Below are 137,652 nucleotides of genomic sequence, written 5' to 3' on the forward strand. Positions count from 1 at the left end.
TTTAGCTTATAAGCAATTCAGATTTCAGCACTTAATGTAGTTAACTTAAGTTTCATTTTATTTATTCACATTATCAATCAACTGTTACGTGATTTACTGTATAAATAGAAGCCAACCTATTCTACCAATTGTGCCAAATCCAGTAAAAATACCATTTTGTGTACCATCAGTTCAAACTCCCAGGTTTGGTCATCAAGTCAACTTTATACAAGATTCAAAGTGAATGGTCTTTTTGCTCAAAGGAATCATTCTTTTACAATCATTTATAAACATAGTAAGAGTTAATAATTTGGTGCTTAGATGTTTATTCCATTCTATCATTCTATAATAGTATTAGCTAAAGAATGCATAATGTTGAAAAAACACATACCTTCCACCAGTTACACTATCTACTAGGATCCAGTCTATCAGAGAACAATCATCTAGAGAGATATTATTTAGGAGGACCCCATCTTTATTGGAGTGAAGAACGTATATAATTCGATTCTCCTTCACCAACAGTGGGAGAGCACTCCGAGAACCATTCCCATGAAGCTGCACAACATTAAAAAGTTAGCGGGTTGAAGAAAGCTATTGGCAATGTAATCAATGCTTTAAAATAACATACCTGGACGTATTCTATGGTAGATGCTGCAGCAGCTTTTAAAATAGTTTCAGCATCATCATCTACAAATACCCCCACTGGCTCAGCCCCATACTTCCTAGCAACCTCTGAAATCTCCTTTGCAGTTGAAAGAGAAACAGAACGTTTTGATTTTGGCCACATAATCATCCCAATAAAATCAGCACCAGCTTCAGCTGCAAGCGCAGCATCTTTAGCAGAAGTAATTCCACACATCTTCACTAAAGGCCGGTCTTTTTCATAATTCTTAGGTACAGGAGACATTTCCAATGAGTCAGAAGATGCCAACGCTTTTGTATTCCTTGACTTGAATTGTAGTCTTGATAAATGTTGATCTTTCTTGCGCATTCCTGCAAGTGATGAATCAGAAATGGCGTGGGTTAACCAACCAACTTTCACGTAAACTATCACCTCAAGTTTTTTCCATCTGACAAAACATGCATTCAAATATCGCAATGGTATCGTAGACTAGGCACAATGACTTGAGGATAAAATTAGAGATTTAAATTTGCCAAGTAGCTTGACAAAAGATGAGCCTCCATCCATTTTAACTCAAGGCGATAAAGCCTGTTCCGTAAGCATTCAATAATCTACATTTCCATATTCTATTTTTTGTGATGGAACCTCTATCTTACTCATGTTCTTCAGCCAGTTGACACCAAGTTTAAGTAATTAAAAATTTTACTTCTATGACTACCAGACATAACATAACACCACCCCCAACAACATTCCATTTCCCCAACGCTATAAAATTGCTCCCACGTATGCAGAGGGTTTTGGGGGTCGGATGTATACAACCTTACCCTTGTTAGTTATAACAAAGATGTTGTTTTCGATTGACTTTTGGAAACAAACATCATTTGCAACTTCATATAAATAAGGAGTGCACATAATTTAATGAGTCATTTTGAAATAATTTTGTAAAGAAATTGCACAATTATGAAGAATCTATACAAAAAATGAATAAAGAATTTCAAAACAAATGTAAAAGAGATTCACACACCAAGTTGAAAGGTGGGAAAATTCTAATACCAATGTGGTATTAGACTATAAAACCCCACTGAAAACAATTGCGAGACAATATTGTTGATTGTAGATATTCTTGATTTCAAAGATAATCCGAACCCTAACTATGCGGTGCACCCTAGCTTGATTCAAAAGAGAAATGAAAACCCCTAATATCCTCTCTCTAGAAACCCAAAGTTTATTTGTGGTCTTTCTAGATCCCCAATTGAATGATCCAATCCAATACAAGATGCAATGCTTTGAAATGAGTATTTATATGTTTGTAATACAAGAGGAATGACCTAAGCAAGTCCTGTGCAAAACAGAAAATTTAGGCAGAAACTAGGCAGTAATAAGCAAGAATGACCAGGTCGAGCAAGCATCAGCTTAAGATTCTGATATTTGTGCACACTTGTTATAGTCATTTGCCATCAACTATATTACATATTCCACATCAAAAAGCACCATCAACATCATATAGGTTGAGCTTATGAGCTTATGCGTCACCACATCAAACAAGTTATATCAAATAAGGGACAAACATGACATTACATAACATTGAATGGAAATACAGAACAAACTGTAAATATAATTAAATGATACTATAATTACAGCAGAGTTATATCAAATGAGACAGATAACTGAACTACCAGGACAACCCAAAATAGCTACAAGCCTACAACCATAGTAAGAAGAAAAGGAAAATATTCTTCAAAAGAAGTAAAAAATTACCATCAAACAGCATGTTGGGTATATTTTTCGTGATTCCAAGATGACATTGCATTTCCATAATAACTCTGAAATGGGAGATGATGTTAGCAACAATGTAGAAATTAGAATCAAATGCAATTAAGGCAGCTAAACAACCCCTCAGAAAAATCACTCCAATAGCATGATAACCATTTAAGCACCTTGCAGATTTCAATCAACAAAAAAGTCGGTTTCCCTAAAACAGATTTATCTATACTCACTCCCTTTTTTTCTTCAAAATCCCTAGTTTACTGTATAAGGTCAATACTCAATACAAGTCAAGCATTAAACAAACTCAAAATTCTTCCCTGAAACGTTTCCAAAAAGTCCAATTCACATAAGAAACGATAATTTTTGCAATTCAAAAATTATAATTATGCAATTTTCTACTTGTCATGCTATTAATCAGTAAATATCGATTAATAATCAATTCATCCCAAATCAAATTGAACAAATTGGTTATATTTTCAAGATTTTATTTTTAGAATAGAAAAGTAGGAAATCAAGCAAATAACACAAATATAATTTGCAAAATAATCCATTGAGGTAGTTTCTTATGTCCACCCCATTAAAGCACTAAAATCTCCACACAAAAAACTCAAATAACAACCAAAACAAAGGAATTAGGCATATAATTGAGGAATGATTTACCAGAGAAGAGAAATGGTTGATGAAAACAGAATTCAATGCAGTGATTTAGTTCCTAGGGTTCTTGCCTGCTTGCGTCAAGACTCAAGCGTCAAAAAAAACTGGCCTTAGTTCTTTTAAAAATGAGCAGTAGCATCCCCCATTTGACTTGTCTCTTACCGAAATTTGTCGCACTTTTATAATTAGCCGCCAACCATATTTACTTCATCTATAGGAGTAGTTTTGTCTCAATTTATATATTTTTTAATTACATCTTTATTTAAAATTTAAATTTTTAGCAATTTTCGTACTGTCTTCACAATATTTTCTTATTTTCTTTTTCTTGACTTCCCATCAAATACTTACCAAATAAATTGTATTGGACGGAGGAAAAATATAAAGTGCTTAGAAACTTTGGAACATAATACGTGAATGATTATTATATTTTAAATTTTTAATAATGTGAGTCAAAAAGGATAGATGGAAAACCTGTTGGATGCACTTACAAGAATGTGAAGAGAAGTTCTCATTTATCATTTAGGGGTGTTCTATTTGTTATTCCCATAAAGAATTTTTTTATTTATGTCATAAATTTTGGACAAAAATAACCTTATTTATGGTCACTTTAATATTTTTATAATGCTTATGGACCTCACATATCTTTCATTAACTTCATTTTAATAATTTTATATTCTTTATGATCTCCACATGTTTCCCACTAACTTTATAAAAATATTTTTTTATTAGTTGTGATCCCCATATTTTTTCCACTAACTTTCTTTTAATTATTTTTTTAATGCTTATGGTCCCTACTTTTCTTCCATCAAATTTATTATTCAATTAAATAATTTATCCAGTATCTAAAATATTCTATTTTTCTTAATTCTCGTGAACATTCCTTGTGGGAACTTCATTAAGAAACGGAGGGAGGGGGTAATTACTCTAAATTTATATTTTTTATTTTTAATTCTAACATTTAAACATAGTTAAATAAGATCTTATTTTATTCATCTCAATATAAGATTTATTAATATCTATTTTTATAGTTGTTGAAAAATTGATGAACAAGTTTATCTTTGTATTCCTTTGCTAGCACCACTTTTGAGCCACAAGTGCAAGGGCAAACACACAAGGAGGGTCCAATTATGGAGTTCATCCCATTATTTACAAAGACGCTCATAATAACTAATCATCGTCACTTGTTTAGGCACACAAAAAAATATTCTATAGGACTTCATTGATTTGGAGACCATGTTCAACTAAGATATGTTTTTTAAGGATAGTAGATCAAAAGGGTGCATTCAGACATTGAGTATGTTTTGTATCCAAGTCATGAGCCCATACAGCAAAGTCATAAGATGTTGCATCGTACGAGATTAGAATTACCATTGAGAAAACCAAATTTATTGTTTGTTTCAAAAGTGTTTCTGACATATTAGTCAATCAAACCTATTCACCATAGTTGTCGCCACATATCAAAGATAGATTGTTTGACAAATCTTAGAGCAATCTCATATTCCCATTCATGTTTTTTTTGTTCACCAAAATGAAAATGTGATAAAAGTGATCCTCACCTATTTACAAAATTTATAAGCTCAAAAAACCATGAGGTGGTAGAAAAAAAGGCATAGAACACAAATTGTATGTTTTTTTTTTTGACAACAATAGAACTATTCTTAATAGAATTAAATTATAAAATAAAATTAAACTATCATGTATTTTTGATGAAATAACCTGATTATCGTGTAGATTTTTCCTGCGAACATAATAACAATAGCATATCTTATGTTTCTAAGGTTTATATCATCTTCCTCATTAACTAAGTGAATTTAGTGTTGAGTATTTAGAGCATGTAGGACATATCCAAAGGCTTAAAGCATAGACTAAGTAAGAACGTAACAACGGAACCAAAACACACGTGTGTTAGCTGCATTTTATTCATATTTTATCCCCATTATTTGGCTTTATTGTATTGGAATTTTGCATAACTATACTTGCTTTATTTGAAATTTTACGCTTCGTTGGGTATTTTGGTGTTTTTGTGCATTTTAGGTAATATTCGTCAAAATCGATCACTAAACTCTAAAAGTTCAAGTAATCAAAGTCTTGATGACCCAAGTCAAGGAAACAAGAGCAAAAGGAGCTAAAGTAGACCATTCTAAGTCCACTTGGCCAAAATTGGGTCGAGCCAAGCTTGCTCGAGCATACAAAAAACTTGTATTAGAGATAGAAACTGAGCAGGACCATCCTGAAGGCCGCTCGACCCGGTCTAGCGATGTTGGCTCGGGTCGAGCGAAAGTACTATTCACTTCCAGTAGCTTCAGAATGTCGACAGAAGCATTTTCAATGGGTTGAGGGAGCTCGCTCGGTCGAGCGAAGCCTTTTTTGGTGACTGCTTTGTTTTTAAAGATTTTGACCTGTGCACCTAATGCTCGCTCGACCAGGTCGAGCGAGATGGGCGGCGGCAACTTTTGCGATCTTTTTAAATATCATTCGAGGTTCAATTATATTTGTTGCTTCTAACTGTTGCTGCCAAGACTGCTAGCCACCCTACCCTATCCATTAGGGGTGGCACCCCCTTCCTACAACCTAGGGGTGGTGGAGCAATCATGAAACCACCACCACCCCACTTGTTTTTGAAGTCTATAAATAGAGAAGAGGAAGATGGAGCTAGACATCTCAGATTTCACCCTTCATTTTCAGTAATTTCTATGTATTCTTCATAACTTTGCTTTCATTTCAATTAAGAATTAGTGTTCAACATAATTTCCCTTTCAATTCAATTTAGTACTTCCAATATCCAATTACAATCTTGACTTTATCCTTTATTGTAATATTTTTGCAACTTGGATCCTTCAACCATTGATGTATTATTATTGAAGTTTTTGGAGGGTATTACATGTATTATTATTGAAGCTTTTGGAGGGTATTACTTTGAATCATCAACTCATCTTGTTCATCCTTAGATTGAACCTAAAAGAATAAATTCTATCTTTGCTTATATTGTTTTCAATTCATGTCACTAAGTTATCTTTGATTGTTTGCCTTTAGTTTCATATATTCATGCTTGTAGTTCTTCAACTTATATTGCACTCATCTCTTTAGGATACTCTAGTTTAATTTATTCATCTATGGTTCTTGGCTTGTTTGCAATCTACAATTTCAATATGAGTATGAGTGAGTAGTTTGTTTTGGCTTTGGCTAGGCATTATCACCATATATGTAGTTTGAATTGCTTTCTTTACCTTTGGCTTGGTTGTGTTGTTTATGGTTTAAGATGGATTTTGCTATCATGTTGTAGTGTCGTTGAATTGAGGGCGAGAGTCGATTTTTAACGATAATCTACGCTTAAAAGTTAAGACATCTCCATGAGAATAGGTAGATGCTTTGATTGGAAATGTTGAATGTGTACTTCATGTCTTAAATTATGCTTAGTTCCATGAGAATAGGTAGTTGAGTATGTTTTAGGAAGTTTTTGTTGCTCGAGAGAGAACATTAGTACTTATGATAGGTTCTTCCCCATAACAAAACATCCATGATTTTAGGTTAAAGTTTTGTAAACACTACTTTGGTGAGAAAGCTTAACCTATGCCTCTTAGCTTATTGATAATTTTATCCTTGCTTTATTTCATTGTATCGTTATTTACTTTTATGCTTTATTTTCATTAAGTACTTTTAATGCTTGCTTTAATTATTTCTATCTTCAAACATCTTATTATACGTTTTCGAACACACTAATAGATCGAGAAACTATTAACTTAACCCCCACTCCCTGTGGATTCGACCCGTACTTGCAGTCGTACTAAACTACGTTGTGCACTTGCAGTATTACTATTGAAGGACGTAAAGTCTCGATCAACGTGCTCGACCAAGATGCTTGTTCGAGCACTATGTTGCTCGTTTGAGCACATCAGTGATGTTCTAGCAGTTTGTTTCCAAAGCTACAGTCTGATGGTTTGGGCATGTGCTCGTTCGAACACTTAAAAAATTTCACGTTAGAAAGTTTCTGGTAGTGATTTTGGTTCATGCTCGTTCGAGCACTTTGGAACAGAACATTTGTTCGTGAATCAAAACTTCATTTTATGGAGTGTTGTATTGTTATGAACTAATGTTTTACATGATATAATTAGTAAATGAATTTGGATGAATCATTGCTACGTTACTCTATAAGTAAGAATTGGTGCATGAAATCATTTACACTTTGATTACATCTTGAACAACAATTTCTGAGTTCATCTTTCTATGTCTCTTGAAACATAAAAGAGAGTTATAAACTCTTTTATTGTTTTTCTGGTTTTAATCTCTACATAAACACATAATCATTTAATTCAATCGGTTAGTGCTAATTGGTTGATGTGATTGATTGTATCTCGTTGTGAATTCCCGGTCTCACAACCCAAGTACCTTTGTGGTAAAAATATCACAAAAAGAAAGTATCGTAGTCGCCTTCAATCTATATCAAGGTTTTTGGTGACGTTCATCGTCGCAAACCAATCTTCTTTACGGTGTTGTTCATTTCACGGTTCAATCAAAGCAAGGAGTCCATTGCCATATACAAAGGTTCCGCATTATTATTTCTAATAGTTAGAAACATAAAAACTTTACTTAGTGTATCCTAGAGTCGGTGTTCTTCTCTGTAGTCGAGGGCGCACTGTAATCATCTCGTGTGGAACTATTATTAGGTTGGTGCACACTTAAATAGTGTGGATTAAGTCCATACAAGACTCTCATAGCAAGAACACTAACTATTCTTTGAATCATGATTCAGGATGAGCAGTTGAGCACTGATACAACGAGAAAACATTGCTACCATGAAAATCAAATGTAAAGCTCAAATTTGGATGCGGTTATTCTGTATTCTTAGGCGCAAAATAGGCTAGCGGCTGAATGTGTGGCTGACACAGATTGAACCACATAGAATGTTACACAGTCTCTCCGATAGACACTTCCATAGGCTCCTGAGTGGCGCTGGATTCAACAACTTCACCAATCTTGGGAAAGGGTATGGAAGCACAGCAATGGTAGTAACCGTTATTATCGAACACAAATCTTTGTGAAAGATGAGCTTCTCGGATGTGATAGTCACCCCATAGTTCAGACCCAAATTGCTCAAAAATGCCTCTGGCATCAAACGTGTCCCTTTTGTTTCTATTAAACCTGCTACAACAAGAGTTAGTCATCACTTGTATGGAAGTATACACGTTAGAAGAAAATTAATATGCTGATAAATTTACAACTTTGAAGAATCCAAATATAAAAACATCTTCATTGAACAACAAACTTGAATAACATTGAGTCGGAGCCCGGACCTCTTCCCTCCTTTTCTACTGATTGTATTCATCACAGTAGCATGCAACTGCAAATTAACGGAGCAAGACTTATATCAGAGTCAAGATGAACCAAATTACATTCTGTCATACAAAGCAAATTAAGATTGCAAAAGAAAGACCTGTGTATCTAAGGAAAGAGAATTTACGATTAAGAGTGTTCATTTTTCAGTTGCATTTTTCAGTTGCATAAACTTCCAAAGTCCTTGTACACACACTGATATGCATGATGTCACAGTCAATGACCTAAGCAAATACTAGATGGTTTCGGACATTGCAAAACTGAATACGAGTGTAGTCATAAGCACTCATGCACTGCTTTCTATGAGCATGAACATATACCATTATTCAAATACAGGTAATAAGTAGAAAAGGAATTTTGGAATCATGGTTAAATGTATGAGTAACCTTCAATATCAACATGGAATTCCAATGGATATAGCCAAGGAAAATATCAATTATAAATCCACATCCCTCCCTCTATTTCAAAGCTTTTAACATTAAGCATACGTTTAAAGGAATTAGAGAAATCATTCTTGGTAAAGAGCAAAATATAAGGGTAATCATACATTGGTTGGCTTTTGAACAACCATTACAATCATAAAATCTTAAACTTTGAATTATTCTTTAGGAGATCTGAAACACTTGTTTTTCTTACTAATTACTAATTAAGAAATACGCCCTCTGTCCCGCTCATTTTGCATCAGTTGCAAAATGGGTGAAATTCAGAGGAAATGAAAATTTGGTTGGAGGATGAGACAAAAAATCAAGTGGAGAATAAAAATGAGTAATTATGATAAAGAGAGTATAATTTAGTGGATGAGATTAAGAGAAAGAGAGTGAGACCATTGTCAAAAAAGAAAAGAAGCCAAAGTTAGTGGGACATTTTAAAATGGAACAGCTGGTCTCCCGAGAGACCGTCTCTTTGAGAGACGCCTCTCAGACCCAATCCAACAAAGCTCAACGCATATTCTTACTCTACATTTTCCTTTATGGGCCTACCCAATTCCAATTAGAGATGGTCTCTCAAAGAGACCGTCTCACAAGAATTTGTGAAAATGAAAAGTAGTTGCAAAATGAGAGGATAGAATACTGACTTCAAAATTATAATTGTTGAGAATCGGTCCTTGTCTTAGTTGGAGAGCAAGTACCACTTTTCCTGAAAGGTCCTAGGTTCGATCCTCATTTAGATCTCTCCATCCCCAGCCGACCCAATAATAAAAAAAGAAAAAAAACACAAACTAATAATTAATTGCAAGTAATCCAATAATCATATTTCATTTAATTTTTAGTGCTTACATGGTTAATTTCTAATGTTCATGTGTTTGTCAATCTTTTTTTCATGAATATGCTAATGAGTTATGACTTATGAGGCATAAAATTCTAGTTCTTTTAGCTGAACAGGTAATGAATAAGCTCAAAGACAAAAAGTAAATACTCAAACTTAAAAAGTTAACTTCACTGTGGACATCAGAATATGGAAGATAACTTCAAAATATAAGCCCAACAAAATCAAAAGATAAAAAAGGAGGAAAAAAGACAACACAGAAAGGCACATGTTATAATGATGTATGAAAACAGAAAGGTGCTTATTTTACAGAAATTAAACAGAAAACAAGGCATAAGATAATTTACCTTCAATTTTTGCTGCTTATCTTTCTCTAGAACTAGCCCAGCTTTGACATAAGCATCAATAATGATTTCTATTGCAGTTGAGGAAATAACGAAGTTCTTTAGTAAGTGACTAAGCAATGAATATTAAAGTAATTATTCTCAAACTTTATGTGTAAAGGAAATAATGTTAGCGGTTTATGTTGGGATTAAGGCTTTGGCCGTATTTTGGATACGACATGCACGTAAAAGTCGCCCTTCATCGCCTATTTCTTCAACAGGAATATAAAGAACTTGAGCTTTGGCAGGTGATCCTTTCATGCAGTTCTGGAATCACAATCAGTTAACTGAACAGATGGCTCAAGATAATCAGTGTAAGAAATATGATGTCCGGCAGGAGACAAGAATAGAGAAATTAGAAACCCAACTCCATTGAAAGCTCTCTTTCAAGGCCACCAATGCTCTGGCAGCCTAGGGTTTGCCTTTAAACACACTAACAAATTCTCAGATTTTAAACTGTATAACTCCGAAAAATCTTACCAAACCCTTTAGTCTAACAAACAAAGGTCGATTGCCCAAGACCTCTGCTAATTCAGAGGAGACATTCTGCATCAAAGCACCAAATAATATTAAAATGGGAATGTTTAAGAAAAAGCAATCACCGTAGATTCAGCAAATAGTACCTGCAAAACCTGCATTGCTGCATGGATGCGTTCTTTATTCCATAACTTCAGCATAAGTACAGTCAAGTGAAAGGTCTTTACTTTATTGAATATAGATCTATCAATTCCCAAATCTGCCAACAAAAGACTGCCACATATCAGAGTCTAGAAAAGTACAAATACAAGGTACAAGCTGATAAATGCTTACGTTGTCAAGAAAGTTTAACAAAATTTCCATTATCAACATTATCCAATTTTTCAGGTAGGGCTCCTACATAAACAAGGCATGGAATAACAACTAAGAGCCAAGAAGCAATATTTAGTCCCTTGATTTGATAAATACAACAACAATGCCAGATCCCTATTTTGATAAAGAACAATAATTACAATTAAAGACACTTAAACAATTTATTAGAAATCGGCTCATCTGCATCCAAACTTTTCTTTTTATACAAGTTATTGACCCTTGGTCAGATAAATTTGAAAACACATTTCTCTATGTTGCATCAACCTTCTATGAACCTTTGACTCCTTAACCTTCTGATGCAGGATAAGAGTAAATTCAAGATAGGAAACGCATCATTACTGAGGAGGACAAAGTCACAAAGTACATAAAAACGAAAAGAGACGATTGTTATTGGATCTATACATAAGCCGATCAATTAAGCACACTGTGCAGAAACCAGGGGGCAAAGAAACATCTCTTACCAGATGACTTCGATATTTTAGGTGCATAGCTTACAAGAGGTACGTCCGTCATATCCACCTTAATATTACTTGAATCAGCAACCTTAAGTTTGATAGCTTCTTCTGGTGCTTTTTTGGCTTTATCATTCATTTCTTCATCTTTTGAATTCTCTTCGGTTAAATCAACATCCATAGTCTGATCTGCACCTTTGGAATCAGAATCTCCCAGTATGGTGGACTGAAATCTGGTGAGCTTTTCAACCAGTTCAGTGTGTGTTGCTAACGGAAGTGAGATGAAGTGAGAATAATTCAAAGTTGGACTCTTAACAGCCTGCCAAGACAAAGAAAATGATGCAACTCAATGTTTATAGCATATATCTAACATGGGGCTTCACGTGCTGGAAGAAATATTTGGCTTATAAGCCAATACTTCCGATTGTTCGGACGAACCAACAACTCTAGCTAACAGCTTTGACGAATAAGCATTTGTGAAACACACTCTGAACTAATGTGTGTCAGTAGGTATGCAATAATGAGAAGGGAAATAACTGGCACAAATCTACTAAGAGCTCCTGGAATATAGATATTTTTGGATCTAGTATGTTGTTAGTAGGTATGCAAACTGACCATCGAAGGCATGGGCCAGGGAGACAGAACACAGTGAGACTAGCCTCAAATCAATCAGAAAAAGTGCCCTCAAAGCCTAACCAAAAATTACACTAGGAGTTAGGACATTCATCTTCTTGCATGTACTGTTGACTAAGCGAAAAATTATAGGCAGAAAGAACTTAGTTGTCTGATCTGAGATATCTAGTAAGAAAAACTGTAAAAGCGTAAAACTCAGCAACAAAATTTCTTAAATGATAAACAAAAATCCAATTCTCACTACAACAATGTGAAACCATGCCATTTCCATTAACTAACCTCGTCAATAACAGCTTGAATTTTTTCAGAAGCTTTGGTAATTGCATCCATGCAGTCACCTCCAATAACTGAAACATGGATTATAGTTAGCTCATGAGAAGGAAAATAGACAAAAGATTTGTAGAAATTACATGCTTTCTAAGAAACGAAGATTAGGTACTAAAATCATGTACAATCCAAGAGGTGATGAAAGCTGCTGGAAATTCATTTACAAAATCCATCACTCCGTAATAAAAGCTTACGAGTTTTTATACTTCTGTTAAGAAAAGGAACGTAAATATTTCAGCAATCTTTCGTGAACGGAAAAAATTCAGCACCTTAATTTAAAAAAAAAGTACATGAGGACAACTCATCATGCAAGGCTGCATCCTCAATTTAATTTTCGCGTGTTCGGGTGATGAGTTATATCAGAAGTGTTGGGTCATGGGCAGCTTTATTTTTATTAATGCCAAATTAGACAGATTAGAAAGTGTTGTGACCTGTGACCATAGTACAAAATATCGACCACATCACCAAATTGTGACCGTATTTTAAAGCTTTTTGAACTTATTACCGAAATATTGGCCACGACAACCGTGTTATAATCCGCATTGACCACAAAGCAGTTTCACGATCAAGAACATCACATGTCCGTGACAGAAACCGCATTTTGCACTATGGCAGCTATAAACTTATGTTTTCAAAGGTCAAATTTGTAGCTTAGCAAGTACTGTAGCCCCCTCCCAAGAAACAGAGTTGGGCACGTTGATGCGGTAAGGACACGCAACAAGAACACCGAAGCCGTTATCCCATTTCCACTACTATGATGTTGAAAGGACGGGTGCACAAAAATAATAACAATGCAAATTACCAAAGCCTTAAACCCAAAAGGTTGGGATCGGATAGATGAACCATAAATGAGTTGCAATAGTCGTCCAGATAAACAGATCTTCTCCATTCTTCCGATTATCTACCCTCTCAACCTGTAAATCGAGGTTTTATGTATCGGTAATATTCGATCTTTCTCTCCTCTTTCAAAATCCCCTAAGCTCCAACCAGGCCTGGTGAAGACCCTGTGCAAGCTGGTCTTCAGCACAGAACCCAAAATTCAATGGGGCCTCATTTTATAAGGTGTGCAATTCATATCAATGCTTAAGGAGTAGCACAGTTGGTAGTCTTGCAATAATGTAGCCTAATGATGAAATGGATTGAATGGTTTTGTGCTCAAATCCCCCTTACAACTCATTAGATTAGCTTTAGTTTTTTTTTTTCCTTTCATTTTCTTTTCTTTTTTAATATTTTAGTTCTAAAACTAGTTAATACTTCTTCATTATTAATTATAGATATAATTATTTTCTTATTGTACCAACTTAGTATAGAATGTTGATGAATAAGAATTTAAAACATGAAATCAATTTGTATACTATTAGTAATTTTATGGACCCCTAATTTAAAAAAATTTGTGATATACTCCCTTCATTTTTTTAAGTTGTTGGTAATTTAAATTTAAAAAAATTTAACAACCAAACTTAATGTTTGAATATATGTATAATAAAACTAACTTTTTAAGAAAATGTATTTTTATGCAAATTGTTCAATAATACTTTTATCGCTTGGTTCCTAATGAATTTTCGATATTAATGATCAAAGTTGTTAAAGCTTGACCTTAAAAGTCAAAATATTAACAACAAAAAATTCCGAACGAGTATTAAATTGTTGTTATGTGCCTTTAATTTTTAGGGGCCCTTTTTTAAGTTTTGCCCCAGGGCCCAAAAATAAACAAGACGGCCCTGGCTCCAACCTTTTATTTTCTTTAGTGGTTCACCATGCCAAACCACCTTTAAAATTCTCTTAGCTTATCCTCCTCAATATCTACAATGCATAAATCTCTTCTTATGTCTTTTTCCCTAAGCATTAACATTTCGGCTACGTCAATCTTCCTACAATGATTTTTCCTACAGTCCCAACATTTGATTCCTATATAGTAGTGTTGGTCTTATGATTTTCTAATAAATTTAACCTTAAGCTTTGAAAGGACACCTCGATCACATAATATCTCAACGATCGCCTTTCGTTTTTCCACCCACATTTAATCCGGCAAAATATTGCCACTACTTTAAAAATTCGACCCAAGGTATTTGAAACATTCAGATGGCGTGATATCTTCATATTCCAACTTTATAGTGTCTTCACTTATGTCGTTTATGCTAAAATGGAACTCCATGTACTCCGATTTATTTTTTTCTTAATTTAGATCATGATGACTCTATCTCCAATCTCATCTACTAACATAATGTAATCAAAAACAACAGTCAACATGCACCAAAAACAGGTAGCCAAAAAAAGCGAGTGATATGGTTGCAAGTCTGTTACACAATGAGCAGATTTGATGCCAAGATGAGCAATAACTATAGCTGTGCCGCATGAGACAGGTCATAAAAAGGAGCTTCTGTGAGGTTTTGGGATTGTGCTCAAGCGGGAAAAACTTGTTCTCATCTGAGCATGGAAAGTCTACAAAAATAGAATGCAATTTTATAGTAAACCTAGGATAGATTGTGGGCCTTCAAAAGAGAATTTAATAAAGTTTGAGAGCAACCTCCAAGAGAGTCTAGAGAGAGAGAGAGAAAAAGATTGCCAATATGTGAACCAACATTAGAGAGATAAATATTGAGGGTAGCTCATATGTGAGCTTTGTGAAGGCTGAGAGCCCCAATAGAGAGGAGAGAAAAAGATAGCTAATATGTAAGCTAGAGATTCAACAAGCTTCCCAAAGTAGAGAGTGCTTGATCAGTTGAGGGAATAACTTTGTAATTCAATTATCTTATGAGTAGCAAAAAAAATATGGGTCAATCAGTACCCTTGACCCTTGTGTTTTGTGCTTATTTATTCAATTTGTGCAATCACTTCCACCCCATTTTCCTTAACACTCTATTCTAGTCTATACTATGGTAATAGTCATTCAGTTTCGGCTTATCCTCATTTTATTGTCCCATAAATGGCATTACAGTTTAAAAATGGTCTCTCTTACGTGCAAATTATTAGAAATATAACATGTCAAATGCCAAGCTTGTAATCTAGAGGATTCTGTCATACCTGCACAGTGATCTAAGGGCCTGAAATCATAGGAGCAAGAAAAGGGGGATAAATGATGTTGTGGCATTGGGATAACCAAATTCTGTTATGAGAGCATAAAAGGGAAACCTTCTATAAGGAGATTCTTGTAACCAATCTATTTGGGCAGCAGATTGTTAGGCTTGTATAGCTCTATAAATATGATGATGTAATGATTGGTTTGGTATCAATGAAATATAATCAAAATCTCCTCCCTCAATCCGTCTCTCTCTCTTTTATATTCTGTCTTCTTCCTTCCTTTGATATCTCTCTGCTGCATTCTCTTCTTTGCTCTATTCTATCTTAATATTCTATCTTTTCTTTCTCTTAAAACTGACACCAGGCTACTGATTCACCACAAATTCTTGTCAAATGTATTCTTGTAAACCATTAACTCTGCAAGATTCAAATCGATTGTGCACACAGCTGTCCAAATTGACTCAATTAACCGAATTCGAACATGAAAAGATTTGACCAGAAATAACCCGCCTATAATAATCAAATCAGATTTTCAATATATGATTTTCAATATATGATTTTCAATATATTACATATACACAAGAACTAAAATTGACTAGACTCAAAAATTTTAAACTCGAAACATGTCCGAACACCAGAATGTATAGCTCTAAGTCTTACTATGCTAATGCTTATTATGCTACTATTAACAATTTTACACTTCTAAGAAAGTGCGTTATCCTCACATATGTAAAGTGGCATTTAATAATAGAACATATTAGAGGTAAGATTAATCTTTCTTATTAAATCAAACACTAGGGGGAGAGGCCCGGCCCCCCTTGCTGATAATGTGATCCTTTGTATTTTTAGCTTTGGCCCCCCTTACTAATTTATGATATCTAGTTTAAAGAGTGCATAAATATAACAAAAATACTATAGCTCAATGGATTGAGTAACACATTAATAACATAAAGTCTAGAGATCAAATCCTAACTTAAACTATTCTTTTTTTAATAAACTAATAAATTTATATTATAATGTCATTACTCTTTATCTTTCATTATGTTACATTTATCCATTTTAGTAAGTGTGTGTATGTTTTCGCTATCTTAATTTTAATAGTATTTTTTGTGGAGACTTACTAGGGGAATAATAGAGTCAAAAAAAAACATTTGGGTTTTTTCAAAAGTGATAATTATAGGGAAGCTTCAACTCCATTTGTTTAATATAATTTTTGCTACAATTCAAGTTCATTTAAATCTATACGATATTAATATTTTCATAATTTTAACTAGTTTTTATATAGTAAATAATTTGCTCATAAATCGACTATTTGGTCCCCCTAATTCCAAATCTGGGCTTCGCCCCTGCCTGTGACCATAATCAAAAACACTAGTCCCACTGAACGCAAAGAGTATTATTACCAATACTAAACATCTTCATTTTGAAAAGTGTATATAGATTCTAAAAGTTGGATACACCAACTACCTAGTTTTAGTCCTACTAAGGTAAGGAAAGGAGAGGTCCACATGTACAAATCCATGCCACTAACCGGCATGAGAGGCTACAATGACTGAATTACAACATGAAACAAAAAGATGGACTGATAGGAATATCAAAAAGAGAGGCAAATATAAGTAGTGGTTTTCATACATGAGCATGACGAAGAAAAGGTAAAAAGTTATTCACATGCAATGTAGGTATGTACCTATGGAATCCTCCTTTTTTGATGTTGGAAATTTTATTCGGACGTCCATTTCCTCCTCAATTGTTTTTTGCATAGAACCACTGCAACGGGATGCCCAAAATGCAGCAAAATAAGAAGATAGCATATCCAAATTTCAACATGTTACGAGAAATTCTACAAACTCCTTCCATTTCAAAGAATGAAATTTTGATGACTTGATGTCCTTACTCTTTTCCTCTGATGAACCGCATGACAGAAGCACCTACCTGTCGGAACACATCAAGAACAATCACCAATACCTTAGCTAGATTAATAATTTTTGTCTATTATCTTGCACAATTACAGATAAAGTGTGTCAAAACCTTGAATTAAATGATGAATGAAAGATCCATAAAGCAATCCATAGAGAAAAATTTTGTAAAGGCCACTCATGATTGAGTTGTAATGAATAAAGATCCATAGAGAAAAATACAAGGTCGTGCATGGGTCGAGTTGTAAGGTATTTAAATTTTCTGAACTTGAATTTGCTTGTACAAGTGTTGTTGCTACCTTGTTTGAGACCATTTTTTGTTAGCTTTGCTTGTTTGTTAAGTGACTCTAAACATGGCACCAAAAAGAGCCTCCATGACTACTCCTCTAGCACCGCATATTTCCTCCTCAAATGCCCCATAGAGGAGGTTTGAAATCTTTTTTAATGATGAAGAAAATAAAAAAAGAATAGTTCAAAAAGTGATGGATAAAAAGATGATCTCTACAAAGTTCGTTTGTAGAAATTCCACCAACGAGATAGTTTGGAATCACCCGTGATATGAATATACTAGCTTCAAGACTGATATGGGGGAAAATGGCGGATTCGCAATTTTGCCACATAGGGCAATGTTTTAACAATCCTTTTTGTTACTTACCTCAATCTCTGTCAACTTCAAACTTTATTAATGATAAGTCTCACCAAGGAAAACAGAATTAATAAGTTTTTGCTTGTCCTTTTTGTTACTTTCCTAACATTGCAAACACACTTAAACACATCATTCCCTAGGCAACTGAAATATCCTTTCCTCATCCAAAGGACCATGGTCTGAAGGATGATGAGTTTGAGCAACTGTAGCCCTATACTAGCACATGATGACGGAGCTAGCTCCTTTATAAATGAATTCAACTTCACCTTACTCCAAACCCCATTTTCATATATGCAAACGGAGGTAGATGCAAACTTCCACACTATAGCCCTCTATGCACTTGAAGGGCAAAGGAGATGTGTTAAGCCTCCAATCAGTTGGTCATACTACCTAACACAAGTCGCACGTGTTCTAGAATGGCACAAAATGATTATAGAGTCTCGGAAGGGTCGAAGTTAAACATTGCGAGTGTTCACAATCGGGTACTCGTTTGGGTACCCCAAAAACCTAGGTGCTCGGATATACGGGTATCTAATTTGTCAGTTTGGGAAAACGGGTACCCAATCAACCCGGATTGATTTCCGTTTATGTTAACAGATAACTACTATAAAATTAATTGTTTTGTTTACTTAGTGGTTGATACTTGTAACATTAGTAATTAGAATTTATAGGTTACAAAATTAACATATTGCCTTCCATATCAAACAAAACACATTGCCTTTCAATCACACTAATGCCTAAAGTAATAAATAATGTAGAAAAATAAGAAAAATAAAAAACTTTTATACTACCAAGTACCAAGCAATAGCCACTAATGACTAATGACCATGAAAGAAGTGAAAAAGAAACAAAAAAGAGAAATGATTTCCTACACAATCCTTATTTAATGAACTAATCACCAATGGCAAAAAAATTCAAAGAGCTTCCATAAAAAACGGGGTTTTGTCATTTTAAAAGCTTGAAAATCTCAGTTTCCTATTATTTTTACTGTAGCACAATCTGGCTCATGACGCGACTCAGTGAAGGCCGGTAGTTTATACTTTTTTCTTAAAATGTTCGTCCATTAAGGGAGACACTGGTCATCGAGTCGAGCACAGACCCAAATATCCCTCCATTTGGTCCATATGTGAATGTATATCATGATGGACGACACGATTCTTTTCATGGAGCAAGTCACCCATAAAGGGCTAGTTCCTCCTCTTCTCAACATTTACAATCGCAAAACTAAAATTAGACACCTTAAATCAATGTTGAGCCTCCCTCACAATTGGTCGGTCATAAAACCACCCCATATATGCCCCCTTTACATAGGGGATAATGTGGCTCAACCTTGGCATAGGGTTTCTAGATGACTTTGTTCTCATCTTTCCCCTTCATCATTGTTACCCGGAACGCAATCATTTCGATATCGTGGGACGAGAACGTGAATTCTGAACGCAATCAAGAGTAACTCGGGAACGACTAGGCATGGGAAACATTATGTATATAATGTAAAGTTAGAGTTAAAAGAAAATGATATTTGATTTTGCGACTCATAAAGTTCTTATAGTATAGATCATGTCCTTTAGCGAGCATGTTCGAGCTAGTTAAATGTGGAAGTTGAGATGTTCATTTTGGTTGAGATTTGAGCATCCACATGCAACTATGCTTAATTATGAGTGGTATGTGCATTCATTATCTAAAATGAGGTTACATTAATGGTCAAGCTAAGCTTGAAAGTTGGAGGAGTGTGGTAGCATGATTGATTTCATTTAGCTCTTGATTTCTCTTGTCAACTTGATCTTGCTTCATTCTCACTCTTTTTGGTCTCATAAATGATTAATACCCATGCTTTGAAAAGATTTGGCAAATTTCTTGTTATTATCCATGTGGGACATATCACTACTTCCCATGATCTCTTGCTTGGGGACAAGCAATTGGCAAGCTTACGAGAAATTGACAAGCGCGATTCATCTCGCCTCATTACGTAGATTTTAAGGTCATATTGAATCATTTTCATATAATTTCTACCCCTTTGATGTCAATTTCTGCATATGCCATAGTTTGGCTAGTTTAGGCAGCTTTCATGTGCATTTTCATCCATTTTAGGTAGTTTTGGCTGCATTTCTCTTTTTATATTTTGCTTCCTATCCCTTCCCTGGTCACTCAGCTTTTTTAAGTCACTTGGATGTGCATTGGCATATGTGCCTAAGTTTTGCATACGACGTTGTTGGCATGGGCATGTATTGGTGTCGTGGAAGTTCACAACCAAGTGCTCGAGCCAAACACATTCATGCTTGTTCAAGTACTTTTGAGTGTCTAAAGTAAAAGCTAACAAAAGTTTACTGACCATTATTTTTCAAAGCCACACGAAGAGCGGAGGCAGGAGCAATAATAATGTGCATTCGAGTGGCGTGAATTCTTCTAAGGCATTAAACGGCTACAACAAGTCAAAGGTTCCTCATATTGTGTGCTCTTCCGAGCAAAATGAGCAACAACATAGCAAAAGGATCTACATTTGTGGGCTTGTTCAAGTTTCTTTCATGCTCGTCTGAGCAACCACCAAATAGAGAGTTTGTTAATGACGATTTTGCCTACATTTGTAACCCTTGTATAAATAGAATTATTTCTCTCTCTTCAAAGGGGGACGGATTCTCATAAAATTTCTCTTGCATTTATTGCTTTAAGTAGTTCTCAAGAAAAATCATTTGGGCGATTGACAAAATTTACTTGAAAATTATTGTTTTTAGTTTTACATACCAAGTACAATTTAGCAATCAATTTGAAAAAGAAAGTCAGGAATTCCTCTTTCTCTCTCCAATCTCAGTTTTGATCCAAAGTTCAAGTTTGTTTTTGCGTGTTAGTGTTATTGCTCAATCTTTAATTCTAATTAGTGGTAGAGCTAATCTGTCAAGTAGATCCTCATTGGTGTAGCTCATAATATTGGTTTTAGCTCTTTCTAGTTAATATCAAATTAATATTGAAGTTTCAAGTGCTTCAGTCTATGTTTTCACAAACTTTCCTGTGCGGCAGATCATATATTAAATCAAGGCCAAGAAAAACAAATAAAAACAAATACGTGCAGCCTATTAGTTAAATACGGCTGCAAGACAACCTCTTCGTGATTTAGAAAATAAAAACAAAAGATACGTTGAATTATCCACCGTTTAGACTCCTATCTTGCTCTCGTATCAAAATACTAGGAAGTTGACAATATGACAGCACAACCATGATCTCTTAAGACTACTTTTACCAGCATTGGTTATGTTTTTTTGCACATCTTCTGGAGAGGTCCAATCAAACAATCACCATGTAGTAAGCACAAAAGAGGTATAGACGCAGATAAACAAAGTCCTACCTCAACAGAAACAGAAAGTTTCTCCTTGTATGCTGTTGATACTTGTGCTGCATCTGCAATTCCGAGATCAGCCTGTGCAGCAATTTAGTCAAGCAAATTTTTATTATACATTCTGCAACTTTAATAAAACATCAGATTAACTAGGACTACCTTGGCTTCAGCTTCATGAACTTCATTTTCAGCTTGCACAGATGAAGAGATTGCTAAATCATCAGCTGAACTCACTAAAGATACAACATGCTTCTCATGTCCACTTTGTTCAATGCTACCAATATTTTCAGGCTCATTCAAGATATTTTCCATATAGCACTCTGAAAGTTCACAAGGATTTGACACTGTCACAATCTGTTAAACTACCAAAAGGAGGCAACTTTAGTAGACCTGCCAATCCTTGTTTTCCCAAGACTAAAGTTTACAGACTGTAAGCTCCATGATTTTGATACAGCTACTCGTAAAGGTTGACATGAAAGCCAGAAAAATGGTTTCTAAACATCTTAGATTCAGAAAGCGTGCTTAAGGCAAGCACCTTGGGAGAGTGATGGGCTAGACACCGCCTAAGGGAATGCCTTGGACGAGCAATGATCTAGGGCCTTAGGCGAGCAATGGTCTGGGCACTTTGATAGGGATAAATGAGGGGATTCCTAAAAGCGAGTTCCAATCGTCTTACGGTTAAGGCCTCAAAAGAATTCCTTTTGATGTGAGCATCCATCATGTATGTTTTCTCTTATCCTCTTCTTTATTTATTTTTTTTTTAGGGGGGTTGTTTTGAGTATGTTAACTTATTTCAGGGTTTCGGTACACCTCATATCCAAAGGCTAGTGCCTAGAGCTTAGCCTTCCGCCTTTTAATATTGAGCTAAACAAATATCTAGATTCTTGAACAATGTCTCTAATTAGAGAAGCAGGTACTTTAAAATGCAAACACCAACAAATTTACTAGTGTGCTCAAGCAACTGTGCTAGAGATACATTGGAAAATATTCTACGATGAGTACATATAGCTGCTGACATCAACATTTAGACTTCCAGAACATGTATATCATCTATCTTATGAGGGATTGCAATAAAGAGCAAAGAAAAATAGGTGGCGTCATTAAAAGAACATTAAGGGACAAATCGAGTATCTTTGATTTCATACTTTGACATTAGCTGATGTCAAACTGAGCATGCCTAGAAGAGACACAAAAGCTCACAAGTCACGAAGAGGCTAGACAAGTTTCCAACTCTAATTTTGTTGGAGGATAAGTCTCCTAAATTTTCCATAGTGAAAAATGTTACTTGTGTATATAAATCTAATGAGCCTTGAATATAAAGGTGCTCCACATCTTGTTCAAAGTCACTTAAAAATGTGGCACTAATTTAACATGTAAAAGTTAAATTAGACCACGAAGGCTACTTGGCAGAATTTTAACTTGACCAAAGGCCAGTCTCTGAAAATGTAGCATTATGACCATTATTCAGTCCTGGAAAATTATGGTTTCATAACTGCCAAAGACAATAGCAATAAATGCATTGCTAGATGCGATATTGACAAATGTATAAGGCGAGAATTTTGTGTATAACCAATGCTAAAAACCCTACCCTGATTCTTGCTAAATGAGGACTGACTGCTGACCGGCCTCCAAATAGCATTAAGTGTTTTCCTCTTTTTACTCCAATCCATTGGACAATAAAGCCCCTTTGAAAAACTACGTTTGTTGATATCGTTTAAGCCAGGATGGCAGTGATATCCCTGAAAACCATTGCCCAAATTTAAAGAAGAACGTCAAGCAGAAGAAGCTTTCTAGTAATAATGAAGCAAAAGACAGATAGTAACACTGAGTAGCCATTAAATAGACTCAGGTATTGTCTCAATGACTAAACCAAGCAAGCCCAACACTCTGGATTGAGTGAAAATCTAAAAGCCATTGAATCTAATCATTTTTGTGGCAACCAAAACACCTAAATATGACATTAGAACAGTCTAGCTATACCGATCCCCACTTACATACTTCACATATTCTTTCAGTCATTTTTTATCCCTTCTTAAGTATTATATTTAATAGAGGATGACCTCAATTCACTCATACACTCAATAACCTTAGAAAACATAATCCTATGAAAACATTGAATTACGTTTACCCCCCGACAATCAACATAGATCCAACATTTATAATATTCATCCAAAGTTACTCACAAATTAGAATGCACAATAACCCTAAATCTTTTCGCTTTGCTAATTAATAGTATATTTCTTAACTTTTCCATCAAAGGGTGTTAGAAACATAGGGTTTGACGAAATCAATTTCCTAGAAATATATTTTTCGCTTTTCCATTGTTTGGTTTGACAAGGCAATTAAAATGGAAAACTTGAATTAAAAAGAGATTTTTATAACTTGGCAAATATTCTCCTCCAAATGGAGGACAACCAAATTTTCTTAGCTCTTCCATCTCCAGCACTTCTATTTTCCTTGAGCTTTCCGTTAAACCAAAGAAAAGAAAATTAATTCTTATTTGCATTTTCCATAGAAAATATTTTTTTCATGGAAAACCGTTTTTAGTGGAAAATGTTTTCCTACAACCAACATCTCTCTGAATGATTCATTTTAAATGGAAATAAAATACGCTAAAGGAAATGGAATTTGTTATCGATACTTGATAGTGGTACCAAAACAAACTCATGACAATAAGGAATCAAAGCAGTACAAAACTCAATAGATATTAGATTAAATCATCACATATTTTCACAAATACCGTAAACAGATGAAATAACAACTTAATAGTCTTGTATGACATCAAACTAGGAGTACAATACAATCAACCGTGGTTTCATATAACTGCACAGCTCAACAAATAACAATGATTCATTCAACATGCATCAACTGGAATGTCCCTTGTGGATAAAAAATTTGCCAAAATTGAAAATACTCAAAATTCAAGCATAATACAGTTCCCATCTTTAAAATTATGTACAATTACATGAATCGAATAGAACAATAAACGACGAATTGAACTGAAGCTAATCAGTGCAATATAAATGCGAGAGAATTACTACCTGAAATTGCTCAGTAAAATTGAAAAAATCACACGAATTCGTAATTTGCCAAGGTCGAAGAACTCTGCAAAATTAGAGAGATTAAAGCATAAATTAAAAACAATTGAGAAGACAATCAACTAGGCAAGAGCTTTTTTGTCTTTCTATTTTCATTTGAGAACCTGAAGAAAGCTCTGCCACTGGGAATTATCATTTGGCTATGCCTTCGATATAGTCAGCTGATCGAAACTACTATGCTCTTTGACGGCGCTAGGAGGTAAGACGTTTAATAATACGGGTATATTAATAATAAAAATAACTTTCACTATTATTGATAAAAGTGTCAAAACTCATGATATATTGATAATTTCATAAAAAAATCATCACGGTTTCCTTTCCACAATTTTTATTGAATAATTTGCGAATTACAACTTCAAACTTTATTTTTTTGAATTACAGCCTTAATGTTTATTTTTTGCAAATTACAGTTGATGTCAAAACACAAAAACTCCGAACGTTTAACTTAAAATTCCGACCATCAAAATGATCAGAATTCTGTGTTTTGGCCTGAACCTGTAAACTTTGATACTTTGATGACTATAATTCACAAAAAATAATCATTAAGACTGCAATTCGTAAAAGTGCTAAAATTTAACGCTATAGTTCATAAATTATTCATTTTTATTACCTCAAGATTAAAAAAATATTAATATTTAATTTTCCTTCGACTAAAATGTTAACTGATAACCAAAGTAGTTAATTAAATTGATTTTGTCTTTTTTTATTGTGATCTTCAACATATATTGAAATATATAAGTTGTAAAGCGAATAATTATTCAATGAATTTACTTTTATCATCTTTCAAATAACCTATTTCTTTTCTAGTTGTTAACTCTTCTTAAAATTTTTCTTTACAACAATGTCTGTATTAGCTTCGCTAAAGAAATTCTATATAGTTTAGAGAGTTTACATCTTTAGTATTAGAGCCAACTTGGAATGTGTCCCCAATGTGGTGGGTCAACTGGCCTTTAGAGTTTTCGATATAATATTTTTGTTCTGTTATAATTACAACATAACAATTTTACACAAGATTTAAGAAATAGCTTTTTTCCATCAAAATGACAATTTTACTCATTTTACATAAGCTTCAACAGATTAGATTTGGATCACACATTAATACAAAAGGTTAGGTTTATTAATGGGAAAGATAAAATCATTACATTTAGGGCAAAAATGATCCAAATTACATAATTTCCCACCAAAATATACAAAACTTTTAGGATGCAAAATTTAGTTTCCCACCAAAATCAAAATACACTTTTTAGCCTATATAAACACTTTATCTTCCCCATATCTTCTTCTCCTCTTCATCTTTTTACCTCAACTTCAATCATAAGTTTTAGGATCTATCTAATTTTAATGAAGATTTTTCAAGGAATATGAAGATTACTCTAAAAAGATGAAGAGGGGCGTTTAGTTGTTGGGAGATGAAAACTGATATGCATAGGAGGTAAAATAAGGGTTTGATTGTGGGATTACTCAAGGAAGAGGGACGTTCAGATCTAGGGTTTAATATGCATAAGGTTTGATATGCATAGAAGTAAATAAGGCGTTTATAAGCGGGAGAGAGAATTGGGATTAAAGACATGGCTTTGATTGCAGGGAAGTTCTAGAACCAGTAAATCGGGTTAGGGGTTTAGTTGTTCATTTATGGAGGGTAGTTGAAGTAGAATTCAACTATTTTGCCATTTATAAAAAAAATCTGTTAGAATAATTAAAAGTAAGTAATGTGTAGGTGAATTAAAATAATGAAAGTAAAAAGATAAGGTTTATAATAATATATGGAGAAAAGAATAAAGTGGGGGTAAAATAGAGAGTTATATAGTTGTTTTTTACCCAAAAAGGTAATATTACAACTTGTAATATGAAAAATCTAAAAATAAAAAAATATTGCAAGTAATATGAAACGGAAGAAGTATAAACGTTATGATTTCCAAAGCAAAGAAAGAGGATGAGGAGAGAACTAAGCAATCCACACATCATATCAACTTAGCCTTCCCATAGGCCATATGCATAGAAAATATATTTTTTTTATTATTTAATAATTTATCAGATTTTTTTAGTTGCGTCCAAATACAAGTGATTATAAGTACACACAAATTAAGATAGCAGAAATGTAATTAAACAATTATGATACTACCCTTATAACTGCAATAAAGGCTAAAATTAAAATATTAAAGAAATAAATTCAAATTTACAAGTGAAAAATATCATTAGTTATGTTTGATTGCAAAGAACATATTAATATTACCCTTGTTTAATAGTTTAATTATGAATTACAAAAATAAAGTAGCTATTTTACAATAACAAAAAATGGCATAAATATTAGGAAACTCTCAAATCAAAAATTAATGCAAGTATGAAAAAGTGAAAGAAGTACTTTTTAAAATGTAAAATACCAAAATTAACTTAGAAAACAGTTGCCCTGCCAAGAAAGCATCACCATACGAAATCGAGCATGGATCCTAAGCATAAAAATTAATTTCAAATGGAGAGTATTAGTGCTAGAAAAAATATTGATCTACTATTGATAGTCTAGAAGTAAGCATCAACAAATGTATGTATTTCATTACATCATTTTGTATAAATAATGTCCTCCCCTATGTTCTAACAATGGCACATACATACATAATATGGATGTAATACGAATCTTGTTCAGAGTAAGATTGTAGCTTTTGAAGTTCAAAGATCATGAAGCGCAGACGTACTCGCCTAGTGCGACATCTTTCGCTCTTAAAGACATACGACCTACCAACCACCAAACTGTTTCTGAATTTTGGAGTTTTGTGATGACTTACGACCTTTGTCTTTATAAGAATTTCGAGAGGTAACGTTTTGCCTTCTATGGGCTGAAGCTATAGCTCTGCGCCTTTGCTTGCTAAGTCGTTTCGTTAGTTCAGCATTACCTTCTTCATTATTTTCTTCCTGCAAGGATATTAACTTTGTATTAGGATAATGCATAGATCTCGGCAATGTCATCGTCATCATCTTCTTACCCGGTGTATCCCGCTCATAGGAAACTATGATCAAGGTTTAGAGAGGGAAGGAAGGCGGCAACTCATACCCATAAAGGAGACTGCGGCCAAAGAGTTCCTTGGCCCGAGAAGATCTCGGGCAATGTATCAACTTATATTCTCCATACAAGTAACTCTTAAAAATTCAATCCTCTATAAGCACTGAACAAACGAAACACCCAAACAAACCAATCCCCCCAAAGTCTTGCTCCTTTTCCTCGTTTCTCGTAAAGACAGACAGGTAGCACATCGGAAACTTTGCATAATCTATTACAAACTAGTACTGTTGTGTTTTATATTTTTGTTTCGGAGGCAGGTCTCCGTCTCACAAGCAAAGGATTTTTCAAAATGCGCTGGATATATAAATAGCCTCAAATGGCGAAAGTGTGAAACAAATCAACTGTTACTTGGCAAAATTTGCGGATTAAAGGGCAAAATGTCTTGGAAAAAATTACTTTCATCTTGTTCAGCAGTTTATCCACCAGTGTTACACAATTCGCTAGTTAATTCGCTTTTTGAATTCAGGATTCGCTTAAAATGGCCCAAAAATAGCCCAAAACAGACCATAATTAGTTTTTTGTGATTCGTGATTCAAGAGAAAATAAACGAATCATGTGACACTGTTATCCACTTTTGTTGAAATAAAGAAATACAATCTGACGCGTTACCCTAAAACAACCCTCCAACCCCGGAAAAAGAGTAGTCCACAAAGCCAGATCTATCGTAATAGAAATGGTTTATGCTAAGTTTCACATCTTCCGAACTTGGCAAGCCTTATTGTGCAGTTGGTATAAGATAACTATCAGTGATCAGGAAGTAAAGTAGAAACGTTAGAATTTTATATTTACGAACCTCGATTACAGATCAACATCAAGAACCGCAGAAAACCAAAAAAGGGATAAACATGACTGGCCTTAATCTACCAATAATACGGTTGTGGAAACAAAAGGATGGAGAAACTACAAACCTCATCACTGGCACTGTGCAACTCTGAAATGCTTGGAGCTGTAGAAGAAATTTGCTCACTGTCGATTGTATCACCTTCCCGCGGTATTGAATCCTATGAAAGAAAAGAAGTAAAATACAAATCTTGGATGAGAGTGATAATATTCGGAAAACATAACTGCAAAACTATGAGGGAGAACTAAAGTACAGTTGAAAATCGGTTTCCCAGCACAAAAGTAATCCAGCTAGATTTGTGGATTGTACAAAAACTAAAAGAATCAACGAACTTATTATCCTAATTCTTCATCGAAAGAAACGCAAGAAAATCAATAACTTGCCTAATAGATTTGCGGGTAAAGAAACACATTTCAATAACTTGCGAATACAAAATCACATCAAAGTAACGGATAAACGTCCATTAGAAGCAGCAGTAATGATTCCAGAATCAAACGCGGAAATAGATTTACTAGTAAGCAATAAACAGTACCTGCTCTATTAAACATAATGAATCAAAGTTCCTGATGTCTGTGTCATTACACTCGTTAATTTTCTGGTTATCAGCAATTGCTTCATCAGCCCCTGAATCGTCGTCTGTTTCTTCTTCATCACCAGAATCTTGGTCCTTAGAAGTCCCTTCGATAAACTGGCAGTCAAAAAATAAAAAAGAAATCCCATAAAGAACATGTATTTTTGACATTTGCCATATATGATACAACACTTCAATAAGTGTACCATCCCATTGAAATGGGATCGTTCTTTCATCATTTCTGTGAGGCAAGTATTTTCTGTTTATCGCAGACAGACACTATTGGCATAGCACTTCATTTCTGTTCTAGCACACGAAGCTACGCAACAAGTTCTAGTCATAGAGGATGGTGATGATGGTAAGCTTGTGGTACAAACCACAGCAACAGGGTCACTTAATATATTTCTAAAAGGTTGTGGATAATGCGTATCACAACAAAAAGGTGTTTTAAAATACTTTACATCTCAAAAGGCTTCTCCACAAATAGGATTGATGGATATAATGGGTTGATTATAGTGAAAAAGATACTTAAGAGAAAAATGATGGCGGAGGTTACAAAGAAACGAAAGGATAAAGGGCTTTACGAGATAAATAAAAGGACAACATCCACTTTGGCAACCAAGGGTATGGCATAATTCCACTTTGCTGTTGAGCACAACAACAACAAAGTGTCATAGCCTTAATCCCAAGATATTGGGGTTGGCTACATGAACCAATATATCAATTTTAATGGTTTGTCCACGTAGATTTTTCTCCATTCATTTCGATTTTCTACGATCTCAATTTGTAAGTCTAGATCTATCTTATCCTTTCTTGTCCTCCAAGTCATCTTCGGTCTTCTTCACCCTTATTTGAGCCACCTGAACTCCAACTTTCTATCTTCCTTATTGGTTTGCTTATACCCCGTCTTTACATAACCAAACTATCTTACACGATTATTTTCATCTTTTTCTCAATATTAGCAACTCCTAAACCTTTTCTTATATCTTCGTTTCGAATTCTATCCCTCAAGGTACGCACACTCATCCATCAAAGCGTTCGCAGTTCTGTTTACTCCTACCTTTCTACTATGATCATTCCAAAAGTTCAACATTCTAATATATATAGTAGTGTAGGTCTAATGGTCATTCGATACAACTTACCCTTTAGCTTTAAGGGCACACTTTGATCACATAATATCCAGTAGCCAATCTCCATTTTTTTCCACCCACACTTACATCCATTGGTTACATCTTGTTGGATATCCCCACTATTTTGAAATATGAACACAAGGTATTTGAGGCATTCACATGGAGCGATTTCTTTCTCTTCTAGCTCTATAGTGTTTCTTGTTATCTCATTCGTGCTAAAGTTACACTCCACGTACTCTATCTTGCTTCGACTTCATTTGAAACCTCGTGACTCCAACACTTGTCTCCATCGTTCTAACTTAGTATTTACCCCCTCCCTGGTCTCATCTACCAAAACAATATTGTCCGTATCAACATGCACCAAGGCACGTCTCCTTGTATCGATTGTGTTATCTCATCTAGTACAGCTGCAAAAAGAAAGGGGCTTAGGGCCGACTAACGAGCTTTGATGAAAACCAATTGTGGTTGGAAAATCCTTTGTTGCCCCTCCAAATGTCCTAAAATTCATTTTTAATTCCCGATACATATCTTGCACTATATAAATATATTTCTTGGGAATATCTTTCTTTGTTGTTGAGCAATTTCACCAATTTTTATTCAAGTGTCATAATTGAAATGTCACAACATCCAATTAAGAGTGTAAAGGGAACATCCACAAACTATTTATGTTTCTTATTTATGTGAAGTTGCATATGCCTTTTTCAATCAAGAGTCAATAGTAAACAACCTCTCTTTGTTACAAGGGTAAGGTTCCATACATCTAACCCCTCAAATCTTTCCAAACGGGGAGCCACTTGGCCCTAGGATAGTGACATATCAACGTTAATCAATTTTATCAAACAGAATTGCTTCGGTCAGCTTATACATATAAACCAAAACAGAGCAGAAACTTCACTTTACAAAAGACATAGAACAGAAGCAATACCCTTTCAAGTTCATCCTGGTCCTTTTTGCTAAATCCACTAGCAGCAAGTTCCTTGTCTAAAGAATCAGCAACTTTTAAAATAGAGGAGAAGCATGGCCTACTGTTGTCATTTGTATCCTCCTCTATACCATCAGCAACATCAGACTGCAGTTCATAAGTGAGCTTAAATCTGCAAAGAGTTGGAACACAAAAAGAGTCAAGAACATCAGAAGTAGTGATACTTTATTTTATCATACAAAACTCTCAATGGCATCAAGTCAACAAATAACACTAGTCCAAGGGTCTAGATTGTTTCATTAAGCTTACATGCAATATGTTTCTAGAGCAAGAGTCAAGAACCTTACTTATGATTTATATTATATAATATTCCTTCCATTATAATGCAAGTGTCTCATTTCTATTTTGAGAATCAAAAATTCCGTTTAGTTTATCATAGCCCTTTATTGGAAATGACTTGAATGTTACTTAGAATTTCTTTTTATAATAATGCCACATTATATAAGCTCTTTTTTTTTTTAGTAATCACTACTTTGTTGGGGAACTATGAAAATTGGGACTTTTCTCTTTTAAAGGCTTGGTGAAATTTCCTTTGGTCCTTCCTTTGTATGTAAACCTAGGGTTTAATTGATTTTATTTCTGGGTATGGTTAATCAATCTCAGAACTAGAATCAGAACTAATCTTTGCTAAATATTATCCAAGTTTATATCTATATCGCATTTACTTTTATTTGATTCAAAACTCCCATTCAAGCTTAGCTCTTGAAGTTCATCTAAAGAATACAAAACTTTCTTCACTATGATCACACATTGATTATGGATTAGACATACTTCTCATCTGATATGTGTCTCAAACAAAAGAATACTTTTACTAAGACAGTAAATTTCCATCCTCTGATCCTTCAAACACTTGAGTCATGAGTGCATCATAACCAAGTGTCCAAGAACCTTGTTAGAGGAATTACTTATAGGATTAAAACATGAAGAACTATTTTTATGTCTAGTACAAAGAGGAAGGAGTTTAGAAATTCTTAAAGGATTAAAACAAGACTCTGAACACGTAGATCCCACATAATACTCTCAGAATCAATGGATCTCTTGTTATCAAAAAAAGAAAATGTTCCAAAAAAGTTATGAGATTCTCAATACCTTTTCCTGAAAAACTTGAAAATGCATTCAACATCACGGTCAAAGTACCTACAAAGTAGACAAGGCCAAGTTATTTATACAAATAATTTTTGTCACGAACAAACTCAAATCTATATCCTCATAATGTGTAGGTAAATATAGTATGATACTGGAGACTGGAAGATTTTGGAAAATTACTACACACATTTGTGCATTGCGATGAGAAACAGATACCATCTGTGGGAAATCAATCATGGTCACCTTCTCATCATCATCAATCTGCAGACATTAGTTACATTTCAGAAAATAATTGATGATTTTAATTAGTTTGATTAAAAGTAGGGTGACAAGTTTTGAACATGCAAACAATTTAGAAATTGAAGCCCAAATGGATAAGAAACATAACATAAGAAAAAAATCTTGCAATAGGATAAGCTCTCAACAACGAGCAAGAAAAAGAGAAGAGACGTATACCATGATATTAAATTCATTGAAGTCACAATGAATAAGTCCATGCTCAGCCATACGAACAATTAAACCAAGTATAGTTTCAAAAACAATATCTGGGTTTTGCAATTGCTTCACCTGCACACTAATTTACGGAGAAAATATGGTTAGGATGATCTACTTCTACCACAAGCATAATTTCAAAACAACAAGAAATATGGAAATAATTAAGGGGAAAAGAAAGAAAAATAATTGAAGAACGAGTTTGGAAAATGAGCTTACTCGACATCATCAACAATACTGATGACCAAAAAACACTACAAACTTCTAGTAAAAGACTCTACTTGGTGCACATTCATTACCGTAAGTACACAAATTTACATTTGAAGCAAATATGGTTCCTTTGCCAAAGCCTTAAAAGGTTTCTAAAGATTGCAACACAAGAAGAGGACAATACAACGATATGGGTTCACTGACATGAATAAAAAAATCAGTGTGATAAATTGTCGCTAACAAAAAACATTCAACCCCTTCTAATAGTAAGAATAACTAATATTTAATACTAATATACAACGAACATAAACAATTTTGATGATCATATAGATATATTATTCTCCATTCATTCCTATCTCAATACGCTCCTGGCCTCGTGCAAATCCCAATTTTTCATATCGGTTATTACTCCTTTTATCAAGGGTATCTTTGACCTAGCTCTTCTTAATTCCTCAAAGTTCCAATTTTCTACTCTCTAAACTAGTGAAATTTTTAAAATTTTTTTTTGCATATACCAAACCAATGTAGATGGTTTACTCTCACTTTGCCTTTAACATTTGTGATTCCAAAGCCCTTTCTTATGTCTTCATTTCAAATTATAATCTTATGCAATAAGAAGCAGGTCAAGTAAATAATTTCCCTTCCATTAATAATAATTCATCCAGACTGATTTATTATTAAGATACTCATGAAGGAAAAACACTTACAGAGGATAGCCTTGGACAAGGGACATAATCACACAATGACGGTTGCAGTCAACTGCCTTTGGTACTGGAAAGTCATGGTCTTCTAATGCCTATCAAATCAAGTGACAAACATCAAGATTAAAGATAGTTAAACATCTGAACACCATCAATAAGAGACTAAATTCAAACCTTCATAAAAGCAAACTCTTTCAATGCAGCAAGGCGAGATAAGTAGAGCCAGTTATAACTACTCCTGTGCTTCAAGTAGTCACGCTTAGATTTGACTGCCCTAAAGGAGACTCTTCCCAATCTATGCAGCTTCATCGCCATTATTGTACCATCCTCATTCGCTACCTCAAAAATATCTAAATACCCATCCACAATAACATTGCTTTAGTTAAAAAGCTTGCATTTTAAACCAATGTCACCTAATCCGCTAATCTTTGTGCAAGTAACACATTGCTAATTGCAAATTGGAACAAGCAAATTTAGGCCAACTTATACAAATTTTAAGACATTTTTTTGAGATTTGTAATATTCTTCACATAAGATAACAGAAAATTTACCAGATTCCTTTCCAACTCCAATTTGACGACCAACGGAGCTGAATACACCACGATTAACTAATGTCTTAATGGCAAGGAAGTCATACCCAAGATATGTTAACCTGAAACCATCATCTAAACAAAAATACCCACTTAATTAACTAAAAATGCAAGAGGTTTGCACACTGAGAATGACTAAAGGGAGCAAGAAAGAATTAACTAACACTTAGAAGAATCATGATGCAGCAGCTTGTGCTTAAGCAAATTCTTCATCACCTTATAAGTACCTCCATGCCTACATGAGTAAGCTTTTTAGTCCCTTTCACAAAATATAATGGAATTCATTTCATTAACCCAATATCATCGACAGGGCCGACCCTAGGCAAGGGCAAAAAGGGCCTGCGCCCAAGGCCCACGAATAAAGGACAAATTTTGCCTTCATATGCATCAAACTTGACACCTTGAGTGATTAAATTGTGTATATAACCACCAAGCCAAAGTATTATTAATGATAATTGTTACCTTATTTACTAATTATTGAATTATAAATGCATGATTATCAAACAAAAAACAAAAAGCGGATAACACCAAGCTCTATTATTAGTATGTAACATTTTTTTATACTACAAATTTTGTAATTATAAATATATATTTTATAATTAGGGCTCATAATTTATTTTTCGCATCAGACTCCTGAAATCTCAAGGCCGGCCCTGATTATCGGGCTCCCACTAAGACGGGTTTGGCGGATCATATTTATACAACTTTACACTCGTTAGTGATAACAAAGGGTTTTCGATTTAAAAGTATCAATTTTTAATCAGAAATGTACATGATTTAACGAGAATTCAAAACGAATTAACTATAAATTTTTTGCCCCACTAAGAATAAACATTCACAGATCAAAATAACAATAACCCACTAATGAAACTGAGAAATTGAACAAGAAAAACAATTACTTGAGGGAAGCGATTCGATCAATGAGCTCTGAAGGGACAATTTCGTGCTGCAACATTCAAAAACAATAAACCCAAAGAGAAACAGAAATTAAATTGGTATAAAAAAAACAAAAAATAAGTTTTCATAATCAACTGGATCAAAGTTGCTTACATTGCGCATGCCCATCTCAACAGCAGTGAGTACACGAAAATCATCTTTAGTGAGATATCTTAGAACATCAACATCCAATTTCATGGCTGCTGTTGTTCTTTCTTCTTACTAATAGAGGGGATTAATAGTTATATAAGGGATGAACGTATGGATATTGGGTATATATGTAAACGGGAAATACGGCTTATGAAAAACTCCACTAGGGCGAGCAAACAAAAGCATTATTCGACCTGATAAGTATAAAGAAGAGTTCATAGTTTACAAAACTTTGGATCACGACCAGGACTTTAAAATTAAGGTTAAATTTGGGCTTAGGGTTATAAAATAACAGCTTATTTTATATGAAACTGTTTTATGGTATTGACGACTTCAAAATAAAAAACCTAAAAACTAAAATTTTTTATTATTGGACTATTTAACCCAAGTATAACGCATGTCTCACGGTGAGGTCGTCTCATACAAGATTTTATGATAAAATAAATAAAAAAAAGAGTTTGATTTTTAAAATAAGGTCAAATTAGGGTTTAGATGTGGTGTTTAAACGTCATGTTTATAATCGTACTTAGATATGAAGTAGAAATTACTGTTTAATTTAAAATATTATTTTGCACAAAGATTGTCAATTTGTAGTATCAGCGATAACAATTAACAATTTCATAAATTATTTAACACCTTCTTAACATAATTTATCCCTCTAAACGCCATTTGATTCACATTTTTCATTATATGACATTGCGATAAAGTAGTGCCTTTTGTCTTGAAAGATTTGTTTTTTCAGCAATAATTTTTATGTGAAGGATGATATTTTTTCTATCTTTTACACATACATAAAAAATGAGAAAAAATTTTGATTGAGAGGGAAATTTTTGATGCAATTATGGATAGCCCACAGTTCAAAGCAAAGGAAGAAAAGCATAATTGCATCATTGCACTTGCTCAGCCCATTGAACCTATGAAGCTTGCTGATTTTTGCTTGAAAAATAAAGAGGATCACCTTCAAAATTGGCTAATCATGAACATAGAAGTATGGCAAGAGCAAGAAGAAACAAGGAAAAGCCTTACAGTAACATACAAGCAGAACAGAAGGCTGATTCATTACATACAAACAACAGAACAAGCAAAGTATCGTTCTGCCGGGCAGCCTACCTTGCGAACCATGGAACGCCCAACATGGTGCACGTATGAGCGAGGAAATCCAAGGGTTGTCATCTTTGGACATGAAATAAGAAGCCAGGACCCAAGGATGATGGAGCTAGCCCTCACAGAACCCACGAGAACAGCTCCAAGGTCGCTTGTTTGCCTAATATTTGATAATGGCTGATCCAGAAGGCAACCAGAACTGCCAGCCATCACCTGCTGAGCAGCAGACCTTCGAGCCCTTCCACAGAGTCAACGTGAGCATCCCAGGATACACCAAGGGTAGTTTTGGAATCTCTATACATGGACCTTTCCATCAAGACCTTAAGTGCCTCCTAACGATCATAGTAAGATACCAAGAAAGGGAGCTGAAGGTCCCCTGTCGGACAGATCAGGCTGGAAGCATATTTAGCATTCTGTTTTAATTTTCTTAATTTTGCACGTGTTTTAATAATAGGCACGGAGTTAGTTTAGTTTGTTAGGCTCCTAAAACTAGCCATTAGAAGCTCTCTATATAAGGGCATCCTCATTGTATCATGGACTTCAGTTTTGAGTTTTGGTTAATGAAATTTTCATTCAAGTAATTGGTGCAATTACAATCCTGAGTATTACCTTTGTGAGTGAAGCAAGGAGGTATTCAGTCAATTTCCACGAAGGTTGAGAGAGTGAATCTCGACTCTAGTGTGAGGAGGAGGCCAGGGACCGAGTGAAGGTTCATTGTCTCCATCCACGACATAGAACCATTCATCCGAATTGTTCTTGTCACCCTTCTGTTTTCATACAAAACAGAAGGTTTATCTGTTCTTTGTGTGTCACGAGGGGTCGTGGCATCAATCTTGAAGGTTTTAAGCGGGTTCTTGGATCGACCATCCCCATACTCGCATCAATTGGTATCAGAGCAAGGCTGTAGAGTAGGGACACGATCAAAGGAGTCGAGAAAATCAGGTATAAAGAGTCATTCATACGTGCTGGTAAGAAGTAATCTGGAAAATAGGTATTGTGCAATATTTTCAACTTTCACAAATTCAGGTACGAATTCAATCTCATAATCTCTTAATTTCAATTTTTTTGTTAATCATTCATTTGTAATCAAGGATTATAGAAAATATCTGATCATAATACGAATTTGATTGTGGAATGCAAATTTCTGAAATTCTGACCATTGTATGATTGAATGTGCATCAATTGATTTCTGAAAATTTGTTTCTAAGTCATTAAACATATCAAATTTTCTCAATTAACTCATTAAGATTTGATTCTTGAACGTCCTAAGTGAATGTTTGTTGAAATTTGATGATATTTTTGATTTTTAATGTTCGAACAATAATCTTTGCTGCGAAAATTGATATATGCGATTTCTGCTTCTTGAATTTGATTCTCTGATTGTTGTTAATGTAATATCTAATAGGAATTGGAAGGAATTTGTTGGGAATCATTGAGTATTACGTTTTTCTTTCAAAAATTGATCACAACAAGCTGATTCACAAAATTCATCTTGAGAAATTAGGGTTTGCATTTGTTTCTACGATAATTGTCTGAAGCAATTAATATCATTAGACTAATCATTGAATTCATGTGCGAAATTTGTAATCCATGATATCACATTCTCGATTTTTCATTGCATAATCGCATTTGGAAACAGAAAACCAAAGTTAGGGTCAGAATTCCTTTTGTTGCCCAGAAATTCGTGTGCATTGATCACTTTTGTGAGAAATTTTGCTCTTCTTTTAGTGTGATTTGATAAAATTGATCCTAATCAAAAGATGTTGGTGTAACAATTCCAAAGAATCTAAAATCCAAGTGTTGCTTGTTGATTTCTCATTGCTGTCAGAAGGTATTGAACCTTTCTGTGCTGAGTTTCTGATTCATTGTGCATTCATTCTTGTTTTTAAAAATTTTGCTGTTTAAGAATTTCTTGCATTGTGGTATTGAGAACATCATGAACACGGATGAGAGATTTGCTGAAATGGCCCTTGCCATTCAACAACTTGCACAAAGAGTAATCAAACTTGTCCAAAATGAGGAAAAATTAACAAATCTTAAACCCCTATCTCCACGCAAGACCATGACTACTCCTACAAAACAAAACAAAACAAGTTATGCCCTAACTAAACATGTCTGCTACAAGGGAGTTCAGAATGGAAGAGAATCTAGGCATTTGACCATGAAGAAAACTAATAAGGAAATAAGCTATGTTCTGAATCAGAGTGAATATCACAAAGAAATTCAGAAGGGGAAGGAATCTGTGCACATGATCACTACAGAGATCAGTGAGGAACAAGTCAGACAACAAACCAAAACATTAAGTTCAGTAGAAGATGAAGCGTTAAACACCGAATTGATCAAAACTATACCTATTGATGATATTGAATTAAAGAAGGAGGATCTGTTCACTACAAGGATTAGTGAAGAACAAGTCAAACAGCAAACCAAGGCATTGAATTCATTAAAGGATAAAGCGTTAGACACTGAGTTGATTAAAACTATACCTGTTGATGATGGTGAATCAAACAAACTGCACTTGCAAGATTTATCTACATGCTGTGAAATGAGTGGCTTTTATTTCATGGAAGACACCATCATTGATATTCATCCTGTTTGCAGGTATTATACAAATGATGAACAAAGGACTGTAAAGGTGCTGCAACCACAAAATGGATCCAAAAAGCAAACTATAGTAGAAGAGGAGCAGTGCAGTATCCAAGCAGAAGGTGACATCAAGCCAAAGGAACTGCAGGAAGGAACATTGGCATGGATGCATGTTGATCTCCTGGACAGCCATGGAATCTCGAAGGCGTTCAACGTAGATGATTCCAGAAAACATGAGGGCAACGCAGAATTGAGGACAATTATGTTTAAAGAAGGAGGGATTGATGCAATTATGGATAGCCCACAGTCCAAAGCGCATTGCACTTGCTCATCCCATTGAACCTATGAAGCTTGCTGATTTTTGCTTGAAAAATAAAGAGGATCACCTTCAAAATTGGCTAATCATGAACATAGAAGTATGGCAAGAGCAAGAAGAAACAAGGAAAAGCCTTACAGTAACATACAAGCAGAACAAAAGGCTGATTCATTACATACAAACAACAGAACAAGCAAAGTATCGTTCTGCCGGGCAGCCTACCTTGCGAACCATGGAACGCCCAACATGGTGCACGTATGAGCGAGGAAATCCAAGGGTTGTCATCTTTGGACATGAAATAAGAAGCCAGGACCCAAGGATGATGGAGCTAGCCCTCACAGAACCCACGAGAACAGCTCCAAGGTCGCTTGTTTGCCTAATATTTGATAATGGCTGATCCAGAAGGCAACCAGAACTGCCAGCCATCACCTGCTGAGCAGCAGACCTTCGAGCCCTTCCACAGAGTCAACGTGAGCATCCCAGGATACACCAAGGGTAGTTTTGAAATCTCTATACATGGACCTTTCCATCAAGACCTTAAGTGCCTCCTAACGATCACAGTAAGATACCAAGAAAGGGAGCTGAAGGTCCCCTGTCGGACAGATCAGGCTGGAAGCATATTTAGCATTCTGTTTTAATTTTCTTAATTTTGCACGTGTTTTAATAATAGGCACGGAGTTAGTTTAGTTTGTTAGGCTCCTAAAACTAGCCATTAGAAGCTCTCTATATAAGGGCATCCTCATTGTATCATGGACTTCAGTTTTGAGTTTTGGTTAATGAAATTTTCATTCAAGTAATTGGTGCAATTACAATCCTGAGTATTACCTTTGTGAGTGAAGCAAGGAGGTATTCAGTCAATTTCCACGAAGGTTGAGAGAGTGAATCTCGACTCTAGTGTGAGGAGGAGGCCAGGGACCGAGTGAAGGTTCATTGTCTCCATCCACGACATAGAACCATTCATCCGAATTGTTCTTGTCACCCTTCTGTTTTCATACAAAACAGAAGGTTTATCTGTTCTTTGTGTGTCACGAGGGGTCGTGGCATCAATCACGAAGGTTTTAAGATTGATGCGAGTATGGGGATGGTCGATCCAAGAACCCGCTTAAAACCTTCAAGATTGATGCCACGACCCCTCGTGAAACACAAAGAACAGATAAACCTTCTGTTTTGTATGAAAACAGAAGGGTGACAAGAACAATTCGGATGAATGGTTCTATGTTGTGGATGGAGACAATAAACCTTCACTCGGTCCTTGGCCTCCTCCTCACACTAGAGTCGAGATTCACTCTCTCAACCTTCGTGGAAATTGACTGAATACCTCCTTGCTTCACTCACAAAGGTAATACTCAGGATTGTAATTGCACCAATTACTTGAATGAAAATTTCATTAACCAAAACTCAAAAATGAAGTCCATGATACAATGAGGATGCCCTTATATAGAGAGCTTCTAACGGCTAGTTTTAGGAGCCTGACAAACTAAACTAACTCCGTGCCTATTATTAAAACACGTGCAAAATTAAGAAAATTAAAACAGAATGCTAAATATGCTTCCAGCCTGATCTGTCCGACAGGGGACCTTCAGCTCCCTTTCTTGGTATCTTACTGTGATCGTTAGGAGGCACTTAAGGTCTTGATGGAAAAGTCCATGTATAGAGATTCCAAAACTACCCTTGGTGTATCTTGGGATGCTCACGTTGACTCTGTGGAAGGGCTCGAAGGTCTGCTGCTCAGCAGGTGATGGCTGGCAGTTCTGGTTGCCTTCTGGATCATCCATTATCAAATATTAGGCGAACAAGCGACCTTGGAGTTGTTCTCGTGGGTTATGTGAGGGCTAGCTCCATCATCCTTGGGTCCTGGCTTCTTATTTCATGTCCAAAGATGACAACCCTTGGATTTCCTCGCTCATACGTGCACCAGGTTGGGCGTTCCATGGTTCGCAAGGTAGGCTGCCCGGCAGAACGATACTTTGCTTGTTCTGTTGTTTATATGTAATGAATCAGCCTTCTGTTCTGCTTGTATGTTACTGTAAGGCTTTTCCTTGTTTCTTCTTGCTCTTGCCATACTTCTATGTTCATGATTAGCCAATTTTGAAGGTGATCCTCTTTATTTTTCAAGCAAAAATCAGCAAGCTTCATAGGTTCAATGGGCTGAGCAAGTGCAATGATGCAATTATGTTTTTCTTCCTTTGCTTTGGACTGTGGGCTATCCATAATTGCATCAATTTTAAACCAAATTTAACAGATTTTTTATTTTCCTCAAATTTATGAATTGTTTGAAATTTTGGTATCCAAAAAATAGTGTAAAAAAAATAAATAAGAGATAAAATTAATTCTTACATACACAGAGAAAATTCTTTCAACATCAAGTGATATCACATTAAATTTACATCTTTAGTATTGCACGCCCTCATATTAACATCATTGAGCAACAACATTCATTGAAGTGAAGCAACATGTATGTTCAACTTTCTTGTAAGCAACCAAAATTCTCAATAACGAGGTAACATTTCAAGATGATCTTCAAAAAAAAAGGTAGGAGACAGATCATATGGCATGAGGCTGCATTCCATTAAACCTCAAGATATAAGTCAAAAATTCATACACATTGCATTTTGGAAGAACGTCACCAACAATAATAATCAATAGTCAATGTCAAAACATTGTATTTACCACATAGTCTACATAGATTTCGGTTTTGCAGGAAAGTGTTATGCGTATTCTTAATTTCTTCATTGAAAAAACTCTTTTAAAAGGTAGACTAAACACATACCTACCAAAATTTTGAGTTTATTTTCCATTAATAAATAACAACTATTATTAACATTACATAAAGATAATCAAATTACAAGTATAATCTAATTAACTTTTTCACATCAATTTTTCCATTAGAAAACACTTCCTATAAAGTCTATCACAAATTATTGTATGAAATAATACGCGCTTCATACATGGATAAATAGCATATCTCATACATATTATGAGAATATAAACGTCTTAATTGTGGTCGTTTCATCGACAGACAATCTAATCAATATCTTTGCCCAAACAAGCTTTAAGATACAAATCAAGATCCAAATCAACTTGCTTGGCCAAACCCAACTCACCAAATTTTCTAAACCCTTTACTCAAAACCTTAGCCAAATACTCATCAACTTCAACTCCTAATCCCCTACATCCCCACCCACATTTCTTCATAACCCCATAAACCCTAACCGTTGATTCTCTCCTCTCAGCTGCAATCAATACCTTCACCAATCTACTCAACCCTTTCTTATCATTCCAACCAATCACATCACCACCGTCAATCTCCAACTCAAGCTCCTTAATCAAACGGTCAATATCTTCTCCCATTCCTCCCTTCTTATCCAAAGCAGACACCAAATCAGCGTACACAGACAAATCAATCTTGTACCAGGGCTCTAATCGGACGGTGGAGAAGACTGTTAAAGCGAGGTCGCAGTGGCCTTGTCGTAGAAGCTCCCGTAGAGTAGCAAGCAGGTCGGATTTTATGAGACGTGAGAGAGTTTTGTTAAGGGATTGGGAGTCGTTGTTGGTGGCGGTGTTTGATCTTTGGGCCCGTTTTAGGGCTTGGACTGCTTGGATTGCTTCGGTGCTTAAAACCCGGCCTTTTACGAGTGGCCCACGGTTTCCTCTTGGCCCACAGTAAACGAAAAATGGTGGTGGATTCGGGTTCGGGTTGCGGGAGGAGAGAGAAAGGTGCGTAATGAGAGGTTTTAGTTGAGACTGTAGAGTGACCGCCATGGCTGAGGGTTGTGAAGCTTTTTGGATTTTCCGACTTTTATTATCTGATGATTTATTTGAGTAAAAATTTAATGGTGTGCGAATTGACAATTATGGACATCAAAAAAAATGGAGGATTTAAAAACGTCGACAGCAGGATTCGAACCTGCGCAGGCAATGCCCAACAGATTTCGAGTCTGTCTCCTTAACCACTCGGACATATCGACCTGTTTGATGCAATTTGGTAATCAAAAGGACTTATACATAAAGTAAACCCTATATAAACCTAGTTTCTTCTAAAAAAAATCGTTTCAATTTTTTTTATTTTAAGCAATTTTATTTGTTATTTTTTAAAATAATTTTCTACTTATATCACTTCATTTTGGAGATATAAATCTTGGTTATTCTAATTTTAATACACAAATTGTCAAATAAGACAGTTATATGATGATATCGTTTCTATTAAACTGACTCAAATATATTTTGTCTTAAAGTGATTACTTACTTTTTAAAATGATTAATATGTATAGTCCTAGAGTGATTAAGTATAACCTTAAGTGATTACTTACAATCTTAAAATAATTAATTAAAAAAATAAATTAATTATATAGGTTCGTAGCATATGTAACGATCTCATACAAGACTAGATTTTTTATTTTTTATTTTTTTAAAACCATACAAGACTAGTTGGGTCATCACAAGTTTTTTAACTAACTTTATTTAGCATTTTTAATGTTTGTGTATTTTTTCCATAAATTTTATATTAATGTTTATAGTCTATATTTTCTTTATTAAATTATGATTCAATAAATAATGTTTCATTTAAAAAATTCAACTTTTTTAATTTACATGAATATTTTATATGAAAACATTAAATAAAAACAGAAAGAGTATATTATATAGCCCCTCTACCTTTGTATAGTGGACTTTGATATTCTAGTTTTCCTATTTTCTTTATATTTATAGATTACTTATAATTATTATGTTTTGTTTAATTGAATTTATGTCTCTTCATACACCTATTTAAGGCTAAGTTTCAATCAAAGCTAAAGAGAATGAATCATTGTATGCATTAAGGTTCTTGAATTAAATGCTAGAGTTTAAATTAAATGGATAAAAGTTGTTTTGATGCATATTAGAGTTTTTTATGGCCACAATTAATTTTGTTTTTATGTGCAAATTATTAAAATGTAAATTTACTCTTGATAATTGTTAGTCCTTTCATGAGACAATAGAATAACATATACAAGATGTTTATTTCTATTTGAAATTATGATCTCTTTCGATTTGAATGTATGTTTTATCATCTGGTATTTTGCAATATATTGACATTTCACATTCATAATATTGATAATTCACAAATTTTATTCACAGTTATTGAGAATGGGCTATGATAATTAGTGAAATACAAACAAAAACAAAATGCACAAAAATACACAAAAACAGACAAAAATAATAATGGAAACAAACACAAGATTTATGAGATATCTATGGATACCTCCCCTTCAAAATAAGTTTCTTATTATTAATATATCAACATACATCAATAACTCAACCCACACAAGCCTTGAGAACGCTCTCTCAAGGTAAAGATTGAAGCTTTATACTCAATCTCACACAAACAAGCAAATACAAAGAGGAAGAACCCTTATGGTGTAAACCCTAGTTTATCTCTCTTGTAAGTGCCTCTCCCATACCCTAATGATGCTCTAAGACCCTCTTTTATATTCCTATAACACATTATAGAACACTAGTTTCGTGGGCTAGTACCCGCTCGAGCGAGCGTCGAGCGGTTCATCTCAGCATTGTGATCTTCAAGTGACCTGCTGTTGTGCTCGACCATTCCTTCATTCGTGCCTTGCCTTGATCAAGGCACTTCATCCCTTTTATAAACCTCTTCAAGTCATCATCATTGAACACTTGATCAAGAGACCCAGACCTTAACATCCCATTTCCCATGGCATATCCCACACCACTCTTCTCTTGTGCAGTCAACTCTCCTTTCGTGCGAGTATTGTTGTGTACAAGCCTAATGTCAAATCTAGCATGACAAGAGGTCAGATATGGGAATGACTACTGCACCTAAATCTCTATAGTCGAAAGGACTTTCGTGTGAGGGAATTAGGGACGTATTAGAATACCTACATTTCTTAAAATTTTAACCATCAGTCTCAACTTTTGATTAAATCAGTTGCTTTCACAACCTTATGATTGAGTTGAGTTTGTATGATACGTAGCCTTCTTGTGGAATCTATGCTTCTCTTCCATTCATTCAAACGCCAAAACCAATGCATTCTGTAATTTACAATAAAACCCAAATAAATAGTAGAATCAACTGTTATTTTCCTCCCGCTGAACACTCTATACATATCTTCCAAAACCAGAATCAGTGTATCATTTTTACACATTTATATTGCTTAAAGAAAAAGGCAGCAAAACCACAGTCTCTCGATCGAATCAATAAAACACATGAAACTAGAAATTACTAATTCTGGGTCATCCGAATTAGATGTTTCGGGTCAGTTTGAAATCGGGTTTTGTGACCATATTGTTTTACATCATAGTAAATCATTTTTAAAGTCGGGTCAAATCAGGTTCGGTCATAAATTATAAGGTCGGATACATTTCGAATTATCGAGTCTGTTTTAAACACCTTTAGTTAGATGATAGAAACAATTAAATTCTGAGGATAAGATTAAACGTATGGGAATAAGAATTAATTGAAGGTAGTAGTAAATTATGGGGATAAGATATAAAAGTCCGATAGTAAAAGTTAATAAAAGTAGTGGGGTTATAAATAAGGCCACCTCGTAAATTTGGGGTATATGTACCTACTTTGTATTATATACCTTTACAATTTAAGAAAAAAAATCAAAAAAAAATATTAATATATGATAAAATCTTTTCATTAATTTATTTTTTTATCCAACTAGTCAATACTTAAGTTTTAAATTGAAATTGAGAATTTTGAAAAATAGATAGCATAGCAAATTCTTTTGGTCGCGCTCTTCTTTATGGATATGAGTTGCCGCCGTCCTTTCCTTTCCAAATCCTGTTTATAATTTTTCTATGAACGGTATATACTTGGTAGCATGAATGCATGATGATGATGAGAAGATAACATAGCAAATTATAGTCAATAACTTTTTTCTTATTATGATTTCAGAAATTTATTACTTGATCACTCTTGTGTAATATAATATATGTCATGTGTTGCGGTAATTGAAAAAAAATAATTATAAGAAAAGTATAGGGCATCTCCAATAATAAACTATATAATGTAGACCCCTTTGCACACTAATAGTCCAATATGATTATAATCTAAAATAAATATGCAACAAAATAGGACATAATATTATTATTATTAATATTATGAAATTAAATAAGTGTTGCAAACAAGGAAGGAAGTATTAAAATATTTACTAGTATTTTGTAAAGATTAATAGAAAAATCTGCCTTTCTTTTCGCTGACTGTTGAAAATTTATAGAAATTTGGAAGTATATTGTCCCTGTCAAATCAGCAAAATATATTTCTTACTTTTTCCTTTATGTAATTTCGTTATCTTTGCTATAATCATCATGCATTAATATTGGGAAGTATATGCTATAGGAAAGAAAAAAATATTCTTAATAATACAATTTTTTTTATTAATTTACCTATAATAATACCAACTTTAGTTTATTAACTAATTTATAATTTTTTTGTCTTACACATCTCATGAACCTGACTCCTTATTAATTTATAATTTTAACATATAATTTAATGGTTGATTAAATATAAATAAATCAATTATAGTTTACTGGATAAATTATAGAAATTAAACATGAGGTTGACATCAAAAGCGCTTGTGGCTCAATGGATAGACCATCTGTATGTGGAGCAAAAAGTTTGAGGTTCAATTTCTACTGGGCGCAGGTATTAATTAGTTTGAGGGTTTCTTGACTGCGCACATTTTTCTTTACTCCCTCTTTGGGAGAAAATATATGATTTATCTGCATTTTTCAGGAAAAAGGAAAATCCCCCATTCGAACCCTACCTTGTGCGAAATACTGGAAGTATTCTTTACCTAAACATAAGGTTCGTGGTTCGAATATTAATATTAGCTATGAATTTAGATTTTTATGATATGTTCTTTAGAATAATAATTTAATAGAAATCTTTCTTTGAAAGACGCTCACACAACTCTTATTGGTACTACCTCTCCAAACTTTTCAAGTCATATTATAAATTCTAAAAATTTTCTCATATAAAAACTTTTTTTTTTCTTGGTGTATCGGTAATTTCGTAATGTTATCATTATTATTAATGTTATTATCATTCATTTTTTTATATTAATATATTATTTTTAATAAAGGCAATATTGTAGATTTGTAGTAGTATTTGAGAGATAGAAATTGTTATGTCACTCTCTTACATGAGCTGTTACTTTCTATGCGTGTGGAAAAGCATGTAAAGGACATGTCCATGCAGTTGCTTAGTGTTGATACCTGGTAGGCTGGTAGCCTGGTACTACTCCTTTCTGTTTCTTTGTTTTAGATTTGAAGTAGAGGTTTTAAGCATATTCAATATGATTGACCGCCTGTATATGACCGTGAAAATTAAAAGTCTTAATATTAAATTATGAAGTGTATGTTAAACGTTTAAAAATACAAAGTTGTTGGAAAAATATAAAATTACACAGAGTCTTCAAAAAATTTATTACTTTTTACTTTGCCGTTGTTAGTATGTTGTGGTGTTTTAACAACTACCAACATACGTGTATGATCAAATAAACTTGAGAATTGTGATCTCATATTGCAATTTGTGGAAATATTAATAAAAATGGAAAAGTGATTACGCTCTTTGGTGGGGTAATTATAATTGTTAATGCAGGAAATAAAAATAAATAATGGATTTTATTATTGGAGTATTAAGTGAGTCATATGAAAAAATAACAATTCAATAAATTTGACGAACTTAAGGCTCATCCTCCTACTCAATTCCAATTGCTCTAAAACAAAGTTATGTGTCTTTGTTCATCTTCCAACATCTTGTCTTGAGTGGAAAATTCTTGAACAACGTTGCCCATGCTTTAGCAAATGTGTCAAAATTTCTGCTTTCAGTAAAAATATTTTTACTCACAAATGCTCCATTCAATTCTGAGCAATTGTTGTATTTATTTTTTTTATTTTTCGATCATTTTTAATTTGTATTTTATTCTTAATTCAAATGTCAAAAATATAGTCAAGTGTAATCTTGTTTGATTTGTGTATATATAAATTTTAATAATATAAATTTTTTTAATTTTTAATTATACGCAGTTAGAGATATTTAAAATTGAATTAGTATATTAGACAAAGTGTAAAAACTAAAAGAATTAGTGTGAAGTAGTAACACTAGCACTATAAAAAAACGTAAGATGATAAGAGTATAGATTTCTTGTTTAACGATTGGAAAAATCTAGAAAAAAAGGAAAATTCTATACAGTAGAAACGAAGTTTGGGAAAACGCGAGTGATAGTACTTTTTTATGATTTTTCCTTATGATAGCAACGTAGTTTCAAGTTTATTAAAACCGTAGCAAATTCCGTTTAAAACTTGAATAATCCAATGTCTTTTATTCTTTTTTAAATTATTCCTTTATTTTTTGTTTGTTGTGATTTAAGTTTTTTTTTAATATTTTTTTATATTAAAATAAAAACCTCCAAACCTCACCCTAATTTCACCTACCCACTGACCACCACCACTACGATCGCAACCTACTCACTGGAATAAAAGCCATTGAATTTGGTTTGCTACCTTAATATACGTGTGATAGCAGCCAGAAAGATCGATCAGTACTTGACTAAAGATGCATAAGCATGAAGAATCCATGGTTTACACGCTTGCCAGTGGGTTTTATGTATCACAAAAACAAAAAAAAAATAATCTCAAAACTAATAAAAAATTAACAGATTATTCAAGTTTTAAATAAAATTTGCTACGATTTTTATAAACTTGAAACCTTATTGCTATCACGTGGAAAAATTAAAAATATGCTACCATTCGCATTTCGCCAAACCTCATGCAAACTATGAAGATGTTTGGGAAAATAATTTATTAAACAATTTAAACTTATTTTGATTAATAGAGGATTAAAGTAAAATTATCTAATGTTTATGTTTTGTAAATTAACTGGTTGAAACATGATAAGCTTTTTAACATGAAAGTCAGCTGGTCAAAACAGTTAATAAAATAAGTTGGTCACATCGGACAATATAATCAGCTATTGACTGTTTGCCAAACACCCATATATAATCTTTAAATTTCTAGTGAAATCCTAGTTTGGATAAAGACCTACTTCCCCGTTATGAAATTCTCGCACCTAATTATGATATCTTGTGTGAAAAAATATCACTATTAATAACAAGTACTTCCTCCTGAAATTCTTACTCACATTTGTAACATATTATTTGAGGAACCGTTACTGTCAATATTAAGTATAATAAAACAGCGGAAGTATAAATAAAACAAAAGAATCAAAGGCTTTTGAATTGTTTTAAGGGTGATGCTATTTTTCGCCACCCCTTTTCATTTTATCGCCACCCCCCTGTAAAATTACATTTTTGCCCCTGTATTTAAAAAATTACAAAATTGCCACTATATTTAAAAATTAATTAATAAATGTAAATCACGCTTAATAACACTAATAAGAATTTAATGCGTAAGATTTGTCTATATATATGGAATTCTGAGATGCGTATGAAGTACGAATTCAAACACGGTACTATCACTCTAAAAACTGGTATTATCTCTCTAAAAAGTGTTAAAGAAGTGGTAACCCGTAATTGGTTAAATATGGCTAACGAAAGTGACTATGAGTCGGATGCGGTACGTAAAGTTGTCGTTGGAAAATTATAAAAAAAAAAGGCGCACAAATCTGGGCGGCTGAACCATGGTTCAGGCGCACAGATCTGGGCGGCTGAACCATGGTTCAGGCGCACAAATCTGGGCGCCTGAACCATGGTTCAGCCGCCCAGATCTGTGCGCCTGTGAGTTTTTTTTTTTTTTCCGTATTAATTTTTTTTAAATTATTATTATTATTATTGTTAGTACTATTTTTTATTTTCCGTATTAATTTTTTTTTTTTTTAAATTTGCAGGAGTTTGAAAACTTTGGAGACAATGTAGACTACTCCGGTAGCTTTGTTACGGATAGGGAATTTATCTCCTTAGATGAGTTACATAGTTGGGCCGATGCGATAGCAATAACAATCGGTTTTCAATTTACACGTGCTTCTTATAAAAACAAAGAAGGACGTTCTAGAGTTAGTGTCTATTTAAGATGTCAACGCTATGGTAATATTAGGGGTGATGTACATAATCTACATAACACTGCCCGACCTGGTTCTAAAAGTAGAAGTTGCGGGTGTAAATTTATGATTGTAGGAAGTAGTCGTAAACCACCAGAAAGACCTTGGACGGTAAGGGTGTGTCCTGGTGAAAAGGGAAAACATAACCACTCGTTCTTGGCGTACAGAGATGGTCATGTAAGGGCAAATAGGATTAATGTAGACATTCGAGAGCACATACGACAGCTTAGTGCAACCGGAATGCAACCGGCCTTTATTATGAATTCTATTAGAGATAATTTTCCTGGTTTTTATGCTAGTATGAATCAGATATATAATATTAGACAATCAATAAGGAGAGAAGAGATGGAGGGTAGGACTCCCCTTCAACACTGTCTTCATATGGCCACAGAACTTAATTATGTGGTCTGGACAGAATTGGATAACGAAGGGCAATTGAGCAGACTATTAATTGCAAATCCTACCTCTATCCAAATGATACGTACGTGGCCTTATGTTGTGCTGATAGATACAACGTACAAAACGAACAAACAAAAGTGGCCACTATGTGAAGTGGCCACTGTCGTGCAACATAATCGTCATCTCTCCCCAGGGCATGTGGAAGGTGTTCGTATCCGGCTGCCACCTCTCGACGAACGCAGATATCAAAGCACAATCGATGTGCTGGTGCATAATGACCGGTAGTCGGCCGAGGGAAGTGGCAGGTAGAACATCGTTTAGCGCATCGGACATATCCTTCAGTCCGATGATGGACTCCACCGGTCTCTTCCTAATACGGCATTCTAGAATCGGAGGCGTACGCTCGGAGCCGTCATAAATAAGTTTAGCTATGTGCCCGCCATAGCTAGGGATCAGTCGCGTATCTGTCGGCCCACACGGGCTGGGGTGATGTCACTAACCAGTCCGTGTTAGTGGACTGTGAGGGCTGATTATCGACAAAACTACGTCCTGCGCGCTCAGATGCGGCAGAAGAACTCGGGCCGCCCCGGGCAAATCTGCCGTCGGGGCCGTGAACAACAGCCCAGTCCACTTGGCGACACTCAGTACCTTGGTATTGAACATCATCAGCATCATTATCATCATCACTATAAACCCCCCAACTACTCTGGAGGCTGTCAGCCTGGTCATCAATAGGAGTACGCACTTGGTTCAGCGTACTCGACCTTTGGGCCTCACTGTGTCTGACAGCCTCTTCATGCCTAGCCCTCCTAGCAGAACCCGTCACCCCCCCTCTCATGCGGGTCCCATCTAAGTAAAGTAGGCCTTGAACTATTACCTCTCAACAATTGCCTAAAAAAACCTTTTCCTTTTCCTTGATTACCAGCCATTTTCTACAATTTTTACAGTTTTATTCAAAGATAAATAATAATTTAACAACAAAAAAATTAACATACAAATTTACACTAATAATTTATAAAACAACACATGAACATATTTATAATAATAAAAAAAATAACAATCACATTAATAATAACATAATTAATTATAATAACATTAACATATATTTAATAAAAAAAAATACAATCACAATAATAATAAAAATAAAATTAATAATAATAACATTAACAACAATAATAACATACTTCAAAATTTAAATTAATTATTCCTAAATATAACGAAAAAAAAAAAAAATTAAAAAGGGAGGCGCCCAGATCTGGGCGCCTCCCTTTTTAATTTTTTTTTTCTTTTGCATTCAAAACAATATATAAAATTTACTAAAAAATATAAAAATTACACATTACAACATACAAATTTACAATAATAATTCAAAATTTAAATTAATTAATCCTAAATACACGAAAAAAAAAAGAAATTCAAAACGAGGCGCCCAGATCTGGACGGCTGGACCCCGGTTCAGGCGCCCAATTTGGGCGCCTGAACCGGGGTCCAGCCGTCCAGATCTGGGCGCCTCGTTTTGAATTTCTTTTTTTTCCTTTGGCAAATAATTAAATTAAAAATAACTTACCTCGATTAATAATTTGGGGATTGTACTTAATTTTTGCTCCGAGATTTAGTTTTAGTGACTTGTATTTAGTTGTAGTGAGAATAATTTTAGGTGGAGTGTGGTATATATAGGAATTTTACCCTTAATGGCAATGTTGTTAATTTTTTATAAAGTAAGGGTAAAATAGTAATTTACTCAGGGGGTGGCGATAAAATGAAAAGGGTGGCGGAATATAAGGATTGGGTTGTTTTAATCATCATTAAGAATACTTTGTTGAGGGGACAAAGAGCTACAGAAAGGCCAAGGAAGGTTCTTTTCTGCATCAAATCTTGTTCTTTAATAAGTGCATATCAACTTTTTCTCTCTTTTCTACTCTCTACTTCTTACACATTCACATACATTAATATATTCCTATACTACATTCACTTATTTCAAGATTTTCTTTACTGGGTAATTTGTGTTAATTCTAAAGTATTGAAATTTTGTTCTGAGTTTGATGTCTACACCATTAGAGCATGATTACATAGGGTTATCAGAGCTTCCTTCAATGGAAAACCCTGTTGCTAATCTCTCTCCAAACCCAAAATCATCTAATTTTGCTTTGAAGACTGATTTGAGTCTTAGGTTACCTGGTTTTGAGTCACCAGAAAGGAAAATTGGTTCTGGGGTTACTATTTTTGGTAAGGAATTTGAAGAGAAAACCCTAAATGGGTATTCAATTGGCTCATTAAAGGCTTCTGCTTCTGGGGCCAAAAGGGGTTTTTCTGATGCTATAGATGGTTGTGAGCAATGGGTTTTCTCAATTAATGGGAAATCTGACACTAATTTGAGTAAAGATGGTTGCTTGTACTCTCCTAAGAGTGGGCAAAATGGTAAGAATTTGACTGATTTGGAGAACAATAGGTCTCAGAAATTTGTTCAAGGGACTGTCCCTATTACTCCTAAACCTGTTCAGGAGAAACAGAAACAGGTTTCTGGTGCTAATGAACATGGAAATGCTCCTTCTGCTAAGTGAGTGTTCCTTTTCTTTTCTGTTTTTCAGTCTTTTATATAGCCTTATTGTTCTGTACACTGTATTTGATTTAATGCAAGTTTGGGTCTTATGTTTGTATGGACTTTTTATTGCCTTCCTTCCTTGTCTCTTTGGTGAATTGATTATAGAGATGTAATATTCCACTATTCTTGTTTGATGGTTTGATTCATTAGTCTTGCTACCATGTGTCGATCAAGTTTGTGTACACTCGACCCTTAACCATTTACAGTCCGTTTGGTTAATGGTACTCTTACAGCCCGTTTGGTTAATGGTACTAAATTGGTGGTAATGGAAATGATTTTGTGGTCTAAATGTTCAGGATATGTATCATGTCATTAAGATGGTAATGAAAGTGATCATAAAAAAGTTTTTTTCACAATATTTCATTACCACCTAATACCACATAGCACATGTTCAAGTGGTAATGCATTAGAATGAATTTTGTGAAGAAATGAGTTTGTTGAAGGAGAATAAATATGGTCATTAAAATTATCAAGAGATATTTTTAGCAAAATTATACTAACATTTCATTACCATTGCCACTATTTAGTACCGATTACCGAACGGGACGTTATTGGCATTGGGGTTATGAAATGTGTCATTTTTTGGCCTATTTGTATGCGTCATGTGATATGAATCCCTAGACCCTAAGTTGAAGGATCGATGTTGTCTTTGAAGAAGTGCTACATATGTTTCCTTTGACTTTTAAGTATACAACAAAAAGTACTCCTATCTAGGTTACATGGTCTTCTATGTTGGCGTGGGTGTCAAGGAACCAACTCAACCAAAGCTTAAGCTGATGGTTGAAGTCTCAGGATATGTTATATACTCTAACACGCCCCCTCACACGAGAGCCCTTTGGTCTAGAAGTGTGGATGCAACACATATTCTCCTCATACATGGTGCTCAATATTCCACTTTGAATGAGGGGTGGTTGAGATTCGAACCCGTGACCTTTTGTCACATTGGCTCTGATACCATGTCAAGGAACCAACTCAACCAAAGCTTAAGCTGATGGTTGAAGTCCCAGGATATGTTATATACTCTAACAGTGGGTACTTTAGCACATCAATTTAGGGTAAATACATTACTCTAGACTTCAGCCTAGGGACACAACCTCCTTATCGCCTCTGATAAAGGTATGGTCGACCGTCTTCTGACCCTCTCCAAATCCTGATCATAACTTCTATTAGTACTGGTATGATGATGTTAATGACGACAGTACACTAGACTTTGAAGCCTAAAACATTGGTAATCTGGTAAAGTGGAGTCCATACGGCTAATGTTAACCACCTACGATTTATGCCCTTTAATGCATAGCTATTCTTTCTGATCCTTCTACTCAGTTGTTTTTTTGTGTATGTGGGCTTGTGGAGAACTTAGATACTGTTTGCAACAGAGCACAGGTTGTGGGATGGCCACCAATTCGATCTTTTCGGAAGAACACTCTTGCTTCTACATCTGTAAAGAACAATGAGCAGACGGAGGAAAAAACGACAGCTTCATGCCTCTTCGTCAAGGTTAGCATGGATGGTGCTCCATACTTGAGGAAGGTTGATCTCCGAACCTATAGGAACTATACGGAGATGTCATCTGCTCTGGAGAAGATGTTCAGCTGCTTTATATCTGGTACTTCATCTTCAGTTTTGGTTTGATCTTTGGTACGGTCTTTTAGATTGGAATAGCTGTCATCAGGGTATACTTCACAAACTAAAATGTGGGGTGACCTTTTACATAATTTCGTCTTATGGGGAATTGTTTTACTGTGCATTCATGACATGATAATCCAATGTACTTCCTTGACTTCTATGTGGAGACCTTGGCTGAGAAACACAAACAAAAGAATCAAACCGAAAAACCCAATTGACTGTTTGATTGGTGGTACCGTATGGTGGTCATGGATTCATGGTAATGAACTTGCACTTTCGTATGTATTCTTGTCAACGGAAGTCTCCTACAGTTCACACCAGTATCACATGATTCACTAATTTTCTCCGGGAATTGCAAATCATAAAAGCCAAATTGTGGTAGGTTTTGGGCTTTATTAAAGGCCATTTTAAGGGAATCACTAATTTAAAAGCAAATTAATTAGTTGGTGAATCATATTACACTGGTTCACAGTTTTGCCGTTGTATTCCAACTTCCAAGTATGTCGCCCCTCCCCTCTTTTAATACTTATTACCTCCGCAAGAGTCATAACCTTTGTAAGTGGTGTTGAGGGGTGATGGAAGTTTATAAAAGATGTTGGATAGGTTTTGTTCAATATGTAGATGCTTTCTTACATCAAGAGGACTTGATGATGATTCATGATATAATGCATTGACATTTTGCATCATGCATTATCTTCGAATAAATTGTGATGACTTGAAATTGACTTGTTTAGTAATGGCTATGTTTAAGGTCAGTATCGTTCCAATGGGCATGAAAAGCAACATGGATTGGGCTGCGAGAGTCAATCAACTGATCTCCAAAATGCTGAGTATGTGCTGACATACGAAGACAAGGATGGCGATTGGATGTTAGTTGGTGATGTCCCATGGAGGCAAGTGTTCATTTCATCTCTTTTCATTTTAGACTTCCCGACACCGAAAGAAAAGGCCTTTAATGAAAGCTTGTGTTTATGAATTTCTTCGAGGTTGCTAGTTGGTAATGTAATTATCATTACGCCTAAATATCGGTAATGTGTTCATATCCCTTATGAGGTCAAAAACGCGCTTTTTCTTATTACAACACAATATATATCGATTTGGTTTTAGACCTTTACAACGTGGCCGATACAGTGCACAACAACCTTGTTTCCGCATTATGATTAGGACCAATTAACATTCGTCAGCTGAACAGTTTGATGTCATCAACTTTGGTATTCTGATCTGGTCGAATGTTCTCATGTTACAGGATGTTCACAGAGAACTGCAGGAAACTTCGGATCATGAAAGGATCAGAAGCTATCGGATTAGGTATAGCCATAAGAATTCTGTGTTCATCACCTTTAGATTAATGACTCAAGTTGTCATTTGTGTAAAAAAACAATAACTTTTATTCTCTAAACATGACACCTAAGTTTTCTTGTTAGCAGCACCGAATAGCGCCGAGAAGTTCAAGACTGAAGCCTGAGAACAGCAAAGGCAGCAATCCATGGTATGTAATGTAAGCAAGGAGGCATCAAGTGGAACACATGGTGCCTTCAAGAGGTTTTGAATTTTAGGAGTTGTGGATTTTGTTAGATTTGATGGTTATGAAAAATGATATGTACTTGAGAGCGCACATTTCTCTTTGTGCTCTTCAGGAGTACGGTTATGATCTGTCCGTTAACCTTTTCCCCTGGACCCTGACTTGTGCAGAATACTGGATGTTGATGACTATGACTCTGAAAAATGACATGTACAATACATTATTGTAGACATATTTCAAGCTTTTATATCAATCCTCACTTTGGATGTGGATAGTTCTTTTATGTTTATCACAATTTATTTTGACCATAACTATTTATAATTTGAAGGAACAAGTATAGAATATACTTAGGGCACAAAATTTTTATTGCTGTACTACTTTTCAATTGCCTTTTCGGTAACTTACACTCTTCACTCTCCACTCCACACGAAGTCCAAAATCTTCTCATTTTGAAGTTTGAATGATGAGCTAAAAATAATCCCAACTACAATTGTATTATACATAACTACTAGCATGTTTAAGGTGATCCAAGACATTTTAAGTATACAAAAAAGTACATTTGTCAAATTTTAACCTAATTTAAAATTCACTTGAACATGTTAAATATTAATGGGTTATAACTCGAAATTGACTCAAAAACAATGGGTAAACAGTGTTAAATTTAACTATAATTTGAACTCGGCTGTTTTAATTGGTCTACTAAAAAGCATGCTTGAAGTAACAGCAACTCCTCTTAGAACATGCAGCAACCATGAAAAATATTATCGTATAAATTTATCGTTGTTGCAAATTTAAAAGGATGGATAAACAATAATTTTCAGCTCATCTGATCAGTCCAAATTATTACAACTCAATGTTGCAGTTCAAAAAAGGACAAGTATCAAGAACTGATATAGTAGGTAACAATATTGATAAATACATACTCTAAGATATAAATAATAAATACCCTGTATTTGTTAAATTTAATTGAGTTTTTGCATACCCACTATAATCTTTGAAAATCTAATAAAGCTGAGAAAAATCAAATAAAAAAGTTTACATTGAAAATAAACAAGTTGGCATTTAGAAGATAGAGTATCCACCAAATCTTGCCTAACCAAACAAGTCAAAAAGTGTTAAAAAGTGCCACTTTTAAATTATCTCATATTGTTATAAAAAAAAATATATCACTTTATAATCTTGTGGAGTATATGCTATTTTTACTAATTATTTATTAGTGAATTTTCTTTGGGTTCGTATGTGGGTTGCATTTCACTCACATAGTCACATGTACTAAACTGCCAATTATTACCCATATGTGAGCTGTCTCACATCGGAAAAAAAGAAAAGAATATGCCACTTTGTAAACTTACTTCTCAATTAAGTCTGTTCCATTCAATCTGTATAATTTTAAATTACGATGTTAAGAATTTTTTCTCATCTGAGTATGTTCTATTTAATTTGTATAATTTTAAAATATAATGTAAAAATTCTTCTAAATGATTCAAGTGCGACAAAGAAATATATAATATTTATAACATCATAGCTGAAGGCATTGATTACAGACTAGCTTAATAATTTCTAGGTTAGTGAAACAAAATTATAAGCTATCATTACATTAAGTTGACGAACATTTGAGGTGAAATAAGATATTAATGTTGCAGAATGATCACACTAACTGCAAATATCCATATTAAAAAGCCACTCAAAAGGTTCCATGTTTCCAAGGTATTTATCAGTGGCGGATCCATGACTTTAATTATTAGGGTCTTATAAAGACATGATATTTCTAACCTTAGTAGGTCGGACGAGCCGCTCTTATGCTTGAACGAGCATCTCAAATGGGCTCAATATTGCATAAACAAACATGTTTTGCTCTTAAAATTGTCGTTTTTCTTGAGTTAATCTGTATGTAAATATATATTCCCTTTATATTTAATTATATGCATGATATCGTTAATCTCCCCTACACATATGTTGTTTTCGAAACTCTTTATGTCTCTCTATTGTAATTTTTCAAGAGTTCATAGTTTTGAACTCCAAGTTCATTCTCAAACATTGAAAAGACCACTATCAAGAAGGATGTAACGCAAATTGGGTGAACCTTATTAAAATTGTGTGTTCTTATAAGTTTTAATGCATTTATTGTTTTAAATTTTTATTAACCTTATTCATCTAATTTTTATTAGGAAAACTACCGTGAATAATATAACATTTTATTAATTTCCTTACAATAATACCGACTATTGATTAACTATGAATAATACCAACTTAAAGGGGTGTTTTCCTAGAAAATCCCTAACATGTTAAAAATCAAACTATAGGTAATTATAAGACAAAAAAAATTAGTATATTAATTAATAAACTAAAGTTGGTATTATTCTAGGAAAATATCCCTCTAAATTGGTATTATTCATGGTTAATCAATAGTTAGTATTATTATAGGAAAATTAATAAAAAATTGTATTATTCGTGATAATTTTTCATTTTTAATATTCATTGAAAACACCTTATTATCGCTAATCTTGTGTTATGAGCTTATGCAAGACCATTCATATTGAGCAACCTAGTTTTCGATTGGTACAAGTTAATTTGATTGCGAATCTTGTCTTCATTGGTGCACACATTTTGGCCTATGACAAAGTGAAAAATGGAGTGAGTAACACAATTGATGGTGTTAAGTCGAGGTTGATAAGGGCATGAAAAATACAAAATAAAAAGTGATAAACTCTAAGGCGCTATCGGCAAGTCAAACACTTTCTCACAAACGAATGTTGAGACTTGAGAGGAGTTGTGAAAGAGGTCACCACCAAGGAATTTTGAGCCTAAGTATGTTTCATTGAGTTTTACCAATGAACTACTCGGAGTAAAATCTATAATTGCTTCTTAGAAAAAGTTAGTTAAACATGTAAAGTCTTATATCGAGATGAATTTTTATACTACTAAAATGAAATTACAAAATATTAATGTAAAATTAACAAAAATCTTAGCTATTTACTTAAGATGCTCATGACCTCTTTCATATAAAAAGAAATATGACTTATAAGAAGGGTTCTTCTAGGGGTTAGACTTAGAAAACAAAATGACATGATGATTTCTCTTTGATTGTGAGATTGTACACAAGATATTCCTTATTAATGATATTTGATGGAAATCTAAAAGATAAATAAATTCAAGTGGTCTTCAATCCAAGAGTTTAGGATGTTTTATCTTTTTAAAACTTGATCCTTAAGAACAAATTTTCATTTCAAGATAAAAGGTTAAAAGTTTTTCCTTTTAAATTATAAAAGTTACATGAAATAATTATCTTTGCACCACATGAATTTGTTTAGGTTGAATGTATAATTGGTATAAGAGAATGAGTGCACCAATATAAATTTGATGAAATAACTAATTTTTAATAGGAAAATAGGTGAATAATGTTTTTTTTTTTTTTTTTTTTTTTTTTTTTTTTTTTTTTTTGTTACAATTACCCTAAAAATAATGCTATCACCAATTTTTCCTCTATATCTCATAGTATACACATGTATATAAACTATACCACACAAAACACCCAAAAGATGGTAGATTTGTCAACTACTCCATCAAACAAGCAACAAATAACTCATTTGCTTTCTAACTCACAAATTCATCTTACTCCATTTTTCCCTTTCCAATTTTAGTAAATTGCTAGTAAAGAAATTTTCTCATAAAAAATAAAAAAAATTTGTTTTTTCTAATAATGGATCTTAATTTCTTTGAGAAAGTCATCCTTCAACAAATCATCCCATAGATTTTCCTCCTTCAAAAGTTGACATCATTACATCTCCACTTCTTATGACTCTAACCATTCTAAATCTCCATCTTTTGATGATGATAATGATCCATCTTTCTCAAAATCTCATCCCATTCTGATCCATTCTTTCCTTCTTTCAACCTATTCAGTAATTAAAAAAAATCCGATCTCATTCATTAATTCATATCACCATAACTACATAACTAATGATACCTTTTCTCTAAATCATCCCATGAACCCATCTACCCATGGTGAATTCATTGTTAAAATAGATAATCATATTAATATTGACGAACAAACATGCACAAATAAAATGAATACAAGCCATGAAAAAAGTAATAGTAGTGGTGGGCATTTATGGAAGGGAAATTCATCTATTGACTTCTCATTTCCACGTCCAAATGATGAGAACATTCTGGAAGAAGATGATAGAAGTAGTTTTACATCTACTAAGTCTTCTAACCAACATGATCCAACTTCCAAACTTATTGGAAAATTCTTGGAACAACAAAAAGCTAGTGGAGAAATGTCATTAGACATGGATATGGAAATGGAAGAACTTAGAAGACAACAACAATATGATCATGATCAAAACATCACTAGATCATCACTTGTTCATAGACAAGTTCTTCATGGTGTTAGACCTCCAATACGTCCTAATGAAATAATTCAAAGTCCTGATCGAACAGGTAATAAAACACCTGTTACAACCAATAATATGTTATATACTCTAACAGATGGTTCAAAAGAACCTCGTGTATCTTTTCGTGAATCATTAACATCGGAGTTGATTAGAAGACCTTCATCTATGTATAGTAATGTTGAAGATGATTCTTCATCATGTGATTCATCTTTATCAGGAGATGATGATCATAAAGGGCAAAACAATCATAGTGAAGAAATTCTAAGGAGTAATTCATATAGGACTAATACAAATGCTTCTTCTAGAAGGTTACCAAGTATAGCATTATCAAAAACTAAATCTAGGTTAATGGACCCACCATCTACCCCATATGATCAAAGATCCGGTGCGATACATCAAAAATCCGGTCAGCTTAATTTCAGATCGGGTTTTCTAGGAAACCCATCTATGTTTGATGACGATGATGATGATCCCTTTTTCGACGACGATTTTTCCGAAGATCATGTTAAAAGTACAAAAGTTAGTACCATGATGGTTATTGAATGGGTAAGCCTTGTTTTAATCATGGGTGCTTTAGTTTGTAGTCTTGTTATACCTGTCCTTAGGAAAAAAAAATTATGGAGTATGAAATTATGGAAATGGGATGTTTTAATCCTTGTATTAATTTGTGGGAGATTAGTTTCTGATTGGGTAATTAGATGTCTAATGTTCCTAATTGAGAGAAGTCTTTTACTTAGAAAAAGGGTTTTATATTTTGTTTATGGGTTAAAAAGTTCAGTCCAAAATGTTTTTTGGTTAGGGCTTGTTCTTGTAGCATGGTATTTTTTATTCGATAAAAGAATAGTAGAAGAATCTAGAAGTAAACCCTTAAGGGTTGTTACAAGACTATTGATAATTGGTGAAGTGGGTGCAATTTTATGGTTAGTAAAAACCCTATTGGTTAAAGTATTAGCTTCAAATTTTCATGTCAAAGCATTTTTTGACCGTATCCAAGATTCATTATTTAATCAGTTTGTAATCGAAACACTGTCGTCTCCTCCGTTATTTGAAATGCAACAAGTACAAGAAGAAGAGGAACAAACGATGGCAGAAGTACAATCGCTACAAAGAGCGGGGATAAATGTACCGGTTGAGTTAAGATCAAGTGTGTTTCCACGTACTAAGAGTAACATAAGTCATACTCTGACGGCTGCGCCTTCGGAAAATGGGAATAATAATAATAATAATAATAATAATAATAATAATAATAATAATAATGTTGGACAAGCCCCTTACAAAAGTCCAATAGGGCAAAGTAGAAGATTTTATTCGGGTCCCATATCTAAAAAATATGATGAAAATACAGGATTATCAATAGATAAGTTAAATAGGCTAAATCAAAAGAACGTTTCAGCTTGGAATATGAAGAGATTGATGAGAATTATTAGACATGGGGCATTGACTACTTTGGATGAGCAAATTGTAGATACTATAAATCATGATGATGATTCTGCTACACATATTAGAAGTGAAGTTGAAGCCAAAGCTGCTGCTAGGAAAATTTTTCGAAGTGTTGCCAAACCTCGTTCTAGGTCCGTTCATTCTACTACATCTGTTTATTTAAATTTGCTATTTAATATTCAAAAATTTTACACTTTAATTTGCGTAATATAGTAAATCGAAGAGATTGAGGTGTATACTCTATTTATTGAATATAACATACATAAATATGTTACACACATGCATATATATAGCATATATGGATACATGCATTGCATATACATGTCTTTAACAAGAGCTATCCGCTGTATACAATTACAAGTTATATACACATGAATTATTGAGTTATTTACCATCAATACTACATAATTTGCTTTTAGTGGGATATATTTAGCGACATTTAATTTAAATATCTCTATTTCAAATTTCTAATAGTATATATAGAGGATTTAGTGACATTTATGAGACTCTTTAGTAGCATAATAAAAAATCACACTAAAGCTTTTTGCGACATAGGATCTATTTACATTTCTCACAAATATCACTATAGACTATAGTAACAATTACATATGTCACTAAAGACCAAAGAAGTGTCGCTAAATCACTTTATAAAACTTAAAATAAAAACCAATAATTATTACACTAAAAATATGAATCAGTGGCATTTTTTAATGCCACTAAATCCAATGTCGCAAAAAGTTAAATTTATTGTAGTATATAATTCACTATAATTTTTTTTGAATAAACAATGCACTATGATTAGGAGTAGAGAAAGAGTATATGGGCCCTATTTACTTTATGATGTTTAGAAAAGAGACATTTCGTCAAGTATTAATGTTAATTATGGATCTAAATTTTCAAAAAAATTGAACACTGATAGGTATTGAACCCTTAACCAACAATATCATAAGAAGACATGTCACCAACTAAGTTACGCTTGACTAATGAACTATAAGAAGTTTGTTTATATATGAGACCGCTTTTTTTCTTAGGGCCCTAGGTAGTCACTAGTCAAACAAATGAGCTTGAAATCACCCTTGATTATAATCTGAAACCAAAAAATTATAGTATATCTTTAACTCAATTGAAATAAGAATATAATAAGTTTGATTCAAAATTTAAAATGAGACATTTATGGTGAATTGAGTCAATAATAAAATAAGCACTCGTATTGATATGGAGGGATTATGATATAGGTTGGCTATGTTTTGAACAAGGACCAAACTATATGCACACGTATGTTTTGAGGTTTTGAAATTCAGCAATTAAGGCTGAAAGTTTAGGTTGTAATGTAAATTTTTTTTTTTTTTGTGATTTTTGTGGGTTTTGTAATAAGAAAAATTATGAAAAGATATGCTGAATGAACAACTTAAAAATAGTTGATCCAAGGCTTAATTTGATACAGATTCACCACAAATTAAAACCAAGGGCTCCTAAGAACACATTTAAACTTTAAGTCAAAAGAATGAAAAGTATAGGAACTTCAACTTACTAAAACTAATCCAAGTTAAAGTAAATTGCAAAGAGAGAACAAAAGAATTTGCTCAAAGGTTGTTTTGTATTGAGAATGTAAAAATCAGGTTGTTCATTACAAGAGAGCAAACATCTTATTTATACTAAAGCATTCAGCAATTAGTACAAACTTTGAAAAAAAAGTACAACCAAAATGACAATAAAATGCAACTGTTAGTAAAAGAACAGGGAGATTTTTGCTGATTTTTTTGTTGTCTCCAACAACTAGTTTTCTTTGGGATTTGCAAATCATGTCTTCTATCTTCTTGGGATAATTTGTGGCCGATTTGTAGGAGATATTATCATAAAAATCCCACTCAATCTTCAAAACATATGGCTATTGTAAATCAACTGGTTTTGAAGGATGCAACGGCTCAATTTGGAGAATCTGATTGCTTGTTTTGATCCATGCGTTTTAATTGTTTAAAGGACGTCCCATGAGCAAAAATAAATATTAGACTTTATAAAATAAAAATTACAACTCGACTAACTAAACATGAGACATGATTAAGCTTGATCCTAAATCTAGCTTAATCATCTCTAAGACTTTGTTTCATTATAAAAATGAAAATACAAAATAAAGACTCAAATTAAAGAAGACTTAGTTCATGATTAAAAAATTAAAAGACTTGACATTTGAACCTTAAATTTGAGCATCTTCCATATGATGAATCATGATATTGATCATGGTTAGCTCATGAGAACTAGATGTAGGTGATCCTACATTAGATTATTTATTTGTTTTATTTTTTGTATGCAGGTATATTTATTTGGACGATGTTATGCGTTTCATGCGAGAAGATGAGGCTTTGAAAACAATGAGTTTGTTTGAAGGAGCCATAGAAACTGAGAGAATTAGCAAGAAAGCATTGAGAAATTGGCTGGTAAGTAAATTATGCCTCCTTAATTTTGTTATTACTTTCTCAAGTGAAGTAGTACAAAAAACATGAAAGAGAAAACGGTGATTTCTTGTCGAGATGATTGAGGAACTATGAAAGATTTGTGTTGTATCTATACTTCTAACCTAAATAACACTTATGTGAGGGGGCTTGAATGCGTGATGCTTCAACCATAAATTTAAGGCTGGGTCCAGAATCCAGACTCATACCCTAATTTTAAGTTTCTAGAAAATTAGACCTGAACCTTTAAAAATAAATTATTTTTAAGTGAATTTTAAGTGTCTAAAATTTAGACCCTAATTTGAACCCTAAGGACTTTGAAATTTTCAAATTCAAACCTAAATCTAAACCCTTCAATTTCGTATGTACCAAAACCTTGACCTTAGTGTCCAAAAAAAAAAATTAGACTCTTACTCTTAAAAAATAGGGATTTAACAAAGTATGGATAGGGTCTTAGACCTTACCCATTCTTGCAATTGATTATCTAACCTACTATTTTTTGGTTTCATCTGATTAATATTTTTTATAATTCACGTATGTTTGTATGTGACAGTTTTACGAGAGATGCGCCTTATACATGGGTTCTATAGCTCATTTCGTACATATGATGAGAATATAAGCTTCGTGTTTAAGATCATCTCATCGAGAGACTGTTTCTCATAAGAATAGCTCATTATAATTTGCACCTTTATACTTTAGTAATTCATGTTATGGTTGTTAATTGTTTTATAGGTGAAAGCATTTCGAGATAGAAGATCACTTGCATTGACTCTAAATGACACAAAATCAGCGGTTAACAAGCTAAATGTGATGGTGAATGTTATAGTGAGCATAATAATAGTCATTATTGGTGTTACATCACTAAATATCATTACTTCACAATCTCTCTTATTCTTAAGCTCTCAAGTTGTTGTTGTGGCCTTTGTTTTTGGTAACACTTGCAAAAATGTTTTTGAGTCCATCATTTTCTTATTTGTCATCCACCCTTACGATGTTGGCGATCGTTGTGAAATCGATGGTGTTCAGGTATGCTTTGTTCGGTTGAATTTGCAACTATTCAATATTAGTATCTCATTAATTTATGGCTCAGCAAAACAATCTGAATTCGAAGATCTAATTTAAAATTATATTTCGAATTGGATATCTGATCGAAAGTTTGGATATCGGATACGGATTTGAATATCAAATTCTTGAGATTTGGATATCCAAATATCCGATATTTTTTTAATAGTCGGATATCAAATATTGGATATCCAACATTATTTTGGATATCGGATATTCGCATATTATAAGTATGTTTGGGTATCCAATATTAAAAAAACATTTTTACTAAATTCGAATGTCGTATATCGGACATTTTGGATATCCGATGGAATTTTTCAAATTATCGTCACTAGCATTGGATATCAAAATTTTTTGGATATCCTGTCCGAAATGTTTTAGATATTCGAGTCGGATTAGATATAAGATATGTCTGTATTTAATAACAGATATCCGATCCGACTGCATGTTTTAGATTGGATATCCGATTATGCTCAACCCTGATCACCATCATGATCATTGAGCGAATATAATGAATATGATAATATTGAAGGATTGTCGCAAAGTCAATGACATTAAATGATTTTTACAAAAATATATTGCGCAATGCATTTTCTAAGTAATTTTTTTCTTATACAGATGGTGGTGGAGGAGATAAATATTTTGACCACGGTATTTTTAAAATATGACAACCAAAAAATATTCTTCCCAAACTATATACTTAATACAAAGCCTATTTATAACTTCTACCGTAGCCCAGATATGGGAGATGCAATTGAATTATGTTTCCACGTAGCAACTCCCGGTGAAAAAATTGCTCTTATGAGGCAACGAATTACCAGGTAAGTTATCTTTAAATTTGTCCTATCACTATTTTAATGTTTTGTTTGGTTAATGATATTCGGAAGGCTGAAATTGAGTTTTAGTTTTGATTTTGATGAAATTTACTATGTTAAAACTTTCTTTTTTTTTTTTATTTTTTTATTTTTTTTATTTTACGATTTTTATCACCAACTAATATCACTTTATTAAGTGGTATAATAGACGCGAATGAATTTTGTGAAGAAAAATATAATTCGAGTTGGATAAGTATGACCTGAAACCTTATTAAGTAATTTTCCTAACTAAATTACATTATGTTTTCATCATTATTCACATAAATTAATGCCATCAACAATCAAACATGTCGAATATGCAAACAACCCAAAATTGTTTTTCTCTTTTAGGATTATACTACCTTTTTGTTCCTTTGAGCTTGTAATGACGCTCGATAGTATTATTTATAGTCATCAGCAATATTTGATAAAAGTAAATGACTTTTCAATTGACTTTTTTAGTTGGTTTTTTGGCTGGTCAAAAAGCCAAAAAAGTATTTGGTTAATGATTTTTCTTTTAAATGATAACTTATAAGAATTTGTATTTGAAGCCAAAATGAAAGAATCAGTGTTGTTAGCCTTTTTCATTGGTTTTTGGCTTGTCGATGCACTTTTTCTCTAATAAACATCTAACAGTCAATACCTAGTTTTATCAAACACCTTCCTAAACAATTGGCTTATCCAATTTATTTAGCTTAAAGCCAACAAAAACAATGATATTTTTAGTTGGTCAACAAATCAACTAAAAAAGCCAACAACTAACAACTATTTCTTAGATGCTCCCTTAATGTAATAAACTATACTCCATCTGTCTTTTTGAATTCGCACTATATGACTCAAAAAAATTTCATATATTTAAATCATATATACAAATCATATGGTGTAAACTCAAAGGGACAGATGGAGTATTATGGTTTGGAATTTATGTCTTACATTGTTGCTATTTATGGTATGTAGTTACATTGAGAACAAGAAGGAGCATTGGTATCCAAGCCCAATGATAATATTGAAAGATGTAGAAGGATTACATATGTTGAAAATTGCAATTTGGTTACAACATAGGATGAACCACCAAGACATGGGAGAAAGATGGGAAAGAAGAGCACTTTTGGTTGAAGAATGTGTTAAAATACTTAGAGAAATGGACATTGAGTTTAGAATTTATCCTTTAAATGTCAATGTTTCATCCCTTCCACCTCTCACTTATGCTCATGTTCCTCCTTCTAGTTGGAACATCCCTCCACCTGAAGGGTCAAAGCAGATTGTCCATCCTTAATATTTTAATAATATCCCTATTATTCTTAATCAATACAATTCTTAGTGAATTCATTTACTTACAATATTAAGGTATGCATTTTTGTACTCTTTAATGTAGTTTTTTTTGTCTTGTTTTGATGCGGTTAATCTCGAGTTGTGGAGCTTTTTTGGATTATAACCTTCTCATAATGAGGATATTGTTTAGTCTTCTTTTTTATTTTCTTTAAACTCTGTCTTGAACGAGACTCATTGAGATTATGATGATGATGTTTTAATGAAGTAGGAATTACAATGAAGGTTACTTGTAACACAAATGTGTCTATTTGAAATATCATCTCTAATTTGGTCAGTTTATTATCATTTTTTAGTTCAATTAAGCTTTAATGGGCTAGGCTTGAGAGACGGTATCTTACAAAACCGACTGTACTTGAAAATTTACTTAAATTAATAGATTCATGTCATTATATAATTTTAAATATTAAAATTATATATTTTTTAAAAATTTACACTTAAAATTATTTAATTTTAAATTTAAATTGAAATTTAAAATTAAGAAATTTCTACACGAGTGGAAATAAATGGAGTAGCATTTAGTGGGATCCTTTCTTGATTTATTGTGAGATCTTATCTCAAATTTGGTCCTCAAAATCAGTTAAAAAAATATAAAATATTCAATATAAGACTCCACTAATTGTTGATGTTTACATTTGATAAGAAATTGATCAAATCATATTAATTTTATTTTTAAAATAGGTATTACATCTAACTCAAATAACCTAAAAATACACTAGTGAATATCCAATCTGTCACAAGAAATTTGCTTTTTTTAATTGTCTCATAAAATTTATTCCGTCTCTAATTGAGGTCGTGATTTTATTTTTTATTCTCATTCACAAATTTAAGTTACTTAAAAATTTGGGCGAGACAGTCTCATTATGAGACTATTATTTAGCTGGCCCAATTCGCGCGTCTAACAACATTTTAATTTTCTGAGCATTTATCATTAGTTTTGACCTTAAAGGTATCAATTTTAGAAATTGATACATTTAAGATCAAAATTGATACCTTTAAGATCAAAATTGAAAACTGCTCGAAAAATGAAAAAAATACTCAAATTGTTACATATGCGAATTGCGCCGGCCCAAATTAACGGTCTTATTATAAAGCCGTCTTATTCAAGACCAGTTATTTTAACTTATCTACACATTTCTTTTACTATCAATAAAATATCATTGTTACCTATTGATGAAATCATATTGATTGTATTTATCTAAGGAGGACCATATTTAAAAATATCGTATACATTAATTACATATTAAATTATGGCATATTTAAATTCTAAATTCACCACTATTTGGATAAGTTGAATCTAGATATATCAGCATTTAAGCATTACTAGTAATTGAAAACTTGTTGCTCTCCTCAACTTTTGATCAAGAAAAGAGTAGAAAATGCAAAAGTACACTTCGGTAAGACATTCTTATAGAATACATACCACCATGTTGTATCGTTACGTATATGACATTACTTCATCGGTGGAGCTATTAGTAACCTAACCACTATCACCACTCACACTTAAAATAAATACAATTACATTATTTACAGTTCACTTTTAATTTGTTTTTTTTTCTTAATCTATAAATTGAAACATAGTCAAATGGTATTGTTTAATTCATTTCAATGCAATGATTATAATTAAACTTTTTATAATTTTTACTTATGCACCATTAGAGATATTAAGACTTTAATATATGTCTTGGCAAACATACTTAAATAAAATGGGACAAAATCATTGAAATGAAGGGAGTTAGTTTTTTTTCCGCCCCATTATATTTTTTAAAGATATTTTAATATTTGTTATATTTTTCTAATTTAATAGTTTTAAGTTACTTGTATTACTATTTTTGGTAAAAAAAAAATAACTATATAAATGTCTACTTGATCTCTATTTTTTTCTTACTTCATATCCTTTTATAGATTGAGAAAAGAAAAGTACTAAGTGAAAATAACTCTCTGAACTTTATAGAAAGAAATGAATAATTGCTGGCTCTAAGAAAGACAAAGCTTAATTTATCTTTTTAACTTTTATATTTATTTTTTTCCTCTTAAATCTATTTTAACCCTCTAACGTAACATACATTTTAAAACGGATCAAGTAAAGTATAATAATTTGCTAGTATTGTTGTATACATTATACATAACATAATTCAAGTGATTTAAATGATAGCTTAAACATAAATCCTAATAAACTGTTGGCAATTTTTAGCCTCCTTACCTAAATACTTTTTGTATGTTTATTATGGAATTTTTAAGTTTCATCTCACTTATTTTGACGGCTATATCTGATTCTGCAACACTACAAATTAAAATACGTATTATTTTTTATATTTTAATTTAAATTTTTAATCATTTATATAAGGCTGGAGAACCTCCTACAAACAATGGAGAAGAAAAAAATTAATCGTTCTTATAAGTTATGAAAATTAAATTCTTAACATAAAAGTAAAAAAGAAAGTCTTTGACTGCTATGCTATGTCAACACTAGTCATTGTTAAATTCCTAATGAAATAATCAAATTTACATAATTTCTCTGTCCTACTCATTTAGCATTATTTACTATTTTGATTTGTCTCACTTATTTTTATATTTTAACTCTTTTAATATCATCTACACAATATTCTCTCTCTTTATTAATTATCAAATATCGACATTTTTTCTTGAAAAATCACTTTATTTATATTTGCTACTAATTCAAAGAGACAAAGAACATGTTCTCTTCAACTTATTTTTTGAACTTATTATTTATTCTTATTGAAATCAAATTAAATCAGATCAGATCAGACTAGAGCAGATCAGATCAGGTCAAACTTGTTCAAATTAGAACAGACTAAATCAAACTAGATCAGATTAGACCAGAGCAGATCAGATTTAAAAGACTATTATTATTATTATTATTATTATAAAAGATTTCATTGATCTAAACAAAACAAGACAAGCTCAAACACAAGGAAAGCACCCTTGCTCCATTATTGCATCAGTATGGAAGGCGCACCCACCTTTGAGGAAGGATTTTGCACCCCCACTCTTCATGTGCAAAAGCAAGGAAGCAACCAAGGAGAACAAAAATTCGACAATACAGCTCAAAATAGCATAACAAGAAACAAAAGCAACAATCAGACTAGGCAACAAGGAGCGCATTCTCAACTGCACCTCATCAACAATACTCCTCAAGACAACATCAGGGTGTTTGAGATTGTAGTGCCAAATAGCCTCATTACGAGCCTGCCACAAGTGGTAAATTAAGCTGCAGATACTAACCACCACAGCTTGCCTTTTGATCATGAAAGCATGCCACTTCCTGGGGTCAATATCATGAATGGAAGTAAGTCTCAATCTTTGTTGTAGCCAAAGTTCAAGCCCTCGCTGACAGAGCTTACTATACTGACAGATGAAGAATAAATGATGAACTGATTTAGTAGAAGACCAACACAAGGGGCACAAATCATCTGTAACCACACCAAAATGAACGAGATTGTTTTTTGTAGCAAGTTTTCCAAGCATAGCCAACCACGAAACAAATTTCTTCCTAGGAAGATTGAGTCTTTGCCATACCCACTTATTATAATTTTTTTTGTAAAAAAACACCTTTTAAGAGACTTTTTTTAAAAAAAACACCTTAAATCAGTTTCCGGTGACTTTTGTCAACTTTCCGGCGTTAACTATGCCAGTCAACGCCGGAAAGTTGACAAAAGTCAACGGAAACTGATTTAAGGTGTTTTTTTTAAAAAAAAGTCTCTTAAAAGGTGTTTTTTTACAAAAAAAATTATAAAAGGTGTTTCTTTACAAAAAAGGGATTTAAAAGTTGTTTCTTTTAAATAATAAAAAAAAATTTTTAAATTATTATTTTTTTTATTTTTGTTTTTATTATTATTATTATTATCATTATTATTATTATTATTATTATTATTATTATTATTATTATTATTAATTTTTTTAAAAGAAAATTTTTTTTCTATATAATAATAAAAATAAAAATTTTTTTCAAAAAATAATATTAATAATAAAAATAAAAATAAAAATAAAAACAAAAATTTTAAAAAAAGTTAAAATAAATTAAAAAAAATTAATAATAATAAAAAAATAAAAAGTATAAAAAAATATAAAATAACAATAATAATAATTAAAAAAAATAATAATAAAAATAAAATTAAAAATAAAAATAAAATTCAAAAAAAAAATTTTTTTTTTAAGAAAAAAGAATAATAATAATAATAATAATAATAATAATAATAATAATAATAATAATAATAATAATAATAATAATAATAAATATTATTATTCTTTTTTTTTTAATTATTTTTTAAATTTTATATTTATTTTTAATTTTATTATTATTATTTTTTTTAATTATTATTATTGTTATTTTATATTTTTTTATACTTTTTATTTTTTTTATTATTATTAATTTTTTTTAATTTTTTTTAACTATTTTTAAAATTTTTGTTTTTATTTTTATTTTTATTTTTATTTTTATTATTAATATTATTTTTTAAAAAAACTTTTTATATTTATTATTATATAAAAAAAATTTTAAAAAAATTTTGAAAAAAATTAACAATAATAATAATAATAATAATAATAATAATAATAATAATAATAATAATAATAATAATAATAATAAAAATAATAATAATAATAATAAAAAAAACAAAATAAAAAAAATAATAATTTAAAAAAATTTTTTTTTTTTGTAAAGAAACACCTTTTATAATTTTTTTGTAAAAAAACACCTTTTAAGAGACTTTTTTTAAAAAAAAAACACCTTAAATCAGATGCCGGTGACTTTTGTCAACTTTCCGGCGTTAACTGGCATAGTCAACGCCGGAAAGTTGACAAAAGTCACCGGAAACTGATTTAAGGTGTTTTTTTTAAAAAAAGTCTCTTAAAAGGTGTTTCTTTACAAAAAAGGGGTTTTAAAAAGTGTTTCTTTGCAAATTTCCCTTATTATTGTTGTTGTTGTTGTTGTTGTTGTTGTTGTTGTAGTAGTAGTAGTAGGTGTTATAATAATAATAATAATAATAATAATAATAATAATAATAATATAATTACTTAATTAACAAAATTATATAATTAATTAATAATAATAATAATAATAAAATTATTAATTAATTAATTTAATTAATTAATTAACTAATATTAATATTTATTAATTACTTAACTAATAAATTATATACATAAATAATAATTCTAATAATAATAATACTATTAATTAAAAATATTAATATTAATTAATTAATAACTTAATAATTAAATAATAATATAAAATAAACAAATAAATTATAATTCTCATAATAATAATAATAATATCTAATTAATTCAGATTAGACCAGATCAGATCAGACCAGACCAGACTAGATCAGACCAGATCAAAAAGATTCAGATCAGATCAGATCAGAGTAGGGTGTCAAACAGATCGGGTTGGGTCTTTTTCATGTTCGGGTCATATATAAATGAGTCAATAGACCCTTAACCTGAACCTGATATGTTTAATTAAATGGGTCAGAAATTGAAACCTCGACCTGATCTGTAGAAGGTCGGGTCAACCTGCTAATACACATGCTTTTTTTTGTTTGATTTTATTGGGTTTTTTAGGTCATTGAACCCATATATTTCAGGTCATTTGATCCATATACTTCAGGTCATGTGACCTATTTTTTCAAAATTTAAATTAATCACATAAACATTCACATTTCATAATACACATGCTTCAAAGTTCTTGAATAGCAAAATCAAGATCAGAACAAAATCAGAACATTAGAGAATAGAAAATCAAAGGCAGAGAGGCTTAAGGTTCTTGAATAACAAAATCAGAACAAACCCAGAACATTAGAGAATAGCAAAATCAAAAGAAACTCAAAACATTAGAGAATAGCAAAATTAGAACAAACCCAAAACAAGACATAGAAAAATGCCAAAATGGGTTTGTTCTTATCAAGATCAAAGAACAAAACTCAGAACAAAACATACAAGCAAAATCAAATCCAGAAGAAAATCAAAGAACAACAACAAACTGAAGAACAACAACAAACGAAAAAATCAATGAAAATGGAAGAACAAGAGAGAAAAAAACTAAAATAACATACCTAGAAATAGAAGAACAAGAGAATACTGGGTTAGGGACTTAGGGTTCTTATGAAAATGCCGAAATGGGTTTTATGAAAATCAAAAAATGGAATGAACAGGGAAGGGGAAATGCCGAAATAGGTTTTACTTTTATGAAAATGGAGTGACTAATGTGTAATCAGTAAAGTGTAAAGAATAAAATATGAAGTTTTAGGTTAAATATTAATGGTTTAATATCAGATAATATGGGTCATCCTGACCTGACTGACCCATTTAATAAATGGGTTAAACAGGTTTTTTTCGGGTTTAAATATTCAACCTGAACCTAACCCATTTAATAAACAGATCAGGTCGGGTTGACCCATTTAATTAATTGGATAAAAAATCTAAACCCAAACCCGCTAATTTCAGATCAGGTTAGCAGGTCGGGTCAGCTTTTACCAGCCCTAGATCAAAGTGAACTAGACCTGATCAGACCTTAGTAAATTCAGATCAAATTCAATCAGATCAAACAAAGAGAACAGACCCAAAATCATAATAAAAGAGTCTTATAAACCGTGTGAAATCTTGTAAGAGTTAAAGAGACGAGTAGTTAAGAGTGAAGGAGACCCGCAAAGGGAATCGTAATCTTTGACGAAAAGCACATAACATTGCTATGGTGGACTCCCGCATGTGTTCCTTCATTTGTTCCTCACTTCCTCTCATTTGTTGTTTTTTGGCCGACCTTTATTTATGTATAAGTACCACCCACCTACTCTTTAAGTCCAATAATTGGATCAAATGTCTTGGACAATTATAAAACAACATTACATTGAGTTAATAAATTTTAGTACCAATGATTTTATATCAAGTCTCTTATGCTAAAGAACCCTATATAAATAAGGGGTAAAGAATTATTTAACAATTTATATATGTTGAGTCCACCGACCGTGAATAATTCGCATTAGTATGATACTGTTTTTTTTGAAATGACTTCGCAGATATTTGTTTTTAAGTACTTTTTTGAAAGGTTTCATACCAAATTGGCATGGGCGGTTCTGGGGATGTGCGAGACGTCCAACCGCATAGGACCCCCAAACTTAAAGGGCCTCATATAAAAAAAATATACTAGAATGATACACTAATGATGTAGAGTAGTTGGTTGGAGTTTAACTTAACAGTTCAATGGTCCTATGTTCATATTCTATTGATTATATTTTTTCTCTCCTTTTTAAACACTTTTCAAAGCAACTCTTTAACTTCCAATTTTCAAATATTATCTCTTACATCATTTAATTTTTACTCATTCATTAAACATCAATCATCACCAACTTAATTTATAAAAATAACCAACATTTCATTTATTAATTTTTCAATCCTTTAAACGTTTACTCTTTTATTAAGCCATCAATCTATTACTAACTTTTGTCTTTCTTTTTAATATTAGAGATGGAAATTTAATTTTTAACAACTTAATTTAAGTTATTTTATAAAAGTAGTATTGATAAAATAAAAATTATGTTGAGTTTTTATTTTAGTTCAAGAAAAATTTTCTTTTAAGTATGAAAGACCCCATTTTTAGAAATTTATGAATTATTGAACAGGGTTTCGAAATTGTTTGCTCCCCCTGCAAATTGGAATTGGATCACTTATACGTTTATCAACACTTTTTTTTTCCCATGTAAGAATTAAAATTTACACTCAATAATGCAGTTGGTGAGAATTAAGCCCCTTCATACAAGGTGTAAGGAAGAACCCTTAACTACATGTCTAACCTAAATTCTCCCCTTAAAATTAGCTTTTTATGTTGGATAATTTGTATAGAAAATTAATAAAGATGAAAAAAAAACTATCTTTCGATTTTTGATAGAAAAAGCTATCCCTTACTTTCCTTTACTCCTAATATAGTTGGAATTCGGAAGGAAAAAAATAACTATTCTTACTTTTTTTTTTTTCTAATTATTTTCCCTTTACGTTTTTTTATTTTTTTTTACAAAGGATTATATTAAGAGTCTCATTACAAAGAGCACAATGAACGATCACTTATGGCCCATCCTTTTAAGGTACCTATTTTTTGAGGCCTCTACCCATATTTAAAAACGTTTTGTCAATAAACTTTAATATGTTAAATTTTACTTTAATCTCGTAATATGAACTTTCAAACTTTTGTACGTTGTTAAACTCTCTAATATTCTTCTAAATTCGTTGTTTTTTCTATTTATTATTTATAATTATACTTTTTATCATATTATTAAAAACTGGAGCAAAATATATATATGATGTGTATAAGAGAAAAGCAATGTAAATATTTTTCTTAGAATTTCAAAAAGCTTTAAGACTGCTATGAAATACATTTCATCAAATATAATATGCATGTTTTTCATTTTATACATAAAAAGTCATTTATTTGTAATTTTACCTAGAATCCCAAAAAAATTAAAAACAACACTACCCTATGAAGTAGGGCAAGCAAGGAATCATTTATCTAATTTAGAAAAGTGGTGATATTTATTATTGTGAAAAATTTATAATAAAATAAGTAAAAAATAAATAGTATAAATTGGAATAGTAGTGAAATCATTTATTGAAGGTGCTTTTCAAAGAAGAAGGGAATGTGTGAAAGAAAGGAAAAATGTTGAAGAGAGGATAAGAAGGTCAAAAATATGAAAAGGACATTTTTTTTTTTGTCCATTTATTTCATTAAAATATGCTTTTTAATTTATTGGTCAAAATTTTGGAAATATGGTCCAACTAAACACCAATTGAGAAAACCTTAAATTATCGAGTGGTGTTGATTGACAAAAGCTAAATAAAAATGGTTGCTTGTAGCAATGGATTTCATATTACTTGTATTGTTTTGCATGGATCATTAAAATGGGGGATTTACCTTCCATTTCAATCTAGGCTTTGGTTGGAAGTAGACCTCTTAAATTATGATTTCATTTGATCTATCAACTGAAATCATATAGATTCAATGTTTTTAAAAAAAATTTAGTGAATTTTTTTAATTTTTACATCAATATTATTGAGTTGTAATCTAATATTTTTTATCAGTTTTTTGTATTTAAGTTTTATATTGCACAATTATGATTTGTAAGGTTATGTTTGGGCAAATATAATAAGAAAAACTATTTTTATAATTTTGACGAAAATATATATTATTTTTAGCTATTTAATAGTGATTATAATAAAATATTAATAAATCTAGCTATGATCCACTGGACAAATTCGAACAGCCCAAAATCCACCTATTTGCCAATCTGTCGGATCTAATGGGAAGAATAGGCAATGTTTCATATTTTCATTCGTAATAAAAGAAGTATGTATATATCTTCTACACAATATACTAAAGAAGAAATAAAACTAACACGTGTCATGGTTATGATTTGGATGAAACACATGTGATGCTTAACTTGATTCGGATTATCACAACCTGAGATCCAAAATGACGTTAGTAATTCATGTAAGAGTTCTAAAAAAAGACTTATACTGAAATTTAAATTTGTTGGATCCAATTACGAGATCATGTCACTAAGGCAACCATAATTTCAGGATCCAATAAAAGAGAAAAGGCCTTCATTCCACGAATTACATTATCAACATAAAACACCACATACATGTTAGACTTCAACGAAGACAACTTCACAGTGTTTTGTTATTTAAACTTCCTCATTGAATTTATGCTTATTCATCGTATTATGATCATGTTTAGTTCACTTGATTTTACTGATTCAACTGATTCTTACTATTTATACTCATTGATCAAAATTTTGTTTTGCTTATTGAACCTAAATTTTATTACAAATAATAATACGGAAAATAAAACTACAAATACAAGATGATGTTTGTAGTGTCTCCTTTGTGTATGGCAACGAACTCCTTCCTTGTATGAATTATGAATCTAACGAAAAAACCGTAGAGAAGATTAGTTTGCGACAATAGCGTCACCAAAAATCTTGATATAGATTGAAGGCGACCACAAGCTTTACTTTTGTGATATTTCCCCCACAAAGGTACTTGGGTTATGATACCGGAAATTCACAACGAGATACAATCAATCACATTAACCGATTAGTACGAATCGATTGAACTAAATGATTATGTGTTTTGTAGAGATTAAAATCAAAAAAACAATAAAAAAAGTTAATTACTCTCTTCTATGTTTCAAGAGATTGAGAGAAAGATGACCGAAATTAACATTTCAAAGATATGTTTGATTTCCATGCACTCACTCTTATTTATTGAGTTGAAGTGACATATGGATTCATCCAAAACAATACACCAATGATAACTGATGATTATCAGTTAATTATGATGTAAAACATTCGTTCATAACAATATTTTACTCCATGAAACAAAGTTTCGTTTTACGAACAAAAGCACTGTTCTGAGGTGCTCGAACGAGCATGACCCAAATAACTTTTTAAAAACTTTCTGACGTGAAAATTCCTAAGTGCTCGAACGAGCAAATGCTCAGACTAACAAACGAAAGCTTTGGAAACAAAATGTCAGCACAGAGTAGGTGTGCTCGAACGAGCATGGAAGTGCTCAAACGAGCACCTTGGTCGAGCGGGGTATTTTGGCTCCGTTGTTACGTATTTGCTTAGTCTATACTTTAGTACATGTCATAAGTATTTGGATATGTCCTACATGCTCTACATACTCAACAAATTTTACTTATTGTAATTATTTTTAGTATCTGATTATAACTAAGTTTAACTGATTAAAAACTAAATTTTACTTATTTTTTTTCATTGTAAATAAGAGAGTACTCTTTTTCTCATCAACACATTCATTTTCACTATCTTTTTTTCTTGCTTTCATAGCAAATGTGGATAAATTTGATGGGATAGAGAAAGTAGTCTTTTTGTCCTTTTATTTAACAATATTTTTAAGTTTTGATTGTTATTTATCATTTTACTTTATTTTTATTTTTGAGAAAAACATTGCATCACTTTCATTTATTTTCGTCTATATCTTTTGACATTCTTTTAATTTTTTCCGGCCAATTTATTTTCACTTAATTTATTATCAAATATTATTAAATAACACAATTTTTCCTTTTGCTAGCCTACTAGACGGACTAAAGAGTATTCAACCTTCATGAAGTGATATGTTAGTTTTTATTTTTGGGAAATTCTATACGGTGGCATCCAGTTTTCATGAAACGTCAGTGGTAGCACTTTTGTAAAATTTTTCCACATGGTAGCCTCTAATTTATTCACTATCTAACTGCCGTAGCATTTTCTGTTAAATTCTTGTTAATTTCCGTTTAATTCATCATTTTGTAAGATTTTTTCACATGGTAGCATGCAGTTTTTGCTCTCAAATATTTAATTCAACATTTTAACGTTTAATTCACCGATTAATTTATCAACGTCCTTAAATGTTGTAACGATTACGTAAATATATATTAGTGCTTGGAATGCACCTTTTGAATTTATGAAATGCACCTTTTGAGCTTATAAAATGCGCCTTTTGAATTATTTATTAGTGTTTGTAATGTCCCTTTTGAACTTTATAATGTTAATAATTTGAATGAAAATAAAATTGTTACAACATTTAAGGGCGTTGATAAATTAATCGGTGAATTAAACGTTAAAATGGTGATTAAACATTTGAGAGCAAAAATTAAATGCTACCATGTAGAATAATCTTACAAAATAATAAATTAAACAGAAATTAATAAGAATTTAACGAAAAATATTACGATAATTAGATAGTACATAAACTGGATATTATCATGTGAAAAAAATCTTATAAAAATGCTACCAGTAACATTTCATAAGAACTTGATGCCTGAAATTTCCATTTATTTTTCTTAGTAATCTCCTGTGTCACCCTCACCTTCTGTTGTCAGTGTGAAATCTGCCAGAAACATCAGACTTCCCCCACTATCCTTCTACTACCACTATCATTCATGGGTCATTTCTTTTTTTTCTCTTTTTTTAATTATTAAAATATAAATATTTATTAATTAATTCTAGTATAAGTTCAAAATAACCAAAAAGATATTCAACACATTTAATTACTCCACTTTCACAAAATAAAACACAGTTTCTAGTACTACACTCCTAAGTCCAACAATTTTCTCTCTCTAACCAAAAATGGGGTTTTCAAGTGACGAAGAAAGAAAAATAAATCGGCAAAATCAAGAAGAAGATAATGAAGAAGATGAAGTTCCTTCCAAGAGAAAAAAGGGTGGTTTTATTACCATGCCATTTATCATTGGTAAGTAATTAATTAATTTTTTAATCATTTCATTGATTTTTCAATCTGAGGATCTTATTGACCGCAACCTCCTTTTCATGGTCTACCATCTTCTATCTCTCTCGAATTTAGGGATGGGTTGGTGGGTAAAATTAAGTGTCCGCATTTTTTTGTGTCAGGTATGATATGTCCGCTATCTTAATCCCTGGATCCTGATTTGTGTAGAATATTAAGTCGTTTATTAAATTGGGTAAAATTACACGGATTTTGCACCACGTTCGCCCAATTTGGGCGAGTATAGATATGATTTTTATGGGTTTGAAAATTTTATGTGCTATGGGTATAGGGAAAGCATATCGCTTTCATCTGCCGGTTTTACCATCTCTATTTTCAATCGAAATACAATACTTATTCATTTCATTGAATTGATTGCTTAATTTATAAATTATTATTGTGAAATTAATAGGGTATTAATGTTGGATTAAATAAATTTATATGTGCAGCAAATGAGTCATTTGAGAAAGTAGCAAGTTATGGATTGACACCAAATATGATTCTATATTTGATGAAGGATTACAAGATGAGTTTAGCCAAAGGCCAGAATTTGTTGTTTTTATGGTCAGCTGCAACTAATTTCCTGCCCATTATTGGTGCTTTCTTGGCTGATTCTTATTTGGGTCGTTTTCTTACCATTGGTCTTGGATCCATCATTACTTTCTTGGTAAATTTTTTTCACTACTCTTGTTTATTTCGGCTACTTTCGTTAGAGTTCGTTTTTTCAAAGAGACGATTTTTTTAATTTTTCTTTTAATTAGTATCAATTGGGCTACTTAACTCATATATCTAATACGTCTCGAACAGACAGTCTCTTACGACAATTGCGTCTTTAGTTTTGCTTAACTTACTATCTTCTCATTCTTTGTTTCTTTTAAAACGCTTTGATACCATGTCAAATAACTAATTCATTAAAAAGTTTAATTAACAAAGCTAAAAATATATTAAGATAAAAAAAGGAAAAATTGTTGAAAATAATTCAAGAATTTAATCGTTTGCATCTCACCCTTTGCTTCACTCTTAGCATTCTTAGAGATCTAAACCACCACAATCTCATGCCTAAATTACTTTTACCCGAATTAGAAAATAATCACTAGTTAGAATTATTAATAGCACATGGGTGAAAGATAAAATTGTAATATTTTTGACAATTTCTTCTCATAAAATTAAGATAAAATTGTTTATTTAAAAACTAATTAATGATACAAATTATTATTATGAAATGAATTTAATTTGTTGTTTTTAATTAGAGAGGGATTAAGAAAGGAGAAGAACAATAAAGATGATAGTTGTCTTAAGGCACATGATGTTGTTTTGTTTAATATATACTCGAGTCAGCAACATTCAGTGTACAATCTATAAGTCGTAATTATTTATTTTTTTCTAATTTTTTAAAAATATTATTTCAAGAACTTTGATTAATTAATACTCTTATTTGCTTAAGATCACATGTATGTACGCGTATATGGGGGGGTCCTTGGTTTTTGTCCTTAATAATTTACAACTTTTTGCATTCGTTTTTTACTCTTTTTCATTTTGTCGCGTCTAAAATTAAATTTTCTTTTCTGAATTGAAATTAAAATTGGAAATTTTTTTACTGATTTTTTTGGAAATTTTTTGTTACTCCTATATCATCTAAGAAACTATATTTATGATTGAAATCAATGTGTATTTTGTTTTTTCTAATTAAAACTGGCTTCTGTTTCTTAAACTTACTTCTATTTTATTATTTTTTTATTATTTTATATGATTCATTGTACTCGTTACATTTGAGTTTTTATGCAATTCATTGCATTAACTTGATCATTTATATATTTAATTATGTAAAAATTATAATAATATAAAATTATGAAATGATTTTAAAAAAATAATACGAAAATATGCGATTAGACAATTCAAATAAGATTTCACCATTTATATTTTTTCGTACCTATTAGCCGCAATGTATTAAATATAGATAATCACAATGTAGGAAGTATCAAAATAGAGGAAGTATAATCAAAGAATTAGAAAAGGTACCTATGATTAAGAGACTTTGGCAGATGGTTATTAGCTATTGACTTTTTAGTAGATTTGTTGGACTATCTAATGGAGTATAGTAGTATTATTTCAGCTAGTCTATTGAGAGATCGTATTTTTGAGAGATTTATTTCAAGTACAATCCATTAAAAAGTAATGCCTATTTACCATATTCTTAATTATCACTTATATTATCTTTAATGCTTACTTACCGTATCCTTGGTGTTTACTTTCGATATCTTAAATGTTTATTTACATTATTCTCAATGTCTACTTATAATATTTTAAAAAATATATAATGGGCTCAATTAGAGATAATCTCTCAAAAAGACCGTCTCTCACAAGAATTTGTGTTAGATAAAAAGGCCAACAAACCAAAAATTATTGAAAACAGTTAATCAAACTAATTTTGTCATTTTAACTTAAAAACAATTGGCTGAAAAGGCGTTTACTTGTTTTTGGTGTTTTTTTTGACAAAACAACGAGAAAAAAATCCAAAAAATTAAAACTAATTTAACAGCCAATTATCAATTCAATCAATATAAAAAATTTATATTACTCGTGAGAAACTTTGTATGGCTCATTTTCCTATCTGTCTCCAGACTTTGGCTAAGTTCAATTTGAACTAATTATATCTATCTACAGGTTTAACTAAAAAAAACTAAATTAAAAGGTTAGACAGTCCATTATACAAGTATTAATTAATGATTATTCAAAATATTTGTTTTTTTACTCTATTCATTTATCATACTTACCATCATCCCAATGAGTCTCGTCAAAAGTAAGGTCTACAGATGGTGAAAAATAAGATAAACTAATACTCTCATTACGAGTAGGTTGCAATTGAAGAGAGCTCCTTAACTCGAGCATTATCTGAGAATGATCACATTAAATTTGTATTTTTATTTTCAATTTATAAATTAAAATATAATTGAATAAATACTTGTTTGATTCAACGCAATTTTATTAATATTAATATTTTATAATTTTTAATTATACACTCATTCAGATATTAACATAAAATAAACAAAATTAGACAATTGATTATAACATGAGGGAGTGAAAAATGAACCTTGGGAAAGAGAAGTGAAGTACATAGATAGAATTTGGTATAATAATTGCAATGGTTCACAAGTCGAGAACCTAACAGAGAAGAGTTGGAATGCGGAGTTGTTAATTTGGGACCATATTATTATTACCTGCCTTCCTCTTTATGTAATCATTGTTGTCCATCCCTTCTATTTTTTTTATCATTATTATATTCTTCTAAATTATCATTTTACTTTTTAAATGCTTTCAAATAAAAATAAAAATAAATTCTTGTGTATGACTGTTTCACCGTGAGAAGTTCCCCATACATGGATTAAATAATTCAATTAATACAATTATTAGTATATGAGCTCCTTATTTTGAGGTCGTCTTACCGAGAAACGGTCTCTCACAAGAGTAGCTTTCAACTAAAAACAAATTATTAAAACATAGATGTATTCTAGTACATTTCAATATCTCAATGCTATGAAAATACTTGAGTTGTATTTAGAGAACGGATGTATGCAACATTATAGATGTGTTCTAGTGTTTTCAATTGACTCTTTGGTAGCAAATATCACCTGCAATTTTATGTGAATAGGAACTGAAAATGATTAATAAAAAAATGCACTCTTTTGAATGTTTGGAGTTGTGCTATCATGGATGAATTACTAACTTACTAGAGGTGACATACAAGTAAAGAAGTAAATCAACTCTTGTTAATTCGTTATTATACAGTAGTAAAATTTCACACAAATGAAAATTCGAATTTGGACTTTAAACTTGGGTTAAAAAATAATTGGGGCAAAGGTGTCAAATTTGCACCAATTAATTTTGTAAATTGTACTCATTTTGTTCCTATTTAATGTTCCCATAAGAAATATTTACATGATTAAAAAAATTAAATCTTTTAAATAGTAAATATATTATTTTATTGAATAATAAAATTAATGGAGAAAAAGTCAGGACATAAGCATTAAAAACATATAAAATAAAGTTAATTAAAGGAAAAAATATGCGGACTACAAACATAAAAAATGTTAAAAAATTAGTGGAAAATATGTGATGACCATAAGCATTATATAAATATTAAAAAATGTTAGTGGAAAATAGGTGGGCGACCATAAGCATTAAAATAAATCAAGATTAGCGTGGCTAAGACTAATTATGTCCCAAAAAAATGATATAAATAGAAAGGTTCCTTAGTAGATTTTACAAAAGAAACTGCTTAAAATGGAAAACATCAAACACGAACGAAGGGAGTATACATTAACTTCACCACTAAACCGATGTTTCAACTGTCGCCACTAGTATTGTTGAAACTATAACTACAAGTTCTTCACAAGTGTTTTTCAAGTGTAATTCTAAGTATGATGATTTGAATTGGTGCAGGGGACATTTTTTCTTTGGCTAACAACAATTGTACCACATGTTAAGCCTCCTCCTTGCAACCCTTCAGCCAACAACTGCAAATCGCCTACGACAGGGCAATACGCCTTCCTAGTACTCGGCTATCTTCTAATGTCAATAGGTGCTGGTGGTGTGCGGCCTTGTTCACAAGCGTTTGGTGCTGATCAAGTCGATCAAAGAGAAAATCCCAAGAATCGTAGGACACTTGAAATCTTCTTTAGCTGGTACTATGCTTGCGCTTGCCTTTCCGTCATCATTTCTTTGACGATAATTGTGTACATTCAAGATCAATTTGGTTGGAGGATCGGGTTTGGAATCCCGGTAATCCTTATGTTCTTGTCCGCACTTTCGTTCTTCCTCGCCTCCCCTTTTTATGTCAAGAATAAGGTCAAGAAGAGTCTATTTACTAGTCTCATTCAAGCTGCTGTCGCTGCTGCACGAAACAGAAAAATGACCCTACCACCCCAAGGTTCGAGTGTGCAGTATTATCATAAGAATTCTTCAATAACCATTCCTAGTGACAAACTAAGGTATGTTATATTTTCTTATTTCGGAAACAACCTCTTTGTTGTTACTGACATGGGTATGGTTGTGTATATCTGAATGTCTGGCCCCACAAACCACACTCTAGGTGGGAGCCATTTAATGGGATTAGAGTTATGGAATATTGTTGCATATCTGTTAATTGGTATAGTTCGGGATTTAGACGAGAAACCTTACCGGATTCTAACCTGGATTTAGGTATTTGAACAAAGCTTGTATAATTCAAAATCCGAACCAAGACATTGGTACGGATGGATTAGCGAAAAATCCATGGAAACTATGCACGGTGGAGGAAGTGGAAGAGCTAAAGTCTCTTATTAGAGTGCTACCGATTTGGTCAACCGGGGTTTTGATGTCTTTGCACACGAACCAGGGCTCATTTGGTCTGCTTCAAGCAAAATCGATGGATAGACATCTAGGCCGAAAGTTTGAAGTACCGGCTGCTTCTTTTGGTACATTCATGATCATCGCCATAGTACTTTGGATTCCTATTTATGATCGGGTACTAATTCCCTTGGCATCAAAAATCCGCGGCAAGCCTATTCGCCTTGGTGTGAAGGTAAGAATGGGAATCGGTCTATTTTTCTCGTTCATCGCTGTGTTTATTGCTGGACTAGTGGAACACGTACGAAGGCAACATGCCATTAAGCAAGGGTTCACAAACAACCCAGAAGGCGTCCTCAACATGTCTGCCTTTTGGCTTGTAATCCAACATATCTTTAGCGGGTTAGCTGAGGCTTTTAATGGTATCGGACAAACAGAATTCTTCTACTCGGAAATGCCTAAGACCATGTCGAGTATAGCGACGTGTATGTTCGGAGTAGGAATGGCGGTGGCAAGCTTGATAGCTAGTCTTATCTTAAATTTAGTAGATGATATTACGAAGAAAGGAGGAAAAGATAGTTGGGTATCAAGCAACATTAACAAGGGTCACATTGATTATTACTATTTTCTTTTGGCTACAATAAGTTTCTTGAATATATTGTATTATATTTTGTGTAGTTGGGCTTATGGACCTATTGATGAAAGTAAACAAAAGGTTGTTGATGAAGAGGAGTTGGCTATGCTAAGGAATACTAGTGTCCAAGAGAAGAGAAATCTTAAAGACAACTTTGGTTTATCAAAATCAAATCAGGCTTGATGCTTCATCATCATCACCATCAATCCATTGTTCCGCTCTGAAACAGGATCTGAATGAGACAAGTTCATAGACTATTCATACCCGTATTTCCTTCGATGAGAGGGCCAGAGGACTGTGGTCAATATAAGCTTGATGCATGTATATGATTATTAATTCTATTTGGTAAAAATATAGATTATGTTTTTTTTGGGATAAGCCTAGAAAATCTCTTACAGATGAAGAGATGAAGAGAAGGGGAAATTAATTTTTTGTATAGACTTCGTCAGAAAGGTGATAGAAAAATCTTCAACTTCGATTTATCATGATTTTCGGTGGATCATGTATTTTAGTACGAGTAAAAGAAATATATATGATTTAGGATATAAATCAGATTGTTGTGCTTCACTTACAACCTTGTATGTTTTTTATAGGTGTGTTTATGATGGTATTTTTTTAAGGGAATTTTTGGTTAATTGTATTCGATTTTAAAACTATGTAAATTAAGGTATAAAATATTTACAAATTCATCCAAAAATTTTATAATATTTCAGTTTGAATACATCTCTCAGTAACTACTTATTTAATGCACAAATTCTTGTATATGACGGTCTCACTGTTAGACTCGCCTTATATATGTGTTAAATATAGCCCAAAAAACCAAAATATACTCAATTAAAATAAATTTTTTTTTTTTGCGGTTGTTAGTCAAAGAACCCCTACATGTAAAGTGAGAGTGACTAAAACTTTTTATCGGAAGTGAGAAGCAAATCTATATTACAAGAGTGAGAAGAAAAATCTCCAACCACTAAACTAATTCATTATTCTCCACTTAAAAATAAAGTTAAACATATTCTTTATAATTTGAACCTTTTTACTCACACATGTTGTCTCCGTTTATTTACATGCATTTTTTTTTGATAGCACCTTTTTTTTAAGTAAAAATACTATTATTCCACTACTTTGCTTGTGGGTCCCACCATATGTCTCTTAATGACATCTAAATAAGGGTAATATTGAAATCCTTTTCACTACAAAACAAAATTAATGATACTTTTCACCTATAAATTTTAATTTATCTCTCATAATGACCTAATATTTAATTAAAAAATTATCTAGATTAATTCATAATTTTGCTACAATAATTTCAACTATTAATTAACCATGAATAGACTCAACTTTGAGAGGTATATTTCTTTAGTATATTTTGTAACTGGATGACTTGTTATACTAATATTTATTTTTTTTAAAAAAGATAAACTAAAATAAAATTTCGAAAAAAGATTTTAAATATTTAGAAAAAATTTCTAATTTTTTATTATTTAAAACTTTTTATTTAAACTTTCAAATTTTTACTTTAATTTTAAATTAATTTTTAGTTTACTTTTTTTGGTGAATTACCTAATATAGCAGGTTATCGGTTACGCAAATTTACTCTAGAGTCTAGATAAATACCCCTAAAGTTAAAATTATTTATAGTTAACAATAGGTGGGATTATTATAGGAAAATCATAAAAAAAAATCATTTTAGCTATTCTTTCCTACTTAATTTTAATGTCATTTTGTAAGCAAAGAAAATTTTACAACATTTCACTTTTTTTCTCCACGATCTTAATTCACGTGCCATTATGCTAAGGTACCACAGGATGAAGTAATAGTTTGTTGTAAGGAAACATTACCATCCAAAATAAAATTAGGCCTACTTACAACTATCTGGTCATTGAGAATCTTAGATTATCTTATTAATTAACAATTTTGCTCTTTCATCTTTATAATAAGATTTTTTTTTTCTCACTATTTACCTAAAATTAATTTCCTTATATGTAGGAAATTTCTAGCTAGCCTTCCACTGAATTAAAAAAACTATCCATTCATATAATTTTTTCTTTTTAGAGTTATAAAATTTTACAAGTGTCAAATTCAACGAAAAACGCTACAAGTCAATATTAAAAGAGCAAATAAACCATTAATTATTAAGTAATACTTAAATTAGTAACATTTTCTTAATATAAAATTGACAAAAGTTGTTAATTATTTTCATATTCATATCCCATTTTTATATTTAATTTCAACATACCAATTACAATTCTATAAAAATGGCACCCATCGCAGTGGGAGAAACCATCCCTAACAGAAATTTAACTTACTTAGATGACTCGCAAACCAAACAGGATGTTTCCCTCCATTCCTTAGCCGGCGGAAAACTTGTCGTTATTGTCGCTGTTCCCGGTGCCTACACCCCTACCTGCAGGTTTCCCTTTTTTTATTTTAGTTCACGACTTTTGTGCTTGTGTCATGTTGGTCCGTTATTTGAAGTTGGCCGACACTACACAACATGACAATTAGCTTTGACCGACACGATACAACATGACAATTAGCCCATTGTTGTACATGGCCTTTATGACATGACATGTGTGTTTGTCGTTAGAGTATGTATCATTCTTGAAAGAGGGCTTAAGGCCAAACTAAGAAATTAGGCCGTGAAAATAGAATTTTCGCTACTGATTATCTTTATTTTAATATTTTTACATTAATTTAATAAAATCATTTTAAATGTTACTCCCTCTAATTAAATTTAATTGTCCCATTTGGTTTTGGCACAAATATTAAGAAAATGAACAGATCACCTAAGATAATAGACTTATGTGTAATATTGAGTATTTCAAATATTTAAAATTAAAGGGGACCACCTAAAATAGTAGACCCATGTGCAATATTGGGTACTTTAATATTAAGAAAATAAAGGGACCACCTATAAATATATGTCTTAAAATGAAAATGAGATAATTAAGATGAACTGTCCAAATAAAGAAATGGGACAATTAAAAAGAATTAGAAGGGGTACGTTTCTCATTTTTCTCAATAATTTTATTATTTAATAAAATAATATTTACATTATTTACTTTTTATTTTCATCATCACTCGTGGACACGAGATTCTTGGATATTCTTGTTTGTTAAATTTTTAAAATATTTTTATGAAAATTCATTGAGAAAAAGGATGGAGAATATCTTAATTCTTACTCCTTTCATCAATTGTCCCTTTCATTTTTTTTTTCAGATTTTCCTATTCCTATTCATATTACTTCATTTACTTATTTGGGAATAAATATTACCACTTTTGTGTAATCTTTTTTTCACATTATAATTTAACATGATGATACAATATAAACTCTCTTTTTATTTTTTTCGAATTTACATATTTTCTTAAATATAAAAAATAATTATAAGTTGAACTAGTAATTAACTATTTATTTACTAATAGACAAATTTGAATTTATGTATCATGTAGTCTGAAGCATGTGCCTGGATTTATCGAAAAGGCCGAGGAATTAAAGTCTAAGGGAGTTGCTGAAATCATTTGTATAAGTGGTAAATTAAGCATTGATCCAAACTTTATTACATAATAATCCTCCTTATTCCAATCAAATATCCCTTTTAATTTTGTGTATTTGTTGAAATTTTATTTTAATCTTAAATATCTTTAATCATGTTTGATTAAAAATTATTAAAAATACATATTAATAAAATTTTCATAAAAACGAATCAAATAAGATCCACTTAATTATGTTTTTACTTATTGGGTTGTTTGACAAATGATTGTTGGTTGTTGACTTTCACCATCTGAAACTGGTGATGGTTTTTGTTGACTTTTAAACTAGTTGATTAAGCCAATTATTTCGAAAAATATTTGGTAAAATTAAGCATTAATTGTTGGTTGTTGACTGTTTATTAAAAAAAAAGTAAGTAAACAAGTCAATAGCCCTTGAAAACGCTAACAAATGTTAGCCAAAAATCCAAAGCTATTAAAAAGCTACTATGAGTATCTTTTTATTTTCGCTTAAAATTTAATTTTTTAGGTGGCTAAAAGACATTTATAAAACACTTTTTGGTTGTTTGACCAATTTAAAAGACAAAAGTCAAAAACCAACTAAAAAGCCAAAAATAAAAAGGACCCTAAAAACTTAAGGTGTAACGAATAATATAATATACTTTTTTTTTTGGTTGATATTTAAAGTACTTTATATATATAAAAAAAAAGCACATAACTCATATTACTTAGTAAAAAATATAAGTTATATTTAAATTTAATTAAAATTAATGCACTTATATACATAAAAATAAGTTTTTTAGGCCTTAAAAAATTTAGAACCCTGGACGGTAGCCCGCTTTGCCCTTGCTAATTGATAGTCGTGCTAACAAACAAATGACATTTACTACTTCATAAAATATATTTATTGTGTTTATTATTCATAATAATCTGTCTTTTAATTAATTCATACAATTTATTTATTAATTTTTTTCTAATATTTGAAAATATACAGTAAATGACCACTTTGTGATGAAAGAATGGTCGAAAACATTCCCACAAAACAAGGACGTGAAGTTTCTTGCGGATGGCTCAGCAGCTTTTGCACGTGCAGTGGGTCTTGAGATAGACCTTAGTGAGTACGGGTTCGGTAAGAGGTCTCAAAGGTATGCTTTGCTCGTTGACGATCTCAAAGTTAAAGTAGCCAACATTGAAGCCACCGGAGAATACTCGGTCTCAAATGTCGACCAAATTCTCAAAGCCCTTTAAATTTTACATATATATAAACGCTTATTTTTTAAAAATAATGATTATTATTATACTCTAAGAAGGCGGAGCTATGTATAAGAATAAACATTAGTTATATCATCTGACATGTAATTTGGTTGTATATTTATAATTTTATTATAATTTTTTTTTTTAAGTGTTAATCCATTATAAATTTTAATTAATTTTCCTAAATCATTAATATATCTCAAATACTTGAGAAATGAAGTATGTTTTGAGTTTACAATGTTATCAAAATTACAAACCATTAAGCACTTTTGTAAGACATAATTGTGAGTGAAAAGAACAAGATTTTTAAATATCGATGAGCAAAATTTTCCATGAAAATTTGTTTTTTTTTTTGAAAGAATTTAATTTTATCATATTGTGAGTAATTATGCAAATGTTTGTCACTCGTATTTAGAGCTTTAATCTTCATATCACTTTCATAATGGCTAATGCATTTTGAAAGTGCATTTTTTTATTACATAGTAGGCTAAGGGAAGAGAAAGGTTATGTGAAAATCAAACTCAAAACTTTACTTTGAGAATATGATACTTGTTCCAACCGAAAAAATATGTGATTCTCTTGAACGTGCCTTTTCAAGCGTGCATTCATTCGTGAAAACAACACATTCCAAGCAACAGAATAAATCGTACGAAGAATCACAACATAGTGGCAGGCCCATACCCTTTGATGACTTGGTATCTTTCTAACAATATATTATACTTCTATGTACCAAGTAACATGCACCTTCCAAAATTTAAACGAGATCTGAATGTCATACATTGAACCATCATTAGCATTACGTTACAGTCGTATCGTATCAATCACAAAACAGAACTGTAGTGAGAAGCGAGCTAGATAAGCGACCACTAATCATAGCAGCAATTAAGTTTATATCGGCATTTATACAGGCTCAAAAAATGCAACGAGTTCGATTGAAGATTTGAGGTTCATGTATTTCCCCTGGAAAAGAAAAATGCGAGAGGCAAGTCAAAGACTATGGAAATTCGCTGAAATGACATCATAGCGCAATCCAAACAGAAAACGACCAAAGAATCATCACCCGTAAACATCCAAGCCATAAATAAACCGCAATCATTACTATCATAGCCACACTGGTGACGGATCCAAAGTTGAAATGTAGTGGGAACACTATTGATAAATAAATTCAAAAATCATAAATGTATATATAAAAATAATGTTTTCAATTGTATATTTTATTATACCATAAAAAATAAAAAAAAAAAAAAACGAGGCATAGTTAAGAAAAATTAATTAGGTTTTATTTTAAATAGGTATTGGAAATTGCAACTGCACTAAATTGAGCTTTGTTGTACAGTTAAACACATATTAACTGCAATAAAAATCCCTTATTAATAAAGAAAATCGAATAGCTCAGCAGGTTTAGGCCTTGCCTCACAACAGACAGGTTGCAGGTTCAATTCCTACTGTAGCTAGTTACCTAATTTTTTTTTAAATACAGTGCCCTCACGTGCAGGCACATGAGGGCGCGTTGATCCGCCCATGGCCACACGACCAAAAATACAAAATTTTTGGAAAGATGACAATGCTATAACAAAAACCTTAGTTTGTGCAGCAATAACAAAAAACGTACCTTATTTGCGTTGAAATCTACTCCACCAGAAAGAGGATGTTGCTTGTGAGGGAGGTGGTGTAAGTAATTCAAGCATAGTTTGTTTCTCTTTTGGTGTCAATGGAACTCCTCTAACAAGATTTAAAGCCATGATGTGCACATTTGTCTTTTGCCTGTGCTTCCTGTAAGCCCAACCTCCAGCAGCCACGCCTGCAATAAGAACCTTGTTCCGAAACCTAATGTTATTAATGGTATGGAGAATATATTTATGAATAACATGAGATTTCGAAACTAACTGGTGAAAGCCACAAAGCAGCAGTTTGCAAATCAAACTTTGGAGCATAAAGCACCGTCTCTCCAAACTCATCCTCGAGCTTCTTATAGATTTCTTTGTCAGATTTCCCAGATCGAATTTCATCACGAATCAACTGTTCCACAAAAAAGAATTAGTTATATGAATGACGAGAAATGACTATTTAAACCCATGTGGTCAACTTTTGTTGGATGTCATCTTGATTGATCAAACCACTCTACATTAAGTCCATCGAGGAGTTACACAGAAGCATAATTAGATAAATAAATGCAGCTACACAATAAGGCTTACAAATAAAGTTGTGTGCTCCAACAAAAATTATACCAAAAAAATGTTTCCTTGTTAAGTCAAAATACCCTTTCATCCTCTAGTGAGATAAACTGAATACATCAAACAAGGTGTTTAATTGCAAGCTTATAAATGAGCTTGTTGGTTTTACTTTGAGGAAGAGGAAATGTTTGAGCATTGAGGTTTGGCCTAATCAAACACCAAGTCCATGTGTTTGACAAATAGCATAAGATATACTAAAAGGTGGTTTGACAACCTCTCGATTCAAGCACTTATTGCACCAAAGATTAAGTCAATGAGTTTTTTATATGTTCAAAAAATTACGATAGATCATATAATGCAGCCATTTGCTCCGATCCATTGTAAATGATAAGCTCTAAATCAACTAAGAATGACTAGGGGGTTAGGTTAGCTCCCTCCCCTCCCTATCTCTATTTGTGTGTGTGTGTAATGAGTTTCCACTGGAATAGGATTTATACTATAGTGATTGAAAACTGCTGTGCAATTGATATTACAAGATAATTTTTATTCGTGTAAGCTTTAAGTACAAATGTACGGACTTGCCGAAAAGAAATAACGATATTTCAGAACCAAGCTGTGTAAATCGAGTTTTTTTTAAGGAATCGCAACCATTTTCCACTTTCGAGTATCACGACTTCCACGTAAAAAAAGCAACAATGAAATATAAATCTGCAATATCTGAAGTTTTAATTCTAGTTAAGATAGTTTTATTACAACTATCAAACTCTTTACACTTAACATCATCACGTATAATGTAGAATGTATGTGATCTGCAGTGGCATCAAAGTTCCGAAAAGATGTAAAAAATTCAAATACACTTGACGAATTGTTAAAAACTAATAATTTTCCTTTTTCAACTTTCAATTAGAACAAAATATACTGTGACGTAAGAAAATAGGATTTACCTTTCTAAGAAGGATAGCAATATCAGCTTGTGAATCTTCAATAGACTGACTTCCACATTCGGTGCATCGAACATTATGACTAATGTTTCTAGCCCTAGCATCAATAATTTGCTGCTTCTTGACTGCATCCTCTTCGTTTTCCATTGCTGAATGCATAAAGAAGACAGAGCGAGACAACAAATACCATCAGCAAAAGAATATTTATTCAGTATCTAGCAGATTTGGAAATTAAAAGTTTGTTACTTAGCTTGTTTATACAGAGAGTTAAACACTACTCCACTTAGTTACAACTTACAACAGCTCATATGTACAGCTTAGTGATTTATTCTGTCTTTAATTCTCTTGTAAATCTATATATTTGTAGCATTGTTCTACAAGCATTGCTATTATTCCACACATAATATTACATCTCAACTGTCCACAGATGCAAGTCTTACATCATCTAGCCTTGCAATAAGCTGAAAACTTCGCATGCGAGTTTAAATTTTACACATAATCTTCACTAGTCAAGAGTCAAGAACACTGCATTATCTGTATTCAAGTAAATTTTATGACCCTAAAATATTACTGCTTGAAATCATGTTCAAAAAGGGCCCAAATTCATCAATACCTATAAGGCTATAACATGAACATTGGTACTTTTTCTCCATATCATTTCACTTTACAAACCTTCAAAACTCATATTCATAGCAATTTGATTCAGGGGTAAACTAAGATTTCATTCAGGCCTATGATTGGTATTTTGGGCATTTGGGTCATGCATAAAATTTATTATAGTGGTGGATGTTGTTGAGGCCGACCAGGGCTCAATCCACAAAATCTTTTTTAATGATCAAGATATTTTTACTCAGCCTTCCATTTGCAGGTCTTTTTTGAGCCGAAAGTCTCACTGGTCACAACCTCCTCATCTCCTCTGACATGATAAGAGTATGGTTTGACAGTGTTCTATCCCTCCCCATCATAGCTTCTATGTGCAGATATATACTGCTTGATAATGAGGACTCGGCCTTCCTAAAAATTTTTTTTTAACCATTTGATTTTATATTAAAATAGTATCCCCAATTCCCCATAAAAATTGTTCAAGATCCACACTAAAATGGCACAAGAGACTCTATTAGACATTTCATCGAACACCATATCTACAAACACTTCACACTTAATCAGCAATTTCCCAACAATATCTAGTTGTGTCAATGTTCAAGAAAATGTACACACTAGTAATTTCCCAACAATATGGCATACACAGAAATTTTAATCAGCAATGAAATGAGAGATTTTATTAAAAATAAAAAGAAAATTTAAATGAAAAAGAGAGAATTGCTTATACTACTATAAGTTAATAATTTTAATGCCCATCCAATATCTAAAATGGTCTTCAGAAAGCCAGCATTGAATTCAGAGATAGATATGAACATCATCAACAAATTAATCAGTAGAATAAACCGGTTACCTTGTTCTAGGGAAATACTGGGTGAAGTAGTGTTCGCCACTCGCCAGGCTAAGAACTTGAGGGACTTGATTAGTAAATTTGGTATGTTTAGAATAAACTTTTGATTTAATTATAGAGTAGAATTTTTAATGTTTAACAACCTTAAAATATTAAAATTATAAGTATTTTTATTTTATATGTAATATCAGTATAATTATAATATTAAATATTTACTATTATTAAATTAATGCATAATCTATATAAAAGTTTTACATTAATCTCTTAGTCTCCAAGATATTGTTATATTATATAAAGATTATAAAATAAAGAAAATATTTGAATTGTAGAAATAATATTAAAAAAATATGAAAATGTATAGATGAGAATTTTAAAAATTAATAAGTATATTTTTAAAAAATTATAATACAGAAAAAGACACGCTAAAAATTGTCTTATAGAAGTATTTAAGTCTTAAAAACAAATGAAGTACTTCTCTTTTATTTTCTTTGGGCATATATATATATATATATATATATATATATATATATATATATATATATATATATATATATTTGAAACCGGCTACTATAAGTTAGTATTTTAAGGTTATAATGAATTACTTTAGTGATCACTTTTAAAATTAGTGATTATTTTAAAATTATAATTAATCACTTTAGAATTATATTATAAACACTTTAAAATATAAAATCACCTTAAAATTGTAAATGTATATTATGACAGTCCAAAGAATTTTTCATACAAACTTGTTACTTCATTGAATATTAATTATCTAGATTGTTGTTCATTCCAAATACTATTTTTCCACCCATCCTTCTCATTGTCACATTGCTGATTGTTTACACCAAGTTCGTGATTTAAGTGTTTGTGACAGTTCGGTTATCAAAATCATAAACTTGTTTTATTATGCTTGTATAAGTTTCATCATGGTCACGACTCACGTACATGTAAGATTAGTCAATCCCCCTTAGAATATTGTCTTCATCATTTGTGGTACTCTCCACATTGTAACATTAATCCTGGTACTATTTCTGTACTATAAGCAAGACACCATTTGTTCAACACAAAACAATTCCAAGAATGAAATCAATTTATATACTCTATTCTTAGTATAAAAATCTGTCTTGAATGAAGTACAACTCTCCAGAATGTTGAACATTCTTAGAGCTGAACAGATGAAATTTATGTTTTCCAACCTAAAACATATTTTTTTGCAAGAACTATTATAACCAGTGGGGAAAAGGAAAATTGAACAGACAGAAACAGAATGATATTGATGACCTAATTCCATATTCCTAGACCACTACTAAGTGTAATTTTGATCTAATACACTAGGGATGATGGATGGTAAGGCTCTTAATGGTATGTACCGGACCCGGCTCGGAAAAACACCTCTAATTGCAAATGCCGATTGCTCTTGGAATAACACACCGCAGACACTGTTCTATGTGCACCAAAACTGTGAGTCAACGAACCGAGAATGGATTAAGCTGCATTCGCCGCGTTGAGTGACTGTCTTGTCATGATTATTAGCATCATTGTCCTTGTTGCACAAACAGCACGAGGACAACACTGTCGTAAAGAGAAAACAACAGCTAGTTAACCGAAATTCCAGGCAAGTGTTACCACGACAAAATATAAATTTTCATATTGCCTCAAAACACTAAACGAATATGCAATTCTAATAAATACAAGGAAAAAGGAACTTATGTAGAACATCTCAGCAAGCACACACACCTTCCTTAAGCTGGAAGAAGTGCAAGCTCAATTTCCTGGAGTGACTTTCCCTTTGTTTCCAAAACATTCTTCTTTGTAAATGCAAAACCTATTAAACAGCAGGTTGCAAAGAATGTGTACAACAACTTTGGCCCGAGTTGCTCAAGTAATCTCAAAAACAGAAGACCAACAAAGAAATTTACTCCCTGCAGATCAATATATAAGTATTTTAGCGTAAGGGCAAAGACATAGCCTAAACAGGGGTGAAAGATCTGAGATAGTTGTTCAATATACCGAAGAAACATATACTTTTATACATTTATGAGTATTCTAAATAGTTGCATGATTGTGAGGATGACATTTTACAAGACAGTTAAGTACAGGACACGGGACACCATCTATTCAGGAAAAATGAACGTTTGAACTTGGTCTCAATCCACCTTTGAGACTCCTATAGATAGAACATGTATAAGAAGCTAAATTCTATTTCATCAAATAATGAATAATGCGCTTTGAAAATAAATAAAGAATCACCACTAGTGAATACTTCTATATTAAAAACACACTCCGAGAATCACAAAAAGACATTACAAAGGAAAAGAAAGCATTACCCAGTGAACAGCCATGCACCAAGCCATTGCTTTCGCCCTTATTCGATTTGGGAACATTTCTGACAACAGAAGACTAGGGACTGGACCAGCTCCCAGAGAAAAGGTCAGAACAACCCTGAAAAAGTAGTTCAGCATTATGATTAAATAAAAACACTGGACATCAAACTTCTGGGATTACTAATATGTAATCCTGCTGAGTGCAAACATTCTTTGATTTATGTAGAAAAATTATTTTCCTGTTAGAATGGAACAATATTAGCCTCATAAAATTACTAAAACTCCAAGAAGATTGTTCTTATTGATTGGGACTCTATTTTAGAAGGTTGTTCTTATTGATTGGGAGTCTCCTTTCACAAATGGACTTGAAACCATCCTTGTAAGTCATAACCATAGTGCAAAAATAAGCCCGCATCACATCGCATCAGACACGTTGTAAATGTTTACGAAAAAAATAATGCAATTTTTTCCGCATTGTGAATGTATAAAAAAAAGCGTTTTTTGGGCCGTTTCAAGGAATACCTCATGTTTTCGGCCAACATATAACATTACAATAACCACATCACTCACTTTACCGCATCAGTGTGCCCCTACCACGATTGCAACCGTTACCGTATTTTTGCATTATGGTTATAACTACACATGGTAATTTGAATCAAATGTCAGCCTAAGACATTCTTAGACCAAGATGACGGGACTCCTTTTTTTGTTAAGCACACCATATAATTCTTTAGCTTATTGATGTTTATCAAAACCTTAAGAAGCGTAAATCTGTAATCGGGTGAAAACCAGAACAAAACAAATGTGAACATTCTGAAATTCAGACCAAAACCAGTAAATCAATCCGATTTGGCATGGGAAGTTCCTCAAAAATTGACATTTTCCTCGTTCAATTAATTTTTTTCATGTCTATAGCATTGAAAGATAAAATGAGAGGCACTCTCACTCACCAAAGATCACAACTGAGAGTTTAAGTGGGTGTTAATGGTGTGTGTTAGTTGTAGAAACTAAATATGCATGTAAGTAACGAATAACAATAATGAACAAATAAATAAAGGAGAAAAGAAGTTTCAATCTCTAAATGCTTGCACTCCAAGGCCAAGCCTTGCTCTCCAAGCCTTCACCCATACAATGAGTACAATGTACTAATGTACTAGCTTGATACTCCCTCAACCAATCCCAAAGAACTACTATGGTACTCTTCTTACTTACACTAACATGTTTGATTAATTCTCTTAATCTTGTCCTAATTATTTGGTGAACTAAGTCACCCATAATCATAACAAAATATGTCTCTATTTGAACACAAATATGTAACTTGAATAATAGTACAGATCCAAGTGTGATTTTCGTTGGCGTTAATCCAGAAATGATTTCCTCATTATCACTATCAGCAACTATGTGGTTACTACTTCATTTTGTCGGCAAAGAGACGGTGAAATTTGAGATTAATTTTACCAAAAACCAAAGTTTTAATTTTTCATTGGCAGAGTAAAATGAATACAAGAGGCCTTTTCTTTACAATAGTTTTTAAAATATATCTCTATGTAAAAGTAGGGGATTATTTGCCTTAAATATTTCTCACAACATAATAAGGAACCTTTATATCTGAAACGTCTTAGTGTTATCACTAACAACGGTAAGGTTGTGTACATCCAACCCCCAAACCTCACCTCACTGAGGTGGGAGACACTTAATGGCATTAGGGTAATGGAATGTTGTTGCTGTACCATATCAGACCTCTGAGCAAACAAAGATTTTAATAACGAAGGAAGAGAGATTTTACAACATAAAATAATCTTGAATGATTTTTCTCCTGTCCAACCAGTAAATCTTCTATTTCGCTAATTGATCAATTAACTAAAGAACTTAATTTAAAACTTAAGATCTGGATACTTACAGAAGCACACCTCCAACAGAAAGATATACTGATGCTACAGGTGACACAAAGGAGCTTGCTGCAACTATTTGAAGACCCAATGACATCGCCTGAACACCAGGGCACAAATGTAATTGTTAAAACCAAAACCAAAGAGAAAGAATTCTCAGTAGCAGCCAACAAACAACAAATGGACTATCCACAATCACCAACTAACCAGTAGATTGAAACCACCAAATTGGTCATACAAGTCCTACAAATTTAAGTATATATCAACAATTCAACATCATATTCAACTAGACAGCTCAACCCTCATGTGATGGATCCAAAAAAAAATAGAAGCAATTAGTCAAACAGAGCATTGAAAAACTCATTATTAGATAGATTATTCCAACTGCTTTATCAGAAACCAAATATTTTGCTTCACTAACTTCCATGCTTAAAGAACTGTTTAGGAGTTCAAGCAAATCTTCTATTAAGATGTCTCAAAGTAGCAAAGCTTATTAAGAAATTAAGGAGTACAACCACAAAATTCCTGTTGAGAGATTGACTTACCATGCCCAAGAAACTTCCCAGAAGAAGCACCCTCCTTCCTAGTTTATCCATCAGTATCGTTGCAGTGCATGATCCTAAAAGATATTTTTAAAAGAGTCGATCACATACTCACATTGTAGAACATTAAATTGTCAAGAACCCAACACATGTACTGAATCCAGATCAGACCTTTTTATCACTAAGATATCCTCAACAGTTCCCTAACCCATAAAAATAACCTAAAAATATTCAAATTAGAAGATTGATGAAACTAGCAGAGAAAGCAGTGTCTACCAACCTGATAAATTAACAACTGCTACAAACATATTTGCAGTATTTGATGGAACCCCAGCACTCTTAAAGACAGACGATGAGAAATAGAACACAGCATTTATACCGGACAGCTGCTGTAAAGCAAATAGGACAGACCCAATGAAAACCACTGCAAAATGAAGCAAAATATGAAATTTGGAACAAAGTGAAGTTTTGAATGCATCGCCTCGAAACAATTTGTTCCTTTTCCACAAAAAGGGGCAAAACACTACCAAACAAGCGCAAAAAATCATACCCTTAAAATGTCGACCATGAAAAAGCTCTGAGAATTTGACTGAATCTGCCTCCTCTCCTCTATCTAACTTTGACAACTCTGAAATTGCACTCTTGACATGTAAACCTCCCAGTAACCTCTCAAACTCAACTTCAGCTTCAATACTTCTTCCTTTCTGTGTCAAATAAGCAGGAAATTCAATACAAAATGGAAAGTTATCAAGATGAACTCTATACTACAAGGAAAACACACAGCTGCAACATTAACAGCGGATTAAAGAGTCTAAAAGTTTAAGCTACATGATGAACTCAATCACTGTCTCAGGTAAGGTTCATTATAAAAGAATGACTGATAAAAAGCGCAAATAAGGTTTCCAGAGAATAGAGAAATGAACAATATGCTGGTTCAAAGCTAGGAAACATTATAAGTGCAATGTGTGGCATTGACCAAAACATGCACCAGTAAGGAAAGAGAGGATAGAAGTGTTGAACTACCACAACTCCTGAAGCAGTTAAGGCTTGAGAGATGCAAAAGATGACTAGAATTATGTGAATGAAGAACCGTATAAAGAAAATGGGGGGGGGCAAAAGCACATTGCACTAGACAACAATCAAACAAAGAAGAGGATTTTGTGGGCGACCAAAAGAAATAAACTCTTGGTTCATGTAGTAAACCCCATCTTTAGGGACAAAGGCTTTGTCATTGTTATGTTTTTTGATAAAAATGTCATTGTTTTGTTTAGCAAACTAACATCATTTATAAAACCATGTGTTTTAAGCATTTGAATGATATCCAATTCATATAATTTACTTTCAAAAATTGAAACTTACTCTCAATCCGCATAACTTGAATCACATTACCTTAGAATATGCAACTATCCATACCATCTATTATCTATTGCATACAAAATTTTCACATACAAATCCTGAAAACCAGAGGTCATGACAAAGAAAAAACCTTGAAAAGCCAGTGAGGACTTTCAGCACACAATTCAATTGATAGCGCAAGTAACGCGGCAGGAATCACAGACACCCAGAAACAAACACGCCACCTGACAATAAAGCAGACTTAATTATTTCTGATTTGCAAAAAGCCTAAGGTTTGGAGAAGCTGTGGAAAAATGAGCATGACTCAAAACTCAAAGCTCTTCTTACCAATCCTTACTTTCCTTCGCAGGCATGCCAATCACAAAAGACCCCATAAGTCCTAAACATGCGGCAATCTGGGTGAAACTTCCATATGTACCCCTTACATATGTTGGTGAAACCTACAACACCAAGGAACATGTTTCATACTGCTGGAATCTTATGGACTACATGCATAAACTCATTAAAGAGCAACAACACCACACCTCAGCCACATATAGAGCTGCAACAGCTGGGCCAAGTCCCATGCCAATTCCAACAAAAAACCTCCCAATAAGCATGCCTGTCAAGCTACTTGTCGCTGCACTGCACATTTGAGGCCCAGATGACAGTTTATTAGACATTAAACAATAGATACCAGTACAGTATAGAAGTTCTGACCACCCTTACAAGAAACAGCAGTGGTAATAAAATGGAACAGAGCCACTCCATAAAGAGAATTGATCGATTACACAAATATCTAATATAATTTCTTCTTCGAAGCCCTTGACCTATTCAAATTTATGCTTGTGTTAACTTTTTTTATGTCATTAATGATTGCTTTTAAATTTATAATTTTGACCTATACACCTGTCATATATTGGATAAATGTAATAGGTAGTCAGATAGTATATTTTAGACGAAGAGATACAAAGATAAGGAAAACTAGTATAAATAAGGAGGGAAAGGAGAAAGGTATGAGAAATATTGTAAACACATATAGTGAGTTTATACTCATCTTTGGGAGAGTCCAAGTCTCTCGAATGCTTGTGTTGCTATCCATTATTGTGGTTCTTCAATTACAAGAATACAATAAACGTTTACAATTCAAATTATCTCACGCATTCCATACAGTTTGTCTATAATCAATCATTGTTATTTTTATGGACAAAAACATCCTGCTAAAAAGGTGTTTTCAATTACACTATTACACCACCCCTGCCAAACCCTTTCCCCCAGGAAAGAGAAAGCGTGAATAATAGACTAGTTACATTCATGCATTAGTGTCCGAAATATCAGATCAACAAAAACCCATGGCGAAGTTGTATCTTATTCGTAAATCTTAATCAAAGAACTGGCCTGTTGCATCAACTAACAGTCACAGTGTGACCTTTCAAATATCAACAGTAATATTTAACAAACCATAAACACATGGAATCAGGTATGCAACAATAAAGTAGTATCTTATTCATAATCAAATCACTTGCACTAACCTCATTGAAGCACCAATAATCATTGACAATGCACCCAACTGGAAGGACCTCTTTCGACCAAAATAATCAGCAATTGACCCACTGAATAAAGATCCAATAAATGCGCCTCCTAGAGACATACTGACTACCAAACCTACAAGAAGTTAACATATCTAGGTCAAATCTAACAATTCTTTCAAAAAACTCCTTTAATGTGATTACCCAGGCCAAATTTTATGATTGCAGAAAAGAATTGCTCGAATAATAAGACATAGATATATCCAATATATTTAAAAAAGATAATAAAGATAACTTGCTCGTGTTAAGTATTTTGAATTACCTTCAGCCATTGTATTTCCATGGAAGCCAAGATCTATGGAAATACTTTCCAATGTATCATTCACTACTCTGCATATGACCACAAACAAGGATAAAAGCTTCAACAATCCAAGAAGTATTATATACTTAATGCTAATCGAAAAACAAAGAATTATTTTCCATGGTAACTAAAACTGTCAGATAACACCTTCATTCACATGTTTATTCATTTTTCTTCTAATCAATGAAGCTAGTAATGCTTAAAAAATATGTACTCAATCCTACATCAAAGACATGTGTAGATCATAATATCAGATGCAAGACACAAAAATCACCCCGTGCATTCAATTTATTTTGGCGGTCAAGCACTGTGGGAAGTGAAGTGGGCAACCTATTCACATACTCGCTCCAAGTACTAACTTGAGAGTGATAAGGTTGTAATTTCAGGTCTCAATCCAAATTGAAAATAAAATAGCTCATAAAAAGTGCATGAATCAGTTCAAGGCATTAACTTCTGACAGGAAACAGAGATGAAACAAACAGGAAACAGAGATGAAACAAAACTTTGATCTATTTGTTCCTAAAGTAGTGTATTGTTTCGATGGAGCTAAACATTTGTAATTCTTTGATTTCAAAATATAAAGAATTATAGTAAAATGACTCGTTAAATTATGCGCACTTCATGTTTATATGAAGTTGCTAATGATGTATACTATCAAAGATTATTCAAAAATAATCTCTTTAAGGTGGAAATCACTTAGTGACATCGAGATAGTGAAATGTATGTTCCTAAAGTAAATTTAGGACCTATGTTTTAAGAGGACTGGAACTTCAAATATGTTTATCCAAAGAATAATTGGTGAAACATAACAACCAAATGTAATCATCCAATTATATTAAGCAAAATATGTTGTAACACCCTGGCCCTTCGGATCGCTGGGGACTACTCATGGAGACTGTAGACTAGCCTCACAGACCAACACAAGTCTTTCCATCGCACTTTGGCCTCACTCGTGCGCGCCCGGGAAAACTTCCCAGGAGGTCACTCATCCTAAGATTGCTCCCCACCAAGCACGCTTAACTGTGGAGTTCTTAGCAAATGGGCTCCCAGTTAAGCGTGCTTGGTGGGGAGCAATCTTAGGATGGGTGACCTCCTGGAAAGTTTTCCCGGGCGCGCACGAGTGAGGCCAAAGTGCGCTAAAAAGACTTGTGTTGGTCTGTGAGGCTAGTCTACAGTTTCCATGAGTAGTCACCAGAGGTCCGAGGGGCCGGGGTGTTACAAATGGTATCAGAGCAACCCTGCGACCGTGGCTGATTGTGTTCAGTGCACCTAGCGAGGGAAAAGATCCTGAAATTACGGTCCAACGAGGACGTTGTATTCCTAAGTGGGGGTGAGTGTAATACCCTAGATTTAGCTTGAAAAAGAATTGATAGACTACTCATATCAACAAGGTGCATCTTCTTTTCATGGGAGCCCATTTGCTAAGAACTCCACAGTTAAGCGTACTTGGTGGGGAGCAATCTTAAGATGGGTGACCTCCTGGGAAGTTTTCCCGAGCGCGCACGAGTGAGGCCAAAATGCGCTCCGTTGGGCCGGGGTGTTACATATGTAGTCACTTGTTGTTTCAAAATATGGATTTAGACAAAATACATTTATGATTGCCAAACTATAATTCTACTTGTGAGTCAAGTAAACTTATTATCCTACTCCTATCCTATCTAAATTTTGCCATATTATGCTACTCCTATTTAATATTAATCAATAAATGTTACAAGTGAATGTTAAAGTGGCACTGTGCAGATTATAAGGAAATAATATGAAATATAGAATGGATTGTCGATAGAATATCCCAGCCAAGATAGGGTTATTTTCTTTTCCATTCCTTTCTTTGGTCCTCTTGGGTGTTTCGTTTGTTGTAGAAAATTCATAATTATAAAAAGTTAACTGATTAAATAGGTTTGATTGGCAAGAGGGAAGACACTTCAACATGAGAATTAGTCAAACGTAATTGAAAAATATTCAATGCTTACCCAAGATGATATCCAAATAGGAACGACGCAATTGTAGCTACAATAACATGAGGTAATGACTTTGACCACGGAGGATTTCCACCTTCTCTCCCTGAACCTTGGAGACGTCCTACAAACAAGAAAAATAGCGGTGTAAAAGCTTTGATCATGAAGCCCAAAAAAGCAAGTACTTCACATTGTACTTTCCAAAAAGAATAACCGCTTTTACACAATTGGTTCAAGTTCAATTGTTAATAACCGCTTTTACACAATTGGTTCAAGTTCAATGGTTAATGCATAAGCCTAACACATCTCTCCGTTTTTGCAATAATATCTGCTCTTCCGACAACATAACATATTTGCCTTCAGTAGAATAACACCAATATACAAGACAAAATTTATAAATTTATCAAGAACGGATATTATAATTTGAATTGTATCAAAAAGCACTGCAATAAACTTTTATTTCATCACTTTTACTACATAAAAATTGAACACAAGAGTCAATTATAGCTTTATATTTCACCACAACAACAATATCAAAGTTTGAATCACAACTATATTTCCGATGTAGTTTTATATCTCAATTGAGGAAAAGATGAGCAATGATAAATAATACTCCTATCACTTCATCTTTCACACGTAGTAGATATAGTATGACATTAAGTACATGAATTTATACCTATACTAATAAAAAAAACATACAAATTGCATGAAATACACCACAACCCATATTGAAGTAATCTATGAAATGCACAAATTTTTATGAATTTAAAAATTAAAAATAAACAAATTGACTGGTAGCTAGTTAGATTAATCAGCTGGAGACTACTGCAGTAGCCTTAAGATATCAGTCTAGAGAGTTAACTAGTGTTAATTTTTACTTATAAATCCGAACTGAAGTATATTCTCTCAATTTGCATATATTAAAATCAAACATGCAAATATTAGATCTTCCTTTATACAAAATCTGATACTGTAACAGGCACCTTTGCTTCAGCAAAAAAGAACAGCCCACACAATTAAGAAATAAGATGATAGGAAATCTAGGGTAGGACTTGCCCAAGAATTGTCCAAATCATTTGATTAAAAACTCTAAATATTATATTGTGCGACACATGGAAAAAAATATGCTCGTTCGGTTCGTACTATACTGATATTCTGGATTCAACATTAACGAATCTAGGCTAGGACTTGCCGAAGCATAACCTGAATTATTTGACTAAAAACTCTGAATATAAAATACTGAATAACACATAACAAAAAAAGGTTCATAGTATACCGGTTTTCTGGATTGACACTGACGATAGTGAAATAATTGGACATTTCAATACCAAAACTAGAAAGAAATGAGATCAAGAATACCGTCAACAGAGTAATCATCGGAATGATCTTTAGATGCGACTCGTTTGTAAATAGACAAAGTAGCATCTCCCAACACCTGACGACCTCGCATATTCCAAGTATAGCTAGATTCAGATTCAAATAGGATCTCTTACACTCAAACAACTGTAAATCACAATTGAAATTTCAAATTTAACAAACCAGATTCTCAACCAAAAAATTAAGAAATCAAATCAGACAAAATAAGCGCATTTAATAAATTCATACCTTCAAAAGTAACTGCGATTTCTGCTATCTCTCTGATCGAAAACGATGAGTGAGATGGTGAAAAGGTAGAAATGTCGGTGCGGAAGAGTGAAGAATGAGAATGTGAGATATCAAAAATGGTGGGGAAATATTGAGAAATGTTTTGTAAAGTAAAAATAAACGATTTATGTATACGCAAAGTATAAGAGGAAGCTTAAATTGTGATTAAAGAGGGATTACAGAAAATGATGGATTAAATATTAATCAAAGAAGAAATGTTGATATCAGGTGTGGATGACTGACTGCCAAATCTAAGTGTACTTCTACGTTTTATGACTTACACGTGTGACTGTGCGACGTCGGATTTGCAAATATACAGTCACAAAACTTCACTGGTCACCATGATTTTAACTTTATTTTATATATTATTGCTTATATTACCTTTGTTTCGCTATATTTGTTATATTTGACTTTTTACGCAATTTAATGTGTTATTTTGATCATTTATATATTGCATTGTACACATCTAAAAATTATGAAAAGTTAATATTGTAAAAGTATGCAATTATACGATTCAAACAAGATCTCACTTTAATATATTTTTTTCTTACACATTAGTCGCAATATATAAAATAAGGTTGAATGATGAATAGCGACAATAACCATTATGTAGCGAGTATTTCAGAACGGAGGAAGTATATAAGAAGAAATGTAGTCAGATGAGATCTTATTTGAATTTCTAATTGCATATTTTTATAATACTACTTTTTAGAATACTTCTATTTATTTAACCATAGTTTAAGGTATAAATGTCCAAAATTATATGTTAGATTGCGTAAAAAGTGAATTATAACAAGTATAAGTAGAGCGTAAGAAGTATTTTTATCAATCTTAGATTAGAAGGTGTGATAATGTAGAGAGTAAACACTATAGTTTAGTGAAGAGGCAATTGAATACATTTTCTTTTTTCGTCTATTTGAGTTACACGTAAGTAATTATAGTTTATAAATTCTCATATGAGACACAAATGATCTTACGACAAGATTATTTTTATTCATAAAATTTTAGGTGACACATGTCTTATTGGGCCGATCTAATGACTATTATTTTTTTACCTATTTTAAGACTTAAAAGATTATTTTTAAGGCTTAAATGACCAATTGAAAGACCTAAAAGACCAATTTTAAATTTTAAAATTCTCATTCTAGCTTTAATGTACGATATTAAGTCTTGTAATTGATCTTTCATGATTTGAAATTGGCTTTAGGCCGTCTTACATGAGACTCATTATGTCTTTTTACATTGTTAGAATTATCTTGAAAATTTACTCATCAATTTCTTTTATTTTCATCCATATATTTTAACTATTTTTTATTATTATTCACACAATTTTAATGATCAAGTCATTATTTTATCTTTGAGTTGTATGCTTTGACATATATTTGACCATAGAGGGACTAATTGGATATTCCTTTAATTCTACGAAATTTACGTCACATTTCTCTTTAATTTATTTCATTAAATTTATTATATTTTTATTTTTAGTTATAAATATATTTTTTCTTTAATTCTCATTCACACATTTAATTTATATATATTCATTTTATCTATATATTTATGTTATTTTCCTTAAATAAAACTTAATTCGTTCTTCTAATTTTACCCCTAATCATTATTTGAACAATTTTATGGAGCAAATTAATATCGACTACTGAGTCGGTGAGAGAGGAGGGCCTCCATATCTCGTGGAGAGTAACCCGCTTTTTGATTGGAAAAATACCAAAAAAAATCCAGCTGGTTCAGTAATGTGGGCCCTTTTTGGTTCACTATCGTTTGTAAAGTGAGGCGTGTTAGGCATTGGTTGGTCGTGTTCCATATGCGTGATTAGAGTGCAAAGGATGCAGGGTTTGAGCAGCCGTTCAGAATTTGGTGGACCATATCAAACCCGATTTTATGAGCTTGAAGTTGTTTTAAAATGAGCCCAATTGGACTCCATAAGAAAAGGAAATATCAAAAAGAATAAATTTATGATGGAAAAATTCTCAAAATAAGTTTTAGAAAATTTTAATTTTTTAAAATATACATTTTTGTGATTGAACTTGAAGTTAAGTATATTTGCTGTTATCTAACAGTGAACAAATTGAAGAAAAGTGAGACTTATAATAGTGTTAGAAGAGGCAAAAAATGTAAAATATGTTTGTTTGTTGTTATAAAGACCTTATTTAAGTAATAAAAATTTTCCGAAACTTATCTGAGAATTTTTTTTGTAATAAGCTTTTTTTTTTCAATTTTTCAAAAAAAGAGATCATTCGAGCTAGGAATTGAGATTTCTTTGGTATACGATGGGATGTGGGAATGAGGGGATTAGAGAATTGGAGTAGAGTCAAGAGTGAATCAAATTCATGTTTTTTTCTGTAAAAAAATGGTTTTCGCTTTAATTAAGACAACACTCAATTATTAATTTAGAATTGAACTAATGTAGTGTTTAGGAACAAGTCTTTCATTTCAAAAGTAAAATATTTCATTACAAATTATGGATTTTAATTATGAAATCATAAATGAAAAATTTGAGAATGAAAAGGTTTGGATAGTCATTTTCAAATTTTCAACTTTAACTACTTTAAAAACAATGGTGAAATTTGATTCAAATCCAAATTTGAAAATTTTGATTTGCCAAACAATAAATTTGAGTCAATTCCAAATTTCTAAATGAAATCATCATTTCCAAACATGTCATAAAGGTGTTTGAGGAAGAAACTAATCTAAGTGAAAATGATTCTAAATAGTTATTATCTTTGTATCTCCATGTAATTGGAATATAAGATAAAATACAAATGGATATATAAATAAAGATAAATACTAGTGAACAAAAAAATGAAAATAAGAAAGTATCAAATTCATCATTAGTAGGAAAGTCGCCTAACAACATCTTGTGCACAAATTACTTCACCTTTAGAATCTAATTCCTTTCCCCATTTAGAAGCATTATCAACTTCCTTAGGGACTATGAGGACTTCCATATAAGTAGGCGAAAGATCAAGAGTTTTTGGTAAATTTTCTATCAAGTTAATGTAGGGTTTATGTCAAGGAACCAACTCAACCAAAAGCTTAAGCTGATGGTTGAGGCCCCGGAATATGTTATATACTCTAACACGTGCCCTCACACAAGAACCCTTTGGGCTAGAAGTGTGGATGCAACACAGGCCCTCCTCATAGCTGGCACTAAATATTCCACTTTAAATGAGGGGTGGTTGAGATTCGAACCCGTGACCTCTTGTCACATTGGCTCTGATACCATGTCAAGGAACCAACTCAACCAAAAGCTTAAGCTGATGGTTGAGGCCCCAGAATATGTTATATACTCTAACAGTTTATTTGACTGATATGCGTGAGAGAGCATTAGATCTCAGGTCGAAAGTTAAAGGAGGTCAAGGTTATTATCTTAGAAAAAAGAAATTAGGAGGTCAGAATTTAAACTCTTATTCTCTACATTATTTAGAACTATACTCTTAAGCATAAAGTCACATTTATCTATTATTTTTATTATATTCTGGTTTTATATAATGACCTAACAATTTTAGAGTGGTCGAAGCTTTACCTATCAACTTAAGATATGCCCTAGAAAGCAACAAATTGCACCTAAATGTAAATGGGGGTGTGAAGATCAAAGTTACACCTAGAAAAAAAAGTTAAGAGGTGAAAGATTATATATATATATATATATATATATATATATATATATATATATATATATATATATATATATATATATATATATATATATATATATATATATATATATATATATATATATATATTCAAGAAATAGAAAGGACGTTTACAATTTTCCTTCAACTTCTAGAATCAAGTTCGTGATTTAGGGATTTTGAAAAGTGTTCCAAAATCGAAGTTATCCTAGAAAAAAAAGAAAGGATGATGAAGAGAGTAGCAAGAGACAAGAGAAGATCGAGGAAATAGGTAGAATTAGGCTCTTAAAAAGTATTTCTGAATTAGCTGGGTGGTTAGATATTAAATAGAGATAGTTGGAGATTGAATATTTTAAAATTATGCAGAATTAGGGTTTTTAACGAGGTTAAATTTTGAATAAACAAAGATGGATGTATGAATGAGTTTTTTTTTTATTTTTATTTATTTTTATTTTTTTTATGAAATAAATCTAATGATTCATTGATAAAAATGTCATATGACATCTACAATAGATCTAACAATCAATCAAACACATAACAATTTTAATCAAATAAAATTCCATATAGAAATAGTCACAATCATTATAAAGGAGATCTAACACTGAAGCATTTCCCATATCACATTGCTGCTTGATACAACCTCTTTTAAGGGAGTCTTTAGACCTAATGTGACTTTTAAATAGAAACAAGAATATAAGGATGGCAATTTTTAAATAAGAACAAGTATGGCAAATTGGCAATTTTTAAAATTCATAACAACAAAAAAAAAAATTTCTCATCTATTTACTACAAATGTTCCATTTACTTTTTAGATACTATTTATTTATCATTTTTAATTTGTATTTGTATTTGTTATCTATATATTAACATAACTAAGTATGATTTTGTTTAATTTGTCTCAATACAAGCATTATTAATATAATTTTTTATAATTTTTAATAACTGAATAAGTGTGTTAAATAAATTAAATAAAGTAAATGAAAAACTTGTGATGTACAAGGAAAAGTTCCAAATAAAAATACGTCATTAGGATGGAAAGAAAGCATGGCCCACTCCTCAAATAAAAAAATTAGAGCAAGTCAACTATGAAGAGTATCATCATTTTATCACCTTTAGCATAATGGTGAATATTATAAAGATAGATCCCATTTTTAACAAACAAAGACAAAATTATTCGGTGGAAATTAGGGCAAGTTGATGGGAACGGCAGACAAACCCGACCCGTCGGAATATCAACTCCTCCTCAAACCATCTACACGAGGGAGAAACTCCCTCTCTTTCTCTTCTTCCTTCCTCCTCCATTCCAGAATTCCGGAATTCTAGAACCTTCTTGAGGATAGAGAATGGGGAAGAACCCTTTCTCTTTTCGTCGGACTCTTTCCCGTCGCCGGAATCTTCGTAAAGTTCCGGTGGTGATTAATCCGCCGGAAAATTCGGGTATTGAGATTGTACCGACGTCGAAAAACGACGATGTTGCGGGAACCTCTAGTGCGGGGATGAGTAAAGGGAAGAAGAAATTGGGAGGAGCTAGGTTATGGATGAAATTCGATAAATTTGGTGAATCGGAATTGATTGAGTGGGATAAAAGTAGTATTATTAAACGTGTTGGTATTCCTGCTAGGGATTTGAGAATTCTTGGTCCTGTTTTTTCTCATTCCTCCAATATTCTTGGTATTCTTTTTTCTGCTTTTTAGGATTGATGATGATTGAAATTTCATATGTGTGGCTGTTTTGGTTTATTTAGGGTTTTCTGATGCTACTTGTCACTTTTATTGTATATGCAGTTCTATTTGTATTTTTAATTGCAATTGGATACATGTCCAGTTGATATGCTCATATGAATACTGCTTAGTTAGAGTATTGTTTGTTCCCAATACCCATCTATTTTTTATTTTCTAAGGTTTTTTTGTGGAAATAAATATTTACACAATATTGTTTCTTAAACGAACTATTTACAAGATGGAAGTGCACATGCTTTATAATGGAGGGCCTATTGAATTAATTTAAAATATTTGTCATTTGACTAATTTTAGTTACTAAATGGTTGTTTTGGTTTTAGAACAATGATGCAATAGCTAAGAAAATCATTTAGACAACTTATAATTAGGATGTGGGTTGTTATTACTGATATGTCGGTGGTAGATAGGAAGAATGGAAGATTTAGCTGATAGTTTGTTAGGTTTAATGAAAATTGGGTTGCTGATTCCTAATTGCTTGAATATGGATTTAGCTAGCTAGAGGACTATCTTTGATGCATATTTTTCACTTTGGGGTGAGAGGGTATTTGATCCATTTCCTGTCAAACGTGTTAGGCAAGTATGTTGCATCATTGGAGTACCCTTAACGTGAGACTTAATGTGAGCTATTTGCTTATGTTTATTTGTATCTAGTACTCAAATGATGTTTGTACATTTAGTAGTTGACTTGCATTTTTGGGATGACGGTGAAGAGTTTCAAGCTAACTTCTTTTTTTAATGGCAGCTAGAGAAAGAGCCATGGTTGTCAATTTGGAGTTTATAAAGGCCATAGTTACTGCGGAAGAGGTTCTTTTGCTTGATCCTCTTCGCCAAGAGGTTCTTCCTTTTGTAGAACAACTTCGACAACAACTTCCTCATAAGAGCCAGGTAATGAGTAAAGCAGGACCCATATATGATGGGGACAGTAAACTAGGTTCCACTGAGGCTCAATGGGCACGCACCCCTGAAGCTGTTGAAGGTGAACAGCAGGAGCTTCCATTTGAGTTTCAGGTGCTAGAAATTGCCTTAGAGGTTGTATGTTCATATTTGAACTCTAATGTGGTTGAGCTTGAGAAACATGCGTATCCTGTATTAGATGAATTGGCTCGGAATGTAAGCACCAAGAATCTTGAACGTGTGAGGAGCTTGAAGAGTAACCTCACTCACTTGCTTGCTCGGGTCCAAAAGGTAATATGAGATCTGAGTTATTCTTCTAAACATCTATTAGTTTGAGGCTTTTCATTACTTTGAATGATCATGGTTCATGCTACTTCTTGTCTAGTAGTCATGTAAATAATGACAAAGACAAAGGCTATGTGATCATCATAGAACCGGTAGTTAGCTGGCCAAGAAGAGTAAAATTCATCCATTTCAGTAGCATACGTTTTTTTATCATAGTTGGACCATTATAATTCTTTGCATTTTGAACTTCGAGTATTCACTTACATTGTGCTTGATATACATACTTTATTTTTATAAACACAAAATTTTCGTTCTCGAGTATTTTGTAATTAAGTCCATCTCTTCCTTGTATAGACACTTTTTGGGGATTAAAATACAAAGTTACCCATGTTCTTGCTGACTTATTATACATCCACATGTGGGGGGGAACCATAAATCTATTCCTTTCACACAGTATTTTGTTAGAGTCACATCTTTTATCATCATTCCTCATTTTACAATAATGCCAACGTTTGAGTGGTGTTTGTCTAGAGTGCACTTGGGAAATAGGTGACAAAATATAAAAATTAAAATCTGTGATCCCACCGTAACCTCTCCCATATTCCCCTCAACCTTCCTTTCCCCTTCCCCCAACTCCCACAAGTTGGGAAATTATTGCTAGAAAGATCCAAATACTCTAAAAATGGTCGGTTGTTAGCTAGTGATATTTAAGGAAAACACCCTCTAAATTTGAATGATTCGATAAATCAAAAGATTTGATTATTGTAGGAAAATGGATAAAAGATGAGATTATTTAAAGCAATTTTTCCAAAACTAAATGGTATATTTTAAAAAAACAAACAAGAGGCACAAAGTTTATATGAGCTAGATATAGGCAACAACACGGACAAAGTAGGAATATGCTAGCGGCAACTCAAGGTAACACTGCTTGTGGTGTTAGAAATGAGGGTGTTCATGGATTTGCAAAGATAGAAAATAGGGGTAATGCAGACGAGGGAGCAGTGACTACGCACTAGTAGTGGCAATAGCTTTCTTACATTCTTCCTTGTGTTATAAAAAATCACAACTTAGAGAAGCTTTTAGCAGAACATAGAAGTCTTTATGATTTATTAGTAATCATTAAGAAAGTCAAATAGTTTGTTGCTTTATAATTGTTCATATTCAGCCTTTATATCTTAACATCCGTGTTTCTTATATGGGTTTTGAATTTTGATTTTTTTCGTCATTTCCCTACTTATATTGGGTGCTCATGTAATACCCTAGATTTAGCTTGAAAAAGGATTGATAGACTACTCATATCAACAAGGTGCATCTTCTTTTCTAAGGAGCCCATTTGCTAAGAACTCCACAGTTAAGCGTGCTTGGTGGAGAGCAATCTTAGGATGGGTGACCTTCTGGGAAGTTTTCTCGGGTGCGCATGAGTGAGGTCAAAGTGCGCTGGAAAGACTTGTGTTGGTTTGTGGGGCTAGTCTACAGTTTCCAACAGTAGTCACCAGCGGTCCGAGGGGCCGGGGTGTTACAGCTCATGTCTTGTACATCAAAATTATGACTCCTATCTCATCACTGTGTTCATGGATGCACACTCCAGATCATTATTTTTTTTCTTATTTTTCATCTAATATCTAAATTAGTTCTTGTCTTTTTTATTTAAGACTGACATTGTTGTTGCATCTAGGCAAGCTAGATTTCTTTTTAGTATCAGTAGTCAGTACAACAAAACAACTCTAAATTAAGGGGACTAGATATGACAATTTGTTTCTGACTCATCTTTATCAGTGGCATACTTGTCAACAAGCCTCGAAAAGTTTCTCGTTGCTTCAATATATTATATGGCTTTTAATGCTATGCTAAGGTTTAAATTCTTAATTTTTAGGTTAGAGATGAAATTGAGCATCTTTTGGATGACAATGAAGATATGGCTCACTTATATCTTACAAGGAAGTTGATACAGTATCAACAATCTGAAGGTTTGTTGAATCTGGCTACTTCCAATGCTATTGTCCCACAACATTTTCTTCATCGAAACAGTTCCTATCGTAGTGGAAGTATCATGACTAGCAACTACTGGGATGACGATGTTGAAGATCTTGAGATGTTACTGGAGGCTTATTTCATGCAGTTGGATGGGACTAGGAACAGGATACTCTCTGTAAGTTTTGCTCAATTGTGAGAGTGAAAGACCATTGAGAATTTCTCTTGATTGCAAATGATTTTGTTGTTTTCTTTTGTGTAAATGTGTCTCAACTCTTTAGATAGGTATGCGTGTGTATGTTTCTGCATGTCTGTGTTTTGGTACTGTTCCATTTTGTTGTCTGTGTATATGCTTGCTTTGTTTTTTTTTTGTTAAATAGCTATTTTTACTTGTTTTTTTTTACTCTATCTGAAAAAATCTTTTTCGTCTCTGCTGCCTTGACAATGCTCTGAAAATCCAATAGGTATTCTCAGTCTGTTTTAAACTCTTACATCATACATCAGTGTCCACATATCAGGGCTAATATAATATTCATGGTACCATATTCCATTTCGTGGACTAGGGTTTCATTTTCTTTCTTAAACCTGATTTCAAGGATATAATATTCATGGTATCATTGATTATGAAATGAGTGTTTTTTATATAAGGCTTGTTATTTGACAAGAATGCATCTATTTAAGGTAAACAGCCATGTTATTTTGAATTATTTGATATTAAATTTGTTGCCCTTGAGGCATGGGAGCCTTCTTTTCATGTGAGCTTCTGAGTATTGGTGATTTTCACACTGTTGTAGAGCGCTCAAATTTTGTAATCTTACAAAAGTGTGCCTTCGCAGGCGACATAGCATGTGATTGAGGCTTACAATGTTTTTTTTCTCTTTTCCCCATTTGTGGAGAACTTCTCTTATATGAGTATATTTTAGAGAGGTTTATTCTTTTGTCCCTTGATGGGGTGGTGAGGGGGGACTAAAAGATTTGGCCCAAAAGAACAAATTGGTGTGCCTTAAGAAAATGAAATTGATTGCTATCATGCTATGGAGTCACAATTAGCATACCATAATAACAATGCCAAAGCCTTATCACCACACACATTTGGAACTCCCAAGAGTTTTTTTGGGGTGGGTGGGGGATGGGGGTTGTTGTCTTGCACTATGACACCCTAAACTTGTAATTCCAGTGTGATGCAGGGGTCTTCTTCTGAGCCTTTTGTTTTTTTGTTCATTGGATATGCATGAGGTGGTAAATATTGGATTTGTGATTTTTCAAAAATTGTTTACGAGGAATCTAAACTCGGTCATTATTGATTATGCAAGTATAAATGATGCGCCACTGTTTTTGTTGTGACATGTGGGAAACATTAACGGTGATATGTTGCAAGCTTTGGTGGTGTTTGCTCATCATCTACATTGAGAATAAATAGATTGATATTTGTGATTGAATTTTGGGTATAAACCCCGAAAGATTTTTCATAATATGGATCTCGGCATGTTTTTGTGTTGTAAACACCATCTCTTATGGTTGATTATTTGGTGAATGATTGTGGGTACTTAAGATGCTTTAAGCACAATCGGGAGTGCGTTGATGTTCTCTTATCTACATGATGACATGATGACATTGTCTATGTTGCAGGTGAGGGAGTACATTGATGATACAGAAGATTATGTCAATATTCAACTCGACAACCAGCGTAATGAACTCATTCAACTCCAACTCCATCTTACAATTGCATCATTTGCTATTGCAATCGATACCCTTATAGCAGGATTTTTTGGCATGAACATACCCTGTAGTTTATATACCAAGGACGGTGTCTTTGGCTATGTCGTTGCAGGTGGCATTGTCTTCTCCTTTCTGATGTACCTCCTCATTTTAGGATATGCCAGGTGGAAAAAGCTACTTGGCTCTTGAACATCCACATTGCATCTCTGATACGTACATCAGTACATGCTGTTAGTGATTATAGGTCATTGTAATTTCAAGACTAGATAAAATGTCAATACACAGATTTCAACTTGTATAAGCACAATGGCAAGGTGAATGAAGCTGTTTTGAGTGTATATGATTTAATGTCTATGATAAATGAAATATAGCATTAAGCTTTGAAGCTGCACATCTTTATTTAATCGTATCATATTGTTTTTGTCGGAAAGAATTTGTTCAAGTGTTAGAGCCCCAGAATACAAAAACAAGTTGCATCAAGGATCACTGACGAGCAACCGGCTCACATAATTTCTGGTTACAATAATATGAACGCTTGCAAATTAGTTGCTGTATATTCAATTGAATCAGATTCTCGTTACAATAATATGAACTCTTGCAAATTAGCCATGGTATTCAATTGATTCAGATAGATTACTTGGCGTGACGGAAGAGGGAGCTAGATAACCTACAAGACATCCAACAATGCATCAAAAAAGAAAATATACTCGACTACGGGTTGAACAATTTACATTTGAAATAACAAGGCGCCATTGGCGAGGAAAAAGGAGAGCATTACATGTAAACTGCGATACATATTCTTACACAACTAACATCCATTATTCACCTCCTGCTTTTCTGCAGGGTTACACATCTAACAGTTGCTATGCCCATAAGGCCAAAACAACTGGATGAACATATTCTTAAATTAGTAATTGCTACATCACGAGTCAAATACCCTTCCGTTAACCACCTCGGGCAAGACATCTACCTGGAATTTAGAATTTACTTCCACTCCGGGGACACTCACCAGGTGCACAAACAATCGTAATTCAATGGAAACAAAAAACCGAAAAAATGAAATTAGGTTATCTGAGCCAAGGTCAACCTCAATGTCAAAAGGGACCAAAGTGGTAGATATTACAGTTTTCACCAGCATGGCAACCAAGACAACGTAGAAAGAATCCAAACGATCCCAAGTTTTTAGATACGAACTGGACCACTAAAAGAGTCGGCACCTGTACCAGCTTCTTTGTGCTTTAAACTGAGATTTGCAAACTGAGCATCAAGATCTCTGCTATTTTTCCGTCTGTGGCTAGATGACGGCCGCTGATGAGATTGCTGCTGCTGCTGTTGATACAGGGCTCGAAGACGACTCATCTCCCTTTCCAAAACTTCATGCTCCACTGAATCCAACAAAAATCATTTATACTGTTATTAACTCATACTCAACAAAAGCTTTATCTAGCCACATGATACGGGCTGTCATACATATAGCTAGTGGAAATTGGAAACCACAACAGAAAATAAGTCTTTAATGTTGATTTGTGAAAACTAAGTCTCCAGCAAAAAATAAGTCTTAAATGTTTAATTTATAGCATTTAACTTGTGATACTTAACTTAATCCGTCAAATAGCAGCAACTCCATGACATAGCAACAGATATGACTATGAGTGCCAATTTACATCATCAATATGATATATTTTCTTCCCACATTTTAGTCTACAGATTAATGCCAGGAACTACAGAAAAGTTTTACAAAGCCAAACAACATGGCAATTAAAATCTGGCAACTTCAAAACCCAAATTGAAAGCCTGTCAAGGCAAAAGGCAAAATTTTAACAGCATTCATCAAAAGCCTCAGTACGAGGGAATTCGATGTCAAACCATAATTGACATGATAACCAACCACACACAAGCTTTGAATGAGTCGGGAGGATGAATATTATCACACCCTAATTAAGTATCTTTGTGTCGACTAGCATGAGCTTCTCAAGTCTAAACTTATTTATTCACCGTATGCCCAAGGGTTTATTTATTCAAAGATTAAATCATCACGAAGTAAAAAAATAAGCAGACACGCATGAATTTCACGACAACTTTCTGAAAATTTCACATAATCAGATCTAGTTAAGAGCATGCTGAAACTTAATCGAACCAAGGGCCCACATCTAAGACATTAACAAAGGAAAGAGTTCCAGAATAGTTGACAACACTTACAGTATTTGATAAGCTTCTCCTGGGCCAAGTTATCCAAACGCTGTTTCAAAGCTTTATTCTCCATGCTAAGGATTAAATTCTGTTGATTGAGAAACTCAAGCTCAGCTGAAACTTCAGACCCTTCCGCCTGTAAAATAGTGTAAGTGACAATATACAAAACAGTGAGTTTATGACTCCATTGCCTTTCCTCCAACAGCAAAACAAAAATAAGAGTATGAAAAAGGAGTTTCCAAATTATACTTGCCTGTAGGGCCTGTACATTTCTTTCCAGCTCTGCTATGTACTGAAGCTTCCGAACCCTCGAACGTTGAGCAAATTGCCTACATTAGATTGACGTTAAGGAATAGTTCTTGAGGCTAATATAACATGGTCAGTTCACAGCTATTGAACATCTAATCAACTTGCTAAACAAAAAAAATCATATCTTTTTCACATAATTGTCACTCTATCACGAATTACAAATACATAAAACACACTAAAAAACAAGCTCAAATGTTAGAGCACCTCACTAATAGTGATCAATACATGCATTACATGTTACTATCACCTTGTTTGGTTATTAGGTATTATATGGTGGTAATAAAAATGAGTTACAAAATGTTCTGTCATTCCATAGTAATGACGCTTTCAACATCAAACACGCTTTTTCAACATAGTTTTCCATTACCACCTAATGCCACATTCTCACGTGGTAACATAATAGAAAAAATTTCATGAAGAAAAAACTAATAAAAGTAGGACAAGCATGATCATAAACCTTGTTAAAGTAATTTTTTAGCTAAATTGCTCAAGTTTTTATTACTATGCCAACCATATAATACCAACAAGCATCAACTAAACAACCAAACGAACCGTAAGTATAAAAGTGCGTGAAATATGAAAGGATTTTAGAATCAAAACACTGATGAAACAAACATCAAAGAGGAAATCTAAGTAGAACTAGTGTAATAATAGTGAATAATTATTTAGTTGAGACATGGACGGAGGCTTACTGTTTAGCGCGTTTTGTATCATTTTCAGACGGAGATTTTGCATGGGAACCATCTTTCCTCTCAGAAGTTTTTAAATCATGAGAGCCCAATTCACTGTGGTCTTGCTTCTCAGCCCCTGTAGACGAAATTGGATCCACTTCAAGTGGTGCAGAGGATACTCCCATACTTTGGTTAACAGCATTATCTCTGGATGAACAGATGCCACTAGTATAATTTGTGGGAGCTACTTTTAGTTCCAATGGCCTATTCTTAGGTTTCCCAAAAAATTTAGGATCGTGATAAAGAGATCCTTGATGAGTATCTTTCCTAAGATCTAGATTTCGTGACCCCCATAAAGGAGAAGACGCCACAGATTGGAACTTGCTCTCATCCTGTGATATTGACATATAATCTGCATTCAACATGTTGCCAGCATCAAAATAAGCAAAAGAGTCACTTGATGAGCGGCGATGACCTTTACGTACAGGGGTATCCGGCTCATTTAAAAGTTCATCGAACCAAGAGGGTTGCTCCTCTATTAGGCTCTCTGATGAAGTTCTTTGATGAAAGGCACTTCCATCTCTACATTTTGTGGTAGATTTTGATCCCAGAGAGGCATTGGGTCCATATTCAGTGTAAGATGGAGTAATACAGGGGAATGGACTTTTAGGGGGGAGAAGATAGTTCTTGCCATTATGCATCAGGTTTCTGACGTTTGCAGATCCTTTGGGATTCGCCATGTCCTAGAGAAAAAAATTGCCTGTCAATTATAAAAACTCACTAGGTCATCATCAAAAAATTACTTCTTTTGTGTCTCACAACGCTATAAGAGGAAAAGAGTTTAAAATTTAACAGTTAAATAAACCTAAGATCTTCTAAATCAATTAGTTAAATTTGGCATTCAACAACAGCGACCAGTTCTCTCAAATTTTGCATGGTCATCTTCACACTATAGGACAAGTATCATCCAGGGATCTAAATAATTGAGAATTGGCTATTCTAGCCACTACATCACAGAACAGTATTAAAATTATATCATGAGGCCATCCACTCAATTCAAGTCATTACAGTTACCACTCCTATTGTGTCTTACAAGAAGGAAATACCTACACTCATATTTTATATCTACCAACATTTAAAGCTCACATGAATCATATCTACATAAATAAATAGTTGATACTTGATAATATTGACAATAAGAACAAATACGTTGTACACGTATGATTTACAGTAAAATAGAACACTTGACTTTTAGTTTAAAATGGAAATACCGAGGCTTTTCGATCCATGAAATGACAGTAGGTCAGCAGCAAATGCTAAACTAATACCAAATAGACACCACCTTTCACAACTCAAATCATAGAAAACTTTCAATTGAAACCAAACTTTTGTTCAATAGAGGAGAATAAAAGTAGGTTGACATGGTGCACAAGTTGCCAGCCTGCGACATAGTGATCACTAAAATAGAGAGGGAATGCAGATTAATAATTTTGGAAAAAAATAATCCACAATAGAATATAATTAGCTCAAATCGAAAAAAGGCTGACATGTAAAACTGTTCATGCATCTGATTTCTAAATGCACTAGCTGCAATCCACCAGAGCTTCACAGACCATTTGATAATAGGGTTAGTTATTACGCTTACACGTCATTACAGGAATAGCTTTACACTTAACCTACATTGCTTTTGAAATACAATATACTGTCTGAATCATAGTTTTTGTTATTTACTGAAGTTTAGAACAACTTAATTCATCACAAAATAATAAAGATGCGTTAAAAGGGAACACTTAATACATAAGCTTGTTGAATAGAGACTAAAAATTGTATTTGTAACACCTAAGACTGCCCATGTCTGCAACTCTGTAACAGTTATGGCTACTGAATACACAACCTTTCAAAGGGCCATTTGTTAACAGCCATTTAAACAAGGCTGCAAAGCAATTATTGAGTTTTATGCACGCCTTACAAGTAGTAAGCATTTAACTAATAAAATCCAGCCAATTTCTAGCTATCAAGTCTGAGAATTATGGGGTGACGCCATTATACAGGTCACCAATAGTATCTGCAAGTCAGGCCTATCATTTGAGAGTAGCAAGGTTATGTGATACATCATACGACTTGGTTTCTGCTGTCTAACTGGAGCTGGAAAGATTGCTACTAATTTTAGACTTCAGCTAGTCCACGATACTCAAATGACAATGCAGCTTTATAACACCACACACCACAATCAAATTTCTGTTTGTCAATTGTAACATTTAAAGAGGCAGGCGTGAAGCTCATCAGTCAAACATTGCACATAAAGGACACATTTTTCAAAAGCATGTTTTGTAATAGTGAATAGAATTCTCCATTACTTCAAGTATTTCATACAATCCAAGTAGTGAATGAATGCAAATGTCGAAAGGCTTGGTTGAGCTGCATGTGCGTACCGAAAAGATAAGACCGCAACACCCAGCCCCCAGGGTCCAGGATTGAAAAAACCCAGTTTCATAAAAGAACCCCACCACTTCAATTCTCCTTCTTATACACAGAGTACTTGTACCATTGTACTTCTACAAAGAAATTTCCAATAGGAATTTGAAGCAACAAAATTCATGTCTCATAAAGGTTATCTCCATCATGATTGTACAACAAAAGTGTATAACATAAGAACTTCTCTAATGATTATACACATTTACGTCTATAAGAAAACGCAAACATACATTCATAGTTCAAGCAAAAAATACCAATCAACAGATGCTTAGCAAGACACTGTCAACATACTGTAAGAAACCTTCACTGGATTCATACAAAATTGCAGCATTTTAATCTTTTAAGGACCATCAAATAATATAGCACGTTACTATTTCGGTAACAACTGTTACTACAACACTCCATCACAACTAACATTCTATTACCTAAAGTCATTTAGACTTTAGTGACTCCCGCATTAACGGGTTTTGAGGGCGTGGGATGCACACAACCCTACATTTGAGTAGCAGCTGTCACTAAACTACAAAATTAGCATAGTAGTCAAAGAATTGGGCTTGATTTAACAAAAACACCATGAATCCACTCCTACGAAGTTCATACAAATTTGGAAAAATCCACAAAGCCACCAACATTTTAGTTCATCAATTTAATTTTCAACTCAACAAGCTACACAATCCATTAAAAAAAAGCAACCATCTTATCCTCAATTAAACTCCACAAACACCAAACTCCTAAAAATCTATCAATTTCTACAGAGAACACAATCAACAACAGCCTACATTATAAATAAAACAGTACAAACAATAAACCAAACTAAACAAACAGAAATGAGAATAACAACACATACACCAAAAAGATGAAATACCAATCAATGAATAAAAAGTTGCCGATGAAATAGGGTTTTGTCAATGACAGCTTATCCACACGTCGGAAGATAAGAATAAATTCTTATCAAAACGATTATTCAAATATTCTGGAAAAAAAATGATCCGATTCCCGCAATTCCGTCTCCGGCAAACAGAAAGTATAGATTAAAATCGAAACTCAACTGAACAATGTCGAAGTTGTCAAAGTTGCAGATCTGACTAAAATTGCAGAAGTAGAGTAATATAACAACGAAGACGAAGTGAATTAAAATAAACTAGGGTTAGCACAATTTCAATCGAACAACATTGTTGCCGGACAAAAAACGCCGGAAAAGTAGTGGTCGCCGGAGGGAGATAAAGTGGTACAGGCTAAAAAGAGAGATAGAGTGGTAGAGGGAGAAATTGAAGAGTTTTTGTTGGGAAAAGAGAGGGTTTTGTTTAATGTTTAAGCATGTGATTTTCTTTTTAGTATTTTTTTCTGAGTGGTTTTTTTATCACTCCTATTTATTATGAGTAAAGTAGAGTAGTCAAAACAATGGATTTTATAGTTTTGTAGATGGCTTAATTGATTTTAGATTGGATTATTTTTGATTAAATTGCTTTTATATAGTTGGATTTGGGTCAAATGTCTAAAATTTATTTTCTTTTCATTAAATGAAAAAAATTAAAAGTATAAAATACTTTTTATTTTTATAACTTTTTTCTCATAAACTCAATCAACATACTTCTTTTTAGAGTCTAACAAAAGTATAAGATTCTAAAATTTTAAAATAACTAAAAACATGAAGTAGTTGGTTTTGATTAATAAAAAATAATGATGTGAAACTGAAGAAATATAAATCAAACTTAGAAAATAAACAATTTTGGCTTATTTTATTGTTTATTTTTTGAGTTGAAATATTTTTGATTCATTAGCCAAAATTATTAAGTTATGACGACACTAATTTTCGATCCATTTTCATGTCAATTTCTTGAGTTTCGGTTTCAATATCAAAATTGTTACCCAATTTGATTGTTGAATATAGCATGATGAAGGAAAATAATAAGCATTTTGGAAATTTATTTTTCTTATTAAAACTATTATTCAATTTTATTTTGAAATATAGCACAGATCAAGAAGAAAAAGTAATGAAGAAAATGTTAGTGACAACTAGATCGTTATAAATAATACTACTAAAAGTAAGAGAAAATATATAGAATAAATTAAAAAAATATTAAAATTATTATTTAAATAGAAATATAGCAAAGTGAACAAAGAAATTAAAATGAAATGCATTGTAATTTAATGGATAATAATAAAGTGGGAGTAGTAAGTAAGAAATGAGCAAGTATAGGCTGTACAAATTGATATCAATATCAAACGGCTGGGAAGCATTTAAAAAAAATAAATTGGCGCCACTGAAAAATAAAAAATAATAATTATAATTTTGTTTTTTTTGCATTAATATTAAAAAGTGGAGTACTTGAGATGGTCGTGCAATTAGCGGCAAAATGCAAGCTGTCAAACAGTTGTAATTTAGCATACATCTCAATTTAGATGTCTCATTTGCTTGGGTACGGTTATTAAAGATGATGTGGGGTCCATTAAAAAGGGTAAGTAGTAAAGGGTAAGTAGTGAAGGGTAGTTGGGTAAGTAAGGTATATGGGGGTATATTCGTAATTACTTGTGTGAACTAAGGATATTTAGGTAAAAAAAGATTGACAAAAATAGAAATTGGACAACTAAAAAGACTTTGCCAAATAAGAAAATGGGACAACTAAATTGGTTCGGAGGGAATATTATTGTGAATATTTAAGAAAAAAATATAATTAAGTGAAATTTTATTTGAATTGTCTATTTATATGTTATTTATAATATTACGTTTTTATTATTTTTAGTTATACATAATTCAAAAATTTAAGATATAAATGATTAAAATAATGTATTGAATTACATTAAAAAAAGTGAAACATAACAAGTTAAGATTATTTATAATTAATTAAAAGTTGAAATTATTATAATGAACTAATCAGTATAGTTTATTCTAAAAGATAAATAAAATATGTGTATTGTTAATGATTTGATTTATTATTGATTAATGTATAAGTAAATGGATAGATAAACTAATTCCCCTTATATCACTACTTTGTCATTTTCTTCATCTAATGATTTGTATAATTGCCGGTTGCCACTTGGTTTTGTGATTGAGAAAATAAGGGAAAAGTTACTCTTACTTCTATTATTTAAATTTAAAGTTCACTTGAGATTTAAAATCATTTCTCTACTATTTTTTGTTTTTTTTATAAATGACTTGACTTGAATGAAGAATACTACTATAACTTGAGCAAACTTGATATTTTTGAAATTAAAATAAGATAAGATTAAAATAATTTAGATTAATTGTTTTTCTAAATCTTGTACGATATTTTTTTTAGTTAGTTTAAGAATATATACTTTCCTTTTTTATAAGAAGTTAGTTAGAACTCTTATCTTTTAATTAGTTTATATTATTCATCTTGTATTGTTTATAGATGTCGTTTGTAGGTTTATAAAGTCGAAATGAAATTTCTAATAGATTGTAAACTGAATTACAAAGAGAAATTCATGGCTTAAGAAATGTTGCAATTTCTTCATCATCATCATACAATCTACTAATTGATAAACATTTTTGCCATTTGTCACTTTATGAATCAATTATTTTGTCATTTGTCAATTTGTCACTTCATGAATCTATTATTTTGCCATTTGTCACTTCACGAATCAATTGTATCAAGTATTTGTGTTACCTACTTAATTTACTACCCTTTGTATTCTTACACTATTTAATTAACACTATTAGTCTTAAAGTAAAATACTATTAACCTTTTGACAATTTTCTATTTCATGCTATTTGGAATCAGTTAGTCTCTTGAGAGACCGTCATCGTTTAAAATTATTTCTATTTGCGATTTATGTGTAAGAGGAAATATATTCAAGTGAAATAACATTTAATCACATGCGTTTATAATATCAATATTTTATAATTTTTAGTTAAGTATAGTTTAAGATATAAATAATTAGAATTACACATTTGTTTGCGTAAAACGTGAAATGTATATCAAATATAATAAAATGAAGACAGTACTTAGTTATTACTTATTAGTGCATCCCCTCGATCATCTAAATTTTGGGTAATAAAAAGAAATTAAATTGTGTAGATGAATTTAAAGATATTTTATAAAAAATAATAGATCAATTTCTATAACAAAATAAATGTGATAATTCAAAATAGAAAACGTGGCAAAGTGACGCTAATAGAGACATTATTGGATGAGTGATCTTTGTGAAACGTATTTTAAGCTCGGCCCATTAAAGATTAATGCCTACCTATCGTATTCTTAATGTCTATTTACGTTATCCTTAATGCTTACTTGCCGAATTCTTAATGCCTACTTTCAATATCTTAAATGTCTACTTACATCATTCTCAATGCCTACTTATAATATTTTTAAAAATATATAATAAAATATTATTTAATAATTAATTAATAACTATTATTAATCTCCATCTTCCCTATTGTAGTTTACATTATCATCAATAAAGAAGTTAATTTAACATGGTAGTAAGTGTAATTAAAATATTTATAATGACATAGAATTCAAAATTTCATAATAATTTTAGTTTAGTGTAATTAATTAATTAATTATTATTAATATTAACATTACTTAATAATAATCTCTATTTTAGTTTAGCTTTATGTAAGAAAAATTAACCAATTGATTAATCTAAGGCTAATTAATGTAGTTAATTCAATTATAAACCCCTCCCTTCATATTCTCTACATAATGCATTATAAAGTGACAATTTGCAATAGAAAACGAAAACCTTTTGAAGTAAAGTTAGAGTTAAGTGATACAATGGAAATAACTCATGCAAACTTATCATATCCTATTAGTATTATTAATTGATACCAACATTTAGTATTATTATTATTATTATGTGGTACAACATTAAAAGTTTATATCACTATAAATATACACTCATTACTTGATAATATTAGATATCATTTAATATATTGGTCAAATTACAAAGCAATATTTATTTTATTTATTAGGCATTTAATTTATCTTTCCCGTGTAGTTGCGTCTTTTTATCTTTCTCGAGCCGGGGGACTCCTTTGGGCGCGCTCTATTTTATGGGTATGAGTTGCTGCCGTCCTTCCCTCCCCAGACCCTATCCATAGTTTTTCTATAAGCGGGATACACTGGGTAGGATGATGATGATGATTTAAAAAAAATTTTGAGATTAAAGAATCAAAGGGTTTGTTGAAAATTAAGGCAAAAGTCATATATACATAGAAATCAATGGAAGATAAAATTTATCGTTCGATTTGCCAAAATAAAAAAATGGCCAAGTATGTGATTTTTTAAACCCAACTATCTACTTTGTAATGAACATAATAAATTTGAACAATAACTGAATACATATACAGGATCAATTACTATTGCAAATTCAATGTACACATCAAGACTTATTAACAATGGAGATATACCGGAAGTTCGTGCATTCAAGCAAAGGTAAATTACATATTTTAAATACTCAATATACCTTCATTTGTCAATTGTTTAACTTTATAAAAATATCATATTATATTAATTTTCATAATTATTTTATAGGATGAAAGAAATCAGGGGAGAAGGATCAACTATGCTAATAGAGGTAGAGGCACAAGGAACAAAGAGTGATGAGGAGATCTTTTTAAACTCCTATCATTTTTTACCTCCCAATGGTTATGAGAAATTGAAGAAGGTTTGCTTTAAAGTTTGTTAAATATGTAAAAATTTCAAAATATTTTATTTTGCAATAAAGCTAACATTAGAAAGTTTTTTTCCTTTAAAAATAGGGAGACACATTTGTAACATGTGCAACTATTGTGGCTATTGACCGAAATCACCCATGGTCTTACAATTCTTGCAATAAGTGTCTTCAAAAAGTTGTGATGCTGATGAGTCAATGTTTTGTCCAACATACAAATCTAATTTTGAAATTGCTTATCCAAGGTAAAATTTAAAAACAATACATGTAACACTCCTGAATTTTCAACCCCTTACATGAAACCAGAAATCGTGAAGGAAGGGAGAAAATTCGGGTGTTACATAAAAAGAAAAGGGAACATAATTAAAATAAACGCTAAAGATTAATTAAAAAGGTGAGTAAGTGGAAACTTCGGCAGCATCTCTGCTGAAAACTGATGCTGAAAACTGAGGACGTGACAAGAATATATATAATTGGATAACATAACTATAATAATCTAAGGCCTTTAATGCCTTCAAGAATATGTCACGACGAAAAGAATCATCGTCGGCTTCTCAAATCATCAACCCTAATGAGGATCATGGTTCCAGTGTTAACGCATCGATCTGACGGATACTACAGGAGTATTCTCAATACTATACATCCAAAAAAAAACTACGCAGCGGAGCAATGGATCATACAAGGAGTCACATGGCTCCATACAAAAGAATTTATACAACCCCAAAAGATAACTTTACAAGTAATATAGAAGCTACAAGCATTAGACAATTTGTACACAGTTGTTACGAACGTACTCCGCTCTTTCCCCCAATGCAAAGCTAAAGAAGCTCCTATACCTGTCATGTCAAGCTATGATCCTCCTGCTGCAAGCATCACTGCACGACCACAAGTTACAAAAATCACCCAACTAAGGGTCTGCTTTCCTCTTATAAACTGGGAACTTATACAAGTTAGGAATAGAACTAATAAGTTCTCTTAACTACTTTGTCATACCAGCTAGAAACCAAAGTAACCACTATCATCCATTCACGACAAGCTTTCAATTACTTCTAGCACGTACGCATCTCATTCAACACCAAGTATAATCGTCAATTCAACAATAACACAAGTTTTTCCAGCGGCAAAGAATAAAAGGATTATGTCGACTGCTTCATTACACCAACTAACTTTGAGTTATAACGGTTCACATCATCTTAATATAAAGCGACGATTCTCACTTAATGTTGATGTAGTGCTAATATGACGACAAGGACGAATCTTAAAGTTATCACATCGCAATATCATTTATTATATTCTCCAAGGCTAGAAAGAACTAAAATCAAGGCATCATACAAATAACTTTAATAATTCTCAACAGTTGACACTATGTTCATGGCTTATTACAATTATGTATTTATGATTTCAATAACCTAATGAGGTATTAGTAACTCTCACAATTAAATCACTAACAATTAGCAACTACTACTCCCAATTAACAACCAAACCATTTCTATAGTCAACCGTAATCAAAAATATTACCAATTGCCACAACAATAAGCAACCAAGTCTTAAAACAACTTATAAGATTATTGAATAAATCATCACACCACCAAAGTAGCATACAAACACACACACACTACTAGTAATCACATCTCTAAATAAAACCCTAATCATTTCATGTTCAAGGATGATTCTTTTAACTATTACCCATACTAGAATTCAATAAGACTAATAAACAGTCAACACACAACTCATAAACATGGTAGATTCTAATTAGAATGAGTAATTTAATCAATTTGAAAAGTGAGAGATGACTTACAATGGGTGAAACTAGAAAATGGTCAAGAGGTTGGTGGTTCTTGTGGTGGTGGCGTGATTCAAGACACGGTGGTGGAGAAGAGCTGCGCGGAGCCAATGGGGAAGTAAACCCGCAGCCGCCTGCTGCTGTGAGGCGTGTGACTGCAGCCGCCTGCTGTTGGGCTGCACGTGGGAGTGAGGAGGAAGGTCGGGGCTTCTTGGTGGTGTTTCTGTGGGCTGTGCAGCGGCTGGTGGTGGCCAACTGTTCTCTGGCGGCGCAAGGGGGAGAAGAGAGAAAGAATGAGAAGGAAGAGAAGGAGGAATTGACAGCTCTTTGAGCATTTAGGGTTTTCACGGGTTTTATACTCGTTAGTGCTATTATCATTATTATTATTATTATTACGTTTATTTATTATTAGGTTTATTTATTTATTTATTTATTTATTTTTTATCTCGATTCATTTTCTTGTGAGACCCTCACCTTCGTGGGCTCACACATTTTAATAAATAATCATTTTGATTCTAACCTCTTTATTTAAGAAATCGTAACTATATTTTTAATATATATATAAGTTAACATTTACATTCATGTATGCAAGAAATTTATTAAACTAATTCAGAAATAATTTAATATAATTGTAAAATCTTTAAAAATTATTAAAATATTAAATAATTTCATTATTAAAATCTCGGGGTGTTACAATGCACATATATAAAGACCTTAATATTAGCATATAAATTTTATTGAAATTGTAGGTACAAAGTTTTTGTTACTGTGGCTAATTCTGATTCAACCGGAACATATGTGTTGTTTGACTCCATTGTAAAAAAAGAGTTGGTGATATCTGCAAATGAGACAAGGGAAAGAAAAGAAAAGGTAGGTACATCCTAATAGATTTATTAGACTTGATCAATTTTAAATTAATAAATAATATATTTAAATTAATTAAGAAGGGGACAAACTTCATATAATGATTGATTTAGTTTTTTTGGAATGCATTGTATTTGATAGTTCATTATTTTGTAACAGTGTGGAGATGTAGAATCTTTTACAGTGGAGTTAAACTATTTTGTAGAAAAGATCTATCTCTTCTTCATAGTTAAGGTGAGTGAAGACTACAACATTAAGAAAGGAACCAAATCCTATACAATGTGTAAGATATCAAAATCCATGTCAAGTGAAATGGATTAAGTTAACATAATATGAATTTGAAGTTTACAAAGGTGTCATATTAGACTCAAGTTTACCAAAAAAAAAAAACCCTAAAGATTTAGGCTAATGAAAAACAATGCATCAGGAACATCAATGAAGGAGGAAGTAAGTGAAGACATTAATTCAGACATTAATTTAGCAATAAATTGGACAAGTGGAGGGAAGCTTTAGAAGGTAAAGGGTTGCGCATTAGCCGTATGAAGACCGAGTATTTGCGCTGTGACTTCAGTGGGACATTAACGGTAGGTGAACCAGAGGTGTCCATAAATGAAATGGTTGTTAAAAGTACAACCAAGTACAAGTATTTGGGATCGATCATTCAAAGGAATGGGGAGATTGACGGGGATGTAAATTATCGTATACAAGTGGGTTGGCTCAAGTGGCGTGTAGCCACCTCAGTGCTTTGTGATAAGAAATCGCTAAGCAAGTTAAAAGGAAAGTTCGACAATTAGACCGGCTATGCTTTATGGGACCGAATGTTGGCTTGTAAAGAAGATTTTTGAATACAAGATGGAAGTTACAGAAATGTGTATGCTGAGATGGATGTGTGGGCACACATTGATGGATCTAATTAAGAACCAAGATTTTAGGGAAAAACTAGGGATAACCCCTATATCTGGAAAAATGCGCGAAAATAGATTGAGGTGGTTTGGACATGTGCAGAGAAAGACTTTCGACGCCCCTGTGAGGAGGGTAGACAGCATTATAGTAGAGAGTAAAAGGAGTCGAGGACGACCCAGGAGAACTTGGAATGAGCAAATAAGCGTAGACTTGCATGATTTAAACCTCTCTGCGGACCTGACTAGGGATAGGAGTAGTTGGAGACGCCATATCCATGTCTTAGATTTCTGATGTTTTAACCTCTTGCTTTTCTCGTTTACTTTCTATTAGTTCTTTTTTTTCTTTTTGTAGTGGTTTTGCTTTTGTTTTATTTATAGGCCTTTAAGTTATCTTTCTTGTGGTTATTACGATCTATTTATCTTCCTTGAGCCGGAGGACTCCTTTGGCCACGCTCTCCTTTATGGGTATGAGTTGCCGCCGTCTTTCCCTCCCCAGACCCTGTCCTCATTCTATGAGTGGGATACACTGGGTAGGATGATGATGATGATTCTTTATTTATAAAAATCACATCCATACATTTTAGTCATTCAAGTATTATAAAATGAAAAAAACAATCACACTAGGGTCTAAAGTTTCAATCTTTATCCCTAAGAATCACCCAAGACCAATGGTAAGTGTGTTCAATGCAATGAAACAACACTTCAATAATAAGCAATGAGAAACAATAAGAAACAAAGCAAAATCAAAGACATAAGATTTATGAGGTTCACCCCAATGTGGGCTACGTCCTCGGTGGTGGTTAACTTGCTTGATTATGTGAAGAAACAATGGAGTTCTCAAGAACTCTTACAAAGAAGTATTACACTTGGAGAAGATAAAAGAAAATGGGTTTGTGTTTAATTAGGGTTTTAATCCATATTGGAGTGAGTGTATGAGATTCCTATTTATACTAGAAGCTGTATACAAATGATTGGGCAAAGGCCCACATTAAAACATTCCCATAAAACTTATCGCGCAAGAAAAACAAAGTGCATTCTGGACCCTCGCTCGACCGGTCGAGCGAAATAGCCTTGGTCGAGCGGCTTGAATTCCAGTCGAGCAGTAGATCAGAATGCTCACTGATCTGGTCGAGCCAACTGGCTCGGTCGAGCATGCCACAGTGTGGGTCGAGCGGCTCATTAGAAAGTCCATAATGACTCCCACATCATCATACACACATCATCAATCCACATCATACACCATTGGTGCACTCAAAGTCACACCAAAAAATCCAACATAAAACAAAGGAATAAAATCAATCAAAGAATTAAGCAACAACACTCTACTCCCTTTGTCCTTTTGATTTTTAACATTTGCCACAAATATGAAAATTTATTAAGTCATATAGAATACACATTCAAAATGATGGATGGAACATAAATATATAGAAGAAAAAAGGTTAAACTTATATAACAAAGAAATTAATAAATACATTTAGGTATATTAACTTTATAGACCACTAAATTTTAAACATTACATATGTGCTTTATTAATAGCTAACAAATATCATGCCCTTTAATGATTGGTAAAATATTTTTTAATTTTGCAAGCAATGGAAGAATATAAAATATCTTCTAAATGAGCACGAAATAAGCGAAAATGGATTCTAAATTCAAATAGGGAAAAACAAATTGCAACTCCTTCTAATAAAAGTATTAATTATTAATCATTATGCAAACAAAATTTCTAGAACAATTTTTAATACAATTCTAATATAATTTTTAACAATTAACAAAATTTTTAAATCTTGTGAAACCAATTACAAGTAGTGTCTACAAAGGTATACTGCAATTGATCTTCTTGCATTTTGATTATAGCATAACAAATAACAAACAAAATTAATAATATATTATTGCACATTTTTTATACTATCAACACATAAAATATTAATTTCAAATTAACAACAATATGCAGGGTCAATATCAGTAACTCGTGAATAAGGTTTAGTAAGTCTCAACAATTCTACAATTGATCATGATTGCTTAAATAGAAGCTCAACTCAAACTGAAGAAAATTTAAATTCACAAAATACAGACCAATAATGAAGGTAAGAATATTTTCTATTTTTTAAAATAATCATACAAATAAAACATAAATTGATTAAATATGTCTATAATAATTTCAGATTGATTTAATTTTAATTTTATGAAATCAACTTTAATTAAGTATATTAAATTATTGGTTATGTGTAGATAGCATTGACAAAAGTCAAGAAAGAAACACAAGTATTCAAAAATAATAAAATAAAAAATTATCCAATATTTATAAAATTTAAAATTACAATAATTATATATCTATTCATAAATCTATTTTCCAATATATTATTGGGATATTGGCGACCCTGTTTATAAGTGCAATGAATGTAGTGCAAAAATGTGAAATCTTGAACGAGTAGGTAAACATCGTCTAACAAAGAACCCCACATTTTCATTATGTTGTATGAAAGGGAAAATTGAACTGCCATACTTGATACAACCCCCGACATACCTAATAGATTTGTTTAGTAGAAACAATGAAATTAGTAGAAAGTTTCTTAAGAACGTTCGTGGTTACAACATGATGTTTGCCTTCACATCAATGTGAGGAAAGAATGAAAACAGGGTCAGTCACGGACGAGGCCCCTATAATTTCGCAATAGGGGGTCAAAATTATCACAAAATGGGTAGTTTAGTTCCGGATGAAGGTAATACAACAAAGTTTCAACAACTATACATTGTTGACACCGAAAATGAAGTTCAAATCGGAAGCAGACTCAGAGGTAATATATTAAATAATATAAACATATTAACAATTTAATATACAAAAAATAAATCTAAAACATACACTAATTACTCGTTTATTTCAGTTCACGTAATCCTGATGACTTTGATGACGATATAGTGGAAAATATAAAAAGAATGTTGGATCAACATAATCAATATGTCAAGAATGATAGAATGGTAAGGGATAGGATACAACAATGTGAAGAAACAAATGTTCAGATCAAGCTGATTGGTAATTGATCTTATGATGGAAGACAATACAACCTCCCTATCGCATATGAAGTTGCTATACTCATCGTTGGAGACATAGATAATACAATTGATAAATGTGATATTGTCGTCCAATACAAAGGGGTCCTTTACATCAAATATCAGAGTTGCATGCATCTTATTTGCCATTGCAGTATCCATTATTATTCCCGTATGGTGAAGATGAATATCGGACTAATATTAGCCACAAAGAAAATCATTCTAAACCATCAACAAGTAATAAACCTATGAATACATTAATTATGTGTGAATAATTTGCTTTCAGAATAATGGACCGTGATGAGGTGTGCACAATTATTACCCGGTCTGGAAATTTGTTTCAACAGTTTATTGTTGACGCGTGGACTATGACAGAATTCGAAAGATTGAGTTTCATACGCCGCAGCCAGACAAAACTGCAAGCTGAGAATTACATCAATTTCCAAGATGCATCCAAAAGAGGAAATTGTGCATCACGATCGTCTAGACATCGTGTGGTATTACCATCAACTTTCCATGGAGGAGATAGATTTATGAGTGAATTATACCATGACGCAATGGGAGTTTGTAAGACGTATGGTTTCCCTGATTTATTCATCACATTTACATGTAACCCTTAATAGCCTAAACTAAAAAGATTTGTAAATAAGATGGGTTTATGTGTTGAGGAAAGACCAGATATCATCTGTCAAGTTTTTATGAATAAGCTAGATGAGTTAGTAAAAGATCTTACAAAAGGACATTTTTTGGAAAAACAAACACAGTTATATTTTAATTATATCTCAATTTATTCAATCCCTCCAAATTAAAGTAAATAAACTTGAATTACTAACTTATTTAAATGTTTGAATCAGTTGTGTACAGTGTTGAGTTTCAAAAGAGAAGTTTACCATATACACACATTGTGTTGTTTTTACATCGTGATTACAAAATCCCTCATCCATCAGATATTGATAAAATCATCTCAGCAGAGATTCCAAATCGGGAGGAAAATAAGGAAGTTTACAACATAGTATGCGACAAGATGTTGCATGGCCCTTGTGGTAATGCAAATTTAATCTCCCCATGTATACAAGAGGAAAAATGTACAAAAAATTATTCAAAAAGGTATAACGCAGAATCAACTATTGATGAAGAAAGGTTCCCAGTACACCGAAGGCTAGATACCGGAGCAAGTTTTGAAAAAAAAAATGGTGTTCACTTATTACTTATAACATAAAACTTTTGTTGAAGTACAAAGCACAAATAAGCGTTGAGTGGTGCAACCAGTCCAGAGCAGTCAAATATCTCTTCAAATACATCAACAAAAGAAATAATAGAGTAACTGCCAAGTAGGGATGCAGGCGGGGCGGGGATGGGTCCCGGTTTGATGGGTCATGGGGCGGGTACGGGTATAAAATTCATATCCATCGCGGGGATGGGGATGGGGATGGGGATGGGTTTTAGGTGATACCCGCCCCGCCCCATCCCCGCCCCACCCCGCCCCGCCCCGCCTAACGAAATGTACAAATTTTGAGAATAGGAATACCCTAAATTATTTTTCAAATTTCTGAAAACCTTGAATTATTTTCAAATTTTTTTAAAAAATTTAAAAACCCCGTTTTTATATTTCTTTTAAGGTCTAAGATCATGTTTTTTAGAGTAAGGTTTATAATCATGTTTTGTCTATTTTTTATCCTTTTTTCTCAATAAAATTTGTTTATATTCATTACGAGTTGTGTAGAGGTAGGCGATATTAAGTGATGATTAGATGGGGATTTGAAAATAAATATGTGACACAGATGGGTATTAAGCGGGGATTTGACGGGTGGTGGGGCGGGTAAAATGGGTATTAGACGGGGATGGATACCCAGATGGGGATGGGGATGGGGATGGTATTAGGTACAAACCCATCGGGGCGGGGACGGGGAAAAAAATTATACCCGCCGCGGGGATGGGGATGGGGATTGATTTACCAGATGGGGATGGGGATGGTAACGCCAATACCCGCCCCGCCCCGCCCTGTTTGCATCCCTACTGCCAAGTTTACTCGAAAAAACCCCGAAAATAATGACCCAAATACAATCGATGAAATTCAACAATACTATGATTGTCGGTACGTTTTAGCATGTGAGGCCGTTTGGAGAATATTTGGGTTTGAACTACACTACAAAACCCCTCCGATTGAACGATTGAGCTTTCATTTACCTGGAGAGCAAACATTGGTCTTCGGTTAAAATTAACCAATTGATTCCATTCTGAATAGTTCAAAGGTTGATAAGACAATGTTCTTAGAGTGGATGAAATGCAACGCAAAGTATCCTAAAGCAAAAGAGTTACAATACTATGAATTTCCGGGGTATTTTGTGTGGAATAAACAAGAGAGAGAATGGAGTCCCCGAAAAAAGGGATTCGCAATTGGCAGAATGTATTATGCATATCCTGGAAGTGGAGAAAGGTTTTACATGAGGACTTTACTAAATTTTGTGAAAGGACCTATTTGTTATGAAGATATCAGAACTGTTAATGGTGTGTTATATCCCACCTTCAAAGAAGCATGTTATACAATGTGATTGTTGGACGACGACAATGAATACATTGATGGTATTGTTGAAGCAA

At 32.6% G+C, this 137,652-nt stretch overlaps 12 protein-coding genes, 1 long non-coding RNA gene and 1 other non-coding gene across 23 annotated transcripts in view; 5 read left to right on the plus strand and 9 right to left on the minus strand.

The window, feature by feature from the left end:
- The window catches only part of LOC130807032 (N-(5'-phosphoribosyl)anthranilate isomerase 1, chloroplastic-like), a 7,415-nt gene extending 4,201 nt beyond the window's left edge, over nucleotides 1-3,214 (minus strand). Inside the window, exons 1-4 of the mRNA XM_057672313.1 lie at nucleotides 3,029-3,214; nucleotides 2,360-2,424; nucleotides 608-972; nucleotides 371-534 (exon numbers count right to left, since the gene is read on the minus strand). Coding sequence (XP_057528296.1) covers nucleotides 371-534; nucleotides 608-972; nucleotides 2,360-2,417 — 587 coding nt within the window. The 5' untranslated portion in view covers nucleotides 2,418-2,424; nucleotides 3,029-3,214. The remainder of the gene's footprint in view (nucleotides 1-370; nucleotides 535-607; nucleotides 973-2,359; nucleotides 2,425-3,028) is intronic.
- Nucleotides 3,215-7,487: 4,273 nt separating this feature from the next.
- On the minus strand, nucleotides 7,488-24,483 carry LOC130806743 (uncharacterized). Of its 4 annotated transcripts, none has more exons than XM_057671939.1 (15): nucleotides 24,377-24,483; nucleotides 24,216-24,279; nucleotides 22,763-22,913; nucleotides 21,334-21,494; nucleotides 21,184-21,255; nucleotides 17,179-17,216; nucleotides 16,972-17,051; nucleotides 12,216-12,283; nucleotides 11,313-11,622; nucleotides 10,626-10,738; nucleotides 10,483-10,548; nucleotides 10,179-10,269; nucleotides 9,967-10,034; nucleotides 8,314-8,360; nucleotides 7,488-8,161 (listed from the first exon to the last, which is right to left on the minus strand). In XM_057671939.1, the coding sequence occupies exons 1-15, from the start codon at nucleotides 24,406-24,408 to the stop codon at nucleotides 7,927-7,929; spliced, it is 1,596 nt and encodes a 531-aa protein (XP_057527922.1). In that variant the 5' UTR covers nucleotides 24,409-24,483; the 3' UTR covers nucleotides 7,488-7,926. The 4 variants fall into 4 exon arrangements, with proteins under 4 accessions (XP_057527922.1, XP_057527925.1, XP_057527924.1 ...); XM_057671940.1 differs by having other exon boundaries at nucleotides 8,019-8,161; nucleotides 8,286-8,360; XM_057671942.1 differs by lacking the exon at nucleotides 22,763-22,913 and having other exon boundaries at nucleotides 24,377-24,454.
- Nucleotides 24,484-25,298: 815 nt separating this feature from the next.
- LOC130806744 (serine/threonine-protein kinase rio2) lies at nucleotides 25,299-35,219 on the minus strand. The gene is made up of 13 exons (XM_057671943.1): nucleotides 34,981-35,219; nucleotides 34,830-34,876; nucleotides 34,095-34,165; nucleotides 33,892-34,005; nucleotides 33,515-33,690; nucleotides 33,347-33,435; nucleotides 32,394-32,511; nucleotides 32,125-32,198; nucleotides 31,941-31,988; nucleotides 30,795-30,963; nucleotides 28,701-28,856; nucleotides 28,236-28,328; nucleotides 25,299-27,179 (listed from the first exon to the last, which is right to left on the minus strand). The coding sequence occupies exons 1-13, from the start codon at nucleotides 35,062-35,064 to the stop codon at nucleotides 27,003-27,005; spliced, it is 1,416 nt and encodes a 471-aa protein (XP_057527926.1). The 5' UTR covers nucleotides 35,065-35,219; the 3' UTR covers nucleotides 25,299-27,002.
- Nucleotides 35,220-41,793: 6,574 nt separating this feature from the next.
- LOC130806745 (protein THYLAKOID ASSEMBLY 8, chloroplastic) lies at nucleotides 41,794-42,856 on the minus strand. The gene has a single exon (XM_057671944.1). It carries the CDS (start codon nucleotides 42,782-42,784, stop codon nucleotides 42,047-42,049), a length of 738 nt encoding a protein of 245 aa, XP_057527927.1. The 5' UTR covers nucleotides 42,785-42,856; the 3' UTR covers nucleotides 41,794-42,046.
- A 52-nt stretch (nucleotides 42,857-42,908) lies between these two features.
- Nucleotides 42,909-42,990, minus strand: TRNAS-CGA (transfer RNA serine (anticodon CGA)). The gene has a single exon. It is a non-coding gene; the product is annotated as a tRNA-Ser (tRNA).
- Nucleotides 42,991-52,290: 9,300 nt separating this feature from the next.
- LOC130806352 (auxin-responsive protein IAA27-like) lies at nucleotides 52,291-56,514 on the plus strand. 2 transcript variants are annotated; one of them, XM_057671384.1, is made up of 6 exons: nucleotides 52,291-53,049; nucleotides 54,471-54,700; nucleotides 55,472-55,613; nucleotides 55,967-56,028; nucleotides 56,148-56,209; nucleotides 56,413-56,514. In XM_057671384.1, exons 1-5 carry the CDS (start codon nucleotides 52,535-52,537, stop codon nucleotides 56,183-56,185), a joined length of 987 nt encoding a protein of 328 aa, XP_057527367.1. In that variant the 5' UTR covers nucleotides 52,291-52,534; the 3' UTR covers nucleotides 56,186-56,209; nucleotides 56,413-56,514. The 2 variants fall into 2 exon arrangements, with proteins under 2 accessions (XP_057527367.1, XP_057527366.1); XM_057671383.1 differs by having other exon boundaries at nucleotides 56,148-56,514.
- Nucleotides 56,515-60,804: 4,290 nt separating this feature from the next.
- On the plus strand, nucleotides 60,805-67,721 carry LOC130805771 (mechanosensitive ion channel protein 5-like). Its single transcript, XM_057670556.1, has 5 exons — nucleotides 60,805-62,210; nucleotides 64,391-64,514; nucleotides 65,262-65,555; nucleotides 66,210-66,412; nucleotides 67,403-67,721. Exons 1-5 carry the CDS (start codon nucleotides 60,805-60,807, stop codon nucleotides 67,719-67,721), a joined length of 2,346 nt encoding a protein of 781 aa, XP_057526539.1.
- Nucleotides 67,722-79,650: 11,929 nt separating this feature from the next.
- Nucleotides 79,651-86,748, plus strand: LOC130805840 (protein NRT1/ PTR FAMILY 1.2-like). Its single transcript, XM_057670631.1, has 4 exons — nucleotides 79,651-80,035; nucleotides 80,518-80,735; nucleotides 84,509-85,056; nucleotides 85,268-86,748. The coding sequence occupies exons 1-4, from the start codon at nucleotides 79,912-79,914 to the stop codon at nucleotides 86,208-86,210; spliced, it is 1,833 nt and encodes a 610-aa protein (XP_057526614.1). The 5' UTR covers nucleotides 79,651-79,911; the 3' UTR covers nucleotides 86,211-86,748.
- A 1,495-nt stretch (nucleotides 86,749-88,243) lies between these two features.
- Nucleotides 88,244-90,885, plus strand: LOC130806813 (peroxiredoxin-2-like). The gene is made up of 3 exons (XM_057672016.1): nucleotides 88,244-88,437; nucleotides 89,478-89,557; nucleotides 90,511-90,885. Exons 1-3 carry the CDS (start codon nucleotides 88,283-88,285, stop codon nucleotides 90,762-90,764), a joined length of 489 nt encoding a protein of 162 aa, XP_057527999.1. The 5' UTR covers nucleotides 88,244-88,282; the 3' UTR covers nucleotides 90,765-90,885.
- A 267-nt stretch (nucleotides 90,886-91,152) lies between these two features.
- On the minus strand, nucleotides 91,153-95,477 carry LOC130806814 (cytochrome c-type biogenesis CcmH-like mitochondrial protein). The gene is made up of 5 exons (XM_057672017.1): nucleotides 95,339-95,477; nucleotides 93,889-94,034; nucleotides 92,658-92,789; nucleotides 92,383-92,584; nucleotides 91,153-91,730 (listed from the first exon to the last, which is right to left on the minus strand). The coding sequence occupies exons 2-4, from the start codon at nucleotides 94,030-94,032 to the stop codon at nucleotides 92,384-92,386; spliced, it is 477 nt and encodes a 158-aa protein (XP_057528000.1). The 5' UTR covers nucleotides 94,033-94,034; nucleotides 95,339-95,477; the 3' UTR covers nucleotides 91,153-91,730; nucleotide 92,383.
- Nucleotides 95,478-96,066: 589 nt separating this feature from the next.
- LOC130806293 (probable plastidic glucose transporter 3) lies at nucleotides 96,067-107,158 on the minus strand. Its single transcript, XM_057671306.1, has 15 exons — nucleotides 106,876-107,158; nucleotides 106,630-106,773; nucleotides 105,286-105,394; nucleotides 103,277-103,344; nucleotides 102,958-103,090; nucleotides 101,971-102,070; nucleotides 101,774-101,886; nucleotides 101,577-101,670; nucleotides 100,641-100,794; nucleotides 100,371-100,514; nucleotides 100,094-100,167; nucleotides 99,560-99,648; nucleotides 97,663-97,777; nucleotides 97,073-97,257; nucleotides 96,067-96,907 (listed from the first exon to the last, which is right to left on the minus strand). The coding sequence occupies exons 2-14, from the start codon at nucleotides 106,718-106,720 to the stop codon at nucleotides 97,078-97,080; spliced, it is 1,464 nt and encodes a 487-aa protein (XP_057527289.1). The 5' UTR covers nucleotides 106,721-106,773; nucleotides 106,876-107,158; the 3' UTR covers nucleotides 96,067-96,907; nucleotides 97,073-97,077.
- Nucleotides 107,159-111,673: 4,515 nt separating this feature from the next.
- On the plus strand, nucleotides 111,674-117,568 carry LOC130805111 (magnesium transporter MRS2-4). The gene is made up of 4 exons (XM_057669744.1): nucleotides 111,674-112,232; nucleotides 113,043-113,485; nucleotides 115,353-115,628; nucleotides 117,080-117,568. Exons 1-4 carry the CDS (start codon nucleotides 111,905-111,907, stop codon nucleotides 117,356-117,358), a joined length of 1,326 nt encoding a protein of 441 aa, XP_057525727.1. The 5' UTR covers nucleotides 111,674-111,904; the 3' UTR covers nucleotides 117,359-117,568.
- A 128-nt stretch (nucleotides 117,569-117,696) lies between these two features.
- LOC130805112 (uncharacterized protein At4g06598-like) lies at nucleotides 117,697-124,166 on the minus strand. Of its 6 annotated transcripts, none has more exons than XM_057669750.1 (5): nucleotides 123,864-124,166; nucleotides 120,361-121,082; nucleotides 119,613-119,688; nucleotides 119,369-119,495; nucleotides 117,697-118,554 (listed from the first exon to the last, which is right to left on the minus strand). In XM_057669750.1, exons 2-5 carry the CDS (start codon nucleotides 121,077-121,079, stop codon nucleotides 118,352-118,354), a joined length of 1,125 nt encoding a protein of 374 aa, XP_057525733.1. In that variant the 5' UTR covers nucleotides 121,080-121,082; nucleotides 123,864-124,166; the 3' UTR covers nucleotides 117,697-118,351. The 6 variants fall into 6 exon arrangements, with proteins under 6 accessions (XP_057525733.1, XP_057525729.1, XP_057525731.1 ...); XM_057669746.1 differs by having other exon boundaries at nucleotides 120,361-121,099; XM_057669748.1 differs by having other exon boundaries at nucleotides 123,680-124,166.
- A 4,801-nt stretch (nucleotides 124,167-128,967) lies between these two features.
- Nucleotides 128,968-130,576, minus strand: LOC130806811 (uncharacterized). The gene is made up of 2 exons (XR_009040375.1): nucleotides 130,253-130,576; nucleotides 128,968-129,329 (listed from the first exon to the last, which is right to left on the minus strand). It is a non-coding gene; the product is annotated as an uncharacterized LOC130806811 (long non-coding RNA).
- Nucleotides 130,577-137,652: the final 7,076 nt, after the last annotated feature.

This window comes from Amaranthus tricolor, chromosome 2 (assembly GCF_026212465.1).
Source record: "Amaranthus tricolor cultivar Red isolate AtriRed21 chromosome 2, ASM2621246v1, whole genome shotgun sequence".
In the NCBI taxonomy this organism is placed as follows: Eukaryota; Viridiplantae; Streptophyta; class Magnoliopsida; order Caryophyllales; family Amaranthaceae; genus Amaranthus; species Amaranthus tricolor.

Excerpts from the sequence above, each read along its gene's own strand:
- LOC130806743 (XM_057671939.1), bottom strand. The coding sequence starts at position 24,408 with ATGATAATTCCCAGTGGCAGAGCTTTCTTCAG. Across the intron at positions 11,623-12,215 it reads TTCAAGCTGTTATTGACGAG|GCTGTTAAGAGTCCAACTTT; the intron begins GTTAGTTAATGG and ends TTGTCTTGGCAG. Across the intron at positions 10,549-10,625 it reads CAGCAATGCAGGTTTTGCAG|AATGTCTCCTCTGAATTAGC; the intron begins GTACTATTTGCT and ends GCTTTGATGCAG.
- LOC130806744 (XM_057671943.1), bottom strand. The coding sequence starts at position 35,064 with ATGAAATTGGATGTTGATGTTCTAAGATATCTCACTAAAGATGATTTT. Across the intron at positions 33,691-33,891 it reads TGGAGTTGGAAAGGAATCTG|ATATTTTTGAGGTAGCGAAT; the intron begins GTAAATTTTCTG and ends ATGGGTATTTAG. Across the intron at positions 28,857-30,794 it reads ACCAGGATGAACTTGAAAGG|TTTATCGAAGGGACTTCTAA; the intron begins GTATTGCTTCTG and ends TTTGACTGCCAG.
- LOC130806745 (XM_057671944.1), bottom strand. The coding sequence starts at position 42,784 with ATGGCGGTCACTCTACAGTCTCAACTAAAACCTCTCATTACGCACCTT.
- LOC130806352 (XM_057671383.1), top strand. The coding sequence starts at position 52,535 with ATGTCTACACCATTAGAGCATGATTACATAGGGTTATCAGAGCTTCCT. Across the intron at positions 55,614-55,966 it reads GTTGGTGATGTCCCATGGAG|GATGTTCACAGAGAACTGCA; the intron begins GCAAGTGTTCAT and ends CTCATGTTACAG. Across the intron at positions 56,029-56,147 it reads ATCAGAAGCTATCGGATTAG|CACCGAATAGCGCCGAGAAG; the intron begins GTATAGCCATAA and ends TCTTGTTAGCAG.
- LOC130805771 (XM_057670556.1), top strand. The coding sequence starts at position 60,805 with ATGTATAGTAATGTTGAAGATGATTCTTCATCATGTGATTCATCTTTA. Across the intron at positions 64,515-65,261 it reads AAGCATTGAGAAATTGGCTG|GTGAAAGCATTTCGAGATAG; the intron begins GTAAGTAAATTA and ends ATTGTTTTATAG. Across the intron at positions 66,413-67,402 it reads ATGAGGCAACGAATTACCAG|TTACATTGAGAACAAGAAGG; the intron begins GTAAGTTATCTT and ends TATGGTATGTAG.
- LOC130805840 (XM_057670631.1), top strand. The coding sequence starts at position 79,912 with ATGGGGTTTTCAAGTGACGAAGAAAGAAAAATAAATCGGCAAAATCAA. Across the intron at positions 80,036-80,517 it reads TACCATGCCATTTATCATTG|CAAATGAGTCATTTGAGAAA; the intron begins GTAAGTAATTAA and ends TTATATGTGCAG. Across the intron at positions 80,736-84,508 it reads GATCCATCATTACTTTCTTG|GGGACATTTTTTCTTTGGCT; the intron begins GTAAATTTTTTT and ends GAATTGGTGCAG.
- LOC130806813 (XM_057672016.1), top strand. The coding sequence starts at position 88,283 with ATGGCACCCATCGCAGTGGGAGAAACCATCCCTAACAGAAATTTAACT. Across the intron at positions 88,438-89,477 it reads GCCTACACCCCTACCTGCAG|TCTGAAGCATGTGCCTGGAT; the intron begins GTTTCCCTTTTT and ends TGTATCATGTAG. Across the intron at positions 89,558-90,510 it reads TGAAATCATTTGTATAAGTG|TAAATGACCACTTTGTGATG; the intron begins GTAAATTAAGCA and ends GAAAATATACAG.
- LOC130806814 (XM_057672017.1), bottom strand. The coding sequence starts at position 94,032 with ATGGAAAACGAAGAGGATGCAGTCAAGAAGCAGCAAATTATTGATGCT. Across the intron at positions 92,790-93,888 it reads TTGCTATCCTTCTTAGAAAG|TTGATTCGTGATGAAATTCG; the intron begins GTAAATCCTATT and ends TTTGTGGAACAG. Across the intron at positions 92,585-92,657 it reads CTGCTTTGTGGCTTTCACCA|GTTCTTATTGCAGGCGTGGC; the intron begins GTTAGTTTCGAA and ends TTTCGGAACAAG.
- LOC130806293 (XM_057671306.1), bottom strand. The coding sequence starts at position 106,720 with ATGCGAGGTCGTCAGGTGTTGGGAGATGCTACTTTGTCTATTTACAAA. Across the intron at positions 103,091-103,276 it reads TGGAAATACAATGGCTGAAG|GTTTGGTAGTCAGTATGTCT; the intron begins GTAATTCAAAAT and ends AACTTCTTGTAG. Across the intron at positions 101,671-101,773 it reads GCGAAGGAAAGTAAGGATTG|GTGGCGTGTTTGTTTCTGGG; the intron begins GTAAGAAGAGCT and ends CTTTATTGTCAG.
- LOC130805111 (XM_057669744.1), top strand. The coding sequence starts at position 111,905 with ATGGGGAAGAACCCTTTCTCTTTTCGTCGGACTCTTTCCCGTCGCCGG. Across the intron at positions 112,233-113,042 it reads TCATTCCTCCAATATTCTTG|CTAGAGAAAGAGCCATGGTT; the intron begins GTATTCTTTTTT and ends TTTTAATGGCAG. Across the intron at positions 113,486-115,352 it reads TGCTTGCTCGGGTCCAAAAG|GTTAGAGATGAAATTGAGCA; the intron begins GTAATATGAGAT and ends CTTAATTTTTAG.
- LOC130805112 (XM_057669750.1), bottom strand. The coding sequence starts at position 121,079 with ATGGCGAATCCCAAAGGATCTGCAAACGTCAGAAACCTGATGCATAAT. Across the intron at positions 119,689-120,360 it reads GATACAAAACGCGCTAAACA|GCAATTTGCTCAACGTTCGA; the intron begins GTAAGCCTCCGT and ends AATCTAATGTAG. Across the intron at positions 118,555-119,368 it reads GGAGAAGCTTATCAAATACT|TGGAGCATGAAGTTTTGGAA; the intron begins GTAAGTGTTGTC and ends TGTTGGATTCAG.